General features: G+C 40.4%; 1 protein-coding gene across 2 annotated transcripts; it reads right to left on the minus strand.

The window, feature by feature from the left end:
* Nucleotides 1-3,911: 3,911 nt before the first annotated feature.
* On the minus strand, nucleotides 3,912-67,771 carry LOC126268089 (pentatricopeptide repeat-containing protein 2, mitochondrial-like). 2 transcript variants are annotated; one of them, XM_049973593.1, is made up of 8 exons: nucleotides 67,612-67,771; nucleotides 61,598-61,823; nucleotides 40,678-40,780; nucleotides 37,698-37,892; nucleotides 28,910-29,098; nucleotides 28,693-28,803; nucleotides 14,378-14,485; nucleotides 3,912-4,171 (listed from the first exon to the last, which is right to left on the minus strand). In XM_049973593.1, the coding sequence occupies exons 1-8, from the start codon at nucleotides 67,691-67,693 to the stop codon at nucleotides 4,016-4,018; spliced, it is 1,170 nt and encodes a 389-aa protein (XP_049829550.1). In that variant the 5' UTR covers nucleotides 67,694-67,771; the 3' UTR covers nucleotides 3,912-4,015. The 2 variants fall into 2 exon arrangements, with proteins under 2 accessions (XP_049829550.1, XP_049829551.1); XM_049973594.1 differs by having other exon boundaries at nucleotides 67,647-67,734.
* Between the last annotated feature and the right edge of the window lie 76,408 nt (nucleotides 67,772-144,179).

Genomic DNA, 144,179 nt, shown 5'->3' on the forward strand with positions numbered 1-144,179 from the left:
CCTAGGCATATTATGATGAAACTGGTCATACTTCTTTTTGCTTAACACGTCAAAAAATGGTAGCTACCTCCTCAAGATTAAGATGGACACCATTCATGTATGCTGTGAACTGTTGAGTTGCACTTTCAGCTGTAGACCATATTAAGGAAGTGTTGTCAACATACTGAAGGAAGCACTGAGTAAGGTAGTGCAGTGGTTAGCACGTTGGACTCTTTCTGGGCAACGGCGGTTCAAATCCATGTCCAGCCATCCAGATTTAGGTTCATTACAGTACAGGAAGTAAGTTGTCGTATGGCATGACAAGGGACATGACAATGGAAGGAATAATTACTGAGAAGAAATGCTGAGACCAAAGAAATTAATGTAAATTAAGACCAGGTGGGTGGTGAGAACCACCAACATGTAAGACCAATTCCCACCCAGAGTTCTGAGAAACTGGTGAGAGGGAGAAAGAATTGAGACAGCATGTGTGGTGAAATGGGCACTGAGGTCATGACTGTCAAGCTGTAGAACCTGCTCTGCAACAGGATATTGTGTGTTGCTGGTAAACACCCTCTGCCTATGCCCATTCATGCTACTGAGCTCAACCTAACTCTTGCCTGATGTTTTGTCAGTCTTGGGTATTACACATTTTAGCCGACTAGGGGAGAGCACTGGAAGAGATTTAGAGACCTCTTTCAACCCAGAGTTGTGGGTGATTTTTTCCAAACTCTCCTCTATTTCCTAAACCTCACCAATCCTTTTCATTCATCCCTCTTCCTTCCCCTTCAGCCCTTCTGCCAGAAGGAGCCACTAGCACTGAAAGCTGGCAAATTTCAGTTCCTTTACATGTGTGTAGTTTAGACAAGAAGAGGATAGAAGCTTTCGAAATGTGGTGCTACAGAAGAATGCTGAAGATTAGATGGATAGATTGCATAACTAATGAGGTGGTGTTGAATAGGATTGGGGAGAAGAGAAGTTTGTGGCACAACTTGACTAGAAGAAGGGATCAGTTGGTAGGACATGTTCCGAGGCACCAAGGGATCACCAATTTAGTGTTGGAGGGCAGCGTGGAGGGTAAAAATCATAGAGGGAGACCAAGAGATGAATACACCAAGCAGATTCAGGATGTAGGTTGCAGTAGGTACTGGGAGATGAAGAAGCTTGTGCAGTATAGAGTAGCATGGAGAGCTGCATCAAACAAACCAGTCTCAGGACTGAAGACAACAACAACAACAACATACTGCTGCCTGGTGAGTAGATTTTTTTTCCCAGAAACTAAAACATGTACAGCCAGTAAAATTGCTAAAAACTTATGCACAATACACTAACAAAATATTTCAGCCGTTGCAAACTGCATGTGTGGCCTATTTCATTTGAAGCACAGATTGGCGATGACTGTTCTTATCAGACCACAGTAGGCAAAATTAATAATCACAAGGTTTTTTTTTTTTTTTTGTTCCCTGTTATAAAATGGTAGCATTATCTTTTACTTTCTCGAACATGCTGTTATCAGGAGCAGTGAGTAACAAGCAGTGTGCATGGAGGCATGTTCCATATGAAGTGACAAAATACTTAAGTTTTCCAGTGACAAAATTATAAATTTAAAATTGTCCACACTGGTTTTGATGGTTCACAATTGCAATCTGATCTGTTTTCCACCACTAGCTAATTTATTTATTACTCACATTTATTCTATAGAAGATAGTCCTTAGGAACTGCCTCACAAGTGTCTATGAAAAAGGGAATGTTAACTGATGCTTGATCCCCACCTGAAGAGGAAGGTATGTTGATTAGTCAAACAGCAAGAACAGATGTGGATACTATGAAACAATTTTGTTTGGATTACTGTTTGCTTACAGGAGCAGATAGTGGTGTTTTGTGATAGCAGCAGTTGTTCTTTATAATAGAAAGAACATAACAAATATTATGTTAACAACAAACAACACTGTGTATGTATTATTTTTCAAATGGAAACTGGAACCAAAAATAATGCCTGTTGTGTGTTGTGTACATCAATGCAGACAGTTGCCAGGAGAGAGAACAGCTGTACTATATGGTGTTTGACAGTGATGATGAATATCTCCCCCCCCCCCCCCCCCCCCCTGCTCTATGGTGTACCAGGCAACTGACTTAGCAGCTGCATACCACACTAATAAATGATTAAGTCTTGCCTTCATCTGCTCTTGCTTTTACAAATGGAGGATACACAGTCCCAGAATCATCATAAAATGCCCCCCGAAATTAAATTCATGGACAGATAATAGAATTGCCTGTCTGCCTCAAAGTTTGTATGACTTCATTTAGTTTTTCCATAAGGACAAGTTAATGTTTGTAATGAATTCCACTTAAGCTGACTGATAAACAAGACCACTGCAACTTGTTTAGTACTGTATCATTCTTACCTGGCAGCAGTATGATACGGCTTCCAGTACTCTAGAATGAACTGAAGTGAGCAAATGAATAAATGAGGATCTCGTACACTTAATTCTTGGTATCTGAAATTTATATTTTCAAATTCCAGAAATATGAGAAAAGAAGTTGATTTGAGTACTCAAATCATGGTATGGCTAAATAATATTGGAGACTTACATTAAATCATATGGCCTGTATTCCATTTACTTGTATTTCTGGTCATCTGGAAACCAATGTACCAATCAGTTATCTGTTTACCCATCTATATTTTACAGTAAACAGAGTTTCTATATTTTGTAAGTATCAATACCATTGCTAAATAATATGGGTGTAGAAGACAATCATTCTGTATTATATTCGGTATATAATGTCTGTTAATGCATAATGTTCTGCCATAAAAAATAAATTCAACACAACTGTTCATTTTTGCAGATACTTTGCAATAACATTGTTCAGTGAACTATACGAAAAAAGCAACATATCTTCCATCTGTACATTTCCACGTAGATAATAGGGCACTTGTGATTTAATGTGCTGTTACAGATTACTTTACTATATCAGTAACTATCGGACTATAAATATTAGGGTTCCAGGATTCACACACACATGGTTTTAAACACACAGACTCCACCTTTTAGAATTGGTTATGTATGTCAGAAAGGCCAAGATGCATGTTACCCAACAAGCAACTGGGTAAGTCCACCTGAGGGGTGGAGGGAAACAAGGGAACATAATTCCCCAAGAGTGGGGTTCAGCACTTCGGTGTTCAAACTAATTTTCAAGTTGATAGCTAATTCACATTCCAGTTGTTCAAAGCAGAATTTCAACATTTGCCTGAAGCACAGATAAGAACTCTAAATATGGGTGTCCATGTAACAAATTGCACCTTGCTGAGCACCTCTGCACCTCACTGTACAATCTTCAAAAGCTCACGATGTGCCAAGATGTTGTTTGGACACTATAAAAGGCATCATATTTGAGCCATTCAGACCTATATTTAGGACTCGATCTTCTTTTATTAATGGAAATCTCCTGCACTCCCTTCCTGTTCTGTTCTGTTGTTTGAAAAATGTTATTTATTAATGAGTCACATTCACTGAAAGTTGTGAGTGATGTAAGTGGCACTCAAGCTATCCAAAATATTAACTATAAACAGGCTTGTCATCTTCGTCATTGTCAATGGGCAGGCTGTAAAATAAATCAGTGAAAGAGAGACCACGTATGTTCTTGCAGTTTGAAAGTGCTACAACCTTCTCAGTTCCCATTTAAAAAGGTATTTTGCAATTTCCTTCCCTGCATTGTTCTTGTTGACACTTTAACAGTCACACTTATACATATTTTGTTTTGCTTCATAGCTTTTCATTTTCATTCTGTCTACTGATAATTTAACACACACAGTACAACAATTTTACTTATTAGTGTAAATACACTAATAATAAGTAAGTAAAAAGGAATCTGCAGGTTGTGAGGATTGTAATGAGAATGGAAATCAAGTACAGTAACAAACTACTACAGCATGGTATTGAAAAAGAACTTTTACTCGAGTTCTCTGTGCATCGCTATGTACTGACAGGCACCGAGGTGGGATGGATCCACCATTACACTAACAATAAATTTTACTTCACAAAAGATCTCTAAGACCAGGTCTTTGGTAGCTTCTTGGAGGGTCTCTTCTCTCTGTACGTTCAAATGTTGCTGCTATGTACCTTCGTTCACGATTTCGTGGGCCATGCAAGTCGGTCACTGCAATTTCCGCACACACCATATCATCCAGAATCTGTAATGAGATCATCAGATCAATATTTTCAAGGAACTTAATAAGCTTATTTCTGCAGTTGTAATACTACAAAAGCAACAGTTATGATAATTACACAATCTCATGACACACTGAAATTAATCTACACATTTGTAGGTTCTTTTCTATACATAAAAATTAAATATTGTATGTTTGATCAAGAATGTGCACACCATATGCACAAAGAGTTGGAGGCCTATATGGTTATTCACATCGGTTTGTAGTGTGATGCTTATGGAGAAAGTGTGTCCTTATGGTAGAATGAAATATCACTGTCAAACCAGAACATGAAACAGTGCAATGGCAATGACAAACTAATTAAAAGGGAGAAAACACTGCACACATGAAAAAATATGCTAACTTTATTTCTAAATGTTATTTCAGAATAACAGTAATCACTTGAACTTTTTTTATAAGGATCATATTTTTATTTCACTTTCTTTAAATTGGTGAATGTTGTTCATTTCATACTCAGCAAAAATTATTAAAAAGGCAGCACTACTTTTATTCGCATAAGATACGAGTCTACGTTCATTTTCTACTCTTCAATGTATCAATTAAACCTTGTTTGTACATAAAATATAAATCAAAGATAAAAAATAACACAATGAAAGTCATCTTTCTGAACTACAGCTTTAAAATTTAGAATAAATGACATGCAAAAGTAACATCTAAATAAAAAGAAAAAATATTGGAAAACTTCTTTAAATCAATTTGGAGGGCAGAAGGAAGGAGGCTTATGGTTTATTGTGTTGTCAACATCGAGGTCACTGGAGACAGAGCACAAGCTCGGATTGTTGTAAGGACGTGGAAGGAAATCGGCCGTGTCCTTTCAAAGGAACCATCCTGGCATTTGCCTGGAGTGATTTAGGAAAATCACAGAAAACCTAAATCTGGCTGGCTGGACATGGGTTTGAATGGTGCCATCCTGAATGGGAGTCCAGTGTGCTAACCACGGTGCCACCTCACTCAGTTTTAGGGCAGAAGTATATGCTACATGAAAGAATGTTTTAAAGCTAATTTGTCATTTTGAAATTTCTTTCTTCTAATTTCTGCATTTCATTTCTTTTTTTCTTTTGCAGACTTCTCAAATTATTCGATTTATTTAACGCCATTACAGCCTTATGTTTCTCTGAGTGCTATTATGCTGTGGTTCAACGGATTTCAACTCTGATCAGGACACAATAACCCAGAACATTTTGTTAACTGTGACATTTTTGGCTGTGAAAATTAATATTTTATGATCATTAATCTGTCTTCCTTTCTTTTTAGCATTTTCTGTGTTTTATACCTCTTCCACATATTGATTATAATGATGTCTTAACATGGAATGAGAGTCACACAAAACTTTATTAATAAACAACTATTATTACATCTGCACTTAAGATATTTACATGATCACAAATGAGTACAAAGCTACATGCAATTCTTCTTTTAAGATTTCCGATTTCATATTTTTTGTTACTCTAAAAACTCTTTCTGCAATTGTTTGGCCGTCACTTAATAGAAAAAGCTTCGGGATTCATGATCAAACTTGTGTATGTTTCATTTTTAAATGAAATCATCCAAACTCATAGTTTCTTTCTCCAAATTTAAAAATTATTCAGTGTTTTCATAACAGCTTCATTGACACAATCTGCATGAATGTCATCATAATTTCCAAATCTAATAAGCTACTTAGAGGACATTTACTCTCCCTCATACAATTTCATTTCTCTTCCACTAAATATACTGATATTAAACATGATAAATTTCTTACAATGCTGAAAATTGCTGGTGATTTCGAAATTATAACTGATATGACTTTCATTAACACATATTTTACGTCCCCATGTAAAATCAGTATGTTCCCCCTCTGCAACTTTCCTAAAATAATGTTGTTCTTGAATTTGTTTTTCACACACACACACACACAAAAACAAGAAAAAAAAACCTTAGGTCAAATTTTTCTCTAGGAAGATGGTTCTTAGGGTTATTGAATTCAACTTTTACTACATCAACAACAGTTAAATTATTCAACAGTTTTGGTTTCCCTGTATTAATGCAAAAATCGATTTTTTAATATTGTCCGTTATGTACAAGAGTATGGGTTTATCAGCCTGATACGTGTTACGGAAAGGCTGCATAATGTTTAAGTATTGCAAAGTGTTAAACTTAACAGGAAAATGATTTTTGATTTTGTTGTTGTAGTTGTCATCGTTGTCATCCTCAGTCTGGAGACTGGTTTAATACAGCTCTCCACACTACTCTATCGTGTGCAATCCTCTTTATCTCCAAATAACTACTGCAACCTACATCCTTCGGAATATGCTTACTGTCTTCATCTCTCTGACTCCCCTACGATTTTAACTCCCCAAACTTCCCTCCAATACTGAATTGGTGATCCCTTGATATCTCAGAATGTTTCCTATCAAATGACCCCTTCTTTAAGTCAAGTTATGCCACAAATTTCTTGTCTCTCCAATTCTATTCAGTACCTCCTCATTAGTTGTCTGATCTACCCATCTAATCTTCAGCATTCTTTTGCAGCACCACATTTTAAAAACTTCTATTCTTTTCTTGTCTAAGCTGTTTACTGTCCATGTTTAATTTCCATACTCGTCTACGCTCCATACAAATGCCTTCAGAAATGATTTCCTAACACTTAAGTCTGTATTCAATGTTCACAAATTTCTCTTCTTCAGAAATGCTTTTTTCACAATTTCCAGTCTACATTTTATATCCTCTCTATTTCAACCATCTTTGGTACTGTTCTCAATATTTTGATATGATTTGGGTGGTGGCTCCTTAAATTTTACCTTCTCTATCTGTTTAAACCATGTTTTCAATGCGGGCAAAATTTATAGTACTCTCTTGCATACAGACACATTTTCGAACAATCGGTGAGAAACAAATTTCAAAGCTTGCCCCATTAACAGTACTAAAACCCTCTCTTATAGTTGGAGAATATTTGACTAATCAGTAAACACTAAAGAAAAAAAGAAAGGAATAATTATCAATGTTCCAAATTAATGATTCAAACCCTTGTCTGAAAGCATTATGAATGATGTGTATTGCACAAGTCCCAATATCTATCAGCTGACTGATTATTATAATAATTAAGAATGTGTTGTTCTATTGGTTTATGTAACTTCTAAGTTAGTGTTTGGACCATCCATAGACATTTTAAAATGATATGGGCAAAACAGAGCGCCTCTCTTGCAGAGTCTGCCACTTGAGTTTGCTAAATATCTCCGTAACGCTATCAAGGTTACCAAATAACTCTGTGACAAAACATGCCGCTCTTCTTTGGATCTTCTCTATCTCCTCCGTCAGCCCGACCTGGTACGGATCCCACACTGATGAGCAATACTCAAGTATAGGTCGAACAAGTGTTTTGTAAGCCACCTCCTTTGCTGATGGACTACATTTTCCAAGGACTCTCCCAATGAATCTCAACCTGGTACCCGCCTTACCAACAATTAATTTTATATGATCATTCCACTTCAAATCGTTCCGCACGCATACTCCCAGATATTTTACAGAAGTAACTGCTACCAGTGTTTGTTCCACTATCATATAATCATACAATAAAGGATCCTTCTTTCTATGTATTCGCAATACATTACATTTGTCTATGTTAAGGGTCAGTTGCCACTCCCTGCACCAAGTGCCTATCTGCTGCAGATCTTCCTGCATTTCACTACAATTTTCTAATGCTGCAACTTCTCTGTATACTACAGCATCATCCGCGAAAAGTCGCATGGAACTTCCGACACTATCTACTTGGTCATTTATATATATTGTGAAAAGCAATGGTCCCTTAACACTTCCCTGTGGCACGCCAGAGGTTACTTTAACGCCTGTAGACGTCTCTCCATTGATAACAACATGCTGTCTTCTGTTCGCTAAAAACTATTCAATCCAGCCACACAGCTGGTCTGATATTCCGTAGGCTCTTACTTTGTTTATCAGGCGACAGTGCGGAACTGTATCGAATGCCTTCCGGAAGTCAAGGAAAATAGCATCTACCAGTATTTTCTGGGTCTCATAAACAAATAAAGCGAGTTGGGTCTCACACGATCGCTGTTTCCGGAATCCATGTTGATTCCTACAGAGTAGATTCTGGGTTTCCAAAAACGACATGATACTCGAGTAAAAAACATGTTCTAAAATTCTACAACAGATCAAAGTCAGAGATATAGGTCTATAGTTTTGCGCATCTGCTCCACGTCCCTTCTTGAAGACTGGGACTACCTGTGCTCTTTTCCAATCATTTGGAATCTTCCGTTCCTCTAGAGACTTGCGGTACACGGCTGTTAGAAGGGGGCAAGTTCTTTCCCGTACTCTGTGTAGAAACGAATTGCTATCCCGTCAGGTCCAGTGGACTTTCCTCTGTAGAATGATTCCAGTTGCTTTTCTATTCCTTGGACACTTATTTCGATGTCAGCCATTTTTTCGTTTGTGCGAGGATTTAGAGAAGGAACTGCAGTGCAGTCTTCCTCTGTGAAACAGCTTTGGAAAAAGGTGTTTAGTATTTCAGCTTTACGCATGTCATCCTCTGTTTCAATGCCATCATCATCCCGGAGTGTCTGGATATTCTGTTTCGAGCCACTTGCTGATTTAACATAAGACCAGAACTTCTTAGGATTTTCTGTCAAGTCGGTACATAATGCTCTGTCCCTACCACCCGTCCTAAACATCTGAGTGTCCCAGTCTGTATCTGGTAAATTGAAATCTCCACCTAAGACTATAATATGCTGAGAAAATTGATGTGAAATGTATTCCAAATTTTCTCTCAGTTGTTCTGCCACTAATGCTGCTGAGTTGGGAGGTTGGTAAAAGGAGCCAATTATTAACCTAGCTCGGTTGTTGAGTGTAACCTCCACCCATAATATTTCACAGGAACTATCCACTTCTACTTCACTACAGGATAAACTACTGCTAACAGCGACAAACACGCCACCACTGGTTGCATGCAATCTATCCTTTCTAAACACCGTCTGTGCCTTTGTAAAAATTTCAGCTGAATTTATCTCTGGCTTCAGCCAGCTTTCTGTACCTATAACGATTTCAGCTTCGGTACTTTCTATCAGCGCTTGAAGTTCCAGTACTTTACCAATGCAGCTGCGACAGTTTACAATTACAATACCGATTGCTGCTTGGTCCCTGCATGTCCTGACTTTGCCCCGCACCCTTTGAGGCTGCTACCCTTTCTGTACTTGTCCGAGGCCATCTAAACTAAAAAACTGCCCAGTTTACACCTCACAACCCCTGCTACCCGTGTAGCTGCTTGCTGCGTGTAGTGGACTCCTGACCTATCCAGCAGAACCCGAAACCCCACCACCCTATGGCGCAAGTCGAGGAATCTGCAGCCTACACGGGCGCAGAACCGTCTCAGCCTCTGATTCGGACACTCCACTCGGCTCTGTACCAAAGGTCCGCAGTCAGTCCTGTTGACGATGCTGCAGATGGTGAGCTCTGCTTTCATCCCGCTAGCGAGACTGGCACTCTTCACCAAATCAGATAGCCACCAGAAGCTAGAGAAGATTTCCTCCGATCCATAGCGACACACATCATTGGTGCCGAAATGAGCGACCACCTGCAGATGGGTGCACCCTGTACCCTTCATGGCATCCAGAAGGACCCTTTCCACACCTGGAATGACTCCCCCAGTATGCACACGGAGTGCACATTGGTTTTCTTTCCCTCTCTTGCTGCCATATCCCTAAGGGGCCCCATTACGCACCTGATGTTGGAGCTCCCAACTACCAGTAAGCCCACCCTCTGCGACTGCCCGGACCTTGCAGACTGAGGGGCAACCTCTGGAACAAGACAAGCAACCATCTCCGGCTGAAGATCAGCATCAGCTGGAGACAGAGCCTGAAACCGGTCCGTTCAGCCCTCCGGAATGTCTTTCGCCTCCTGCCACACCTCGAGACGACCTCCCACTCTACCACAGGTGAGGGATCAGCCTCAATGTGGACAGTATCCCGGGCAGCCACAGTCGTAGTCCGATTGGGTGATGCGTGGGACGAGCTGGCCGTCCCCGACAAACCCCCATCCGGACCCCCACAGTGATGCCCATTGGCAACAGCCTCAAGCTGTGTGATCGAAGCCAACACTGCCTGAAACTGGGAGTGAAGGAATGCCAATTCAGCCTGCATCCAAACACAGCAGTTGCAGTCCCTATCCGTGCTAAAAACTGTTGTGCAAAGAACGTCTGAATTAATCTACAGAGAGCACAAACAAATCGATACAAAATTTAAATGGTTATTAAAATACAAGATTGCCTAGTAACTGCAATAATGCTGCTACTTGTGCACTGCTGACACACTGCTTGGCGGCGGAAGGAGACTACGCGATTTTACAGTATTCAGGTGCTAAAGCACGATGCTACAACTCTTGAATACTATAATACGCCCGAAATTTATGAATTAAACAATGCAAGTACCAAAAACACACAAAGAAATTAAGAATTAAATTATGTAACAAATGAGTGAGCTAGGAGTATACGACTTTCTGCTGGCAGCTGCTTATCCAACGGCGGTAGGAAAAATAAACCACATACAGGGGAGGACATGGTCCCGAAGACAGATGCATACTTGTGCTAATCCACTGGGACTTTCACAATAACGAAATCACCTAGGGAATGGCACAAAAACAGTGCACAGACAATAACACTCCCTTCTCTGACCTGCAAGTTATCTCTCAGATGTTTCACACCATGTGTGTCAACAGCCATCTGTCTGATAGGAGCATAAAATGTGATGCATCTGAAAAGGCCCCCTGTTGCCACTCAATGAATGTCCAGTTGCAATACTGGTGTGCAGATTCTAGCCTTTGTCGCCAATGAACAGTAGTCAGCATGAGTGCGTGGACCACGCGCCTGCTGTGGAAGCCCAGACGCAGTAACGTTCACTGAACAATCATTCAGCAGACACTTCAGGTAGCCCCTTTGTTCATCTGGGTGGTCAGTTACTCAGCAATTGGATGTCTATTCACCCACAAAAATCTCTGCAGGCATAGTTCACCATGGCATCTTGGTCCTTGGTGAACCACATTTGCCAAAGTGCTGGTTTTAGATAGTGCCATTTTGGCACAAACGGTATGATTTAACCAAGGCGGCATGCAAACAGTTTATAAACTTAGCCAGTTTGGAAATGCTTCCACCTTTGGCCCAAAAGCCTATGATCATGCCCTTTAGGACCTAAAATAAACTGCTGTTTTCCCATTACGACATGGACTGCACTGTTTTTCGTGTCCTTCAACACACTTTATACACACTCCACTGCTAGTGCTGCCACCTGCCATCCGTGAGTGGTCAAGGACATTGGACAGAGGTGGTGGTCACGTTAATGTGACTGGACCATGTATAATGTCAAATATGGGTCATTCCATATGAATACACCCATTTTTAAAGAGTTGTTGCACCATGATAATGGATGTAGATATACATAACTCCTCTATTCTTTCACTGGTTATTATCAGAAATATATGGCATTACAATTTATTTATGTAAAAATACTAGAGGCCCAGTAATAAAAAAATAAAATACAGGATTTTTTTTTTAAATGTGAGCCAAAATAAAAAAGGTTAATTAATATTAATATTGTGGGAGTAGTGATCAGACACATCATATACTAAGCTTAGAATAACGCATTTTACAAGGAGCATTAAACATCAGCAACTTAAAGAGATTTACTGTGTTTATTAAAAATATATATATAAAAGAAAAAGAACTTACTTCTTTCTTTACCAACAAAAAAACAAATGAAGTGTAATTATATCACCATAAAGATGACAAGGGATATAACAGAATAACAAAACAACACTGCTAAATAGGGTTGCGAACATAACTTTTTTTTTTTTTTTATAAATCGTTCAACTCTGACAAAAACACCTTTGAAATACCCACAAGTTTAAAATTATGTAACGTCAATTAGTGATGTAATCTGTAGCTTATGTATAGACCCCAAGCTCTTAAAATACCTGAATTCTGGATAATTACCCACAATCTGGTAACACTGCTGCTAACCACTTTTTGTAGCTTCACAAGAAAGGGAGGGGGAAGGAAGGAAATCTCTCAAAGAACTGTCTGTCTCTTTTGTCTGTCAAAGAATACATGTGGTTATTAGGATGATCTGAGTCAATCAACACTGTGCTTGAGCTGAACCACACGCTGAGAGTAGTGATAATACATGTGTCTGAATCTGTGTTGCTTTTACATCATGGTAACATGAGTAGTATTATGCTCATATAAGGATTTCCAAGTACTACTTGGAAATTTTTTCACAACTCAGGTGTTTCTAAGGTGTATAAGAAGTTTATACACACCCTGGAGTATTGAGAATTGAATCTACAAACATACTTCAGCCCACTACATATAAGTCCCATACAGACAGTGAAGACAAGTTCAGATTAACTACTGTTTACACAGAGGCATTTAAGCAGTCTTTCTTCCTAGACTCATATGCATTTGGAATGGGAAGAAACTCTAACATGTTCAACAAAGCTGATGTCATGAACTTCACATTGGTTTACATAGCCTTACTTCTTGTGTTCTGGGCGATACAACAAAAGATATTTCATCATTTAAAAACATACTGCCTACGAAATCATTCATCTTTTATTAGCACACTGCCACATCATATCTCACAAACTTTACTAACTACTTTCAGAATACATATGAAAGAATAAGTGAGACTGCAGGAAGAAATTCAGTGAAAAACCTGTAATATGTACATAGATCCACAAAGAAAAACAATCTTAGTAAAAAAGGTATAAAATTACAACCAGATATAAGCTATGTCTCATCACCTGATGTAGTGTTTGATACAGCAAGTCACTTAATCCATTCACGCACATTTTTTTGATACCAGATTTGTCATAGGAATACAATGTTTTTACCATATACATATTTTGTTTTTACATATACATGATTATTTATGAAACATGAAAAAATGTACTTGGTTCTAAAGAGTTATAACACCATAATCATCCACACGCAATTCTGTTGCCTATTGTACACCATGAATCATTTCTCATTTGCCATAAATATCCATACATAGTAGAGCTGCACATGGTATCTTGTGAAACATTTGTCCACATGAAGGACAACTTTACAAGTGTTACAGTCAAAACAGGTTTCCCTATGATGCCTTTGACCATAACAAACTACCCATCTTCTAGAGGGAGCTGTTGGTTTCTCCTTCGGCATTTTTTGCACTGGTAAATGTTCCCAGCTTCTGGCTTGTAGCCTTAGTGGTTCTTCTGGTTGGTTGTCCCTTCCAAGTGAACACAAGGAGAGTTACATTCTTGAAGAGCTGCTATGCCACAGTGAGCCAGAACACTGGAGTCACAATTACTTTTTCTTTTTGAGCCACCGTCTTCTATAGGAGGTACCGATAACTGTTATATGGGGATGCAGTGAGCAAAGTGCACCCTCAGTTCACCAGCTACTACAGGAAACCAGCATTTGTTTTCACTTCTATTTTTTTTTAAAAAAAACTGTGTTGTTGGAAATTCCATTACTAGTTGAAGTTCTATAGGACTTTGTCCCAGATGCTGTAGAACAGTTACTTCTATTTTAGATGTCACAGTGCATATAACAGTTTTAGGATGATTAGCTACATTGTTTCCAGTCCCAAGGAATCACAGTGTACAGCACACACTGCTCTCACATTGGCACAAGTTTCTTAGGTCACTGTGCTTTGTTGTGTACTTTCACTTTGTCTGACGCCCAAAATGCTACTGTTTTCATAACTTGATGGTGTATCACATGCAATATAGTAGCTTGTACCTTTAAACGACTCATTAAAACCACTTGATTAAAAAACACCAAAAACTAGCAATTTCCGCTTCATAGGGGTCAGGCGTGCTGTCATTCACTGAGCTCACAAATACACAATTAGAGGCATGTAAGTAGTACCCACCATCATACGGTAATACACTGAACTATGATGGCTGTACACACTTTTAAACAGGTTCTTGAGAACAACATGTCAGTTTTCAGCTTAGTGACTGGGGAGAGTTCTGCGATTATTACTAAGAATAAAGATACAGATTTTTAAAATTATCCTAAGCAAAGTATTACAAAATTAATTCTACAAATAGTCGAGAAATCTCCTTGAGATTGCTTTTTTTTGTGGCTCTTGCAAATATATGCTAAGAAATTTTCTTGTGCAGAACCTTCAGTGATTTGCTTACCTGGTCTACTGTGTGACCATTCTCACTAAGACGTTTAAGCAAAGCTTGAGCTTCATGAGCAATTTCTTTACGTTCTTCCCTCTCACTTGCTGCCTTCACTTTTTCAACCTGGAAATAGAATATCATTTATCAATAAGGAAATTATTCATTAAAATAAGGAAAAGCAAACATTTACCAGCAGCTGATTAAGGTGTCTCACATACACATATGTAACATCACAAACAATTCACAAGCTTGCGGGTGAGCTGCCCTTTGCTAGCTAATTCTTAAGCAGTGTTACATGTGTGTGTGCTGCACACACCAATTAATGGAAGATGCCCACGGAATTTCACATTTTCCTGATATAATTTGTGGGAAAATCACAAATTATTATTTTTGTTTTTAATGTGTTTGAAATGTGTTTGCTGTGACAATGCCAATATTGACATAATAATATTATTATTCTTTGGAATAAAACATAAAAAAGAAGTTTATTACACCATGGTGATTGTAATTTAAGTTTTGAGGTGTGTGCGATAAGAAAATAAAATTGAAAAATCTAGTTAAACTGAGTCCTTAATGAATGTAAAGAGCTACAAATTGACGACCCCTATGTGACCGGCAAGATGATGACATCGCCAAAGTAATTGCGGCAAAATTTTCACATTTTTTTTTAATTGAATTCCTCACATACTGAGTTTGGTGAAATGTCAAGAGCTGAATGCAACTGAATATGATAATCTTGAATGCAGCTGGAAATTGATAAGGTAAGGATTAAACTGCTAATTTTGGACAGAAAAGCCAGATATCTGGTTTTGTCATGCTCAAGAACAATTTATGATCGCTGGTATAGAGACTGAGCAACTAAATTTAACTATTTGCTTGCTCAAATGGAGCCAAAATTTGTTGAAAATATCTAGGATCTAGTTACAAGTGATGAGAACAATAAATATTCTTTAGCAGAAGAATGACTTTTGACCAAAGTTGTTTGGAACTGGGTGATACTAAGCCTCCCAAATTATTAAGAAAAATGCAGGGCTACGCCAGTACTAATGTGTCGGACAAAATCTTGAAAACACTTTGGCTTGACAAACTTCCGGGTAACATTCTAAATTTTAGTTATATCTGATGAAGCAGTGGATATGGCAGATTGTATGATCAAAGTGCACTCTGTTGAGGACGTCCAAATTGCATCAATTCAACCCATTCCATCAACCTCATCATACACGTCAGTCCAAAATCTTCTTGCAAGGATTTGAAGAATTGGAAAATGAAATAAAAGGCTTTGAAAATCAAGTAGGCAGAGACCACGCAGTACAAGGAGAAGCAGAGCAATATTCAATAAAAGCGAAAAATACTGCTATTATCACCTTAAATTTTGCACATGCTGTAAGCTTGAAAAATGTGTCCAGACTTGTCAGTGGCCAAAAAAGGAAAAACTAAAGACGATAGACACAACACTGGCTGAGTGTTCTACTTCAGTATCGACATCAAGCCACCAACATCATCTGTTTGTTAAAGATCAGACTAGTGGAAGATATTTTCTGATAGATAGCGGTGCATATCATACCAGTTTTGAAAGACAAATTTCCACACTCTGCCTTCAGTTTTTATGCTGCAAATGGTTGAGAGATAGAAACTTACATTTCCAAGATGTTAACCATTGATTCAGGGCTTACACGCAATTGTGATGGCCAATCATTGTAGCAGATGTATCAAAAGATATATTGGGGGCTAATTTACTTCATCATTATGGTTTACTCATTGATCTCAAAAATAAGAAGTTGATAGACAATGTTACCAAATTAGACACTTCACTTCAGCAGAAGTAACCACTGTGAATACTAAAGACTCAGTAAGCTCACTCTATGCTACATGCAAGTTTTCTAAACTTATGGGGAAATTTCCTAAACACAAAACCATCCTTAGTACCAAAAGTGTTGAAGCACAAAGTACAGCATTACACTGCTATAAATAATAGTATTATACGTCTGTCGCAATCACAATGGGCTAGTCCACTAAAACTTGTTATGAAGCCAAATGGCCAGTTGAAAGTCTGCAAACATTATCGCCATCTGAGTGATAGGACTCTCCCAGACTGGTAGCCAATTCCAGGAGTTGATGATGTAAATTTTGTCCTTCGAAATAAAAAGATATTCTCAAAGATTAACCCACTAAATCAAATTTCATAATCTGAAAAGGGTTGGTTGGTTTGTTGGTTTAAAGGGAGGGGGGACCAAACTGTGCGATCATTGGTCCATTGTTCCCAGTAAAATAATTACACAAGAGAAAAAAAAAGAAAGGAAACATACAGCACAACAACAGGACAAAGGGAAAACCAGAAGAACAACAGGACAACCAACATTACCATGAACAAAACATGAAATGAAAACCACAGAGAGTAGCAAGAAACAAGTACAAGGGGTAAAAACAACAGAGCTGATGACCGTGGCTGGCCGAACAAGAGAATAAAAAGAAAAAGCCACCCACTCTGCAACACATTAAAACATCCATCCTAAAAGCCTAAGAGTGGAGAACACAAAGGGACAAAGGACATGTGCTAAAACTTATATAGAATGATAATACCCATTGTCATGTACAAAACATAAAACTAAATTAGTTGATGAGGCGTTGTCAGCTAAAATTAATGGCAACAAGTCCAGTAACTGAAGAGTCCGTTGCACTGGATGATAGCTTGTAGGTTGCTCAAGGAGTCAGTACACAGAAGAAACAACTCCCTAGGGCACGAACAGATGTGCTCAAGAGTACGAGATATAGCCACCACCTCGGCAGTGGAAACACTGCAGCCATTGGGCAAGGAATGATGTTCAGTATGTCCTCCATGGACATAGGCAAAGCTGAAGTGAGCATCAGATGTTGAGACACCGGTGTAAACCACTGCTTGGTCTCAGTACATGTCAAGAATCAAGATGAAGTGGCAGTGGAGAGCCGCGGGGTTAACTGAGTCCTTAGGGCCATGTGAAAAGTCCAGGAGAAGCTGTAGCCTAGGTGTACACCATGGCGGTGTACATGAATGGACCTCAAGTATAGGTGGTAAAGGCAAGGACTCCAGTTCGGAAAGAAGGAATTGGACACAAACTGCAATTGGAGCCCTGACCTGGGCGTCAGGGCTCTCCGAGGCGGGAGGTGAATCGCCGTGGGTGGGAAGAGGAGACAGTGATTCAGATGCGCAGGAGAACTACGAACGTGTGCAATGAAACTGGCCAGAAGTTGTGCACACCTAACCTGCAATGGAGGGACTCCGGCCTCCACAAGGACCCTGGTCACCGGACTGGTCCAAAAAGCTCCTGTCACTAGGCGAACGCCGCAGTGGTGCACTGGGTTGAGTAAACGCAACACTGAGGACGCCGCCAAACCATAAACCAGGCTCCCATAGTCAGGCGGGATTGAACAAGTGTTCTGTATAGCTGCAGCAGTGTACAGCGATCTGCACCCCAGTTGGTGTTGCTCAGGTAGCAGAGGGCATTGAGGTGCTGCAAACACTTAACGCTTAAGCTGACAAAGGTGAGGAAGCCAATTCAATCAGGAGTCGAAAACCAGTCCTAAGAATCTCCACTACAGTGAGTGGATCGTCATTAAGGTGAAGTTCTGGTTCTGGATGAATGGTACGACGCAGACAGAAGTGCATAACACACATTTTTGTGGCTGAAAACTGGAAACTGTGGGCTAGAGCCCATGACAGCACCTTGTGGATGGCTCCCTGTAGGTGTCGCTCAGCAACACCTGTACTGGTGGAGCAGTATGAAATGCAGAAGTCGTCTGCATACAGAGAAGGTGAGACGGACGGCCCTAAAGCTGCTGCTAGACCATTAATGGCCACTAAAAATAGACACACACTCAATACAAAGACCAGCAGGACCCCATTCTCCTGGATATGGGGGGAACTAAGGGAGGCACCAACTTGGACACGGAAAGTACAAAGCGACAGGAAATTTTGGATAAAAATCAGGAGCGAGCTTCGGAGAGCCCACTTGTATAATGTGGCAAGGATATGATGTCGCCAGGTGGTGTCATACGCTTTTTGTGTGTCTGGAAAAGGCTGTTTGGGTGGCAGACTCGAGAGAGACAAGATTATCAATGGTGCCCTGACATGGAGCCAGTAGACCACGTATCTCCAGGACCCAAGCCAACCGCCAACACACCGTACGTTCCAGCAACTTACAAAGAACGTTGGTAAGGCTGATGGGTCGATAGCTATCCACATGAAGTGGGTTTTTAATGGGTTTGAGCACTGGAATGATGGTGCTCTCCCGCCATTGAAATGGAAAGACGCCATTGCACCAGATCCGGCTGAAAATGATGAGGAGTCATCACTTGCAGTCATGTGAGAAATGTTTAATCATCTGACTGTGGATCCAATCTGGCCCAGGAGCTGTGTCAGGGCAATGAGGCGCTCCCACTCTGTAAATGGGATGTTATAGGATTCATTGTGCCATGTGGTGAACAAGAGGACTTTCCCTTCCAGCTGCCATTTGAGAGTGCGAAAGGATGGGGGCTATTTCTCCGATGCAGAGGCTCAACTATAGTGCTCAGCAGAGTGTTCAGCAAATGTGTTTGCGTCGGTAGATAACATGCCATTTATGTTAACACTGGGAATACCTGTTGTGGTCTGGTACCCAATAACATATTTGATATTTGCCCAGACTTGGGAAGGTGATGTAAGGCACCCAATGGTCCAGACATGTCTCTCCCAACACTCCTGCTTCCGTCGTTTTATAAGGTGGCGAACACGAGCACGAAGCCATTTAAAAGCTATCAGGTGCTCCAGGGAAGGGTGCTGCTTATGCCACTGTAGAGCTCACTAACACTCCGTAATTGCTTCAGCGACTTGTGGCGACCACCAAGGGATTGCCTTTTGCCAGAGAGCACCCTAAAGAGCGAGGGATCGTGTTTTCTGCTACAGAAATGATTGTTGTAGTCACCTGCCCAACCATCACATCAATGTTACCATGTGGGGGAGATTCAACGGTGACAGCAGAGGTGAAAGTTTCCAAGTCCATCTTGTTTAAAACCCATCTGGGCAGGTATCTATGGGCCTGATGCCGGGGCAGTGATAGGAAGATGGGGAAGTGGTCACTAACACACAGGTAGTAATGTGCTCTCCAGTGGATAGATGGGAGAAGTCCTGGGCTGCAAATTGATAAATCAATGGCTGAGTAAGTACCCTGAGCCACACTGAAATGTGTGGTGGCCCCAGTATTTAAGAGGTAGAGGTTGAACTGAGACAGATGAGTTTCAACATCTCTGCCTGGGCCAGTAAGCACTGTGCCACCCCACAAGGGGTTATGGGTGTTAAAATCTGCCAAAAGTAGGAGAGGTTTAAGATGTTGATCAATCAGTGCAGTTAATTCATTCAGGGATACTGCACCATCTGGATGAAGATATACATTGCAGACAGTTATTTACTGCGTCGTCCTTATTCTGACAGACACAGCTTCAAGAGGGGTTTGAAGGAGCACAGTTTCACTACAGAAAGAGTTTAGGATATAAACGCAAATTCCACCTGACACTTGTTTATGGTCCCTATGGTTCCTGTAGTATCCTTTATAGCCATGGAGGGCAGGGGTCTGCATTGCCGCGAACCAGGTTTCCTGGAGGGCAATGCAGAAAGTAACTGTAAAGCTTAACAGATGCTGTAGCTCAGCCAGGCTGTGGAAAAAACTGCCACAATTCCACTGGAGGATGACGTCATCGTGAGACTGGGAAGGCATGGAACATTCATTCAATGAGGCAGTTTACACCTCAAGGTCACCTGCAGCCACCAACTTTTTGCCTGAGCAGTCTATATCCGTTGTGTCTGAGGGTCCGGTGCGATCTAAGTCCTCAGTGGACGCCAAAATCTCCACCTCATCCGCAGACACAGAGCTTGTAGGTAGTGGTGGTGTGGGTGTCACCGCAATTCCCTTGGTCTTGGGGACTTTCTTTTTGGATTTCTCTTGCTACTCCTTGGGTTTCCCTGGCTTGGAGGACTTCACTGATTCAGTCTCTGTGACTGAGGATGAGTATGAAGCCCTACAACCAGCTGCTTTTGGGCTCTTCGGCCAGTGGTGGGTGCCATCTTTCCCACTAGCAGAAACCTGGGAAGGGAGTGACCCAAAGGATCCCTTCCTAGCGAGAGGAGCCAAAGAAGACTTACACTTCTCTTGCTCAGAAGTGGGGACTGATATCCCCGATGGTTGGCGGGGGGGGGGGGGGGGGGGTTGCTCCCGAAGTAGGTAGTGCCGGAGCAACAGGGAGGGAAATGATTCCCCCACCATCAACGGGGCAGGTTCTGGTTCTGAGAGGTGACAGGAATGTGAGGAACTGATGGGGCAACAACAGTTCTTGTAGTGGCGGCGTAAGAGGAGGTCATAGTCACAGGATGTAGGTGCTCAAATTTCCTCTTAGCCTCAGTGTAGGTCAGTCGTTCCAGGATCTTATATTCCACAATTTTCCTCTCTTTCTGTAAAATCCTGCAGTTTGGCAAGCAAGGTGAATGATGCTCTTCACACTTGACACATATAGGAGGCGGGGCACATGGAGTATTGGGATGTGATGGACGTCCACAATCTTGACATGTGATGCTGGAATTATGGCGGGAAGACATATGACCAAACTTCCAGCTCTTACAGCACCACACTGTGGGAGGGATATATGGCATCACAGCAGAAGACCATCACCTTGACCTTCTCGGGTGATGTAACATCCTCAAAGGCCAAGATGAAGGCACTGGTGGCAACCTGATTATCACTCGGACCCCCATGACTGTGCCGGATGAAATGAACACCTCAGCACTCTAAATTGGTGCGCAGCTCATCATTAGACTGCTGAAGAAGGTCCCTGTGGAATGTAATACCCTGGACCATATTTAAGCTCTTATGGGGGCATGATGGTAACAAACATCCCCCAACTTGTCATAACCAAGTATTGCCCATGACTGGGCAGAGGATGCTGTTTTTATCAAGACTGCCCAGAGCATACTTTTGGACAAGCTCTCCACCTCCCCAAACTTGTCCTACAAATTCTCCACAAAAAACTGAGGCTTCATGGACACGAAAGATTCCCCTTCAACTCTCTAACGTACAAGGTACCAGGGCGAATATGCTTCACTATCATCCTTAGCCTGGCATTCCTCCCATGGTGTGGCCAGAGAGGGTAACGATTTGGGGTCATATTTCTTAGCATTGAAATTAGACTTTGCCCACTTAGAGACTGCTGGCGGCAGACCACCAGCAAGAGATGACGTACTACGCTTCATGGTGTGTGATCCGCCATGATGCCACCCATTCCGACCAGAGGTCCTCCCCACGGGTGCCACCCAGCCTCAGCATGAGCCACCTGGCAGGATGGCCATTGCCGGGAGTCCCGATGCCCCAGGGAGAAGGGCATTTACTCCATGGCATACGTGGGGAGTTAACGGTGCAGGCATCAGCAGAGTGATCACTGTGTTGTCAGGGTGCCACAACACACAGGGTACAAGGCAGCCCTACCACAATGGACTGGCTATCATGCTTGATATGAGGAGCTAAGAAATCCATGGTCATCGTCGGTGCAGAAAGCGACACTGCATAGTGCACGGTGGAAAATGCACACAGGAAGGTGTCCTCAACCAAGAGATAGAGAATAAGTGGGACTGCACTGCAACGACAAGAAAGTGGGCTAAAGACATCAATGCACGATGGACATTATGTATGGCACCCTTTCGCAACTGGCTCGCTCTCCAGATAAATTTATAAAGCTGGAGGTCAAACGCGACAGGGGATCACCACATAAAGGCCGAAACTTGTGAGACTCCTTTTAGTCGCCTGACAGATTTCACTGGATGTTTAAAGCAGCCATCCTTGCCGGTGCAACTGTTAAATGTACTCAAGTAATATGTATGATCCTTCTTGGTCTTCAATGCTCAATTAGAAAAAACACTAATGCTACAATTGTGAAAATGGTTTATGGGTCGCCCATCAGGATACCAAGTGATTTTTCTCATGAGAATGGCACAAAAAGGGATTCACACTTACCCCAATTTGTGTCACAACTGAAGCAGTGTATGAATTGTCTAAAACCTGTCCAACATCCCCACAAAGCAAAAGAAAACTATTCACATGTAAGGACGTCAGCAACTCAACACGTGTCTGTAAGGGCTAAATGAATGAAGAAGGCATTAGAGCCTCCATATGAAGGCCCGTATGAAGTGAACGGAAGGAACCCAAAAATTTTTGGACTTAAAAGTGAAAGACCAGATAAAAAATATTTCCATTGATCAATTAAAGCCTGCCTACCTGATGAATGAGAATATAAACACCCTGATGGCACTCTGAACTGTCAGCACAGGACCAACAACCAACTCTACAGAAGGTGAAAAACCAAGAACAAAAACAAGATCTGGTCATAAAATTCGACTACCAGCATGATTTGTTGAAGACCTAAACTGACTATGCTACTAGGAAGGGAGTGAGGTGGGAACATGACAAATTACTGTTCATATTTTTAATATATTTGAAAAGTGTTTGTCACATTACTGTGGGTATGATAACATTATTATTCTTTGGAATAATAAAAGAAAAAAAAGAAATTTGTTATTCTATGCTGATTGAAATTAAAGTATCTCAGTGTGCACGATAAGAAAATAAAATATATTGAAAAATCTACCGTATTTACTCGAATCTAAGCCGCACTTGAATCTAAGCCACACATGAAATTTGAGACTCGAAATTCAAGGGAGAGAAAAGTTTTAGGCCACACCTCCAAATTGAAACAAAGTTGGTCCATTGTAATATGAGACACAATTTAGGTCGAATGAATGACGATACAGCTACAGTAGTTTGGTTCGAGTCGTAAGCTTAGCAGTTAAGCTTTACCAGGTAGCCATTGTTACGTGTCAGGCTCTCCATCCGTATTTATACGGTTACTCTTCCTTTTTCATGTGCTTCGCCTGGTTTGAATCGATTGCTTATTTTTCTTTGATCTGATAAGTACTGTTCTCTTTGTTATAGATGTTTACGTCACTCTAAGCTGAAAATGCATTATTGTACTGTGTTATGCATTGTTTGTCGCATTCTGATAATGTGTGTTTACGACCTGTTGCCGCTCGTAGCATGGCTCGCTTTCGTGCGCGCTACCGCCGCTTACGATAAAAAAAACCAAAGGAATTGTCTCATTAGCGAAACAATGGCAAGAGACTGCTATTTGTTGTTACTTACACTGCTGCTTTCTTTGATAATGATCAACAAGAACCAAATAATAGACTGCTTGTGATAGAAGATGTTCTGAATGAGAGGTTGGCTAAAATTTTTCGTTGTTTGAAAATCTTTGCAGACGCCTCTTTTGTACATTACATTCTGCACAGAAATTAGAGTCATCTTAGATTTAAAAATCTGGTCAATTGCCGTGCTTCATTTTTGACTGTATCACTATTAGGCATAAGAATAATACGAATATAAACATGACATGATATGTATATTCTTCCGCGTTTGCTGTTGTCTCACACTAGTTTCGTAGTTTATTAGGCAGACAGGATTTAAATGAGATACATCTACATCTACATGACTACTCTGCAATTCACATTTCAGTGCTTGGCAGAGGGTTCATCGAACCACAATCATACTATCTCTCTACTATTCCACTCCCGAACAGCGAGCGGGAAAAACGAACACCTAAACCTTTCTGTTCGAGCTCTGATTTCTCTTATTTTATTTTGATGATCATTCCTACCTATGTAGGTTGGGCTCAACAAAATATTTTCGCATTCGGAAGAGAAAGTTGGTGACTGAAATTTCGTAAAAAGGTCTCGCCGCGACGAAACACGTCTATGCTGTAATGACTTCCATCCCAACTCGTGTATCATATCTGCCACACTCTCTCCCCTATAACGTGATAATACAAAACGAGCTGCCCTTTTTTGCACCCTTTCGATGTCCTCCGTCAATCCCATCTGGTAAGGATCCCACACCGCACAGCAATATTCTAACAGAGGACGAACGAGTGTAGTGTAAGCTGTCTCTTTTAGTGGACTTGTTGCATCTTCTAAGTGTCCTGCCAATGAAACGCAACCTTTGGCTCGCCTTCCCGACAATATTATCTATGTGGTCCTTCCAACTGAAGTTGTTCGTAATTTTAACACCCAGGTACTTAGTTGAATTGACAGCCTTGAGAATTGTACTATTTATCGAGTAATCGAATTCCAACGGATTTCTTTTGGAACTCATGTGGATCATCTCACACTTTTCGTTATTTAGCGTCAACTGCCACCTGACACACCATACAGCAATCTTTTCTAAATCGCTTTGCAACTGATACTGGTCTTCGGATGACCTTACTAGATGGTAAATTACAGCATCATCTGCGAACAGTCTAAGAGAACTGCTCAGATTGTCACCCAAGTCATTTATATAGATCAGGAACAGTAGAGGTCCCAGGACGCTTCCCTGGGGAACACGTGATATCACTTCAGTTTTACTCGATGATTTGCCGTCTATTACTACGAACTGCGACCTTCCTGATAGGAAATCACGAATCCAGTCGCACAACTGAGACGATACCCCATAGCTCCGCAGCTTGATTAGAAGTCGCTTATGAGGAACGGTGTCAAAAGCTTTCCGGAAATCTAGAAATAAGGAATCAACTTGAGATCCCCTGTCGATAGCGGCCATTACTTCGTGCGAATAAAGAGCTAGCTGCGTTGCACAAGAGCGATGTTTTCTGAAGCCATGCTGATTACGTGTCAATAGATCGTTCCCTTCGAGGTGATTCATAATGTTTGAATACAGTATATGCTCCAAAACCCTACTGCAAACCGACGTCAATGATATAGGTCTGTAGTTAAATGGATTATTCCTACTACCCTTCTTGAACACTGGTGCAACCTGAGCAATTTTCCAATCTGTAGGTACAGATCTATCGGTGAGCGAGCGGTTGTATATGAGTGCTAAGTAGGGAGCTATAGTATCAGCGTAATCTGAAAGGAACCTAATCGGTATACAATCTGGACCTGAAGACTTACCCGTATCAAGCGATTTGAGTTGCTTCGCAACCCCTAAGGTATCTACTTCTAAGAAACTCGCGCTAGCAGATGTTTGTGTTTCAAATTCTGGAATATTCCATTCGTCTTCCCTGGTGAAGGAATTTCGGAAAACTGCGTTCAATAACTTCGCTTTAGCGGCACAGTCGTCGATAACAGTACCATCGGCACTGCGCAGCGAAGGTATTGACTGCGTCTTGCCGCTTGTGTACTTTACATACGACCAGAATTTCTTCGGATTTTCTACCAAATTTCGAGACAATGTTTCGTTGTGGAACCTATTAAAGGCATCTCGCATCGAAGTACGTGCCAAATTTCGCGCGTCTGTAAATTTTAGCCCATCTTCGGGATTTCGTGTTCTTCTGAACATGGCATGCTTTTTCCGTTGCCTCTGCAACAGCGTTCGGACCTTTTTTGTGTACCACGGGAGATCCGTTCCATCTCTTACCAATTTATGAGGTATGAATATCTCAATTGCTGTTGCTACTGTATCTTTGAATTTGAGCCACATCTCGTCTACACTCGCATAGTCAGTTCGGAAGGAATGGAAATTGTCTTTTAGGAAGGCTTCTAGTGGCACTTTATCCGCTTTTTTAAATAAAATTATTTTGCGTTTGTTTCTGATGGATTTGGAAGAAATGGTATTGAGCCTAGCTACAATGACCTTGTGATCACTAATCCCTGTATCAGTCATGATGCTCTCTATCAGCTCTGGATTGTTTGTGGCTAAGAGGTCAAGTGTGTTTTCGCAACCATTTACAATTCGTGTGGGTTCGTGGACTAACTGCTCGAAATAATTTTCCGAGAATGCATTTAGGACAATCTCTGAAGACGTTTTCTGCCTACCACCGGTTTTGAACAAACACGGAAGAATACAAGGCAAAATGTTTATATTCATATTATTCTTATGGTGAAGAGAATACAGCTGTGATTCACAATTCATAAAAGTTCCTATTAGCAACCATCTCTTCTCACTGGTAGGAAACAATTCAGAATGTAGAGTTGGCCATATTGACAAACATCCCAAACAGTCTTGCCAGTCGGATTTTCGTAGTACATTGAAATTCTGTTACATTCAAAGATGAACAACACGGAATTTGTATTGCTTCGTTGGATAATGTATGAAAATGCAGTGGTCGAAACTCGGGGGGCGGAGAAAAAAAAGCTCGAGTTCCATCCTTTTTTAATTTATTTACTGACGCAGAGGTTTTGGTGCCAGTATTTATCTTTATGCCTACATAGCATGCCTGTGTAGCGCTACAAATATTTGACAGCAGAAGTTAGTTGTGGCAGCACCTACCAACATTTTTCAGAAATTCCGCTTACTTTGCACTCGATTCTACGCCACAGGCGGTTTTTTGGATTACAAAAAGAGGGAAAAAAAGTGCGGCGTAGATTCGAGTAAATACGGTAGTTAAACTGAGTCCTTAATGAATGTAAATTGTAACAAATTCATTAAATTACAGATCCACAAAACTGATCACGAATTTGATTCACCCATGAAATAAGAGTGTGTGTGTGTGTGGAGGGGAAGGGGCACACGCACACTTCTGAGAATGTGGATTTTCTACTGCCACACGACTTTGTCCACAAGTTTTAACATTTCAACAGTCTTCTTCAGTGTGCCTGTCTACAACACAATGCCTCCTCTATATGGTGATTAATAATCTATCCTTTCAAAACTGTTGTTATTTCAACTTGAAATTTCCACTGTTTGGTATTCTTTATTTCTTATTCTCCAATATTCCACTTTCAGTAAGTTTTGAATCCCCCTCCACGAACAATCTATGTTTTAGGTTCAGTATTGTGCCATACATGATTAGCATCAAGCAGCAACTTTATCCACCAATAGCTTATGCTTGTAATCAGAAATATGGATCTCTAGGTCACATATGCACGAAGTAGAAACTGGTGTATTTGAAAGTTTATGAAATGTGAATGTAGGGATTACAAGACACAGGAAAAGACTCATCCTTTCTTTTTGTATTAAAAGCTCCTCTTATAATCACCTATAATTTATGGAATGTTTAAACAATATTATGAAAAGGACTCCAACCTGGATTTTCCATTGTTTTGGGAATAATTTAAGTAAGATAGCACAAGCAAGACCTGATACACATTTCTTGCAAATCCAGTATTTCAGACCTATGTCCTTTACTGTTCAAACACAGAAAGAATTTCAATGATTTATAGGCTTGTTTTCAGTGAGAGCAAACTGCAATCTCCCTTTCTGTGAAACATGTTGTTTTCTGCAATGCTTACTGCAGAATATGGTGTTCATATAGAACTATCAGCGTGTCACATCTTAATAGCTGACCTGAACTGTTACCCATATGAATGTTAAAACTGTACAGCAATATTCTGTGTAGCACTATCACAACTTATTTTCCCCACAACGATCGACTTCATGTAAAGTCAGATGCATCACCAGGACAATTTACTTCAGGAAACTATTTCCCCTCATTCTCATAGCAGGTAGAATCCTGAAGTCTGAATCATTTCCGTTGGAGAACGCTTTCCTCCCCGAGGAAGGAACTAATAGCTGCAAAAGCTAGGATAATTTCTAGTACTTTTGTGTGTGTCTGTCAGCATTACTAAACTTTTTGGCTACTGAAGGTATGTTCTGGTGAGCTTTTCCATGTAACTGATACAAATTAAAAAACCCAAGGATTTATAAATGTCTAAGTAACAGTTACTTGCATCCATACTCTCAATCAATATAATATATAATCACAATATTATGAAAAGGAAATAGATGATAGATACACAGAGTGTGTGTGTGTGTGTGTGTGTGTGTGTGTGTGTGTGTGTGTGTGTGTGTTCTATTTTTGTCGAAGGCCTTACCGGACAAAATCTTTGCTTGTAACAGTCTTTTTGTTGTGCCTATCTGTGACTCAGCATCTCTGCTATATGGTGAGTAGCAACTTTCCTTTTCATAATATTATTACATTCCATCCTGGATTTTCCATTGTTTGATAATGTAGTCATGACTTTAACTAAAGTGAAATTAATTATTTACGTATATCACGAGATATCATGAGTGCACTATGGAATCCAATTTGCTGGCCGGAGTGGCCGAGCGATTCTAGGTGCTTCAGTCTGGAACCGCGCGACCACTACGGTCGCAGGCTCGAATCCTGCCTCATGCATGGATGTGTGTGATGTCCTTAGGTTAGTTAGGTTTAAGTAGTTCTAAGTTCTACGGGACTGATGACCTCAGATGTTAAGTCCCATAGTGCTCAGAGCCACTTGAGTCCAATTTGATGTATATCACGTATATCAAAAGGAACAAAGGCACAGATAGGGAGCAGTAAGTACTTACCACATCTTTAGTGAAGGAAACCTTTGCTTGGTTGGGATTATCTACTTGTACGGCTCGCCTCAACATAGCCACAGCATCTTCAAGTCTGTTCAGATCTGCAAGTGCAGCTGCCTGTTACATTTCATCATGTATTATTACAACTGCATATTTTTTTGATGACGGAAAGTATTTACATAATTATCACTTCTAACACACATTTTTAATTGTAGAATAATACCTTGAGGTTCCTTATCGTGATATAGTTCTGTGCACCAACATTCGATATGATCTCTGCTGTAATGTGGGGTGCATTTTGATTGAGAGCAAGAGCTGCAATAAATGTAGCAGCTCTTCTTGTCGGCTGATGACCCACTTCTTGTAAATTTTTCCATAAATCACTTGCATACTTTAAGCTGTCCTCTGAATTCTGCATACAGATATGATGTAACATTTATTTTAGAATCATGTTTACAAGTTGATAATACACAATATACAAAAATAACAAATTCCTAGCAGCTCTATGAATTTTTCAATTCTAGTAAGTTATTCTTAGTCACAAACAGTATGACAGAAGCAGTATTGAGTCACGACTAATACCACATAGACCAATGCAGACAGCCTGTTGGTTGTTGGGCAGTGCACATCTGTCTTACATAACGTGGTCTCACAATTCCAAAACATAGTACGAGCAGAGAATGCTTCATACACATAACTCTGTAACTTAGGTAATTTGAGGCAAATGAGAATATTTTGCACTTCCACTAGCGCACTGTGGCCACTATCAAATCAACTGTCACCTCCCATGACAAGCTGTCTAGATAGCTACAAGCCAAATTATAGTATGTAACACAAATGATTGGTATTGACAGCTTATGTGGGCATGTAGCAATGTTACCGGATGAGGCGTGCAGCACCCAGTTTGCTACTAATCACATACTCTTGTGGAAAAAACAAAGAAGATGACAATATGTAGGTTGTACTTATATGCATAAATTTATTTACATTTATTAGTTCTAATATATAAACTTAAAAAATGGAAAAGAACAGTTCAATATCTCCTATGCTAAAAAACCTTAAAAGTTGTTATATTTCACAACAGAGATGCAAAATATTTTTGTAACATTGTAAAACATTGGCAGTTGCAATGTTGTAAAACACTGGCAGTGCACATAATTAAATTTTCTACACTATCTTCCAAAAAGCCTTGGTTGCCTCTGTGATGACACCTACAGTGTTGCTCACTACTTTCTCCTGGGCCTCTCCCGTCATTTTACTAACAGCTTCCAAAACATGAGTCTCAACTTTACAGAGATGGTGAACTGTTTGTTGCTAGCAACAGCTTATTTTAATATTTGTGCCCACAGACCTTCAGTAGTATTTGCATTGAGAATGGTACAGAAGAAGCTGAACGATTTCATGTTTTTGTCTTTTAGCAATTTCATCAATGATGTGTGTTGGAAATTATGATTTCATTTGTGCTACAATTTTGAGTGCTTCAGCCTTCTTCAACCAATATCTCAGACCCACAATTCATCTTTTGAACAGCTGAATAATTTCATCTTTCCTTCTTGTCATAATTGGTGTTTTACCATGAACAACTGAATGATACAGGGCATTATCCACAATATTGCCCGACTGCCTTGTGAGATTTGTCATAAGTGATGTTCCAAACCACTTGCGGGGCATCTACATTATCAATTCCCTTAATGACAATAATCCATTTTTTTCCGAACGAAAGATTAACAGATAGTTTGAAAAAAAAGGGAGGAGGAAAGGAGGGTGGAGTGGAGGGAGGGAGGGAGGGAGGGAGGGAGGGAGGGAGGGAGGGAGGGAGGGAGGGAGGGAGGGAGGGAGGGAGGGAGGGAGGGAGGGAGGGAGGGAGGGAGGGAGGGAGGGAGGGAGGGAGGGAGGGAGGGAGGGAGGGAGGGAGGAAGGGAGGGGGGGAGGGAGAGAGAGAGCAATGTTCCTGCATGTAAAATAGTTTCTCCACCTTTTCGAACAGGCACTGCCACTGTCTCCTTCGAGGTTCGCCTCAAGCTAACCTCTAAATAATGGATGACTGGACGTGTCACCTAGCCAAACAATATTTTTAAATATCTCACTCTTGCTTGGAACCACTATGCAAAATTTGTCCTTTCCATTACTGTTTTATGTCCATTTATAAATGAGTAGGTGAAGCCTATGTCTTTTCAGCACTTTATGCTTTGAAAATTTTCTTAATTTAAAAAGGTAGTCTTTTTGAAGCAACACAAGCGGTTTGCATAATGTGGCATGTTCCCTTTATTTACAAGGGAACTATCTCAGATTGAATGGCTAAAACAGAGTACAAATGAATTTTCATTATGAAGCTGTGCCTGTTCTACCACCTATCAGGGTTATTTATCTGTAACACTCCACAGTTCTGTATAATCAATGTTTGAAGGATAACAAATCTAAAGTCTTTAAAAGCACAAGTCACTGATGAAATAATACTATGTAACAGACAGTTACAGCCAGCAGGTCCACTAAAGACAAAATGCTATATGATTTTTGCTACAAACAGATGCAGTATGTTCCTGTCCATATTTTCCAAACCAGCAGGTGCTGTGTTGTGGAATTTTCTTCTTTTATTCATCATTGAAGTGCAAATGTAGAGTTTCAATGAAGTGATTAAAACACAATGGAATGGAACAGTATGCATACTTGACAATGTCAACATGTGGATATGCTACACTGTCTTCAGTGTATCTCCACTGCAGTAATCCAATATCGAAAGCCACAGTGAGCACACTATCACATAATGTGACGGTAATATCAATGTCGTATCCAGACCTTTGCCATAAATATGTTATCATTGTTTCATAAAGTTGGTTATAGATAACAGTGAAAGCAGATGATGAAACATCAGTCATGTAATGTGACCTGGGTTTGTAAGGTTGCAAAAATACAAAATCCATGCAATAGAGTTTGTACTGTCTAAATAAATATACCTCCAGAGGTTGGTAGCATTTGGCTAGCTTTGGTGGCAGTATCTGTAGCATAATATTCTTGTTAGGAAAACATTATTCTATCAGACTGTAGTCTTTGTGCCTTGACTATGAATCACAAAGTAATAGACCATTCCACCAACATGTTCACAAAGGACCAACCTGAAAAAGACTTTTCATGTGCTCTCTGGTCATTTTTCTATTTTTACTCACTTCAGTACAGAAGTTCTGTGGACACATTTCTGCTAGTTTCTTTGCAACCTGTGAGCCAAATGGCCCCTGTGGTTTCTGCAAACAAATGTAAAGCTAAAGCTTGTTAGTTAATCTACCATCTATCAATGCAGCCACATCTATTTTGCAACTGTGTGTGGCACTATGAACAGATTTTACCACACCAGCTGTTGATTTTTCGCATCTGTGTGATAGTGTCTGGGCAATACTGCACACATGTGCTTAACAACCTTTTTTGTCTCCAACAAACATGTTTACATCTGCCTCAAATGTTTCTCCTCTCTTTCTAATAATATGGTACTTTTAATTTCTTTGTTTGCCATGATTGTAGTGATATGCCTGGATGATTGTTATCTACTTCTTTGAGGCCACTGATGAAATGCAAAGAAGTTTTAAAATTGTCCAGAGCACTGGTCCAAGCAGCTCTCACAATCTGCACTTGAATGTGCCAATATTGGTCAACTGATCCACGGTCTCCGGCTTTGTCAAACTGCACTCTTATAGATTCATTTAAAGCCTTCAGTTTTGAAGTTTGTTTCTCTTGAAGTCGCTTGGGTCATGTTTTTTTCTTTATCGCATAATTTAAAATTATCTCTTAGTTGGATTTTGAACTGATGTGACTATAACAGTTCATAAGTTTTCTGTAAGAAAGTCAACCTTTATTAAAATAATTCTCATAAAAGTTGTCCAATGTTCTTTCATTATTACACTGTAGCACACTGCTTCATGATATTTTTGGGTTTGAAGGTGCGTATCCATGACTTCATTTAATGGTGAGAACATTCCAGAACTGTTGAAACTATCATACTCATGGTCAGTTTCTTCGGCACTGTCAGACTCAATCACTATTCCGATCCAATGTGACGGTATGTATCTGTTAAACCCCATAATATTTTTGCATTATGATGTCATCTAACTTGTATGAACATTGCTGATCCTCCACTACAATTACATACTCATTATCCGGTGCGTAAGCTCGACATACCTTTACAAGCATCAGGTTCACAACATTCACACGATTAACTGCCTGCAGCTTATTCATGTTTGACATCTGTATATGTGTTTCACCGTGACACACTGCAACATTCATGTTCGTACTGTATGCACAGCTATGGCACAGTGGGGCTACTACTCTGACCTTCAGATGGCGCTGGTGGCTACACACAGTTATATACATGAATGACATTGATAGCTATTCAGAAGGGTACAACAATATATTTAACACACATTTTCAATCAGTTTTACTCATTCGAACTGTGGTACTTCCCTTCTTAGAATAGGTCTATAGATGTCAAATAGGGATTTTCTGAAAATCGTCCAAAGCTGTCATTTACTACTTCTTCTACTGCCAACTGGTTCTATAGAACTTCTTGCCACTCTTCCTGAAGCATGCACCTCCCATTTTTATCTACATCCTAAAATATATTAATAACCATCCTAGCTGTCCCATATCAGCTAGCTTTCAAGCCCCCTATAAAAAGTATCACAGACATGTTTGATCACTTCCTTGAGCATCTCAAATCCATTTCATTCCTCTTCCATCTGGAACCTTCCTTGTTAGCGTCACCCTGACCTCTCTCCATGCAGATATCGCACATGGCCTCTCACCCCAATAACATCACCTCTCCTAAAGAGAACCAAAAAGTCGACAAAAAACACTGTCTACTGTCACCCTAACCAACTTCATCCTTACCCATAATTACCTTACTTTCGAGTGCCAGGACTACAAATAAATCAAGGAGCATGTTCTAGGAACCACAATGGTCCCGTCCTATGTCAACCTTTCCATGCCATGCAAGAGGCAGTTCTCAAGACCCAGAAGCTGATCACCTGGCTTGATACGGACTTATTAATGACATCTTTGTGGTTTGTACTCATGATAAAGAAGAAATCCTCCACATCAAGCAACAGTTTAATTCATTTTTTCAATTCAAAATCACCTGATCCTTTTCCAGAACCAAACCTGCCTTCCTTGTCATTGACCATCTCCACACTGTTTGCTGATGACAATTCTATCCGAGATGGCAAAGGACTTGTAACAGCAAGCAACTGGAATTAATATTGTGAGATCTTAAAGCTTTCCCGGTGTATCAAATGTTTGTACTGCTCTCTAGAGTCCAGCCAGGTGCAGTTGTCAATTAAACACAATATTTCAAAGGTGTAGCTTGCTATCATCTTCATGAGGTACCAAAAGAATGGGTGTCTTTGCTACATCACACTTCCTTTATGCTCTTCATCACTCCCCACACCTTCCCTCACTAGGTGGCCACGCAACATGTGCGGTAAAGTGATAGGCAGATTCAATTGGTGAATATTGGGCATGAACTGCAGTTTCTCTCTGTTCTTGCCAACTCTATCAGGTGCAGAAGTAGCTCTCAGCCTACAGTATGACTTCAGCTGGCTGAGCACTGGTCCCAACCTTTCCTGAGAGTAAAGCCACTGTCGCTATTGATCAGCCCATTGGCCACTTTTACTTCAAGTCACTCCGACGAAAGTATACTGAGGGAGTTTGAGCATTTTAAGGATATATTCAAGGAGAACAGATACAGCACAATACAAATTCAATGTGTGTTCATGCAGAAGGTGCAGGTCCAGCCAATTGAACACTATGAGGAGTTTAAGACATTGGAGTATCTGCAATACCTGACTCAATGTAATATTTAATGCATTTTCCACTTCTGGAAAGGCATCCACTATTAGCTACGGTGTCAATGATGTGGGGCTCTGTAAAATGTGTGTCTACTATATCTCGTGCAAATGCAGTAATACAATGAGCAGACTGTGCTCTTGTAACCCAGTGTGGGTTGCAACATAATTATATGCTCACACTCACATCAGAGGTGATATGGGATTTAAGGTCATCCATTTCTTGGTATATGGAGCCTGTGCGCAGGAGTGAAACAGCTGAGATTTTTAAGTTCTCTGTGTTTGGAGACAATACAGAAAGACTTCAGTGTTAGGCTAAGTATGAACATATGGTGATGATAGTGAACTGAGACTCTGGGTTGGCTTACTGATCTCCTTTTCACTACTTCTTCACATGTTAGCAATGAACATGCAGAAGAGCACAGCCACTGGTTTATAAAAACGTAGATGAGGCTTGTTAGAGTCTCCAGTCAGCTGGCAGAACAAATGGACACCCCAGCATATAAGTTTGTTAAGATAAAGAGTAACATACTGGATGGTACTAAAGACCACGAACTGTGAAAGTGGCAGAATCTGTTGCTTTAATCGAACCCTTAGTTTTAAGTACACGTTAAAGTGAAAGTGACATACAGATAGGTACATGCAGACAAATATATGATGGAAACCAATAACCCAGTCCAGATGTACTTACAGGCACACTTTACAAGTCCTTCTTAGCGTGGAAGCTTAACTCAGAAGATGTCTTCTGTATATCCTGTTGTTCATCTGAGGCTGAAACTCTTTTGATCACTGGACTCGATCTCTGCCTTGGATGGTGTTTGAGTGTGTCTACATATGACATTTGGAGGGGTTTGCTTGCAGATGAGTTGCTATTCCAATGCTTTTTATCTCTAATTTGCAATCTGTGAGTGTGAAATCAAGCAGTGGTTTCTCAATGGACTGGTGAAAGCAGCTTGCACTACACATCCCTACCTAAGTTACAGGCTTACAATTAATATTCATACTTAGATTTTTTTCTTTTTTTCCTGGCGACCTTGCATGATTCAGACATTTAAGTGCAGACCGATAAAGAAAGGTGCCAAGAGTGCAGAACACACACCAACCTCAATCAACACTCAAAATCTGCAGTTGTAGAACACTGTGTAGCTATAGGGGTATGAATGAAATATGAACAAATGGAAGTGCAAGGGCAGATCTTGTCACTTCTCAAAAAACCATGGAACCCAGAACGAAGCCAACTGAGATCACACTGTCAGCCGAGATTTACTTCCACACATGACAATTGCGGCAGAAGCACTGAGGGATTGTAGTTGGCATCCAGCAGTTTGCGATTTCCCCCACCCCCACCACTCCGCATGACACAGTGAGCAGCCTGGTAACGGAAGAAGCAGGTGAGGAGCAATAAGAGTAGAAAGGAGGTGCGATGTAACAGACAGATGTTATATGTGTATCACCTGAGGTATGCTTCAAAACACTGTGATCTCTAAATGATGTCCCTGCCTGGACAACTGAAAGAAATACAACAGGAATGGATAGTGTTATAAAAAAGGCTAAGATGAATTAAAACAATGGTAATGGAATGCAGTCAAATCAATATGATACAGACAGAATTAGATCAGGAAACAAGTCACAAAGTAATTGACGAGATTTGCTATTTGGGCAGCAAAACAAGTGATTGTAGACAAAATTGAGAGGACAAAGAGCAGGCTGGCAATAGTAAGAAGAGCATTTATATAAAAAAGAGAACTTCATTAACACAGAATATAAATTTGAGTGTTGGGGTGTTTTTCTGAAGGTATTTGCATGGACTGTAGCCTTATATGGAAGCAAAATAAGGACAATAAGCAGTTTGGAGAAGAAGATAATGGAAGATTTTAAAATGTGATGCAACTGAACAATGTTTAAAATTACATGGGTGAATCAAATAACTAATGAAGCAATATTGAATTGAACTGGGAGGAAAAAATAAATTTGTGCCACAACTTGACTCAGAGATGGGATCGGTGGTTAGGACAAATCCTGAAACATAAGGGAATAGTCATGGAAAAAAATGTGTGTGCAAAGGGAAGCCGAGGTTTGAATATACATTGATCATTCATATTAATGTGACCACTGCCTATGTATGATGAGAACGTACAATAATCACTCACAGAGAGCAGGCAGCAGCACTAGTAGTGGAGGGTGTTTAAAGCATGTCAGGCGGCACAGAAGGGTGTAAACAGAATGATTTATTTGATGTCCAAAGGGGCATGGTCACTGGTTTTGCTGACTTCTGTTCATTGGAATTTGCATGCCCATGTCGCAACTGGAAGCCCACTGAATGACAAAAGGTGACCACCTCATATACATCACATTTTATGCTCCATCAGACTGCTACTGGTGTGTAATGCGTGAAACTTCTGAAAGCAAACACCCAGGCTGGCAGAGCATGCATTATGGCATGGGGAATGTTTTTGTGGCGTACCATGGATGATTTTGTCATACTGGTAGACACAATGGATCAACACAAGTATGCATCTATCGCTGGGGACCATGACCACCCCTAGATGCAGTTTGTTTTTCCTCGGCACCATGGCATCTACCAGCAGGACAATGCAATGTGTCACACAGTTCACAGTGTACATGCATGATTTGAAGAGCACCAAGATGAGTTTACCATACTCCGGTGGCTACCAAACTCTCTGGATTTAAACTTAATTGAGAATCCTGTGGGATCACCTCGAGTGGGCTGTCCACACCATAGATCCACAACCAAGAATCCTAGCACAGCTGGCCATGGCATTGGAGTTGGAGTTGGCATGGCTCCACATCCCAGTTGGTACCTTCCAGTATCTCATTTACAATCTTCCTGCATGCCCTGCCGCAGTCCGTACATGAAAAGGTAGTTATTTAGGCTTTCAACAGGTGAACACGTTAATGAGACTGTACACTGTAGTAAGCAGATTCGAACTGATGTAGGTTGCAGTAGTCACGCAGAGATGGACAGGCTTGCACAGGGTAGACTAACACATAGAGCTGCATCAAACCACTCAGTGCAAAGTACTTTTGAATTATTGTCATTGTTTTATAGTTACACTCTTGTCAGTCATGATACCATGTGTAAACTGAATACTTATAAAACACAATAACACATTGAAAAGTGCACTGTAAAAATATGTCCTTAAAAACATAAAATTAGCTCACCAATTTGTAGCAAGCTGCCATAGTTAATACAACAACATTTTTTGGAAATCTTGCATTCTGAATCTGTTTGTCTTTAATCATTTCAAATACAGTTAGCATATCTTGGTATTTCTCATTCTTGTAGAGGAGGTCCAAAAGTAACTGATATGATATTAACTGATCAAAAATCCCATCAAGAGCAGAGTCTTTGAATGCCTAGAAACAAACAGAAAAATTAAAAGACACAGGGAAAGACTAACATTACTTTAAGAAAAACAAGTAACATCAAATACAACGAAGTATAGTCACTGACTACTCCTCTCTTCTAAAACTGAAGTTAAAAACTTGAAATTTTACAAATTGTAAAGTATGTGCATATAAAGCAATTAGTGTCTTAATGAGTTATATTTGTAGGAATGAGAGTTATATTTGTAGGAATGAGTTATATTTGTAGGAATGAACTAAATGTCACGGAACTTTGTAAGATCACAGCCCCTTGTACTATGACATGGACAATATTATTCACAGGAGCACTTTTAACAGGGCATAATTTTATTTTTAAAATAGCCAAGAATTTCCATTAATATTGCATTTAAGTTCTAGCAAGTTTTGAAATTTTTTGTTGCCAAGCTGATTACAGGTATTGAGTATCACATACAAGATAAACTATCAAATGAATCCCAGTGTTAAACTATTTCATGTTGTCGGGGGTGATTCAAAAATCCCTTGATATTTCCTTGAAATCAGCTTGACTGAGGGGGCTGACTTACCAAGAGGTCTGACAGGATTTCCTTAGGAAGTTTAGAAAGACAGGTCCATCTGGGCAAGCTATCAGGGATCTAGTAAAAAAGTTCAAAAGAATGGGAAGTGTTGCTGATGGAGTAAATTCCAGGTGGCCAGTAACATCACTACAGCCTATAGACATCGTACAGAATTATACCAACTGCAATCCAACCACCCCAACATGATGGCTCAGTAGGAAGCTAAAATTCCCGCAAACAATTGTGTGGCAGACGCTAAGATTCACATTTAATAAACAGGCGTACAACATCCAAACTATGCACTACCTTAACCATAAAGACACTGCTGCTCGTGTTGCCATTAATGGCAAGAGACCTTCTACAATCACAGAGGACGAAAATCTCATGGAAAACTTTCTGTTCAGTGATAAGTCCACAATACACACATGTGGCAAGGTGAATAGGCACAACTGTCGCATTTGGGCGTACAATAACAGATTCAATTAACCTAGATATGCTTCAACAGTAAGAAGCCTGTTCAAAAAATTATGGAACATTAATAATTTTGCGCCAATGGTGTGTTGGAGCAAAATGCGGTTGGCATCCCTGCACATGCCTGTGTTTAACATGTAACTGCTGGAAGTTTCATTGTTGTATGTCCGTTACTTACTGTTCAGTGGTGCACTGAGTAGAACGTTGGGTTGCATATTTTGCGAATTTTGAGATGGCAGAGTTAAGAGGGACAACACATCTGCTTTAAATTTTGCGTGAAACTCAAGAAAACCTTACACAGGCCCACCAAATGATGCAGGAAGCCTACAGTGATGAGTGCTTACGCTATGCTCAGTGTTACGAATGGTTCACACAGTTTAAAAATGGCCTGACAGAAGTGAAAGATGATCACCATTCAGGACACCCTTCGACACTCATGTCAGGAACATCAACTAAATGGTGCTTGCCAATCGAAGACCAAGTGTCCAAAAGATTGCAGAAGACTGTAACATTTCAGTTGGATCATGTCATGAAATCCCGACATAGCATCATAGAATGCACTATGTTGCTGCCAAGTTTGTCCCATGGCTCATGAGTCAAGACCAAAAAAACCTCACCTCACAATCTGTGAAGAGCTTTTGGATCAGGCAAATGAGAATGTGATGTTCCCTCTCATGGGTGGTGAGACATGGGTCTAAGGTTATGATGTTGAGAGCAATGTTCAATCTTCACAATGGGTCGGGAAATGTTCTCCAAGACCGAAAAAAGGTCATCAGGTCAGGTCAAATGTCAAAGCTATGCTGATAGTCTTTTCTTTGACTTTGAAGGATTAGTTCAGCTTGAATTCGTACAACAAGGACAAATTGTTAATTGAAGTTACAATCGGGACATGTTATGACACTTGTGAGAAAATGCAACAAGGAAATGGCCTGAAACATGGCAAGGCAATTCATGGCTCTTGCATCATGATAAAGCACCTGCACATACATCCCTGTTGACACATGACTATTGCAGAAAAAACAAAATCACTCTGCTGCCTCAAGCTATATACTTTCCACACCTGGCCCCTGTGGACTTTCTGTTATTTCCAAAGTTGAAAAACTTGTTGAAATGGCTAAGATTTGCAACAACAGGTGAGAAAAAGAAAATTCACAGATGGTACTTCACATGATCCGACAGAAGGCACACCAACACTACTTTCAGAAGTGGGAATGCGAGAGTTTCTACTGCTTATCTTCGTGCTTGCCAAATCCTACCTTGGCCAGCAATGCCACCACATCTCCCCCCAATCGAGAACGTTTGGAGCATTATGGGTAGGGTACGATACATCAACTGGACAGAATTTGACACGATATCCCTCAGGAGGATACCCAACAACTCTGTCAATCAATTCCAGGCCTAATAACTGTTTGGCATAAGGACCAGTGGAAGACCAACACATTATTTACTTGCTCAATTTGTGTAGCTGTTACTCTGGAATAAATAATCCATTTTTTAAAATTTTAATCATTTGTTTGTTTGTACACAAACATCAGCTCTACCGATTTCCATTCCATTCAGATAGTTCCTTCGTGGTTTGTGTCTTTTTTTTTTCCTTCAAAGTGTATGATCCCACCATTAGTGACATATATTAGTAGACGGTAAAGAATGTTAACTAGAGAAACAAGAAGTCACATTTTTTCCAGGTAGTAAACTGAATAAAAATACTTAAAACTTATTTTCAAATCCGGTGTAAATGATGAAATATGTTTTGTTACGGATGTACTTACATTCAATGCTTCATCTGGCTTATTCAGGAAGTAAAACATTCTCATAACAACTGGTCCAAAGACAAAAGTTCCAAATCTTAGGTCCTTACTCTGATTGTTGAATCTGCAACCAAAATCCCAATTTTTATACATACTGAAAAGAAACTACAGGTATCAAATCTAAACAACTGACACATTTCTTGTGTTTCCCACCCAATGTTCTTAAGACATTCTTCAGTATATTGCTCACTGACAGAGAGAGAGAGAGAGAGAGAGAGAGAGAGAGAGAGAGTTCATTAATATGTCCTTGGAAGGTCCAACTCCTTGCTTAGTCCAACTACCCCAATCCCAGTGTCTGTTAGGACTTGTCAGTGAGTCATCACCTGCAATACAGGTCTGAATCAGTTGGCAGTTAACCACTCATAGGTGCAGTAGTTCGATCAGTTTTAGTATGAAATAATTTGCTTTGACCTTGATCAATAAATTTACTGTACAGTCATTTGTTTTATAAGTTAGTAACAATGTTGTTACGCAACAATCAAATAACATTAAAACCAAAAATCAAATAATGGAAAATCCAGGTTGGAATGTAACAATATTATGAAAAGGATATATGCTACTCACCATTTAATGGAGAGGCTGAATTGCAGATAAGCACAATAAAAAGACTGTCACAATATAAGCTTTCGGTCTTCGAAGCCTTTGTCGAAAATACACACACACACACACACACACACACACACACACACACACACACACACACACCAGATCGCGCATGCGCAACTCATACAATGATTGCAGCCTCTGGCAGCTGAAGACAATGTTGTTCTCAAACATTAAAGTATTTAAAACTAAATCATGGCATCAACTAAATCTAAGCATGTGATAATGTCTTTAGTGTAGAAACTGAAAGGGCTTGAAAGGTTAGGGAAAGAGATCTCTTCAAGGCATTGCACTTGAGATAGGTGTTGACATAACAGCAGCTTTTAACAAGTGGGGCAATAAAAAAAATAAAAAAAAAATAAAATAAAATAAAAATAAAAAATAAAAAAAAACCTCATGAAACAATATTATGTATTATGAAAAGGATAGTTGCTACTCACCATATAGGTCTTTGTCAAACACACACACACACACACACACACACACACACACACACACACACACACACAACCGTGTGTATATTTTCTCTATTTTCGACAAAGGCCTTATTGATTGAAAGTTATTTTGTGGCAGTCTTCTTCTTGTGCCTATCTGTGACTCAGCACCTTTGCTATATGGTGAATAGCAACTATTCTTTTCATTATATTGTTACATTCCATCGTGGACTTTTTATTTTTAACACTCATACAAGTCATACAATGATGATCGGTGATGCGACTGAACTGAAAATACACCAGACTTTGAAGAAGCCTATAAGTAAAATTCTAGACAATGCTTTGTGGGTGTGTTTCGAACAGAAGATGAACTCCATTGTCTGGACCCATTCATAAAAGAAAAGGCACCAATTACACAAAAATTAAAAATTTACAGTGTGCAAAAACTAGCTAGACTGTTGACAAAAATGATGTGACATTCAAAATGTAATTATCTTGAGCAAGAAGCTGTTGGATGACGAATCAGCTACCAATGAGTTTGTTCCAAAATCTGAAACCCCTGAGTAGGTGTATAACATTGATGAGCCTGGCTTAAACTACATAATGCTCCCTACAAGAATTCTTGCTACACAGAATCCATCGGCAACACGTACAAAACTTGCCAAAGACAGAATTACTATTGCTCTCTGTAGCACTGCTAATGGCAGTCATAGGATGCCTTTGTGATGGCAGGAAAAGGCATTCAAAAACATTAATGTCGCACGCAATCTGTATTTTATCGTAACCAAAAGTCAACACAGATGATACAGCATCTTTAAGGAATGGTATTATGACCAATTAGTCCCTGCCATCACAAAATAACTACAAGGAAACATACTCCCTAAACATGCCATATATTGATACTCGACAATGCGATAACTCATCAATCTGAAGATGAACTTTAAAAGATGAAATAAAAGCTTTATTCCATCCTGGTAATGTAACATGTATAATCCAACCCATGGACCATGGGATCAGTGAGTGGCTAAAGAAGTCATATCGTCAAAAATGCATTTGATCAATTTTAGAGGGGACACAAGGAGTTAGCACCATGTTTAGAGCAAATAAATCAATAAATATAAAAGATGTGATCTGTACAGTTGCCAAAGTGTGGGAAGATTTGCCAGCATCTGTGCTTGAAAAATCTTGGCACAAACTATAGCCAAAAATTAAGGAATATAAAGATGAAACATCAAAAGAAACAAGTGAAGAGAATGAAGATGAAACAGACCATGGAACAAGCAATGAAAGTCATGACTTAGTAGACACTCCTGCGATTTTGAGGCATTTGTACACTTTACAACTGGATATTGGACCCAGTGGCATGAATGAGTGGCTCAGTGTAGCTGAAATTACTGCACAATGGTAGAAGAATTAACAAATGATCAAATTACTGACACTGAAGAACTGATGAGAATGAGAATGATGATGACACCAATGAAGACAATGAACCAATGGCTAGAGCATCACACTTATATGGTAAAATTGCATGTGATATAGCCTTTCAAAACATCTAACAAAGCTCTATGTGTACCCGAAAGACATTTTGTGGATGGATAATAGCAGAGCATCGTGGCAAAATTGAAGTTGTTGGTTCCTAAGAAAAAGCTCATTACAGATTTTTTTGTCCTGCTTTAGATCAGAACATTTTTTACCATGTGATTTCATGTTTTGAACAATCAATTGCAAATCATCTGTGTGTCTCTGCAGTACGACAATTCAGAACACATTTTACAGTACAGACACTGATTTATACCACTATTTTTGTGTGTGTGTCATTCCATGTCAAATCAACCAAAAATTTTAGGAAATGACACCCATCGTCGCACAAATCCTTGAAATTTTGGGTAGTGGACGTTTACCTAGATGTATTCTCATTTCCAAAATGTAAATGTTGCAGGTCAATTACTTTTTCACTTATGATAAAAAGAAGTTGTACAGATTCAGGAATTCAGGCTTTCATAGACGAGCTCCTTTATAATTTAAAAATGCAATAGTTCCTACAATTTTTGCAGTGGAAGGTTGAAGTTTTCTTTTTTAGTTAAAGTGGAAGGTTTATATTTTTATAGTCATGCTTCTTGTAGTGAATATCCACCACCTACATCTCATAAAAAATTGTAAATAATTTCTTTTAAACAAAATCCATGCACGGACATTATAATTTTTTTAAGTAATTGCCCCCTCATAGATACCTTTGAAAAATTTACAATTTTATTATAAATATTCCAGTATGTTACACAAAAAGAATCAATTTGTAGAAATAATGGGAAGTGTGAAAAACAAAGTTATTGTAAAAGAAATATTGAAGTTGCTAATTCATGACTACTATGTTACCACTAAATTGCTGAAGCTGGCTACACTGGATTTCCCTAGGAACAAATCATATCTGAGAACACTGTTTTATTGCCACTACATGTATTGTGTCATGCAGTTCCTATGTTTTGAGTCATGCTCACTGAGCATGCAGTTCTGAGTTCTTGTACTGACAAGGGGAGGCCGCCAATTGTGAAATTCATACTCGATTCCTACTGCGCATAATAAAAGCTCATGGACAGAGGTGTAATGTGGCAAAGCACCAAAATGCACTTCTCAGCTGTTGACAAGAAAATCGACAGTTAAAAGAAACCATTGCGGTGAAATACTCTCTACGATTAATAATTTTCTACAGCATCGTGGCGCAGCAGTAAGTGCTCGGGTTCGTAATGTGAAGATTGCCGGATAGAATCTCGCGCCATGCAACCTCTTTAGAAAGAAACTTCCACATGGGAAAAATATATTTAAAAACAAAGATTCCCAGACTTACCAAGCCGGAAAGCGCCGATAGATAGGCACAATGAATAAAACACACAAACACACACATAGAATTTCGAGCTTTTGCAACCGGCGGCTGCTTCGTCAGGAAAGAGGGAAAGAAAAGGAAAGATGAAAGGATGTGGGTTTTAAGGGAGAGGGTAAGGAGTCATTCCAATCCCGGGAGCAAAAAGACTTACCTTAGGGGGAAAAAAGGACAGGTGTACAAGGGGAGGGGGGGGGGGGGGGGGGCGCACACGCACGCACGCGCACGCGCGCGCACACACACACACACACACACACACACACACACACACACACACACACACACACACACCCATACGCACATACACAGATACAAGCAGACATTTGTAAGGGCAAAGAGTTTGGGCAGAGATGTCAGTCGAGGCGGAAGTACAGAGGCAAATACGTTGTTGAAAGACAGGTGAGGTATGAGCGGCGGCAACTTGAAATTAGCGGAGGTTGAGGCCTGGTGGATAACGAGAAGAGAGGATATATTGAAGGGCAAGTTCCCATCTCTGGAGTTCTGACAGGTTGGTGTTAGTGGGAAGTATCCAGATAACACGGACAGTGTAACACTGTGCCAGGATGTGCTGGCCGTGCACCAATGCATGTTTAGCCACAGGGTGATCCTCATTACCATCAAACACTGTCTGCCTATGTCCATTCAAGCGAATGGACAGTTTGTTGCTGGTCATTCGCACATAGAAAGCTTCACAGTGTAGGCAGGTCAGTTGCTAAATCACGTGGGTGCTTTCACACGTAGCTCTGCCTTTGATCGTGTACACCTTCCGGGTTACAGGACTGGAGTAGGTGGTGGTGGTGGTGGTGGGAGCATGCATGGGACAGGTTTTACACCGGGGTCGGGGGCGGTTACAAGGGTAGGAGCCAGAAGGTAGGGAAGGTGGTTTGGGTATTTCATAGGGATGAACTAAGAAGTTAAGAAGGTTAGGTGGACGGCGGAAAGACACTCTTGGTGGAGTGGGGAGGATTTCATGAAGGATGGATCTCATTTCAGGGCAGGATTTGAGGAAGTTTTATCCCTGCTGGAGAGCCACATTCAGAGTCTGATCCAGTCCCCGAAAGTATCCTGTCACAAGTGGGGCACTTTTGTGGTGCTTCTGTGGGAGGTTCTGGATTTGAGGGGATGAGGAAGTGGCTCTGGTTATTTGCTTCTGTACCAGGTCGGGAGGATAGTTGTGGGATGCAAAAGCTGTTTTCAGGTTGTTGGTATAATGGTTCAAGGATTCCGGACTGGAGCATATTCGTTTGCCATGAAGACCTAGCCTGTAGGGAAGGGGCCGTTTGATGTGGAATGGGTGGCAGCTGTCATAGTGGAGGTACTGTTGCTTGTTGGTGGGTTTGATGTGGATGGACGTGTGAAGCTGGCTATTGGACAGATGGAGGTCAACGTCAAGGAAAGTGGCATGGGATTTGGAGTAGGACCAGGTGAATCTGATGGAACCAAAGGAGTTGAGGTGGGAGAGAAAATTCTGGAGTTCTTCTTCATTGTGAGTCCAGATCATGAAGATGTCATCAATAAATTTGTACCAAACTTTGGGTTGGCAGGCCTGGGTAACCAAGAAGGCTTCCTCTAAGCGACCCATGAATAGGTTGGCGTACGAGGGGGCCATCCTGGTACCCATGGCTGTTCCCTTTAATTGTTGGTATGTCTGGCCTTCAAAAGTGAAGAAGTTGTGGGTCAGGATGAAGCTGGTTAAGGTAATGAGGAAAGAGGTTTTCGGTAGGGTGGCAGGTGATCAGCGTGAAAGGAAGTGCTCCATCACAGCGAGGCACTGGACGTGTGGAATATTTGTGTATAAGGAAGTGGCATCAATGGTTACAAGGATGGTTTCCGGGGTTAACAGATTGGGTAAGGATTCCAGGCGTTCGAGAAAGTGGTTGGTGTCTTTGATGAATGATGGAAGACTGCATGTAACGGGTTGAAGGTGTTGATCTATGTAGGCAGAGAGACGTTCTGTGGGGGCTTGGTAACCAGCTACAATGGGGCGGCCGGGATGATTGGGTTTGTAAATTTTAGGAAGAATGTAGAAGTTAGGGGTGCAGGGAGTCTGTGCTGTGGGGTCAGGAGGTTGATGGAGTCAGGTGAAAGGTTTTGTAGGGGGCCTAAGGGTCTGAGGATTCGTTGAAGCTCCGCCTGGACATCAGGAATGGGATTACCTTGGCAAACTTTGTTGTATGTGCTGTTGTCTGAAAGCTCACGCAGTCCCTCAGCCACATACTCCCAACGATCAAGTACCACGGTCGTGGAACCCTTGTCCGCCAGAAGAATGACGATGGATCGGTCAGCCTTCAGCAGTGGTGGTGATGGGAGTAGGATTAAGGTTTTTAAAGAAGGATTGAGGGGCAAGGCTGGAAGTTAGAAATTCCTGGGAGGTTTGAAGAGGGTGATTTTGAGGAAGAGGAGGTGGGTCCTGCTGTGACGGAGGACGGAACTGTTCCAGGCAGGGTTCAATTTGGATAGTGTCTTGGGGAGTTGGATCATTAGGAGTAAGATTAGGATCATTTTTCTTCATGGCAAAGTGATATTTCCAGTAGAGAGTACGAGTGTAGGACAGTAAATCTCTGACGAGGGCTGTTTGGTTGAATCTGAGAGTGGGGCTGAAGGTGAGGCCTTTGGATAGGACAAAGGTTTCAAATTGGGAGAGAGGTTTGGAGGAAAGGTTAACTACTGAATTAGGGTGTTGTGGTTCCAGATTGTGTTGATTGGAATTTTGAGGTTTTAGAGGGAGTGGAGCTGGAAGTGGGAGATTGAGTAGATGGGAGAGACTGGGTTTGTGTGCAATGAGAGGAGGTTGAGGTTTGCTGGAAAGGTTGTGAAGGGTGAGTGAGTTGCCTTTCCGGAGGTGAGAAACCAGGAGATTGGATAGTTTTTTCAGGTGGAGGGTGGCATGCTGTTCTAATTTGCGGTTGGCCTGTAGGAGGATGCTCTGAACAGCCTGTGTGGATGTGGGAGAGGAAAGATTGAGGACTTTTATTAAGGATAGGAGTTGACGGGTGTGTTCATTGGCTGAGTTGATGTGTTGGTGAAGGATTAGGCGGGTGAGGGCTATGGATTGTTCAGTTTGGAACTCGTATAAGGACTGATGGAAAGAAGGATTGCAGCCAGAGATGGGAACTTTAAGTGTGAGGCCTTTGGGGGTAATGCCAAATGTCAGACAAGCCTGAGAAAATGAAATATGGGAGCGTAATCCGGCTAGCGCGAAGCCATGTTTGCGAAGGGAATGTAAATAAAACTTAATGGGGTTGTTGTGGGGGTGTTGTGAGTGTGACATGGTACTAGAAGGTGGAAACTGTAACATGAGGCTGAAATGAAAATGAAAATATATGGGGAGAGATAAAGGTGAACTAGAAAGCAACTGGAGATCTGGTGTGAAAAAAGACAAAAAATTGTTGGTTAAAGCTGGGCTATGTTGATCCTGTGGTGAACTTGGGTTGGTAGGCAACGATGTGCATAAAGGTTAGGTGGTTGTGTTGCCACCAAAACACGTTAAAGGGTGGAGAAATTCGGGAAAATTATGAAAAATCTACGTGTAAATGTATTAAAAGGAGTGGTTTTGTGGTGGCAGATTATGAAAATGAGGCTAACAATTGTCTGACGAAGAAATAATGATGTTAAAACCTGTTGGAAGTGTCAAAAATGATCAGTGATGTGGGAAAAATGGCCAGCACATCCTGGCACAGTGTTACACCGTCCGGGTTATCTGGATACTTCCCACTAACACCAACCTGTCAGAACTCCGGAGATGGGAACTTGCCCTTCAGTATATCCTCTCTTCTCAGTGTCCGCCAGGCCTCAACCTCTGCTAATTTCAAGTTGCCGCCGCTCATACCTCACCTGTCTTTCAACAACGTATTTGCCTCTGTACTTCCGCCTCGACTGACATCTCTGCCCAAACTCTTTGCCTTTACAAATGTCTGCTTGTGTCTGTGTATGTGCGGATGGATATGTGTGTGTGCGCGCGAGTGTATACCTGTCCTTTTCCCCCCTAAGGTAAGTCTTTCCACTCCCGGGATTGGAATGACTCCTTACTCTCTCCCTTAAAACCCACATCTTTTCGTCTTTCCCTCTTTCCTGAAGAAGCAACTGTTGGATGCGAAAGCTTGAATTTTGTGTGTATGTTTGTGTGTCTATCGACCTGCCAGCGCTTTTGTTTGGTTAGTCACGTCATCTTTGTTTTTAATGATGATGTAAATAAAATAGAAAGAAACTTCCACATGGGAAAAATATATTAAAAACAAAGATTACAAGACTTACCAAGCGGGAAAGCGCCGGCAGACAGGCACATGAACAAAACACACAAACACACACACAGAATTACGAGCTTTCGCAACTGGCAGTTGCTTCGTCAGGAAAGAGGGAAGGAGAGGGAAAAATGAAAGGATGTGGGTTTTAAGGGAGAGGGTAAGGAGTCATTCCAATCCCGGGAGCGGAAAGACTTCCCTTAGGGGAAAAAAAGGACAGGTGTACACTCGCACACACACATACACACATATCCATCCGCACATCTGTGTGTGTGTTTGTGTGTTTTGTTCATGTGCCTGTCTGCCGGCGCTTTCCCGCTTGGTAAGTCTTGTAATCTTTGTTTTTAATACATCTTTGTTTTTAGATATATTTTCCCCACGTGGAATGTTTCCCTCTATTATGGTTGCTTCATCAGAAAAGAGGGAAGGAGAGGGAAAGACTAAAGGATGTGGGTTTTAAGGGAGAGGGTAAGGAGTCATTCCACTCCTGGGAGCGGAAAGACTTACCTTAGGTAAACAAACTTATATGTGGTTTATATACATGAGCACCACATATTAATTATCAGGTGACACTGCTTTCCAATGCTGACTACATCCCGAAGAGCGAGTACATGGTGAAGGTCTGCTGACTAAAAACCCATCACACATACTTAATGTAAGATTTGTTGATCTATTACACTGTATCAAGTTTTGGGGCTAAAAGGAAAACATACTTACTATGTCAACTAATTCCAGCTTAGTAGTATCTTTCAAGTTATACCAGTGGCGATGATCAATCCACTGTGTCAGCAATTCAATTGGATGCCTTCCGCTCCCGGGACTGGAACGACCCCCCCACCTCCACCCCCCACAAAAACCCACATTGCCCCCCCCCCCCCCCGACGAAGCAACCGGCAGCCGCAAAAGCCCGAATTCTGTGTGTATGCCTGCGTCCATCGACCCGCCAGTGCCCCCGCCCGCCAAGTCACATCACATATGTATATATATATATGAACATAACAGAGGGAAACATTCCACGTGGGAAAAATATATCCAAAAACAAAGATGATGCGACCCACCAAACAAAAGCACTGGCAGGCCGATAGACACACAAACAAAAACAAACATATACACAAAACACCAGCCCTCGCAATCAATGCCCCCCCCCCCAGAAAAGAGGGAAGGAGAGGGGGAGAGGGAAAGACGAAAGGATGTGGGCTCCAAGGGAGAGGGCAAGGAGCCACCCCAATCCCGGGAGCGGAAAGACTTACCTTAGGGGGAAAAAAGGACAAGTGTATACTAGCGCGCGCGCGCACACACGCGCACACACACACACACACACACACACACACACACACACACACACACATCCATCCGCACATACACAGACACAAGCAGACATTTGTAAAGGCAAGGCAAAGAGTTCGGGCAGAGACGTCAGTCGAGGCGGAAGTACAGAGGCAAATACGTTGTTGAAAGACAGGTGAGGTATGAGCGGCGGCAACTTGAAATTAGCAGAGGTTGAGGCCTGGCAGATATCGAGAAGAGAGGATATACTGAAGGGCAAGTTCCCATCTCCGGAGTTCTGACAGGCTGGTGTTAGTGGGAAGTATCCAGACAACTTGGACGGTGTAACACTGTGCCAAGATGTGCTGGCCGTGCACCAAGGCATGTTTAGCCACAGGGTGATCCTCATTACCAACAAACACTGTCTGCCTGTGTCCATTCATGCGAATGGACAGTTTGTTGCTGGTCATTCCCACATAGAAAGCTTCACAGTGTAGGCAGGTCAGTTGGTAAATCACGTGGGTGCTTTCACACGTGGCTCTGCCTTTGATCGTGTACACCTGCCGGGTTACAGGACTGGAGTAGGTGGTGGTGGGAGGATGCATGGGACAGGTTTTACACCGGGGCTGGGGGCGGTTACAAGGGTAGGAGCCAGAGGGTAGGGAAGGTGGTTTGGGGATTTCATAGGGATGAACTACGAGGTTAAGAACGTCAGGTGGACAGCGGAATGACACTCTTGGTGGGGTGAAGGGGGGGGGGGGGGGGTTCGTTCCGGTCCCGGGAGCGGAAGGCGTCCAATTGAATTGCTGAGACAATGGATCGATCATCGCCACTGGTATGACTTGAAAGATACGACTAAGCTGGAATTAGTTGACATAGTAAGTATGTTTTCCTTTTAGCCCCAAAACCTGATACAGTGTAATAGATCAAAGAACCTTACATTAACTATGTGTGATAGGTTTTTAGTCAGCAGACCTTCACTATGTACTCGCTCTTCAGGATGTAGTCAGGATTGGAAAGCAGTGTCACCTAATTATAAATATATGGTGCTCATATATATATAAACCACGTATAAGTTTGTTTACCTAAGGTAAGTCTTTCCGCTCCTGGGAGTGGAATGACTCCTTACCCTCTCTCTTAAAACCCACATCCTTTTGTCTTTCCCTCTCCTTCCCTCTTTCCTGATGAAGCAACCGTTGGTTGCAAAAGCTTGAATTTTGTGTGTATGTTTGTGTGTCTATCGACCTGCCAGCGCTTTTGTTTGGTAAGTCACATCATCTTTGTTTTTAGATATATTTTTCCCACGTGGAATGTTTCCCACGCATATAATAAGTTGTTGAGAGTCGTTTGTTATGGAAAAACTGGCGACTTAGAACATCATTATGTTTTCCACAAACAAAGTTGTATTTCACAAATGTTATTAATTGTCTTCATAATGTTTACCACATATAGTTAACGGAAGACGTAGAAACGATATTCCGAAACGAATACGTATAGTGTAAGTCAAACGTTCGAATTAGAATAGATACTCCACGAACAAAAATTTGCTGTGGCAGGTATGAAATATAAACTCCGTTACTTGCTCGTTACACTTGAAGGACAGATGTTGAATGGGCCGAAACGAGCTGCCGCATAACAGCATAGTTGCCTGCTAACTTCGAAGGAAGGTAGACACGGTCCCTAGCGCAACTTATAACATCGTCGAAAATCAGTGCGTACGTGAGAGCTTTGGTACATCCTGTTAAACAAACGGAAAAAATGGAGGTGGTACAACTGGAGATCAATCTGGACCCTTCGCATGAAAGTGATGTGATCGAAGAAGATTCTACAAACAGTGAAGTGGCGAAACAACAATTGAAAGATGCGTTGGTGTATTTTGAAAGCCTCCTTCGTAACAGTAATCGCATCGTAGCAGAACTGTCATCATCAATCAACAAAGAAGCCATGGTAATTGGGGAAGAAATGTTCCAGAATACGCTGCAAATATTCGCCGAAAAAACCCTTGTTCATGATGAGGAACTGATAAGACATTAATGAAATCGACGATAATAATGCCTACGAAGACGTTGAAACGAGTCCCATTGCCAATGAATCATCAGACGAATACAAGCCAGACGAGAAGAGAGGAAAAAAAAAAAATAAAAAAAAAAGGGTACAGCTATATTTCTCTGGATTACAAAATTAGAGCTGTCAATCTGGCCAAAGAACATCCAGGCTGGAGTCTCAAAACTCTAAAAAAAAAAAAAAAAAAAAAAAAAAAAATGGGTGCTCTCGTTTGACAAATATAGGCTATTTATCCAGGTGGGAAGAGCAAATCAAATGTGGCGGTAGCAAATTTGATAAATATTGTACCATCGATTCACGGGTGCATGATCGCTTTGTAGAAGCTCGACAAAACTTCCATCATGTTACAACCACAAACCTACAGCAGTGGCCCTTGGGCGCTGCAAGTCAGTTCCCATATTTCAACTTCAAAGCTTCAAAAATATGTGTTACCGAATTTAAAAAGAAGCATGGTATTCGGCAACGGAAAATCACAAAATTTGTTTCCCGGAACGAGATGGCTACCCAAGACGAAAGTTTGGCCGCAGCGGACACATTTTGGATCCAGACGTGAACGTTGATAACTAACTTCAACAAAGATTTCATAATTAATACTGATCAAACAGGTACGTAAAGAGCTGTTCACAAATGTCACGTGACATGATGATAGAATATGATAGACAACAATTTCTTATGTAAACAATATTTGTTTGTCAGGGTGCCAGTATCAGTCGACATTCAACAGAACTCTCGCTGAGAAAGGATCAAAGGCTGTCCTGGTAACCTGACATGACATGAACAAGGTAACACATTTGTATACGGCACAATATTCAATCACAATGTCTGGACAAGTCTTGCCTCTTGTTTTCGTATGCCTCCAAGAGTCCACAGGCACATTTTGACCCAGAGTACAGAAGACAGTCGACAAGTACGCCAAGAAGTATACCAACGTTGTTATTACACCCTCCAAATCCAGTAAACTAACAATGGGTTTGTTCATGGACTTCTTGCGTAATGCTTTGCAACCATACACACAAAATAAAGAATTTCTCCTCCTGATCAACTCTTGGGGTGGATAAACGAACCTGGCACTATATGATGAGATGTTCCAGGACGATAAGAAGTTACCAACATGCACTATAAAAGTCATTCCTCCAAAGTGCACTCCTCTTGTCCAACCGTGCGACGTGTATTTTTACTGGCAGGTAAAAAATTTGATCAAGCACCTTTGAAATGGTGCTTTTTTAATCGAGTGAAACTGTGACATCAACTCCAGAGTCAATTGTTTAAAAATCCAAACCTGACGAACGATAGAACAATTTTTCAGAATGTCAATCAGGTAGGATTCCCAACAGCTAATTTTTAAAAAAAAAACAATTGTTCTTGTAAAAATGCACTGTTTATCAGATGTGCTCGATGTCGTGCTGTTTTCTGCATTCCATGTTTCTATGATAACTATCACTGTGGTTCATGCGATACTCCAGCTACTTCTGGTCACTAATTGTTAATTATGTGCGAGCGTATACCGAACTTTTCGATAAATTGTATCCACTTGAATATTATTTGTGATACTGTGTATTATTTCCAGTATTATTTTTCCACGACAAACCAAATGAAAGCGTTGGCATGTTGATAGACACACAAACACACACAAACACACACACACACACACACACACACAAAATTCAATCTTTCAGAACCAACGGTTGCTTCATCAGGAAAGAGGGAATGAGAGGGAAAGACGAAAGATTGTGGGTTTTAAGGGAGAGGGTAAGGAGTCATTCGAATCCTGGAAGTGGAAAGACTTACCTTAGGGGGGAAAAAAAGGACAGACACACACACACACACACACACACACACACACACACACACACACACACATATTCATCCGCACATACACAGTCACCATCAGACATTTGTAAACAGTTTGCCTTTACAAACGTCTGCTTGTGACCACTGGTTGCGAAAGCTTGAATTTTGTGTGTATGTTTGTGTGTCTATCAACCTACCAGCAGTTTCGTTTGCTAAGTCACATCATCTTTGTTTTTAAATGTATTTTTCCCACGTGGAATGTTTTAAAAACAAAGATTCCAAGACTTACCAAGCGGGAAAGCGCCGGCAGACAGGCACAATGAACAAAACACACACACAGAATTACTAGCTTTCGCAATCTTCAGGAAGGAGAGGGAAAGACGAAAGGATGTGGGTTTTAAGGGAGAGGGTAAGGCGTCATTCCAATCCCGGGAGCGGAAAGACTTTCCTTAGGGGGAAAAAAAGGACAGGTGTACACTCGCACACAGGAAAAGGAAAGATGAAAGGATGTGGGTTTTAAGGGAGAGGGTAAGGAGTCATTCCAATCCCGGGAGCGGAAAGATTTATGTTAGGGAGAAAAAAGGATAGGTATATACTCGCACGCACAAACGCGCACGCACACACACACACACACACACACACACACACACACACACACACACACACACACATATATATCCATCCATACATACACAGACACAAGCAGACATATTTAAAGGCAAAGAGTGTGTGTGTGTGTGTACATTTCAATTACAAAAACACAAATAATTAAAAAAAAAAGTTGCATGGCGCGAGATTCGATCCGGCGACCTTCGGATTACGAACCCGAGTGCTTACCGCTGCGCCACGACGCTGTAGAAAATTGTTAATCGTAGAGAGTATTTCACTGCAATTGTTTCTTTTAAGTGTAGATTTTCTCGACAATGGCTGAGAAGTGCATGTTGGTGCTTTGCCACATGACACCTCTGGCCATGAGCTTTTATTATGCGCAGTATGAATCGAATCTGAATGTCACAATTGGCGGCCTCCCCTTGTGAGTTATATCCAGATCAATTATTGGTTAAAAATTCAATTGTTGCAGTTTTTAACGATTCATTCCAAAACAAAAGTAACTCCCCTAATGTCACAATAATAATGTGAAATACTTTTGTAACGAAACACTGGGATAGAATAATTTTCCATTATTTAATTACTTTCTAGGTTACACCAATCATCTTTTGAATTATTTACAACAAATATTGGTTTTAAGGCTGAAGCAGTATGGGAAGTACAAGTAGGCAGTGTTTTCCTGTATGGTATCGGCAAGATACATGTGATAATGCCCTGACTTGTGTTAATGAACTGACAAGTGAAGAACAAGACCTTTTATTATGGCAAAGTAACTGTCATTCCTACTGTGATTTAAGTGTTTCGTGTGTGTGTGTGTGTGTGTGTGTGTGTGTGTGTGTGTGTGTGTGTGTGTGTACTGACAAGTGAAGAACAAGACCTTTTATTATGGCAAAGTAACTGTCATTCCTATTGTGATTTAAGTGTTTCATGTGTGTGTGTGTGTGTGTGTGTGTGTGTGTGTGTGTGTGTGTGTGTGTGTGTGTGCGCACACAAAGAAAGATTCTCTTTACATAAAAAAAAAAAAAAATTGCTGTGAACCCTTCAAGCACCATAAACAATCTGTTTCATCTGAACTGCGTGAAATTAGTTTAGATAAGACAAAGACCCTCAAAAAGAGAGGCTTTGGTGTTATTCCTGGGGAGAAAATGTGCCCCCCAACCTGTATCAAACTTATTAATGAAAAGCAAGCAAGTGACGACTCATCACCAGACTATATAAATGACAGTAATGTGAAGGTGCAGACTCCTGAAAAATCTGTGCTCAACACTAGCTTAACTAGTTTAGGAGGATCTCCTGCAAAGCTGCATTTAATTGCTCGGCAATGTCGGTATGCAGCAGCCAAACAAAAATTGGAATCAGCAGCTGGGGCTCTGAAAACTAAAATTTCACATACATATTAAGCTGAGCTAGCTGCTGATGCAAGCATTATCCCTGACAGTGATTCAACAGAACTGGAAGAAAAGGCAAAGCACCATGATGAACTCATGAACAAAATCAAACAGAAAATTGAACATGCAAATAATTGTGAAAAAATTCAGTTACTTACTCTTGTGCCACCAACTTGGTCTCGACAGAAAGTCAGTTCCAAATTTCAGGTTTCTGAATATGAGGTCTTTTAATGGAGAAGGGTATTTTATCATTGGCTGAGCAGAAAAGAGGAAAGACAATGCCACATGACACAGTTAAAAAAGTAAAGAGTTTTTATTTGGATGATGAAAACACAAGAATAATGCCTGGGAAAAAAGAGAAAGTGAAAACCAGCAAAAATACCTATGAACAAAAGCATCTTGTTTTAAGTAATTTAACTGAACTGAGTTCTCTCTATTAAAAAAGTATTCTTCTCTTCGACCAAAACAGTGTGTAGTTCCAGGGTCATCAGGAACACATACCGATGTGTGTGCATTTACCACCAAAACGTTAAGTTGCTTCCAAATTCCATTTCTATTAAAGAAACATGCCAAGATCTAATTAAAATAACAACATATGATATAAATAACTGAGCCTGTATGCTTCGCCTGTGTGAAAAATGCCCCACCACCTCATTGCTTCAAACCTACTTAGAAAATGAAATAGAAGACTACGATCCTGATGAGATAGTTCAGTACAGTCGATGGGTATCAACTGATGGAATGACTAGGTGTTCAAATCACTTCTCTATCAGAAATTCTGTGACACACTAATTAAGAAAATTGAAAAACTTACTCCGCACTCTCATTTCTCAATCACAATCTGATGATCTGAAAATGAAGAAGGAAACACTTGATGAAGGATCAGTGTTAATTTTAATGGATTTCAGTGAAAAACTCAATTTTGTTGTTCAAGATGAAGTACAGGGGTACCATTGGAACAATGGCAGCCGCATTCTTCACACTGCCTATATATATTACAACAAACAGTCACATGCATAAAGTATTTATATTGTTTCTGATGATCTAGAACATGATGTTGCCTTGGTGTACCAGACTCAGAAGACTGTACTGAGTATTTTTCAGTGTGAATTTCAGAAATTCATCTTGCGTATGATAGTTGTGCTGCACAATATAAAAATTGTAAGAATTTCAGAAATATCTGCTACCATGAACATGACTTCCAACATATAAAGTGCAGCTGGCCCTTTTTTGAACCAGCCATGACAAATCTCCCTGAGATGGTATGGGTGGCACTGTTAAAAGACTTGTCACAAAAATAAGTTTGCAAAGAGTTTATAAAGATCAAATACTTACAGCTTCACAGGTATTTGAATTATGTCGTGAGAACCTGTAAGGCATTTAAGTTCTCTTTGTTTTAAAAGATGAAATGGTATAAGTCAGACAATCTTTCTCAGCACTTCACAAGTGCAAAAACAATTCCTGGAACATGATCTATGCATCACATTGTACCAAAACCACCAACCAAGATTAGAGCAAAAGGGCTGAGGTGCAATACATATTTTAGTATTGTGCATGATTTCTCAGAGGCACTTCTGCCACTAATGCCAGAATGCACTTTGCAGCCCACCTGCTATGTTCCATGTGCATACGACTCTTCTTGGTATATGGGAATTATTGCGAAGGTAAATTGTGAAGTAGTAGAGGTTACAGTAAGGTGCAAGCACCCTCAAGGACCATCCCTATCCTTCTATTGGCCTGATAATGATGCTTGTGATATTTCCTTCTCTCATATTCTGTGTGAAGTTGATATCATCACAGCAACAGGCTGTAGTTATTCTCTGATCAAAGAGTCCACAAGGCTGCTGGAAGAAAAGTGGTTCTCATACAAAAAAATATTATCTAAGCATTAAATTGTTTCGTCACATGAGTAGTTCCGAATCAACTTGAATGCAGCACCAGCACTTTGTGCAGTGTTGGCAAAATTGGCTTTTGACAAAATGCTTGAATATTATAAACAAAATGCTATGTAAAGAAGAAAGTGTTTTTATATATATAGCCATTTATTTCTCAAAACTGATTTTTTTGTGTGATGAAACTTTATTATTTGTAGATTTGGGGGTAGGGGCGCAATTGTCCAAACTATTTTTTTCTAATTTAACAATAAAATTAAATTACAGAAGTTTAATTGGGTAATTCTAACAGGTTTTCAGAAACTACTTCTGAAAGGATATTCAGGGAAAAAACTGTCAGAATACCATTTTTTGTTTAAAAACTGCAGCCAATTTTCAAATTTTTACAGTCTGCTTTGAAATAACGCATTGCATTAAACTTTCCGTAATTGCTACCAATATATAGAGCAATAAAAATTGGCAAATTCCATGATATTAGATACAAAAGCACTACACAAAATCTCAGTCCACAACTAGATAATGGGTATCGTGGCCTGGATGACTTGACATGGAATGACCCACATGTGACATTTTCATTTTGTTACTGTTTTAACAAGTGAACAGAAGGTATAAACCTACTCTGCTAACTGTAGAAACTACATGTCCAATATTTTTGTTTACTATAAATATCGTAACTACCAAGATGGTCCACCAAGGGTATCACACCCAAAAATTTGTTGGCATCAGTACACTATGAAAATGCACATGGTCGAAAATTGAAATGAAATTAATGATTAATCCAAATTATCATTTTCAATAAAGAAAACTACTTAAGCCCCTATGTCACTCACACATTCAATGAATGTGGTGGGGAATTTCTAGCTGATGATCCCCCTGCCACATCCACATTTACTACTGACTGCTGCCTCTTACACTCATTTCTTCCAAGCACAAAGAATCATGATTTCTTTCTCCCTTCCTCCCCACAACCCTTTTGCATATGTTTCAGCGCAGGTAATTTGCTGACAAGAAACTTTTTCAATGTCAGATAATGAATCCTGTTGTCATCGTTATTGTTGCTGGTGTGATATTGAGAAATGATAGACTAATGTTTTAATCTGTGTCACTGCTGTTGGTGTGATATTTATTTTAGGGAGTCAAGCTTCCATTTAAAACATTGTGATAACAAAGGCTCCAAACATTCCCAAGGTACTTCTTTGCCTCACAGGGAGTGACAAATCTGCGAATTTTGCTTCTTGTCTACTCTATTTCATAAAGGAACAAACAAATTCTTAGAAACCTGTGATGTTGCATATCAATGTAAAGCTCTACTCGTTAGCTTTTCAGTGATGTAAGTTTCTCTGCTGCATATGTGTTTGAATCAGAATCATAGTCATTTATGCTGATACACATGCATGTAAGTTTCATACAATTTCAAAACTTTGCAGACATGTAACTTTCTTCACAATTGTCATACACCTCTGCAAACTGTTAGTTTTCCATCTTTTATCTGAATCACTGGATGTCCCAAATTACTCAATTACTGAATTACTCATCTGTATATGTGTTGTAAAGAAAAAAAAATGTTTCCTTGTGCGATGTGATGCTCGCCGTATGATAAATAAATAAATGGAGGTCACCAGAGAACTGTATGCACATTAATGTTTAAAATTCATCCAAGTGGTACCTCTTTCCAGGACTTTGAATCTGGTCTAATCATTCAAATATCTTCCTTTTTTTGTTATATTGTACACCGTTGTTTTGCAACCAATTAATCATATTGAGGACATATGCCAAGGAATTTCATTTCTTGATTGGTAAAGGGGGAACATTACCTACAATTATGATTTTACCCTTGGTCAGAATGCGAAGCAAAAAATTCTTGTACCCACTTTGATCAATTAGTAGCATTCATTTTCCTACGATAATGTCCAGTGGCTTTTCAAGCTTTAAAAATTAGTTCTACTTCATTGAAAAATTCGCTCCTGGATGAAAATGTGTAAATGTTTTCAGTAAACTGGTACTTGTGGTTTCATGTGTAACATTGTTCATGTTCTGATATTGAAAAGCTTTGATGACCCTGAAACATCTTACACGCTAAAATACAATATTTGTTGTTTAATTAAAATCTTCTTCTTGCTAGCACACCTCTCCCACTTCAAACCAATTATGTACAACCATTTTTGAACCCAACTTTATGAAACCGTGTCACTGAATCGACAGATTGTATAAATTCAATTTTTTCCCTCACTCCTTTGGTGCAGCAGAGACTTTTCTCCACTGAGAAGAAATACCATATAATAGATCTTACTAAAGTCCTGTCGAAGTTATTGAAGTAAAACATTCCTCCATTCAAATGTTCATAATTGTTCTTACAGAAATATCAGTGAAACTGACACAATGTAGACGCCTTCTGTTCACGAGATATTAAACGTTTTCTTATCACATGACTTTGTAATATCTCTTTAATATCTTTACCCTAATCATCAACTGTAATCTAGGGACATTGTAAATGCAGAAGATTGGTTGGTTGATTTAGGGGAGGGGACCAAATAGCGACGTTATTGGTCCCATCAGATTATGGAGGGATGTGGAACAAAGTCGGCTGCGCCCTTTCAAAGGAACCATCCCGGCATTTGCCTGAAGCAATTTAGGGAAATCATGGAAAACCCAAATCAGGATGGTCGGACACAGGTTTGAACCGTCATCCTCCCGATTGCGAGTGCCGTGTGCTAACCACACACAGAAGAAATTATCTCACAGGCTACTGATTCAGCTCACTGAATTAGCCATTTTGTACAATCAATAACACACACCATAAGCAGTCATGTGGCAGAAAAGAATGTGGGAAATAACTGTTGTTCTGCTTCCCGCCTCACCCCTCGCACACATTCATCTGCACAGCTTATTACATCTTTCAATTTCTTCACCGCTCTGCAGCAAATCCTCTCCCTCCTTTCACACTTTGCCTTTCTGTTAAGTTCAGTCACTCTGGATCTATCATAATACTCCTAACTGCTACACCTGGACATACAACTCAATATTAAATTATGAATTAGTCTTGTCGTTTGCAGTTTTCTTATCCTTGACAGCGCAAAAATTTCTTTCAAGCTTGTATTTTTAACTTTCTTGAAGTCTTTCACAATTCTGCTGTTTGTCTTCAGAAGGTGGTGTGGTTGGGGGAAGGGGAGAGTGAGGGTATTTTTTGTTTCAACATATATCAATGGATAACTCGGCGAACTTTAACATGTCATTGCTCTTGATACAATTTGGCACAGAAGAGAGTTCATCACTTCAAATAAAAATAAATCATGAAGTTAAAAGAGCATGTTGTTCAGTTCCATGTGCAAGTGTTGCCTCACTCCATATTTTAGGCTCACACATTTTGTTATTATCCTGCTCAAGGAAATGATACATAGAAAGCCAAACCGCATATTTTGTGCTATGTGGAAGGAAGACTTCACTAGCACAATAACAGTCAATGCCATGTAACACACAATCAGTAACTAATCTCATTAATGTACTACAGACATCCCATGATGAACATTTTATTTAAAATTGGTAATCACAAGGAACAAACATATGACTGAAACATCTCATAAATTCAGTGGCTGAAAACTGTTTTACAATTTATTTTGAACCACAGTATCCTAAATAAATCACCTGCAGACAATACAGCATTCAACAACACACAGTTGCTCATTTTAAGAAAATTTAACATAAATGCAAGAGACAATACCTTCTGAGCATTTTCAGCACCAATTCCACATCATTTTCACCAGCTAAGTGGACCATGTTTTTCAGGTCTTCAGTGAAAACTAAATTTTTTGACTCTGGATGAGAAATTTCTTCCATCTTTGATCGAAATCTGTCAGCCATATTCGTAAACTGGTTTTGTACCCTCTCTCTTGTTTTGCTGTAGTTGTCTAGTCCCAGTGCAGCTGCAGAGTATAGTGTTCGAATGCCTGTGGAACAGAACAAGTATTACAATCCAAATACTAAAATAACTTTCAGAACTTAGAAACACTGATTGTGATGATGATGATTACAGGTTCAAGGGGCTAAAACACTTGGTTATCAGTTCCTTGATGCACAGGAAAATGATGGAAAAAGATATGAAATGAGAAAGAACTGTCAGCTGCAATGTATGTGAGCATGTCATCGTTGTTGAAAATGTGTGTGACAGCTGTTTTAGCAGGATAGTTAAAAATGAGAAACAACTCAAGCAGCTAAAAACTGTAGCTGGTTACTGAGGGTTACACCAAGAATCATCACAGTCAGTATAACTAAAATGGGGTGAGAAAATAAATGGCACAAGGAAATGCAGACTGTAAGAACTTGGCAGCAAATTAGCTTAAACAATTACATCAATAAAATACACACACAAAAATGTGCAGAGGGATAGAGTAGCCTGAGGGCAGTCGCGTACATGTTGTAGTGAGAGGTACTCCCCCCCACAACCATCCCAGACTCTGAACATGAAGGTGCTTTAAATTTTTTTTATATAAAATCTGCTGTCCTATAGGAAACATAGGCCTTTGGTAGCTGCTAACTCATCGTTTGCAAGTATCTGAGGTAATGAGGAAGACAGGTTTGATCTCAGATCAGCCAAAAGGTCACACAGGTTAACCGAAGCGTCGATTCCACCTGATGGCCTTGACCCGTGACATAAGGCTGTTGTGGTGTGTGAAGTCACGACAGCACGGAGTTTAGTTTGTGAGAGTGGCGTGCATGTAGGTGTCATTTTGATATGATCGGTGGTGCTCTCTGGTGGGGTGTGTGTGTGTTGCGTGTTAGGTGATGTTTTTGGTTTAGTTTGCGTGTGTGGCGTGTTTATAGGTGACATATTGTTATGGTCGGTGGTTCTATCTGGTGGTGTGTTTATGGTAAGCATGTTATGTGGTGTATGGGGTTCACCTGCATGGTAGCACTGCACGTGTGTGGTATCAGTGGTGACTGTCTTTCAGCGGAATATTTTTCAGCGAGTTAACGATTTTGGTTTTGTTATGTCGACGTAATTGTTTTTTTCCTGCTGGTTGTGTGTGAATTTTGGTAAATCACTTTGGTTATGTCTTTGGTAGGTGTGGATATGACTGACAAGGTCAACAGTTTTCAGTTGTCGATGACGATGGGGGACAGTGTGTTGTCTCTAGTAAAATTTCTTCAGCTATTCAGCCTGTCGGCTAAAGTCGTGAAGTGTTCAATGTGTCGTGAAGAAATGAGGCTTACTAAAGTTACAGCGTCTCGGATCAGGGATGGCTATATGTGGAAATGTTATACGGACAACAGGTCAAGGGAAGTGTTCGATTCTAATTTTGATTTTCTAGGTCTTTTTTTTGTGTTAGGATTAAGTATGGTGGTGGTGAAAGTTTTGAGACTTATAGTGTGGTATCGGTAATTGCTGTTGACCTATATAGGTCAAGGGAAGTGTTAGATTCCAGTGGATATTGTTTTTAGCTGATTTTGGGAAGGTTGAGGTCATTTTATTTTATCGTTTTTGTTGTTTGGTTTAGAGGCGTTGGTTTATTTTTTGTTTGTCCCCACCCAAAACCCCAATTTCCCTCACTTGTCCTGATAGTTTCATTATCTTTTTGGACGAATATGTATTTGATGGTTTTTCAATCTATTTTTGGGTTTGTTGTCTTGTTTACATTATGACATCATAGTCGCTATATGGGAGTTGTTGTGAATGGTCATTTCCGACATATTGGTGACGTCACTGGTCAAAGCAGAGGGGTAGAATCGGATGTTTCCGTTAACCCGGGGACACTCCCCGAGAATTTGGGGAATCATGAGAGGACTTCCACGCTTGTTTTGAGGAGAGTCATCTTGATGTTAAAAAAACTTGTTGACAAGTCTGGTGTCGGCAATAACAGTTGGCAAAGTCCAATGGCATCTTTCCAACGGGCCTGAAGAGAAGTATGCCATGCCTTGGAGGTGCCCTTGATTGCTCTGTTTGCTGAAGGCTATGGTAGCCTGCCTTTCCATATCTCAGGTTTTCTAGATTTAATATCACAGTCGCAATCTTAAATCTGTGCCCAGTAATTCAAATCTGAGTTTGTCTCCTGTGGTTGCTTCCTCAGCTAATTTGTCAGTGACTTCATTCTCCAGAATACCCATGTTTCTCGGTGTCCAGATGAATGTTACCATTGTACTGGAGCCATGATAGTCAACTAATAGACTTTGGATGGTAGCGACCACAAGGTTTTTGTGGCAATACTGAGACACACCTAAGTAGCTCATGGTGTCACTTCAAACCACCAAGTCTTCTGTAGTGAGGGTTTTAACGTACTGCACAATCCTCGATATGGTGACCAACTATGCCACATATACACTCCATGCACTAGACAGTGGACACTTTTCGTGTCTCATTGCTTGTCAAAAGCAAATTGATTCTGTCACTGACTTTGGATCTACCCATGTAGATGGATGTCAAATACGTGTAGCCATAGGGAACCAAAGGGAACAAGCATTGGAGAATGGTGACATCACCATTTTCTTAGGGCCATCTGAATCATAGGACTGGATACGTACCACAGAGGAAGGGGGGAGGGAGGGATGCTGAGAGAACTCTATTAACACAGACAAGAGGGGCCAATTGGAGGTCTCTGGATAGAGCTTTGAATTGTATACCACTGGTCTATCCATTTTTTGGTGATTCGTAAGCAGTCTGCATTGTTTGTTCTGAAAAAGAATTCAGTAACACAAACAGGTTGGCATCTGACAGATTGTGACCACATAGTTCACCAGGAGTTGCTGGTGTCTAACCCTCTGTGATGAGATACCACCTTCAACCAGTAGACTGTCTACAGGGCTTGTGCAGAAAGCTTCAGCTGCCAACCGCACACCACTGTGGTGGACAAGGTCTTAGAAGCTTAGTACCATTGGTGCTACCAACCCGTAAGCAATACATCGAGACAGGATAAAAAATAAAAGTCAGTTAAAGAGTCACAACAGAACTGTGTGATCTGCAACTTAGGAAGGTCTACTGAGAAATATGAGGGCATTAAGTTTCTAGCTGACATAATTGTTTTAACTATGCTGACTTATTGTCCAATAAGAGGACTAAGAATTTGAAAGTTTCAAAGACTTCAAGGTAAAGTCTAGGTTCTGATGCAATCCTGAGTCTACAAAAGCTCACCAAATGAGTTTTTACAGGAGAAAATTGATATCCATGTTTCATGGCCCAGCTGTGTACTTCTGTATGTCCCCTGAAGATGACACCCAGAGATGCGCATCAATGTAGAGCTGTAATACATGCACAGATCTTCGACACAAAATGATGGTGAGATCGTGAGTCCCACTGCGGTCAAGACACCGTTGGCTGCAATGGCAAAGAGGATGCATTCAAAACTGATCCAAGATGGACCTCAATTTCCTATACATATAGGTCGCTGATGGCTGAATCTATCCAAATCTGAAACAGCTATATAGGTCACGGTAGTGTTAGATCCCAATTTATGGGATCAGGAGCTGCTGTTGAGCTATATAGGTCAAGGGAAGTGTTCGATCCCAATTTGTGGGATCGAGAGGTGCTGTTTAGCTATACAGGTCAAGGGAAGTGATATATTCTAACTTGTAGTATCGGGAGCTGCTGCTGAGCTATATAGGTTAAGAGAAGTGTCCGATACCATGATATTGTTTTTAGTGGAATTTGGGGAGTTTTTTTTTTTTTTTTTTTTCGTCATTCAGTATGGTTTTATATGGGAGTGGGTGTCTAAATTTGTTTATATTTAGTTTGTCCCCAGCCAAAAACCCCCAATTTCCCGTGCTTGTCCCGTCAGTGTCATTGGGCTGTTTGTGGAATGTGTGTGTGTGTGTGTGTGTTTTTCGATGTATTTTCTTCTTTATAATGTTAATGTAAAGTCTTTATATGCGCCATATTGGATTCGTGGTTTATGGTCGTTTTCGCCATATTTGTGACGTCATGGGACAAAGCAGACGGGTGGGATCGGATGCTTCCGTATTTCCAATTGCAATGGTGGTGGCGGAGGAGGAGGAGGTGGTGGTGGTGGTGGTTGTTGGAGGGGGGGGGGGGGGGGAGGTGCAGTCGATGTGCAACTAGCCATGCTTAACAAGGCTCTGTGTTCACCTACAGCACAGGCAACTCTCTGAGCACGTGGCACTCATGGAGCCTATCCACTTGGCTTTCTGAAACACCATTCACAAAGGTATTTTAATCTATATATGGAATAGGTATGCTCTTAAAAATTTAAATTAAAACCTACACTTAATGTCATCGCCTTCAGCTTGAAAGTCAAGAAGTGTAATAATGTATTAAGTTGTTTCATAAATAACTGAAAATCACAAAATGAAGCCTCTATATTGTTATTATTATTAACTTTTCGCGAAAATCTACTTCTGCAGGACAAGCTTCAACTGCAAAATCTGTGTCTATCAATGAATTTACATTTGTATCCCTGCCTAATGTAAATGGCGACTACTCTTTTCTCTGTATTTGATGAACAGTAACTGAATGTTAGGTTATATCCATCCATATTCAACATTCCTACATAGGTCATCAAATGATGTTCAGAAACACACATTGAAAATACATGATTTTAAAGCTGCAGGTCATCCAAAGAATTCAGAAATTTAGTGGTATTTTTCAACCCTCTAGCACTCTTGATACAAAAGGTTTACTTCTTTTGATAAAGATAGCCTGAGAGCTGAGTGTATCTGTTACATCTCAACCTTACAAATTCTGCTATCAAACCAGCCAATATCCCTTTCCCACCCCTGTTAATATGTAAGGTATGCCTTGTAAACCCTGGCTGTTAATAGCACAAACAGAAACCCAACTTATGTGTGACCCAGTCCCGTGACAGAAGCATGTTGGCCCAACTCGAGGAGTAGTAGTTTAGTATTTAATGATCCATAGACAATGAGGTCATTAGAGACTTAGCACAATCTCCGATTAGGGAAGGTTGGTGAAGGAAAGCAGCCATGCCCTTTGGAAGGAAACATCCTGGCATTTGCCTTAAGCAACTTCAGAAAAGAATGGAAAACCTAAATCAGGATGGCCACACGCAAGTTTGAACTATCTTTCTCCCAAATGCAAGTCCAGCATGCTAATCACTGTGCTGCCCCAATCTTGACCCTACTCAAGGAGCTGGTCAGGTTGAGCCTGCCACAACGTCTCAAAACAAATACGAACCTAAATATTTATATGGCTGATTGCGGATGCTATATGTAGCAAGTCACTCTTGATACAGAAGCCAATGCCCCTAAGTGTTATCCACAGGTAAATGCGTTGAGACTGAGCGAATGCTGCAGTTTCTTTAAAATGAAGTCATATTAAATGTCCTTGAAGATTAACGGGATCACACCGAAATATATTCAAATGTTGCTTAATCTGATCCTGCACGTATGCAAGCTGCTACGAATCTTGGTATCTCCAGAATTCGAATTCACCCACCAATAAATGGGAGTATAAGACGGGTGCGTGACAGCTAGTTTACTTATAGGTTACCTAGGTGAACACAGCTACTTTCACAATATTTGTGGGATGTCTGCTATTACGACCGGTACTTACTTAAATGTACACCTGTCTATTGAATAATGTCCTCTCAGCTTTCTCAAGTGTCTTACAAAAACAAACATGGAAAATATTGTAAACATTTTGTTTAATCGAGTTGTTAATCATTAATAAAGGACAAAACCACATTACAGTTTGAGGTTATGTCTCGCCGGTCGCTAATTATACAGTTTTTCCTCTGCTAATCTACTAAAGAAACTGAAGTTCACACTCACGAGAATCTCTTAACTGTCTGTTGAGTAACACATACCGAGGAAACGAAAACAATTCCAAAACAGATCTCGTAAACATCGACATTTTCAATTCATTTACTCAATCCACAATATCAAACACACCTCCCAACCTTTCGTGCAACACCATTGATCCAAACAAAGTAATAAGACAGATAACACCAGCCAAAGATCAAATTCGTTCGACAGTTCAATTAACTTTTAGCTACTGGCGCCAAAACGCTCTCAGCTGCCATGAAACCACTGGTATCGTCATGTACCGTTTCAGTGCATTGCAAATAGGAATAGAATATTAAATATTGTGCTGTATGAAAATCGTGATGCAGACGGCTTGACGACGTTGAATGCTCAGTCAGAGGGAGGGCTGAGCGCGCTGTTGTCCAGCGCAAAAGGTCTTCTTCAGGGCACGGACATGGTTCAGCAATCCAATTGATGAAAGGCTCACTTTGAGAGTGCGTCAGCTGCCGTGTAGTAAAAATATGTACCGTAAAGCTGGGCTACTTTGCCCCTTGGGGGGTAACTTTGCTCCAACTGTGAAAAAAGATTCAATCCTGCCAAGCACTTATTCTATTTATTTATTTATTTATTTAGTCCTTCAAATCCTATATGTATAGAATATATACAAGGATATTGGACATGATTAGGTATTTACAAGATAAAAATACAGTTTGTATTGCAATGCTAAGGACTAGATAGTCAGGTAATTTAGCACAGATTCTTAAATACAACGAACATCACAGGATATTGGACATGGTTAGGTATTTACAAGATAAAAATACAGTTTGTATTGCAATGCTAAGGACTAGATACTCAGGTTATTTAGCACAGATTCTTAAATACAACAAACATCGCAGGCAACATACAAAGTAGAATATTAGTAATGCATCTTTATTTTTGTTGTTTGGCTTTTATATATTCTGTCAGACTGTAAAAGCAATGATCAATCAAATATGCCTTTACTTCAGCCTTAAAACTACAGAGTTTACCTATTGATTTAATATGTTTAGGTAGATTATTGAAAACCTTAATCCCAGTATGTAGTGTGCCTTTTTGGCACAATGATGTTCTCACCTGTTTCACATGAAGGTCAGATTTTTGCCTTGTATTGTGTGCATGTATATCTTCATTTTTTAATAAGATATCTGCGTGTCTATCAATATATTGTTTGATGAAAACTGATGTTTCGTAGATAAAAATGCAGGAAAGAGGAAGAACTGACAGTTTTTTGAATGTGGGTCTGCACGATTTCGTATTGTTTACCCCTTCAATAATTCTTAGTATTCTCTTTTGCATCCTGAAAAGTTTAATATTTGTTGTTGTATTACCCCAGAAGATTATGCCATATTTAATTACAGAATGCACATAGGAGTAGTATACATTTAATAGGCTGGCTTTGCTGCAACAAGTTTTTTAAGATCTGTATCATGTAACAGGTTTTGCTTAGTTTTCTCTGCAAATATTCAATATGTACCTCCCATTTTGTGTTGTTCTGGAGCCAGAGGCCCAGAAATTTAGTGCTGTTAACACTTTCAAGAACTCTGTCCCTAAGTTCTATTTCTATGTTTGGGTGGTGTCTTCCTTTTACATTATAGAAGTACAGTGCTACTGTCTTTTCTTTGTTTATAATTAGCTTGTTGTATCTGAACCACTGTTCTACACTGTTCATTGTTTGTATAGCAGAGTCTTTTAGTTTTTGTTCTGTTTTACCACTAATAAGGAAGCTTGTATCGTCTGCAAATTGGAGGGTAGTTTGGCAATACTTGTTGTACATAAGATCATTGACATAGAGGAGAAACAGGATGGGTCCTAATACAGATCCTTGAGGGACACCATATTTCACATTTTCATATCCTGAATAGAAGTAGCTGATTTTGTTATGGTCAGTATATTGCACTTCAACCACCTGTTTGCGACCACATAGGTATGTCTTGAGCCACTCATTGGATATACCTCTAATTCCTAACTGGTCAAGCTTCTGCAGTAGGGCATTATGGTCAATGACGTCAAAAGCTTTAGATAAATCAAGACATATGCCTGTCACAAACTCACTTGCATCCAGTTTAGCATAGATTTCATTAAGAAATTCGAATATTGCACTTTCAGTTGAATAGCCTTTCCTGAAGCCATGTTGTGAAGGAGATAGAATTTTATTTTTATTTAGGAAATCAGACAATCTCCTATAAAAAACTTTTTCTAAAATTTTAGAAAATACAGGCAGTAGGGCTATTGGTCTATAATTTGAAACACATTCTGGATTTCCTTTTTTGAACAGTGGTTTCAGCTTTGCTGTTTTCAAGCATGAGGGGAAGGTTCCTGATGCCAGTGAGCTGTTGCACAAATGTGTCAAGGGTTCAGCTAAGGCAAGACAGCATTTTTAAATAATAATTGCATCTGGTATTCCATCAATTCCACATGAGTACCCTGTTTTCAAGGTTTTTATAACTGATAAAATTTCTTCAGAATTTGTGGGTGAAAGGAACAAAGATGTAGACACATTTCTCACACTATTGCATGGTGGAGGGGATATTTTGTTGTGTTCTTCCAGTCCACTCACCAACTGTTCACTTACGTTTGCTAAATATTTGTTGAAGGTCCCTGCAAGTTCTGTTGGGCAAGAAATCATTTGTCCTTCATAACATAAGTTCATATTTTTATATTGTTTAGTTTCACTTGTTGTTTGATTTTTTATAACTTCCCATATAGCTTTAGATTTGTTTTTTGAATTTTCAATGTATTTGTCATTTGCCATTGTTTTAGCTTTTCTTACAACATTTTTGAGGATCCTCTTGTAATTATTCAGGTACAAATGAAATTCAGGAGGCATGTTCTGTGTCTTTGCTATAGTGTGTAATCTTCTTTTCTCTGCACAATATATTCTAATACCTGTTGTAATCCATTTGTTCTTTTTGAAGTTAGGTTGACATTTTTGCCTTTTTAATGGAAATGCAGCTTCAAAGTATGACATGAAGATTTCCATGAATTTTTCAAACTTTTTGTTAGTATTTTCACAAGTATACACTTCATACCAAGTTTCTTCACTTAGTCTCAGTACAAAAATGTTTATTTGTTTGTTAGTGAATTTCCTTGCTTCTTTTACAAGATCTTCTTTCTCAGTTGTTTCACTTGGGGTGTGCAAAGCAATAAACTGTGCATAGTGATCACTGAAGCCAGTATTAAGATTTCCGGCCCAGAAATTGTTATTTACATTTGTGTTTATTAATATCTGATCAATTGGTGTACTAGTTGTTGGTGTAACTCTTGTAGGAGAGTCAATGGTGGTTTTTATGTTATATGTTTCCAGTAGGGTCATCAAGCTTTGCTGGTCTTTTGAGATTTCTTGAAAATCTATATTAAAATCTCCACATATGATCACTGTTTTGTTGAAGTTTTTTATAGTGTTTAAAGCTGCTTCTAGTTGGTGACAGAAATCATTTAAGTTCCCATCAGGGCTCCTATATACACAGATGATTATTAATTTTAATGCAGAGAGTTCAACTGCGGATACTTCAAAAATTTTCTCTTCAGCTAACAGTTCAATGGGTTTTATGTTAAAATAATCAATGCCACTTTTAACAAATATACATGACCCTCCATGACTGGATGTAATTCTACAAAATGATGAAGAAAGATTGAAGTCTGCAAGTTTTGTGACTGACATTGCATCTTTAGGCAGCCAGTGTTCGGTTATACACACTACAGAAATGTTTTTTAGCTCATCAGTACATAAAATTTCAACTTCACTTAATTTGTTTAGCAATGATTGGACATTTTGATGAAACAGCATGAAATTAAAGGGTTTGTTAGGCTTTGGCATATTTAATTGATCACTTACCTTTACCTTGTCAATAAAATTTTTTTTCCAACAGTTGTCAGTTTCTACTAGCTCGAATGTTTGAGTTATTCTGCCATTCGCTATTTTGCATATTTTATGTTAACTATTTCTCTACTTTTTAGGTAATTTTCTTCAAGATAAAGTGGTATTTTGCTACCAGAAAACAGAAGGAAATGACATTCTTTTATTTGTAGAAATTAGTTATTGTTAAAAGCTTACTCTAAAAATTGTAGTCAGCATATTATTTGTCACTGTATGATCGAAAGCAGCCATGAAGTGAATTTTCTGGGAGAAGTGGGGCAACTTTGCACTAATTACTGATAAAATGAATCAAAGTAGCTCCAAAGCCTTTTAATTACTTTGTTTTAGACTTTACACAGGTTAGGATGAGTTTCATTACGTTAAAAAATTAGTAATACTAAGAGAGTAACGTTTTTATAGTGCGGAACGAGTGCAAACAGGAGCTAGGACCTTACCAACATGCAGTTTACAGCACTGAAAATCTGAAAGAATGCCTGGAATTCATAAGCAATGGAACACTTACTTGAAATGCCACAAAATGCTTTAAAACCGCTGCCTGATACTAGTAAGCAACTTAAGAAGATAAAAATTCAGACAGTGCTTGGATTATTGTATTGATGAAGACCAATTAGAAGAACAAGTACTCGATGAAAGTCTGGATAAAAATTGGGAAACATACAGAAGAAATCAATTGGAAATGATAGCAGCATCTATAAAGGACGAAGAGAGCCTATCAAAACCACAGGCGAAACAAAGCAACCAGCAAGTAGAATGATGTGTTTGTGACTAGACGGTGTGAAAATAAACATTATGCAGTGGAGGAGGCCATCAGTGAACCACAGCTACACTTGTGCAGCATTTTGTTAAGCCATAAGGCATAAAGAGGTATTCATAAAGTCTGAATGGTGTTAAGATGTCAGTCTTTTGTATATCATCAGGCTGCATCTGAATGTGTAGAAATTCGTGCTAGCAGTAATTGACATTGAAGATTGTTGGCATGTGAGCGCATGAGGAATCCTGGAGATTCAGGACAGGGTAGTTGTCATGGGTTGTTCTAGAGTTTAGAACTTTCCAGTTGCCATGAAGTCTTGTTGTACTACCATCTTTCTTGGCAATATATTCATGATGCCAAGGGGATGACAGATGGGTGGAAAATACCTGCTTGTATGAGTCTGTGAATGGTATTTTTTAGCTGTTGGTAAATCTGCTGGACACAGGCGACGAGGTTTGTATCTGATGGGAGGACCATCTGTAGTCACAGTCCTGCCCATTGAAACATCACATGCTGCACAGACACAAGGCTGAATGTGGGCAGTTGCTGGGGCCAGTGCACTGTTTACTAATACTGCAGGTAGCAGTGTACTGGCCTTGAAGTGTGTGATGTTGTTGATTGATGGGTATTGCTGCGGTGAGTGCTGTACCGAGACTGGTGTGTAGACAGGTGATGAGGAACGGGGGGGGGGGGGGGGGGGGCACCTCGTCTGCAGTGGCTGGTTCGAAGTGCTTGTTGACATCTAGCATTGGTATGTGGCAGAGCGTAATGCCTATGAAGTCTGTGCCATGGTTGCGAGGGGGTGTGGAGTGTGGGGTGGCATCCTGTTTGTCATAGCTGGCCGTTTTGAAGGAAGCTCCCATTTTTGTATGTATGCTGTTGTATCTTTGGATTCAAAGATGTTTATGCGGTGGTAGAGGTCAGAATTTTCGACACAAAGTAATCATGCTTCTGTGAAGGAGTCAATGTATTGCTGTTGAGTGGAGGGAATGCTTTCAATCATAGTGATGCACTGGTGGGCTGTTTCTGTCATAGAATCATAAGAAGAAATGGGTCTGGTAGAACGAGGTGTAGTGAGAATAGTCTTAGAGAATCGCCCTTGAACCTGAGCCCCACTGATTTGGAGCATTAATGCTGTGTGCCCTACATCAGGCAAAAGTTTATGGTTATGTAGGAAGCCCATGTCGATAATAGGTTCACACATGTCCATGCTCTAAAATGTCCAGGTGCATTGTAAATCCAGTGTAAGCTGAACAGTGCATGAAGAGTGTCATGGATGGCGATTCCTGAATCATCTCCTGTGTGTAGACTAATAATCAATGATGGCTTGAAAGTGGCCCTGCCATCAAAGGGTAGGAACTGACAGAGCCCATATTCATAAGAAAGAATTGTTTTGTAGTTAGTTCGTGAATGAAGAGACATCTGTCCACAGGTGCCACAGACATGAAGTGAGACTGTGCAACATGCGAGAGTGATAGGTAACTATATTGTGTTGAGTGAACTGAAGCTCAAATTTCAGTTCACTGAAGACATTTGGGAACTCACAAGGTTTTCTACATTTTGGAGCTGTGTGCCTGGAAGTTGTATGAAAGTAGCAGAACTATCGTGATGAGGTTATGTTGTTGGGTGTGTCCTTGTCGCATGGCAGGTATGGCGTGTTCTTGCTACAGGTTGTTGGAGCTGGATAGTGTGGTATGACGTCACACTCAGGCTGCATCAAGCTGGTATGTCTAGCAGTGGTGGTCTTGAAGATGATAACACCCATGTGCTGCCTGGGGTGTCATCATCCTGGTTGTTTATTAATTGACAGTAAAGTATGATGGAGAACATACGGTCAGCTAATATGAGTCATATGTCAAGATATCCAGACTCATGCATAATCATCGTTAGTTGTAGTTCGGTTGGTAGTTTAACACCCGCAGTATCCATAGTACCATGTCCAGCATGAGGGTATGGTCAACGTTTGCATGGAGATGCCACCAGAGGTGTAATGGATTGTTATCGTGTAGCTGTTGCTCATACAAAGCCTCCTGCACTTGTTGTTGACGGGTTCTTGAGAGGCATTGCTACAATGCCTCAGTTTCACTGTGTCACATTTGTTCATTTTTGGTGGTAACAATATGACATCACTGTTGACATCTAGATTGCAAAGTAAACGGATGTATCTAGCCTTGTCATTGAGGACTCCTGTTGTTATAAAAATATTGTCAGTCATCGTGCACCACAAGGAGAGGTTGGTGACATACAAAAGTAGCAATTTGAACTGAGTACTAAGCTTCAGACAAGAAGTGAAGGGCAAGTTTGCAGCATTGCCTCTTGTGGCAGGCAAGGTGGCCGGCAATTGTCCATGAGGTCCAGTTTGTTGTGGTGAAATGGAAACAAACCAGATGTTTGCATTGTTGATGTCAAAGATGCAGGAGACACACAACTTGTGTCATACATAGGTTGCACTCAGTTTTGAACATTGCCCACAAAACCACCATCCTCGAAATCTAAATGCAGGCCCATACTGTGAGGCAACATGGCCATCAATTGTTCATGACACACAAATAGTTGCTGAGAGATGGTATGTGAATGTTCATATTGCACAAGTGACACGAAAGGTGTGGGTAACATGAAAATGTTTCTACAAACACTCTGGGATCATTGCACACTGGTAATACTATTATCTGTGGAGTTGTACTCATGGTGTGAGGATGGATTCATAAGTGGTAGATATTGCTGATATGCCAAAGGTTTGATGATGTCAGATGGGGTGAGTCTCAAGTCATTGATGCACCCAATTTTCAATGCTGTTTGTGCACACTGAGGACACATCACATCCTGCCCTGCAATCCTGTCACCAATGCAATCCAGAAGTGGCATACTGGCTGGACTGTTATGTGAGAGCCATACCGTCACAACGAAAAATGGCAAAAATTAAAAGAATTTCACGACTGATGTGAGGGTCACAGATGTAAGTAAATCATAGTATGGGCTGGTATTTATGACTACTATAAATAACAAATGCAGTGGATACATCTGCATAAACGTTATTGTTGTTGTTGTTGTTATGATCTCCAGTCCAGAGACTGGTCTGATGCAGCTCTCCATGCTGCTCTCTTCTATGCAAGCCCCTTCATCTCCGAATAACTGCTGCAACCTACATCCTTCTGAATCTGCTTAGTGTATTCAGTTCTTTGCCTCCCTGCATGATTTTTACCCTCCACGGTTCCCTCTAGTACTAAATTAGTGATCCCTTGTTACCTCACAATGTGTCCTACCAACCAATCCCTTCTTCTAGTCAAGTTGTGCCACAAATACCTCTTTTCCCAATTCTATTCAGTGCCTCCTCATTAGTTATCTGATCTACCCATCTAATCTTCAGCATTCTTCTGTAGCACCACCTTCAAAAGCTTCTATTCTCTTCTTGTCTAAACTGTTTGTCATCCATTGTTTCACTTCTATACAAAGCTACACTCCATACAAATACTTTCAGAAAATACGTCCTGACACTTAAATCTATACTCTATGTTAACAAATTTCTCTTCTTAAGAAACGCTTCCCTTGCCATAGCCAGTCTGCATTTTATACCCGACCATCATCAGTTATTTTGCTCCCCAAATAGCAAAACTCATTTACTACTATAAGTGTCTCATTTCCTAATCTAATATCCTCAGCATCACCTGATTTAATTCGACTACATTCCATTATCCTCATTTTGCTTTTGTTTGTTCATCTTGTATCCTCCTTTCAAGACACTGTCCACTCCGTTCAACTGCTCTTCCAGGTCTTTTGCTGTCTCTGACGGAATTACAATGTTGTCAGCAAACCTCAAAGTTTTGTTTCCTTTATTGCTTGCTCAATCTACAAATTGAATAACATCGGGGATAGGCTACAACCCTGTCCCATTCCCTTCTCAACCACTGCTTCCCTTTCATGTCCCTCGACTCTTATAACTGCCATCTGGTTTCTGTACAAATTGTAAATAGCCTTTCACTCCCTGTATTTGACCCCTGCCACATTTAGAAATTGAAAGAGAGTATTCCAGACAATGTTGTCAAAAGCTTTCTCTATGTCTGCAAATGCTAGACACATAGGTTTACCCTTCCTTAACCTATCTTCTAAGATAAGTTGTAGGGACAGAATTGCCTTGTGTGTTCCAACATTTCTATGGAATCCAAACTAATACTGATCTTCACAAAAGTCAGCTTCTACCAGTTTGTAATCTACCCCTCCCTCCTTTTGTCATCACAACTGTCTTTATTGTTAATTCTTTTAATCCCCCCTGTGGGTTCGGAGGTTAGAATAGGCCCGCGGTATTCCTGCCTATCGTAAGAGCTGACTAAAAGGAGTCTCAAATGTTTCAGCCTCTATGTGATGGTCCCCTCTCAGGTTTGACCTCCATATTTCCAAATTTTTCCACAGAGTGAGCCAATTGGGCAAGTGTGCCTTACATGGTGCATTATGTCCATCGTGCATGCAGATCTTTCATCTGCTTTCTCGGAGTCCCACTTGTTCTCCATCTCTTGGGTGAGGATACATTCCTGGGTAGGTTTTCTGCCACGCACTGTGCAGTGTCACTTTCTGCAGAGCCTATGACCATGACTTGCCTTGCACCTAATATCCAGCACGGAAAACCAGTCCATTGTGGTGGTGCAGCCATGTACCTTGTTGGTTGTAGCCCCCTGACAACTCAGGGATTGCTCTGCTTATGCCTGTGCCGTTAACTCCGCTTCTATTCCCTGGAGTAGCTACCCATCTCCCTGGGGCATTGGGACTCCCGGCATGGCTATCCTGCCAGGTGGGCCTTGCTGAGGCTGGGTGACGTCCTTGGTTGGAGTGGGTGGCATCAGGGCAGATTACCCGCAATGAAGCCTGGCACATCATCTCTTGCTGGTGACCAGCCATCAGCAGTCTCAAAGTGTTTGAGGGCTCAATTTAATGCAAATATGTGTGACCCCAAATCGTTCCCCTCCCTGACCACACCATGGGAGGAACAAAAGGCTATGACTGATAGCGAGACTTATTCACTCCAGTATCTACATGACTACTCTGCAATTCACATTTAAGTGCTTGGCAGAGGGTTCATCGAACCACAATCATACTATCTCTCTACTATTCCACTCCCGAACAGCGAGCGGGAAAAACGAACACCTAAACCTTTCTGTTCGAGCTCTGATTTCTCTTATTTTATTTTGATGATCATTCCTACCTATGTAGGTTGGGCTCAACAAAATATTTTCGCATTCAGAAGAGAAAGTTGGTAACTGAAATTTCGTAAAAAGGTCTCGCCGCGACGAAACACGTCTATGCTGTAATGACTTCCATCCCAACTCGTGTATCATATCTGCCACACTCTCTCCCCTATAACGCGATAATACAAAACGAGCTGCCCTTCTTTGCACCCTCTCGATGTCCTCCGTCAATCCCACCTGGTAAGGATCCCACACCGCGCAGCAATATTCTAACAGAGGACGAACGAGTGTAGTGTAAGCTGTCTCTTTAGTGGACTTGTTGCATCTTCTAAGTGTCCTGCCAATGAAACGCAACCTTTGGCTCGCCTTCCCGACAATATTATCTATGTGGTCCTTCCAACTGAAGTTGTTCGTAATTTTAACACCCAGGTACTTAGTTGAATTGACAGCCTTGAGAATTGTACTATTTATCGAGTAATCGAATTCCAACGGATTTCTTTTGGAACTCATGTGGATCATCTCACACTTTTCGTTATTTAGCGTCAACTGCCACCTGACACACCATACAGCAATCTTTTCTAAATCGCTTTGCAACTGATACTGGTCTTCGAATGACCTTACTAGACGGTAAATTACAGCGTCATCTGCGAACAGTCTAAGAGAACTGCTCAGATTGTCACCCAGGTCATTTATATAGATCAGGAACAGTAGAGGTCCCAGGACGCTTCCCTGGGGAACACCTGATATCACTTCAGTTTTACTCGATGATTTGCCGTCTATTACTACGAACTGCGACCTTCCTGACAGGAAATCACGAATCCAGTCGCACAACTGAGACGATACCCCATAGCTCCGCAGCTTGATTAGAAGTCGCTTGTGAGGAACGGTGTCAAAAGCTTTCCGGAAATCTAGAAATACGGAATCAACTTGAGATCCCCTGTCGATAGCGGCCATTACTTCGTGCGAATATAGAGCTAGTTGCGTTGCACAAGAGCGATGTTTTCTGAAGCCATGCTGATTATGTGTCAATAGATCGTTCCCTTCGAGGTGATTCATAATGTTTGAATACAGTATATGCTCCAAAACCCTACTGCAAACCGACGTCAATGATATAGGTCGATAGTTAAATGGATTACTCCTACTACCCTTCTTGAACACTGGTGCGACCTGCGCAATTTTCCAATCTGTAGGTACAGATCTATTGGTGAGCGAGCGGTTGTATATGAGTGCTAAGTAGGGAGCTATAGTATCAGCGTAATCTGAAAGGAACCTAATCGGTATACAATCTGGACCTGAAGACTTGCCCGTATCAAGCGATTTGAGTTGCTTCGCAACCCCTAAGGTATCTACTTCTAAGAAACTCATGCTAGCAGATGTTCGTGTTTCAAATTCTGGAATATTCCATTCGTCTTCCCTGGTGAAGGAATTTCGGAAAACTGCGTTCAATAACTCCGCTTTAGCGGCACAGTCGTCGATAACAGTACCATCGGCACTGCGCAGCGAAGGTATTGACTGCGTCTTGCCGCTTGTGTACTTTACATACGACCAGAATTTCTTCGGATTTTCTACCAAATTTCGAGACAATGTTTCGTTGTGGAACCTATTAAAGGCATCTCGCATCGAAGTACGTGCCAAATTTCGCGCGTCTGTAAATTTTAGCCCATCTTCAGGATTTCGCGTTCTTCTGAACTTCGCATGCTTTTTCCGTTGCCTCTGCAACAGCGTTCGGACCTTTTTTGTGTACCACGGGGGATCCGTTCCATCTCTTACCAATTTATGAGGTATGAATATCTCAATTGCTGTTGCTACTATATCTTTGAATTTGAGCCACATCTCGTCTACATTCGCATAGTCAGTTCGGAAGGAATGGAAATTGTCTTTTAGGAAGGCTTCTAGTGGCACTTTATCCGCTTTTTTAAATAAAATTATTTTGCGTTTGTTTCTGATGGATTTGGAAGAAATGGTATTGAGCCTAGCTACAATGACCTTGTGATCACTAATCCCTGTATCAGTCATGATGCTCTCTATCAGCTCTGGATTGTTTGTGTCCAAGAGGTCAAGTGTGTTTTCGCAGCCATTTACAATTCGCGTGGGTTCGTGGACTAACTGCTCGAAATAATTTTCGGAGAATGCATTTAGGACAATCTCGGAAGACGTTTTCTGCCTACCACCGGTTTTGAACAAGTATTTTTGCCAACATACCGAGGGTAAGTTGAAGTCCCCACCAACTATAACCGTATGAGTGGGGTATTTATTTGTTACGAGACTCAAACTTTCTCTGAACTGTTCCGCAACTGTATCATCGGAGTCTGGGGGTCGGTAGAATGAGCCAATTATTAACTTAATTCGGCTGTTAAGTATAACCTCCACCCACACCAATTCGCACGGAGTATCTACTTCGACTTCACTACAAGATAAACCACTACTGACAGACACAAACACTCCACCACCAATTCTGCCTAATCTATCTTTCCTGAACACCGTCTGAGACTTCGTAAAAATTTCTGCAGAACTTATTTCAGGCTTTAGACAGATTTCTGTACCTATAACGATATCAGCTTCTGTGCTTTCTATTAGCGCTTGAAGCTCAGGGACTTTTCCAGCGCAACTACAACAATTTACAACTAAAATTCCGACTGTTCCTTGATCCAAGCACGTCCTGTAATTGCCAAGCATCTTTTGACATTGCAGCCCATCCCGCACTTTCCCGAGGCCTTCTAACCTAAAAAACCGCCCAGTCCACGCCACACAGCCTCCGCTACCCGTGTAGCCGCCAGCTGAGTGTAGTGAAATCCTGACCTATTCAGTGGAACCCGAAACCCCACCACCCTATGGCGCAAGTCTAGGAATCTGCAGCCAATACGGTCGCAAAACCGTCTGAGCCTCATATTCAGACCCTCCACCCGGCTCTGCACCAAAGGTCCGCAGTCGGTTCTGTCAACGATGCTGCAGATGGTGAGCTCTGCCTTCATCTCGTAAGCAAGACCGGCAGCCTTCACCAAATCAGATAGCTGCTGGAATCCAGAGAGAATTTCCTCAGATCAAAAGCGACACACTTCATTAGTGCCGACATGTGCCACCACCTGCAGCTGGCTGCACCCTGTGCTCTTCATGGCATCCGGAAGGACCCTTTCCACATCAGGAATGACTCCTCCCGGAATGCACACGGAGTGCACACTGGATTTCTTCCCCTCCTTAGCCGCCGTATCCCTAAGGGGCCCCATTACGCGCCTAACATTGGAGCTCCCAACTACCAGTAAGCCCACCCTCTGCGATTGCGCGGACCTTGAAGGCTGAGAATGATCCTCTGAAACAGGGCAGGCATCTGCATCTGGCTCAGCCAGACAGTGCCTGAAACCGGTTTGTCAGACGCACCGGGGAGGCTTTCTGATCAGCCTCCGGGGACGCCTTTCGCTGCCTGCCATGCCTTGGAACGACCTCCCAATCAACCATAGGCGAGGGCTCAGCCCCACTGCGGGCAGCATCCGGGGCAACCACAGCGGTGGACCGATCTGGGGACAGACGGGACGAGGTTGACATCCCCGTGATACCCGAGTCTAGTATGTACGAGAGTTGATGGGAAATCCTTTGTGTCCATGAAGCCTCAGTTCTTTGTAGAGCATTTAGAGGACAAGTTTGGGGAGGTGGAGGGCTTGTCAAAAATGCAGTCTGGGTCAGTTTTGATAAAGACAGCATCCTCTGCCCAGTCACGGGCATTACTTTATTGTAAGAAGATGGGGGATATTTCTGTTATTATCACGCTCCATAAAAGCTTAAATATGGTCCACTGCATTATCTTCCACAGGGATCTTCTTTTACAGTCCAATGACAAGCTGCACACTAACTTAGAGCAACGAGGTGTCCATTTTAGCCGGCGCGTCCACCGGGGTCCAAGGGATAATCAGGTTGCCACTGGTGCCTTCATCTTGGCCTTCGAGGGTTACACATTAGCCGAGAAGGTGAAGGTGATGGTCAGCTGCTGTGATGTCAAACCATATATCCCTCCCCCAATGTGGTGCTTTAAGTGTTGGAAGCTCAGCCATATGTCTTCCCGCTCTGTTTCCAGCCTCATATGTTGAGATTGTGGTCATCCATCCCATATCAATACTCCATGTGCCTCGCCTCCCATCTGTGTTAACTGCAGAGAGCAACATCTCCCTTGCTCGCCGGACTGCAGGAAAATCATGGAATACAAGATCCTGGACTGACTGACCTACACTGAGGCTAAAAGGAAATTTGAAAGGCTCCATCCCGTGCGCATGACAACATCTTATGCCGCTACTGTCACTACTGTTACAGCCCCATCCATTGAACCAATTGTAGTCAGCTCTCAGAGCCGTAAAACCACTCCTGGCCTTTGATCATGGGGGGCACTTCCCTCCCAGTTGCTCCCGCACCACCTACCTTGGGAGTAGCCCCCCCCCCCTCCCCCCAACCATCAGGGACACCAGTCCCCACTCCTAAGTTGGAGAAGCGTGAGTCTTCTTCGGCTTCTCTCGCTGGGAAGGGATCCCTTGGGTCACTCCCTTCCCTGTTTCCTACCACCGCACAGCCAACACCTGCCAGTGGCTCAAGAAGCCACAGGTCACTGGACATAGGGCTTCGCAGTCCTCTTCAGTCCCAGAGACTGAATCAATGAAGCCCTCCTAGCTAGGGCAACCAAAGGGACAGCATGAGAAATCGAAATCGAAGACCCCTAGGACCAGGGAAATTGCAGTGGCACCCACTCCGCCACTACCTACAAGCTCTGCATCTGAGGATGAGATGGAGATTCTGGCATGAGCTGAGTACCTAGATCTCGCCAGACCCGCAGACACAATGGATGTAGCTCACACAGGAACTCAATCGGTGGCAGCAGGTGACCCAGTGGCGTAATCTGCCTCCTTGGTCCCTTCACACCTATTTCAACTGCAGACAATGTCATTCTCCAATGGAATTGCAGCGGTTTTTTCCACCACCTTGATGAGCTCCAGCAACTTATCAGCCTTTGCCCTTTCTTCTGCACTGCTCTCCAGGAAACTTGGTTTCCAGTGATGCAAACCCCCGCCCTCCATGGCTGTCGTGGTTATTATAAGAACCGGTGTTTTATGAGAGGGTATCTGGTGGCGTCTGCATTTATGTCCTTAACTCTCTTTACAGCGAGTGTGTCCCTGTTCAAACACCTTTAGAGTCTGTCGCTGTTCAGGTGTGGACGCCTCAGGCTGTTACTGTCTGCAGTCTCTATCTTCCACCAGATGGTGTTGTCCCGCAGCATGTATTGGCTGCACTGATAGCCCAATTGCTGCCATCTTTTCTGTTACTGGGCGACTTCAGAGCCCATAACCCTCTGGGGGGTGGATCAGTGTCAACAGGCCAAGGCACTGTCATTGAGCAAGTGTTGGCACAGCTTGACCTTTCCCTCTTAAATAATGGTGCCTTCACACATTTCAGTGTGGTGCATGGCGCGTACTCAGCCATCAACTTTTCGATCTGCAGCTCTGGCCTTTTACCATCTGTCCAATGGAGTGTGCATGATGACTTGTGCAGTAGTGACCACTTTCTGATCTTTCTGTCACTGCCACAGCGTCACTCTTCTGGGTGCCCTGCAGATGGGCTATGAATAAGGCTGACTGGGACTTGTTCATCTCCATTGCCACTATTGAGCCTCTTTCCAATGACGCCATTGACGCGGTGGTTCACTCATTCACCACTGGCATTGTTAATGCTGCAGAATCTGCAATTCCCTGTTCTTCTGGGTCCCCTTGGCGCGGACTGTGACTTGGTTGTCACCCGAGATTGCTGAGGCAATTAGAGATTGCAGGTGGGCGCTCCAGCGTTATAAACAGCATCGATCATTGGAACACCTCATTGTCTTTAAACGGCTCTGTGGGCGAGCCTGCTGCCTCATTTCCCGACGCAAGCAGGAGTGCTGGGAATGGTACGTTGCCACCATTGGCCTCCGTACCTCTCCATTGGAGGTTTGGACCAAGATTAGGCAACTCTACGGCTAACAGATCCTTGTCAGTGTACCTGGGCTTTCATTGAGTGGTGCAGTCTGTACTGACACTGACATGATTGCAAACTGCTTAGCAGAGCATTTTGCTCAAAGTTCTGCTTCTGCAAATTACCTGCTGGCCTTCTGCTCCCTGCAAGAGTAGTTGGAATGTTGGAGTCTTTCATTCCAAACGCGCCACCCTGAATCGTATGATGCTCTGTTCAGTGAGTGGGAATTCCAGAGTGCCCTAGCCGCTTGTCTTGATACGGCTCCTGGACCAGATCACATCCACTGTCAGATGCTCAAACACCTCTCAGTGGACTGCCAGTGATGCCTCCTAGACCTTTTCAACCATATCTGGGTTGAGGGTGAGTTCCTGTAGCAATGGCGGGAAAGCATCGTAATCCCCGTGTTGAAACCTAGCAAGAACCCACTGGAGGTGGACAGCAACTTCCTCATTAGCCTCACCAACGTTCTTTGCAAGTTGCTCGAACGCATGGTGAGCCGGAGGTTGAGTTGGATACTTGAGTCTCAGGGCCTTCTGGCTCTGTCTCGGGATGGGTTTCATAAGGGCCGCTCTGCCACCGATAATCTGATCTGCCTAGAGTCTGCCCGCTGTCGGCATCTGGTTGCCATCTTTTTTGACAGGCGGAAGGCATACGATACAACATGGTGACATCACATCCTCACCATGCCTCATGGGTGGTGTCTTCAGGGCCCGCTCCCAATTTTTGTACAAAATTTTCTGTTGCTTCGTTCCTTCCGCATGCAAGTTGCGGCCTCCCATAGTTCCTCCTGAGTTCAGGAAAATGGGGTCCCACAAGGAACTGTCTTGAGCGTCTGTCTCTTTTTAGTTGCAATTTATGGGCTCACTGCAGCAGTGGGAACATCTGTCTCAGCTTCCTTGTATGCTGATGACTTCTGCCTATACTATAGCCCCACTGGCATTGCAGCTGCTGAACGGCAGCTGCAGGGCACTATACGCAAGGTGCAGTCTTGGGATGTAGCGCATGGCTTCCAGTTTTCGGCCGCCAAGACCTGTGTCATGCATTTCTGCCAGTGTCACACTGTTCACCCTGAGCCATTGCTTTATCTTGACGGCGATCCTCTTGCTGTGGTGAAGATGCATCAGTTTTTGGGATTGGCTTTTGATACCCGGTTAACTTGTCTCCCTCATATTCGGCAGCTTAAACAAACCTGCTGGTGGCATCTTAACACTCTTCGTTGCTTGAGTCACACCAGCTGGAGAGCCGATCGGTCTACCCTTCTACGACTGTACCAGGCATTAATACAGTCCCGTCTAGATTATGGGAGCCTGGCTTATGGTTCGGCATCCCCTTCCATGTTGCGGTTGCTTGACCCCATCCTTCACAGCGGGATCTGACTTGCCACTAGAGCTTTCCACACAAGCCCTGTCAACAGCATACTTGTGGAGGCTGGTGTCCCTCCATTGCGCATCTGGGGCCACCAACTACTTGCTGCTTATGCTGCACATGTTTGTAGCTTGCGCGGGCATCCCAATTACTGTCTGCTGTTCTCCAACCCGGTTGTCCATCTTCCAGAACGGTGGCCAAAATCAGGGTGTACGGTCGCAGTTCATGTCCGGGCTCTTCTCTCTGGGCTTGAGATTTTCCCTCTTCCACCTCTTTTCTGGGCCCCTCTACATATACGCCCGTGGTGTGTACCCCGCCCATGCTTTCAGCTCGTTTTGGCACAGGGCCCAAAGGATTCAGTCCCTCCTGAGACCCTCCACCACCACTTTCTTTCAATCCTTGCCGCGTTTCAAGGCTCTGATGTGGTCTATACCAATGGTTCAATGGTTGCTGGTCGAGTTGGTTGTGCTCTTACTCGAGGGGATCATTATGAACAATGCTCATTGCTGGCTGGTTCCCGTGTTTTCAGTGCAGAGCTGGTCGCCATCTAGAGCATATCCTCTTCTGCTCAGGTGAGACCTTCATTATCTGTAGTGACTCCTTGGGCGGTTTACAAGCTATCAATCAGTGTGTTCCTCACTCTCATCTGGTGATGGCTATCCAGGAGTCCATCCATACTCTTGCCCATTGCGGCCGCTCTGTCGTTTTTCTGTGGACCCCGAGTTATGTCGGCTTACCAAGTAATGAGGATATTGACGTGCTGGCCAAACAGGCTGTCGGTGCACTGGCCTTGGAGATTAGCCTTTTGAAGTGTGATCTCAGGTCAGTTTTCTGGTGGAAGGTACTTTGTACCTGGGGTGATGGATGGTGTACCCTGACTTCACCCAACTAACTTCAAGTCGTCAAGGGGACTACTGGTGCATGGTGTTCCTCCTTTTGGGTCTCTCACAAGGACACTGTTGTCCTCTGCTGGCTGCGCATTGGCCACACCTGGATGATGCACAGTTATTTATTGTGCCATGAGGACCCACCTTTATGTTGCTGCAGGTTGGCTTTGACAGTGGTCCACATTTTGTTGGTCTGTCCACTTTTAACTGCACTCAGGCAGACTTTTGCGCTGTCTGATATGCTCCCTGCACTTTTATTGGATGACTCTGCAACGACAGACTTAATTTTGAGTTTTATTCATGCAGGGGGCTTTTATCATTTGATAGGAGGGTTTGTGTCCTTTTTTGTGTTGAGTGTGGCCTTTGGCCTATGGTTTTAGATTGTGGTTTTTAGTCTGTTTCTTAGTGGTTGACGTTTCCTTTCTTGTTTTTATGGTTGGCCAACCACAGTAACACTCTGTGTGCTTTCAATTCCTTTTGTCAGGTCTTTGTCTGTACCTGTGTCTTTCTGGTTCTGTGTTGTCCCTTGTCATTTGCTTGTTTTCTTTTTTTATTCCTTGTAGGATTTTATGGCCATGGAGCAAGGGACCAGTGGCCTTTGTAGTCTGGCACCTTCAACCCCCACAAATCAACTAACCTATTCCTTTAATAAGTTTTCAGAATAGTCGGATTTACAATAAACTTTTCACCTATTGTCTTTTCTTATAGTTGGCTCCAGTTCTTCATGTCTGGGGGTCTGGTTCTTTTGTTCCAATTGAAATAAATAATTTCGATGAATGATGGTGCAGATTTTTTTGTGTTTATTTGTTTCACATTTTACTATATCACACTGTCTTTTCAATTTTCACATTAACAAAGCCAAAATTACAGTGTTCTTCCAAAATACAAAAACAAGTCTGATCACATCAGAGTCATGCCCTCTACTACTTCCTCATTCTGCGGTAATAACAATATTCCAAAGGGTTTAGAAATTTTCTTGACAAATGAATTTCTGTTAATTTATAAATGAATCCAGATATAAACATAATAAAAAGTACCAAATTGCATAACTAATAATAGAAATTTTAAGTGTACCAAATATTTCATAATTTCAAATGTTTCTAAGAAAAATAATTTTAACTGTACATACAGAACTAGCACATATTTATTGTAATAACGAAAACAAAGTAGTTCAATTTCAGTTTTTTGACTTGAAATATAACATATTTCATATAAGATTGTATGAAATTTTTCAGATAAACAGTTGAGATAATATTGACCTGACCAAAATTCGAAAATTAGTTCTGATATCGACTACTTCTGTTGAGGAAAAGTAATGCTAGAGGAGGGTGTCCCTTTATAGGTTTTTCCATTTGTCTGTAAAGTAGTTGTGTTAGTATTTTGCAACCATGACTTATTAAACTGATAGTTCGGTAATTTACGCACCTGTCAACACCTGCTTTCTTTGTGATTGGAATTATTATATTCTTCTTGAAGTCTGAGGGTGTTTTGCCTGTCTCATACATCTGCTCATGGGATGGAAGCACTTTGTCAAGCCTGGCTCTCTCAAGGCTGTCAGTGGTTCTAACGGAATGTTGTCTCCTCCCAGGGCCTTGTTTCGACTCAGGTCTTTCAGTGCTCTGTCAAATTCTTTATGCAGTATCCTATCTCCCATTTCATCTTCATCTATGCCCTCTTCCATTTGCATAATATTGCCCTCAAGTACATTGTCCTTGTGTAGACCCTCTGTGTACTCCTTCCAACTTTCCACTATCCCTTCTTTGCTTAGGACTGGTTTTCCATCTGAGCTCTTGATAGTTATACAGGTGGTTCTCTTTTCTCCAAAGGTCTCTTTAATTTTCCTGTAAGCAATATCTATCATACCCCTAGTGATACATGCTTCTACATCCTTACATTTGTCCTCTAGCCTTCGCTGCTTAGCCATTTTGCACTTCCTGTTGATCTCATTTGTGAGACATTTGTATTCCTTTTTGCCTGCTTCATTTACTGCATTTTTATATTTTCTCATTTCTTCAATTAAATGCAATATCTCTTCTGTTACCCAAGGATTTCTAATAGACCTTGTGTTTTTACATACTTGATCCTCTGCTGCCTTCACTTTTTCATCTCTCAGATCTACCCATTCTTCTTCTACTGCATTTCTTTCCCCTGTTCTTGTCAGTTGTTTTCTAATATTCTGTATGAAACTCTACAACCCTTGGGCCTTTCAGTTTATCCAGGTAGCATCTCCTTAAATTCCTACTTTTTTGCAGTTTCGTCAGTTTTAATCTACAGCTCATAACCAGTAAATCGTGGTCATAAAACCTGGTTCTTAAGTCTCTGTCTTACAACTGTGTGGAGTGGCTGCATGGTTAGAGGCGCCATGTCACTGATTGCATGGCCCCTCTCGCCGGAGGTTTGAGTCTTCCCTTGGGCATGGGTGTGTGTGTTGTTCTTACTATAAGTTAGTTTAAGTCTAGGGATCGATGACCTCAGCAGTTTGGTCCCATAGGAATTCATACACATTTGAACATTGAGTCTCTGTCTTAGTTTTGCACCACCTCTGTTCCAAGAGTTCGAGAACCTGTACAGAAAATTGGAATAGAGATCGAAATAAACATTGATTCTTCAGTTTATCCCGGTGTATTTCTTACTCGAACAGTCCATGGGTGTACTGCCAGTTCATAGTGTCCAATGGGCACAATATTTTGGTGATCAGACATGTCACCATCATCAGATGTACTGACAAACGGAGCTCCTGAGGGTGGGCAGCCATCTTAATTCCCATCCCCCTGCAAGGCATTCTCTCTGTGGTCTGCGCCCGCAGCCACATGTCGGTGGTCACTGACATGCTGGCATCGGCGTTTGTGGTGGCTTCAGTGTAATTGCCTCATCTGCCCTGGTTGCCCATTCAGTTTCTCTGCTGAAAGTCTTTTTATTTAGACTCAGTGCTGGTTCCCATGCCATGCTGAGGTTATAGCCACAATCTCGGTTGATGAGTCCATCCCTGGTACGAATTTTGATAGCCTCCCTAACAACACTGTCACAGTATTTAGATGTCTGTGCCAAGACGTTGATATGTTGGTAGTCCATTTCATGATTTATGGTCATACAGTGCTCTGCGACTGCCGACTTGTTGGGATACCTAAGTCGAGTGTGCAAAACTTTTTGATGTGTGTATAATCTATCTGAAACCTTCCAGTTGTCCAGGCCTCTTCCATGTATGCAACCTTCTTTCATGATTCTTAAACCAAGTGTTAGTTTTGATTAAGTTATGCTCTGTGCAAAATTCTACCAGGTGGCTTCCCCTTTCATTTCTTACTCCCACTCCATATTCACATATTTCCTTTTCTTCCTTTTCCTACAGTTGCATTCCAGCCTCCATGACTACTAAATTTTCATCTCCCTTAACTATCTGAATAATTTCTCTTATCACCTAATACGTTTCTTCAATTTCTTATCATCTTCAGAGCTAGTTCGTGTATAAACTTGTATTATTGTGGTAGGTGTGGGCTTTATGTCTATCTTGGCTACAATAATGTGTTTACTATGCTGTTCATAGTAGCTTATCCATGTTCATACATTTTTTCCCCCATACAGTAAAGCTGCATGCCCTGGGGAATCATTATGGTTATTGTTTCCCCTTGCTTTCAGCAACTTTATTAGCCAACATAAATGCATGCAACTACCTTAGACCAAGACTCAGATCACACTATTCCCTCTCTGCACAGTCCAAAGACAATTTTCTTCTCATGGCAGAATGTCTCTGGAGACTGTACCAAGATCAATGCTCTCACACCCTGAGTGCTTATTATTTTTGTCCCTTTAACACTAAAAAGTACAATAATGTCAATTTACTATGATCCTATAGGATAACCCAATAAATTTTAAATATAGTAAACTTTCCCCAAGCTATTATCCTGTCCTAAAATAATGTTTAAATTAAGTGAAACAAAGTAATACACTCAAGGAGCTATTTTGTTCCAGTTTTTAAAACATTATCAATTTTCAGGATTGAAGGTCATGAAACCTAAGAAGCAAAATACCAATGATGGATAGGGCAAGGAGGACATCAAAAGCAGACTACCAATGGCAAAAAAGCATTCCTGGCCAAGAGAATTCTACTAGTATCAGACACAAGCCATAATTTGAGGAAGAAATTTCTGAGACATAAGTTTGGAACACAGCATTGTATGGTTGTGAAACATGGACTGTGGGGAAATTGGAACAGATGAGAATCAAAGCATTTGAGGTGCGGTGCTACAGCCAAATGCTGAAAATTACGTGTGACTGACAATTTAAGGAACGAGGAGGTTCTGTGCTGACTCAGAGAGGAAAGGAATATATCGAAAACACTGACAAGAAGAAGGGACAGGATGATAGGACATCTGCTAAGACATCAGGGGACAATGTCCATGGTAGTAGAGGAAGCTGTAGAGGTAAAAACTGTAGAGGAAGACAGAGATTGGAATACAGTCAGCAAGTAATTGAAGACATGGGTTGCAAGTGCTACTCTTAGATGAAGAGGTTGGCACAGTCAGAATACTGTTGACTCAAAAAAATAGTAAATAAATGATAATAATAATAAATAAATAAATAATAGGTATTAAAAAATAAAAATAAATAATTAATAATAATACTAGCACTTCAGGAAACATTATACTGATGATGATACCATTGATTATGGTAACTAACGCATATTCAAAAGCAAAACTGATAGACAAATTGGCAAAGGCGCCCCCTTGCTGGGAATGGCGATACTTGCACACAAGAAGATCATAAACTCTGTCAATGAAGTCACTCCTGTCAACAACAGAGTCATGACAGCATGTATACAGTGCACCAACAGAAATTATATACTTGTCAACGCTCATGCCCCAAACAACATGGACAACAAGAAAAACCCTACCAAAGTGGAGAATTTCTGGAACCACATAGACAACAAGAAAAACCCTTCTGAAGTGGAGAATTTCTAGAACCAACTGGAGGAGACTATGGCGAAGATCCCCAAGAAGGACATCATCTTACTCCCTGGGCACTTTAATGCACAACTGGGCAGAGAGAAAGAACACAGGAAGACTATAGGCAGATATCTTGCATGCAGATTTACCAACGGAAATGGAAGGCGACTAGTTGATCTCTGCCGACAATTCAACCTGAAGATAATGTCGACATCTTTATGAAAGCACCCCAGAAAGCAAAAAACTTGGCCATCTCCTATTCAAGAACTTGGGAAATTCCAGATATAGTAATCACCCACACATACCAACAAGAAATTCATGATGTACATGTCCAAAGAGGTGCCAATATTGACTCAGACCACTACCTCACACGAGTCAAAGTAAAAGTCACTCCACGAAAGTACAACCCCAAGAAATCACACCTGCAAAGATTCGACGTAAACAATCTCCACAAAACAAACATAAAGGACAAATGGGAGAAAGAGGAAGCAAACACATGGGAAGAGTTCAAAAACAAGATTATACATAAAGCACAGGAACTACTACCACTGAGAAAAAAGAAAAAAAAACCATGCATGGTGGAGCGACAATTTTGAAGACAACCTTAAAGCACGCAAATTGGCCTTCCAGAAATACAGCAGCAAGAAAATGCCAGAATCACAACAAAATTTCTTCAAAGTACAGAAAGAAACACTCAGAACCATCAGACAAACCAAGAGAAGATACCTAAACGAACAACTGGAACAACTGGAGAGTGACTTTCAGAAGTACAATAAAAGGGATTTCTAAAGGACATTTGCAAATAGGATACAGGGATACACACCATAGAATCTCTGTTTTAAAAAACAAAATGGAAAATAAGCACTTACTAATGAAGAAAACCGCAAAGAAGTCGCAGTTTACTTTGCCAATTGTCCAGAACCCACAGAAGGATTCCCACTTATTGAACCCACACACACCAACTAAGAATCAATACCACCCTCAAAAGAAGAAATCCTCAAGCACATCCAACATCTCACAAAAACAAAGCAGATGGTGAAGACAACACAGTAACAGAGCTACTGAAAAATTTAGGCCCTATATAACTTGTGGAGCTCACGGAAATTATCAAAGAAATTTGGACAACAAAAGAATTACACGGCGATTGGAATTGTGTATGTGTCAACACTTACCAAGGCATTTCACTACTACCAGTCACCTACAAGATCTTCTCTTCATGCCTATTGCAGAGAACACAGGGACAAATTTAACACAAGATCGAGGAGTATCAAGTGGGTTTCCGACCCGGACGTTCCTGGCCTGAACAAATTTTTAATCTAAAAACAATGTTGAAATACAGAGCTATTAGACATAAGCCCACATTCATCAACTTCAAGAAGGCATATGACTCAGTCGGCCGTAAATCCCTTGTCAACACACTAATAGAACTCGGACTTGACCAGAAAATATGTAAGCTCATTGAACAGAAACTCTCCAACACAGCCTCTAAAGTAAAATTCATGGGTAGAATCTCAGAATGTTGTGAGATCAGAACTGGAGTGAGACAAGCAGACGTACTATCTCCAATTCTGTTCAATATCGTTTTGGACAAGGTCATAAGGTAATGGGAAAGTGAGCTTAGAAAACGTGGCCTATGGAAACCAATGAAGATTGGAAGGAAAACTGAAGTCACCTGCCTAACCTTTGCCAATGACCTTGAAATTTTGACAGACAGTGAACAAAATGCAATACATCAAATAGAAATACTCAAGGAATGCACTGTGAAGGTTGGCTTGCAAATTTCTTTTGAGAAAACGGAATTTATGCGTACTCTCTTAAACATACAGAATCTCACCACAAAATATGGACGAATAAATAGAGTTCCACATTTTAAATACCTGCAGGAAATTTTGGAACCCACTGGACAAGAAAAACAATCTCAAGAAACTCAAGCAAAGAAACTAAAAGGAGCCTACGGACGAACACACCAACTTTACAACAAAAACTGAATGCCCATGCATGCAAAAATCAGGCACTACAGCACTGTCATTAAACTCAAGGTGCTATACGCAGCAGAAACCTTGTCACTCCATAATAAGATGCTATTACAAAATCTACAAAAAGAAGAATGGAAGGTCATTAGGAAAATCTTTGGACCACGAAAAACTGATACTGGATATAGACTGCAAACCAACAAAACTACAAAGGAAATTTCAAATATTGCTGCTGACATTAGAAAAAGACACCTTAAATTCTATTTACACATACACAGACTCCCTGTGTATAGACTCACACGCCAGATACTCACAGCCACTGAAAACCTTAAAGGTATGACATGGGCCGAACAAGTACGAAGAGACCTTACTGATGCTCAACTCACCATTCAGGACCCTGCAGACTGTAACATTTACTGAAGCAAAATAGGCAAGTGGGTAGTCCAGCCAGAGACAAGAGCCATAATGACTGGTACATAATGGATTGATGAAAGAAAGAAAGGCATGAGCGAGAAAATGAAGGTCTCATGAAAAAACTGCAGGAAGAACTGTAGAAGTTTCATGTGATCCACAAAGGGTCTACAATGTGTATAATAAAAATAATAAATAAATAAATAAATAAATAAATAAATCTTTGATGTCTCTGTGTGTTAATAGACAGTTTTTACATTGTTTTAGAATAGACTAAACCCACTTTCAAAATTTATTTTACAAAATTACTATGCATTACATGATTTTGTTTAAAAAAAACTATCCGAAAGTGGAACAAAGTTACACAGCTTTATGGTAGTAGTTCTGATGATAACCAGCTGTTGCTTTCACTTGCAGTTGCTTTGATAAAACTTAGAGAACGGGGTTAATCATATCAACCATAAACAAAAGGGCTATGGTGAATTTCATTGCCTTTGCAAGGAACTGTGGCCATATGAAAAGCATTTCTTCAGTTATTTTTGCATGTTTTGTGAGCAATTTGATATGTTACCCAAGCTCATTGAACTAAAACTCTCAAAAATTGAATCTTTTGTGTAGACAGAGGTATAGGTACAGCAGATGGAATAAAAGAGACCATATATACAAAACATCTACACATAATTAAGAGATGGAGACACATGAAAAACACATGCATACACACGCAAGTCTAGAGCTGACTGAATGAGACCTTGTTGTTACAGCAAAGCAGCAGTTCTGTCCAAAATAATTTCCTCGATGAGGGCACTCAATCCCTGCTAGGTTAACACAGAGCTCCCCCGTCTGCTGGGAGTGCAGAGCACAGAGAGGGGAGGGGTGGAGGATACTGCTGCTCAGTTTTGCACAGGTATGTGAGACCACCTGCGCATAAGCAGAGAAATGAGTGGACCGCTTCTTGCTGTAATAAGAACGTGCAACGGGTGTGGCAGGTAGCAGTCAAAAGAGGTGGTACTGCTCAAGATGAGGTGGTAACCACTAAGGTTATCCAAAATGAAAGTGGAGATTGGGGTTGGTGGGTGGTGGTGGCTGAGTTGAGGGGACAGTGAGGCTGATGTGTCATGTTCTAACAATGACAGTTGAGGTTGCAGGTGTCTTTTACCAGCCGCGACTGAGAAACCCATCTGGCAAAAATGTGGAAGTGATGGAATCCAAATCAGCCTCCCTTGAGAGACAGTATTGTTGCGAGAATGTTTCTGGTGTTGTGCCATTGTGGATGCATTGCTCACCTTCTTGTCCTTCCATGACAAGAAGGCCATTGATTAGTCTGACTGAGATTTCCTAAGATCGCAGCTGGTATAAGTCCACTCATACCATAACTATGTTTTCATCTAGGTTAAAATGTGTAATATTCTCTATGTAATGGCTGGTATTCCTAGGTGTACTGATGGTGTCATGCAGCGTCCTCGTCAGTTAGCTGTAACAGTGGTCAGTTTACCAAGCAACAAAATGGCAAGTGTATTATCACCCCACCTAACTACTTTATGAGGTCCTGAGTAGGATTCGTGTAATGCTGAACAGCAGTACATGGTCACAGTCCTGCAGAGCTTTATTCTAGAAGATTTTCTGGAGTCCATGCACTTGCAGTGGTGGTAATTTTACTTGAGCCATGTGTTGTTTGATTTTGCAGACAATCTGTGGTTATTCCTTATCTGCAGTAAATTACAGTAGTTCTAAAAAGTCTGCTAAAGAGTTGTAACAAAGCAGTTAGATGCTTTCCTCTGGTTACATTTTTCTTTCCCCCCCAACTTTTTGCAAATATATTCAATACTGTTATTTTATGGCATATGTGCAGCACCCAAAATCTTGAACTTAGCCAACTTAACTTTATTATTCATTACCCTTTTCTGGTTAATTTTAACTCATAAATATAATTAGATTATCTAAAAAGTATGCTAACTGCAAAATATCAGTAGTATAAAACTTTTTTATCATTGTTCCTATGTAAACACGTACCCAATTGCTAACTTTCAGATAAAGCAGATCAAAAGTACGTGTGGTGCCGAAGAGGTTGACACCAGTATCGACCTGAGTATCATCTTTGAACTAAGCTAAACATTATCATTGTGCAGTCCCGCCATGTCAGTTCTTTGTAAGCCTTACTTGAGTAAAGAGGTGAATAAATAACTCCCGATTATAAGGTGTTGTTTGGTGTAACTGACCTGAGCATCCACCTCACTGGTGACCCCAACGTGATGTGAACACGCAACCCTACCACAGCGTCATTGGGGAGCTGTGTCAGTAGATGTCGTGAAGGAAGGTTCGGCCACCGAACCTGGAAGTCTTTGAAGCGACCCGGGCATTGTACTGGGCGCGCTGGTCATGAGGCTACAGGTGGGCCGGCAGTTTGCGGGTGGAATGGAGCAATGACGACAATATCTCTGATGGGCGTGGTGAACACACGAAGCATGTCCATGTCGACAAGGGGCAAGAGGGGAACACATTTCACAAGGTGGCAGGGAATGGTGGAGGTTGTGTCATGAGCACTGGATGAAGGAAAACACATGACGAACAGTGTGTCATCGCGTAGTATTATAGAGATGTCGTGGATTATGTCCAGGGGGGGGGGGGGGGAGACAGGCACAAACACCTCTTCACTACACTTTGTCTGCACCCCCTTCCCTGGCATTTCTGGTGAGATCTGGAGCGATGACAGTACGGGCACATTATGCCCCCTCATCCCAAGCACGCTCCGTTGAGCTGTTTTCAACACACTCCATAATTTAGCCCACCCCAGTGTTCATGCATCTGCCCACCTTGTAGCAGAGCGCTTTCTGTGGAGAAATGTCAACAAGGACTGCCAGCAATGGGCAAGCTCCTGCATCGTGTGCCAATGCTGCAAAGTACACAGTACACAATCACACTTCACCCCCCTCGGAGCCTTTTCGATCCCTCCTGGGCGTTTCCAGCAAATTCATATTGACATTGTCAGCCCCCCCCACCTCTAAGGGCTTTTGTTATGTCCTCTCGTCTAGTGACCGAACAACTAGCTGGGTCGAGGCTGCCCCCTCCCCAATATTACGGCAGAAACTGTTGCTCGAGCTTTCATAAGAGTCATGGTTATCACGCTTAAGATGTCCAGCCATCATCACAACTGACCTGGGCAGTCAATTTGAGTCAGCCCTGTTAAATGAGATTTGTAACATTTGCGGCATCCGGCCCATCCATACCACAGCATATCACCTGCAAAGTAACGGGCCAGTTGCGTGCTGGCACTGCACTTTCAAGGCGTCTCTTCGATTTCAGGACTCCATGGATGGAGGCCCTTCCCCTTGTGCTACTCAGCATTTGTGCGATCTATAAAGAAGACCTCAAAGGCATGATAGCGGAGTTCGTATATGGCCAGAATATTGTTCTCCCTGGCGAACTCATGAGCCCTTCCGCTTCTCTCCCTCAGTCTGACTTACCTTCCTTTGTGGACTGCGTCAGACGCCACTTCATCAACCCGCCTGGAAGTGATGGAATCCAAATCAGCCTCCCATGAGAGGCAGTATTGTTGGGAGAATGCTTCTGGTGTTGTGCCATTGTGGACGCATTGCTCACCTTCTTGTCCTTCCATGACAAGAAGGCCATTGATTAGTCTGACTGAGATCTCATAAGGTCACAGCTGGTATAAGTCCACTCATACTATAACTATGTTTTCATCTAGGTTAAAATGTGTAATATTCTCTATGTGATGGCTGGTATTCCTAGGTGTACTGATGGTGTGATGCAGGGTCCTCGTCAGTTAGCTGTTACAGTGGTCAGTTTACCAAACATTATCTTTGTGCAGTTCCGCCATGTTAGTTCTTTGTAAGCCTTACTTGTGTAAAGAGATGAATAAATGAACTCCTGATTAAAAGGTGTTGATTGGTGTAACTGACCAAAGCATTGACCTCATATGTATATGTAAGTGAAGTATCTATACAGCTAATGCTGAAAATAAGATATTAACTTTTGTACTCATCTAGTTTCAGAGTAATTATCATTCTTATCTAAAACATTGTTACTGAAGTAGAATCCCATATTTTGGAACACTGGACAGCACAATCCAATAGTAATTATTGTTTCATCTAAAAGTCCTCAGTCAAACAAATCTTATTCCACTGTTCAGTTATTCAGAAATAGAAATCTTTAATTGTGGCTTGTAAAAAGACAGTGGACGACAATAACTGAAAGTAGTTTTGATTATTGCAAACTTATAAAAGGAACATTTTGGGAGCCATTTTAGTCAGTCTGCAGGAGGTTATGATATGACCGAAATCATTACCTGAAAGTACTGCACAATGTACTATAAAAGATGCAGAGTTTTACTTAAATTTCACACCTGAGAGTTTATACAGCAACTATTTTTCAATGATTGACTATGAACCCCAGTTGGATCTATGAAGTGTGTTGGTCTTGGGTGACGCTTAGTGTCATGATGGGATCGGGCTGTGGATTATGTTAATTCCAAATGATATTTGCTGTGCACATGATTTTGAATTTGATATGACTATCTACTTGCAAGGACAATGCAATTAGGGAGCATGTTTAAGATATACTTGCCACACGTAAACTTTTGCATTACTTCAGTGTCAAACTGCTGCACTTGAACAATCACAAAACAGGACATCACCAGGGCGTAGTATATGGCTTACGCTATATCTGTGCCTAAATTATAGTAAATGAGACTCAGTCTGGCCATAAACAGTAGGTTATTTAATATCAAAGTGAAATGAAAGTGTTTTGAATTGTGAACCTGGTGTGGACAGCATCACTTGAAATAGCCTACTTTCACCAATTACTTTTCAGCCATATTCGACACAGCCATAGCTACCAAAGGTTTAATAGTACATGTAAGTAAGGTAAAGTTACAGAGTGTGGGTTGCTCCATAAAAAGACGTCCATGAAAGATGCATGAAGATCTTCTTTATAAGCCATATGCATACACAGAAAGTCCATAGGAGGGCATCTGTCTATTCCCTCCATGGTATATGAGTGCAGTTTTTAGGATGCAGTGCCAGGCTTGTATGAGACAATTACTTTGCGAATGGTAAACTGTTGTTGAAAAGTGTTGGATACCACATTCTTGATCACGATAAAGGTGCTGACTTGAATTGTCTACATTGGTCTGTTGTCATTGTGGCAGGGCAACCAAAATGAGAAATTTGTTGGCTGACAAATGCTTTTGCACTTGGTTCAGCTGTGATATCCAAGACAGGTGTAGCCTCAATCAACAATATCATTCAATCATTGAAAGAAAATCCCAATACCCATTTTTAATGAGAAGAGGCCCAGTGAGATCTAAATGGACATGCTGAAAACAACCATTAGGAATAGCATAATGGCTGGGCCGTGGTTGTGCTTTTTGTTCTATTTTGGAACACTGGCAGGCTGTACAGCCTGCCAGTGTTCCAAAATAGAACATCCAAGATTTACTGTCTTTCATGACACTGAGCTAGATGAAGTGGTCAGTGACAAGCTTTGTTGTTGGGAAAGTCCTGGAATATGAAATTCCAAGCAGTTTATTGAAAATCACTCATCTTTTTGCGCATGGTACCAGCAGACAGATGAACAATACTCCAAGACTGGATGAACTAAAGTATTATAAGCAATTTCCTTTGTTGAAGGACTGCATCGCCTCAGGATTCTACCAACAGACTGCAATCTGGAGTTACTTGTGTGATCTGATCATTCCATTTGCCAGTGTTGCAAACCAAATGATTGAGGAAGGTAACTTGGGACTGCCTCAGCTGAAGTTTATAATAACTGATGATTCGAAGCTTGTGTAAAGTATCGAAAACTACTTTGATATACTCTTTGTGCTACTCTTAGGAAGTAGAGAAAACTTAAATGTCATCCAAATAAGCATAGCAGGAGAATTAAAAAAGTAAATCTTTGCCAGGTTTGTGCTGCATTTTTAAGTCTGTGTGGCCTACAAAGAAATTCATACAGTTCGAAAGGGGTGGTGATAACTTTTCTTAGAATGTCACTGTGGTTCATAGGAATCTGTAAATATGCATTCTTACATCCCAATACAATGAAAACTGAGGCATCTGCCAAACAATGTGCGAAGTCCTGAATACCTGGGACACGGTACTTGTCCTGCATTGTGTGGGAGTTGAGCCCAGATAGTCACCACATGGTCTAAAAGTACCTGGGTATATTAAATGGATGGGAGAGGCCCAAGGACTATCAGATTTTCTAACAGTCCCAACTTGCAATAATTCCTCTATAACCTGTTTGGTCATGTGGAGTCCTTAAGGGGCACATCTACATGCCTTGTGTCAGATTTACAGACCCAAAGTGGAATTTATTTTATGGGGATGGTTTGAAAAGTTCTCAGAATCACCATGAGAGGTCAGCACTAGTGCAATGAGTTGTTCACATGACATTCATTGGACTGTTTCCTGTAAATACATGCCACATCAGTACTCTTGGAAGGAAGCTGTGGCAGTGATGTGGCTCTGTTGTTGTTCCAGTGTAGGGTTTTGCAAAGATGGAAAAAAGTTGAGATTCGCGCAAGGATTAAGTACTTCGTAAAGAAAGGTATGACATTCATGCTAATTTCCAGAATACACTGGGGGACTCTGCTCCTTCATATTAAACTGTTGGCAAGTGGGAAAATGAATTTAAATTTGGTCGGGAGAGCTTAGATGATGATCCTTGCAGTGATTGGCCAAAATGTGTCTCTACTCCAGAAATCATAGCAAAAGTGCACAAAATGGTCGTGGAGGATCGCCGATTGAAAGTGTGTGAAATTGCTCACACTTACCAGATGTCATCTGTGAAGGTATATCACATTTTAACTGAAGTATTAGAAATGAAAAAATTGTCTGCAAGGTGGGTGCCGCAACTCTTGACACTGGATCAAAAACGTGCCATTACCATTACACGAACTAAGGTATGAGTTGTTGCCACACCCACCTTATTCACCTGATATGGCTCCATCAGACTTCCATCGCTTCCCAAAACTTAAAATTTTTCTTGGTGGATGAAGATTCAGTAATGTAAGTACTTTTTTTTCTATTCCATTCCAAGAACTTTTCAAACCACCCTTGTATGAACTGGACTGTTACTGATACCACACTGTTGGAACTGAAAACGGGAATGAAGTGGGATGGGAAAAGCACACATAGCAGGTGCACAGGCAGTAGAAGAAGAAGACACTTGTCTGACCTATATAAGTGCTGATGAATCTATTGCAAGCTGCTCCAGTGGTGTGTTAGTATCTGCTGCAGCCTGTGCCACATCCACAGACTTGTTCATGAGGAGAGAAGTGGGATGATGAGGCCCACATATGTACATGCTGTAGTGAGCTCATCTACTGATAAGTAAATTCTTTCACTTATTGTGAGGTTTTATTCACACAGGCAGTGTTTCCCGTCATATGTCAGAATATTGCTGGGTTGTATGTTGTAAGTCCAGCATCAATGAGAGGAAATATTTAATTATCTGTTGACAGTATTTGTACGAGGGTCACTCCAAAAGAAATGCACACTATTTTTGTAAAAATACAGTTTTCATTCTGCATATATGAAAGTTTTACAGTGTGTAGATACATCCTTCCGCTGTTTTCAAACTTAGTTCAACCTGTTCCCGTGAGTGGCGCCATCACAGCATGTCTTCAAGACATCAGAAGCAACGAGCTGTCATAGAATTCCTGTGCTGTGAAAACAAGACAGTGGGAAACATCCACAAGAGGTTGAAAAAGGTGTATGGAGATGCTGCTGTCGATCACAGTACAGTTAGTCCATGGGCAAGCAGGTTGCGTGAAGAAAGCGGACACGGCAATATTGAGGATTGTCCTCGCAGCGGCAGCCCTCGGACTGCACGCACTCCAGACAACGTGCAGAGAGTTAATGAATTGGTGACTGCTGACAGATGCATCACAGTGAACGAATCGCCACGCTACATTCGGACAGGGGAAGGAAGTGTTTGCAGAATACTGGAAGTGTTGGCGTTGAAAAAGGTTTGTGTTAGGTGGGTTCCCAGGATGTTGACAGTGACTCACAAAGAAACAAGAAAAACAGTATGCAGTGAACTTTTGGAACAGTATGAGAATGGTGGAGATGAATTTCTTGGAAGAATTGTGACAGGTGATGAAACATGGTCCCATCATTTTTCACCAGAGGCTATCAATGGAGTGGCATCATGCAAATTCACCCAAGAAAAAAAAATTCAAAAATAAACCTTCTGCTGGAAAAGTTATGGCTACAGTGTTTTTCAATTCCGAAGGACTCTTGCTTGTGGACATCATGCCAAGTGGAACCACCATGAATTCTGATGCATGTGATGACACTGAAGAAACTTCAAGCTCGACTGAGTTGTGTTTGACCACATCGGCAAAAGCAGGATGCTTTGATGTTGCACGACAATGCACGGCCACATGTCAGTGAAAAAACCATGGAGGCGATCACAAAACTTGGATGGAAAACACTGAAACACCTGCCTTACAGTCCTGACCTGGCTCCATCGACTATCATCTGTTTGGGAAACTGAAAGACTCTCTTCATGGAACAAGGTTTGAAGATGATGACTCCTTTGTGCACACTGCCATACAGTGGCTCCAACAGATTGGTTTGGTTTGTGGGGGTTAAAGGGACCAGACTGGTACGGTCATCGGTCTCCAACAGATTGGTCCAGAATTTTACTGTGCGGGTATACAGGCGCTGGATCACAGATGGCATAAGGCAATTGAGAGGGATGGAAATTATGTGGAGAAATGAAAATAGTGTTCCTAAAGGATGTATCTACACACTGTAAAACTTTCAAACATGTAGAATAAAAGATAGATTTTAAAAAATAGTATGCAGTTCTTTTGGAGTGACCCTTGTATGTGTCAACTGAATTGATGGTTTGTGAGAAGTGTCCACAGTCCTTACAGTCATTGGTTGCATGACAGGTGGTGGACTGCCAAATCCACTGTCAGAACGTTGACTACTGTGATACAAAAGAGCTCCGAGAGACAAGTCAGAAAGAAGCAAAAACTCTTAAAAACTCAGCAGCTGCCAACGCTGGATCATTGAAATCAGCGATGAAAAATTTCCAAGAAAACTTGAGTTCGAAACCGAAGTTTGATGTTTGAAGTATAGTATCATACACTGTAACATGTGAATAATTTGCTGCAGGAATTGGAAGGCAGATGAAGTGTTTCCTACTGGCGGTGGATCACCTAAAATAACACAGACAGCATAGCAATGAGAAAATGTTGATTGGAAGTGTGGTCCAAGACATAGAGCCTGCCATACAAAGACTGTGTAGTGAGATTTACTCATGTCTCAAGGTGGTAGATGGCATGACTTTGAGGTGACAGTCTGGTGTGCCTATTGCAGCTGGTCCTTACCATTTGGGTAACAGCAGGAAGTGGTGCAATTGTGATCTTTATCACTGAAACATGTATGAAACCAGCAGAGGTGTGGGTGTGTATTTTTGCCAATGAGCAGAGTGTTGTTGCTGGCTGGCCGTCTGTTTTGGCTGGGTGAAGGTCTTTGCCCATGTGGGTGGGAGTGACTTCATCTTCAGAGCTGTCTGCAAGTGCTCATTGCCATTTGCTTACTAAACTATGTAACCAAACCATATGCTAATGTGCAAAACCAGTCACCATCCAGTGATTGTGCCAATAGGAACCCTGTGGTGGTTACATGAGATTTTATTTATGCAAGGAGTAGCTTTAAATATCTGAAAGCACAAATACATTTTCTATTGTCATTTTATTGTAATATTTACACTCAATGACTCAAGCAAAAACATATTATCATTACAGTATAATGAAATCAGAATACCTTTACAATATTGGCAGTAATATGAACCTTAGCATGTCCACAGTCTCAGCTATAATGATCTTGGAATACGTAGCATCACTTCAGGTGACACTGTGTTACTTCATTACAAATAAGTGATTATAATGAGTTGCTGAAGGCTAAAATTAGACTCCTATTACAAGGTTTAATAACGTTTTACCACTTTACAAAATGTTTATTTATTTGGTTAAAGGGAAAAGTCAATTTTTTGTCATAAGGCTAACTATTCACACACAAAAATGTACAGTTCCAGACCTGTGGTGTCAAATGATTGAAAACAGAATGAGGGCAGATCTGCATAGAGACAGTTTCTGAAGCTCTTAATTGGTAATGGCAGAACATATATGTGGCCAGTAAGTTAAACAGATTTTAACTTTTCTTACTATCAAGCCAGCTGCCATGATAGTGAGCCTGTAGGATGTTTCCACAGATCAGTTTACTGGTGTGGTAGGGGAGGGATGCAAGTGCAAGTTTTTGTTGTCTGTGGAAACACAGCTTACCTGAAAAAATAAATTATCTGGTTCACCTTTTCTCTCTTTTTAAAGAAATTGTTCTCCTTGCTATTGTTGTTCACAATTACAGGATAACACAATTATCTATAGTGAACCACTATCTGGGAATATCTCCACAAATATCTATGTAAATCCTGATAAGATTTCAAAATAGTGGAAATATTTGCCACTTGCCACGTACATTTAGAACTGTAGAATAGTGCACTCATGTGAGGGCACAGGATGTGGCTGGCTTAAATTCAGAAATTTTCTCATAATTATTAGAGACACAACATTTTCTGTACCTACATGGCATTGACTGGACGCATAATGCCAGTGTGGCTGGATACATAATGCCAGTTTTGCAGTTCAGCATGTGGACAGTTTTAGTATGGGGTGGGTAGATGGAGAGAGAGAGACAGGAGGCAGGAAGAGGGTTGGGGATGGGTGGCTAGCAGCTTAGAGGGAGGCAGCCACTTTACAAGCTAGGGATGCAGAAGGGATGGGTGACAAGTGCACAAGCCATCTATACATGTGATGTACAGATGTCAGAGCTGGTGGGGAGCAGCGCACACTTAATCCAACATGGGGACATGAACTGAGAAGGGAAAACTGTTGGGTGGAGGGTATGGTGACAGTGAGTTACCAAAGACTGAGGCCAGGATGATTATGAAAGTGAAGGTTGTGTGGCAAGGATGACTTCCACCTGCACAATTCAGAGAAGATGGCTGTGGAAGGAAAGACCCAGATGGCCCAGGTCATAAAAAAGCTGCTGAAATGGAGTATGTTTGCACTTAGCTGCATGTCGTGCCATGAGGTGGTATACTTTGTTCTTGGCAACAGTTTGGCGGTGACCATTCAGCTGGGTGATGGTTGGTTGTTGTACCAATAAGATGCTGTACAGTGCCTGCAGGAGAGCTGGTACATGACATGGCGGCTTTCACAGGTGGACTGGCCACTGATGGGATAAGATAAGCCTGTGACAAAACTGGAGTAGGAAGTGTGGGTTAGATCGACTGGACAGGTCTTCCACCTGAGCCTTCTACAGGGATATGATCCTTGTGGTAAGGATTTAGGAGTGGGAGTGGCATATGGTAGGACAAGGATGTTGGTTAGGCTGGATTAGCAACATAATACCACTTTAGGAGGGGTGGGAAGCATCATGGGTAGTTATCCCCTCATTTCAGGACATGATCATGCACACATCAAAAAAAGTTCTGCATCACCCTGGTTCCAAGAACTCCTGAAGACAGATGTTGACTATAGATATTGTAACACAGACACAGTTCCTTTGACTGTTCAGAGGCATCACTAAACCTGCCCAAAGATGTAAACAACCATGCATGAAGAGCACCTATTAGACGTACTGGGTCCGACAGCTGATAAGTGGCCAGGCTTCTTTGGGATCACTGCCTGGTGGATCACTGATGGGATCCCTGTCTCTGCCTGCACTCCTTGACTGCAGTCACCAGTGCAGCCCCCGCAGCAATGACGCTGCAGCTGCTGCCTCCCCCTCTGTTGGGTCCCATGCAGCCGTCATCTCCAATGCTCTGCTGCACATCCAGTGCTGACTGCTTACCCTGACGAGGACGTTGCTACTGTGATGCCATCCCCAATCTTGCGTATGGCTCCTCATGATGGGACAGCACACCAAACCATCCCCTCATCTCTAACTACAGGTATCTGACCGCCACATGTTTCAGCAGCTGCCATTGTCAGGCAACAAAATGAATACCAGCACCATCATTGGTGTTTTCTGTGACTAGTAATCTCAGTGCCTTGTGAGATGAGTGCATTTTTCATGGTACCATTCCTTTTTTGGTACCAGTGCTTCTCTGGTACCATGCATTTTTTTCTGTACCTTGTATTTGTCTGTGCCCAGTGTTTAGAGATTTAGGAACCAGTTTAAATTGCAAGACATTTCCAGGGGCAGATGTGGACTCTGACCCCAATCTATTGGTTATGAACTGTAGATTAAAACTGAAGAAACTGCAAAAAGGTGGGAATTTAAGGAGATGGGACCTGGATAAACTGCAAGAACCAGAGGTTGTACAGAGTTTCAGGGATAGCATAAGGGAACAATTGACAGGAACTGGGGAAAGAAATACAGTAGAAGAATAATGGGTAGCTTTGAGGGATGAAATAGTGAAGGCAGCAGAGTGTGGGGCGGCGAAGAAGTCGTCGAATGAGTTGTTTGAATGTTCATTTCACGTAACAGACTATTGCCGATGCAACATATGTGGGACGGCGAAGAAGTCGTTGTTTAATGTTGAATGAAAGTTGAACATTGCCACCTTAAATCACGCGAGCCTGGCAACTAATTTGGTGGCCAGTCAGAAAGCGAAGGGAAACTTACTGACCTTAGTTCCCAGTCTGCACGGCCACATTCCTGTACAGCCCAGCTAAACGAAAAATATCCATAGTTCTTCACGGGATTAGGGCTGCTTCAATAAAATTTAAAGTTCCAAACAAGATTTTATTATCTTAAAGGCTCACACAAATTACTCGAAACTTCTGAAAATGCTAAAGACATTAAATATTGTTAATTCAGCCAATCGTTTAATAGTTCAGAGGCGACTTCTACAGCAAGTTCCTCCCGAATAGTTCATTACTCTAACTAACGGTGCTCTATTAATAGTTCGCAATAATGTTAAAAAAAAAATTAATGCTCGCCTTAAAAGTGGAGTTAGTCACCACTTGCCACGCGGAATTATACTTCACACGGACGGCACAATAACAGTTTGTTACCGAAGTCTAAACGATCCAGGACGGTGTACAGTCCTCGCGATTTTCAATGTCCGTTTACATTGCTAAGTACGCGCATGTCACAGCCCGCTATGACGTCACCCGAGGCGAGGCGCGATCGGACGTTAAGCTCGCGTGGACTAGGCGTTGGTCTAATGCGGAGTGAGCTTACTACTGTCGTCGTCGTCGTGCGTGAAATCTCGTGCATTCACTGCACGTTTTGGGCAGGTTAAGCAGGGCCTGCTGTTCCTGCGTCAGAGATCGCAATTTGTCGTTGTGGTCCTCACGTTTTGTTCGTCTTCACGTCTTCACGCTTCGTAAATTTTTCTTCTTTTGCTGCTTGGATTACTCCAGCAGCAGGTCTGGCCATCTGGTCGCTGGGCGCCAGTGGGGTTGGTTTCCCAGCCCCCTGACCAGCGGGTTTTCGGAGGTCCTCGTCAACTCATAAAATGTTGTAGCGAGCGCGCGGAAGCGGCGCTCCAACATCTGGACTCCAGCGGCGTCGTGCAGCCTGCGTGTGCCGTAGTCCCTCGGCAGGTGTAGAGCCAGCCGAAGGGCTTTATTCTGCACACGCTGCAGCGTCTGGATGTGCGTTTCTGCCGCGTTTCCCCACACCACGGCCGCGTAATCTAGCACTGGCCTGATGAGTGCTAGGTACAGCGAGAGGCCGCAGTGGGGGGGCAGTGTCGTCGTTGGGTTGAGGAGCGGGTACAGCAGGCGCAACCTGCCGAGCGCTCGGCTCCTCAGCTCCCGGATGTGTGGACCCCACGTCAGGCGTCGATCGAGGGTGACGCCGAGGTATTTTCCTGTGCGCGACCACGGGATGGGGCCTCCCATGATCCGCACTTGCAGCAGCGCGTCGGGAATGCGGCGGCGCGTGAATATCACCGCCTGGCTTTTCCCGGCGTTGAACTTGAGCCGCCATTTGGTGGCCCAGGCTCCAATCTCGTTGCAGGAGAGCTGCAGCCGGCGGCGCATTAGCTGCGCGTCCTTGCTGCGAGTGTAGATGGCGGTGTCAAACTTCTCAATTTTTGTATACATACATCTGAGCAGTACAGAAGCACGTAGAAAATCTCAGCCCGCTAAAATTAAAACTTTACTCTCTAGAATTTTTACAATGGAACTAACGGTAGATTGTTACCTCTGAACCATAGCTTTATCAAGACTTGTATCAGCTGATAATTATGCTACAAGACTAAAACTTGGTGTAGCTTTGTTAATTGTCCTATCTGATCATTGGTCTTAAAGAATTTGTTTTATCATTAAAATTTAAAGTACTTAATCTATAATGCTTATGTACATTTTACTCACAAAAGTAGTTTTTACTAAATTACTAAAAAACTAGAAGAGGTAACTGATTGTGGTATTTCCATTATTATTATTAGGGTGAACTGAAGCATCCTACCAATTTTCAATATTGTAGCTCTATTATTTCGCGCCTCTGATTTTTCCGAAAAACGCGGATTCTGGAGTCAATTTTAGTTTTATGGTTTTGGAAACCAGCACCACTCATTAATGACTTCTTACTGCACCTTCTCACCAAATTTTGGCTTCCTAGCGTCATTATTTAGCGCCTCCTATTTTTCTTTCAAAACGTGAATTTTACGTAAACTACTAATTTTATAACATTAAGATTTGCTACCTGAAACATTATTACATAGAACTATACTTTAACAAAGTTTTACACACAAATCTTAATTTTTACTTTTATGTTAAATGTGGTGCAATACTATATGCAAGCGCGTTACGATGACGTGACGCTACTAGCAGTGAACTAGGGTAAGTCCCGTGCACTCGCTCGCCTCTGATTTCTTATACATGATACAGCGCTTGCTTTGCTTCATCACCCCCTTTTTAATTTTCGTGAAAATCTATTTTTGAACAAAATTAAATTTCTAAAAGAACAAACAAGCGATGGATTACTTTAGTATACCTCTTTCAACTTAAGTTGCTTCTTCTTAGGAAATTCCTTATTACCACATACACAAAATAACCATACTCATATACACATAGAAAACCTAGTACAGAAGACATTCACAAATTATTTACATACATTTACATGGAAATATAAATTTTTCAATGGTTACAAAATAGTTATTTTTTTTTTTTTTAAATCAGTCTCTTCCTGAAAAAGAAAATACACACGACTTTTATCACTGCAACGCACTCACATTTTTCTTTTACTATAATACTCGGCATTGTGGTGGGTGTCCTATTGTAACACTCATTTAATTTCACTGATTGACAAAATTGTGGGAGGAAATTGTATTCACTGTGGTTTGCGTCTCTACTTCCAATCTCCCTACCGCTTGTTGTCAGTCATTCATGCAGCCTGCATGTCCCTGAGAAACAGACAATACAGTCTAAGTTTCTGTTTTCAACTTATATCTAAGGTAGGACAAAGTACATTTTATAGTTTATATTCTGGCACTATTTTACTAATTGTGAAGTTGTCAGAAAGACATTTAGCACTAAGTCGTATCTGATACAATAGCTCCTACTTTCTTCTTTCATAAATAATCTTTTAGGATCCTAAATAGTGAAAATTCTTTTAGCAAATTAATATATTAAGATCTTGCTTCAACTTAGAAAATTGAGTAACCTTTTAGTTTTAATGTACTCTGGCTTAATTATCGTATGGATTAGTTCATCAAAGAAGTCATTTGCTGACCAGCACTTTGCTTTATTGTATGAATTACTAAAGAAATTAGTTATTTTCAGTATACCGATTCCAAATTTCTGCATTTTCCAATATTTGTGTGTTTCTGTTGTCTGTTTAACTATTTATTTGCCTCAAGCAAGATTTAGCGTTTTTCACCATTTCACGAGACGTGAGGGAATTATTCTTTAATCCTACATCATTTACTTCAATTTACTTACTTCACTTCTTCACCTTATTCATTTTCTCCCTTTTCTTCCAGATTCAAAAATACTTCATTTCTCCACTTCTTTCTCCCTTTTCCTTTTGTCAGCCTATTGACGTCCTGTTTCTATATATTTGGTGCGATCTTCACACCACTTCCACACATCTCCATTTATTTAATTCTAAAACGCCATTGCTTGCCTCTATGAGCATTACCTTCTTACGCTGTTTTCCTTCAGACAACCTTATTTCTAGCAACATACTACCTTCTGCATAATCTCATGGATTATTCATATTCATACCGTACTTCGTATACTGCAAAGTGTCTCTCTTAGTTGTAGTTTCTAACCCTTTACAATTACATGAAATATTTTAATTTATTTATTTTAGCCATGTTTGCCTCTTATTGGTACTCAGACTTTTGTTTTGCCATTCACTAGGTAGATCCTTACTAAGAATACTTAAAACCTAATAGCATATATACAACATGAAGACATATGTGATTCTTACCTGTTATGATAGACCAGAAGAAGGGAATGAAACTTGAAAAGGAAATAAAGTTTCACCCAGCTGGGACTGCACGGTACGCCAAACCGTGTATCCGCCAAAGAGTGGCAGACTCCCTACAGTAATTAATTACTGTTAATTTTAAATTCCTTTAGATCCACAATATTTCTTAGACCTAGTTCTCTCTTACTCTTTGGATATTCCAAACGATAGGCATTTGCATGAGGTTTACTTACTATTCTAAATGGTCCATGATATACATGCATAAATTTTTTAGTTTCTGCAGAAATTTTCTTTGATTTTTCTTTTGTTTTGACCAGCACTAGCTCACCAATTTTAAAACTAGTGGGGGAAGCCCTTGCATCATGCCTCTTTTTCCTATCTAAAGCTCTTTTGCGTATATTTGCCCTGGCCTGTGCTTTCTTCTCATCCAATGTACTCTGACTTAGAACTGGAAAGTCAATCATACTCGGAATGATATTATGTGGTTCCTGATTGAACATCAGCTTAGTTAACACACTCTTTAACTCTGATCTTTGTTCGTCAGCAATTTGCTTTGTTGATTGTACCTTTTCCTCTATTTCCTTTAGGATGTGTCTCTCTTCAACCTTAGCACTTTCCTCATTCTCACTGAAAACCAAATTTTCCTGCAAGTATCCTTTATTCTTTATTACTCTAATAGGCAGTTCCCAAGTTTCATTACTACCGCCTATATGACTTCCTATAAAAGACTCTCTTATCACTTTAGAGTCAGGTAAAGTTAAAATTAAGTTGTTCTGATCAAAATTGATCTTTCCCTGGTACTTTGATAAGAAATCAGTACCAATCAACATATCAACACTTAAGCCTAGCACAATCAAACAAGGATGATCTATTACTACGTCATTTATACCAATGGGTATCAAAGCTTCGTGTTGAACTGGTCTAGAGACTTTTCCAGTAGCACCTATAATCTTTAAGCCACTTACTTTCATAACTGTTAACTTCTCTTTATTGGGTATGGTGTCAAAAAATGTTTGTGATAAAGCACTTGCTTCACTGCCACTGTCAAGCAGACAACGCACAGTGACTCCTGATATGTTTACTTTGATAACAGGGTGAGTTATTTTACATTGAACAGGTTGCTCACACACCTCGTCTAATAAATCTCGTTCTATGTTCTTCCAGCTAAAGTAATTCTGATCAGTTGCAATTACATTTACATTTACATCCTGGGGCTCATCATGCTCTATAATCTTAGCTGCTTTCTCTAATCTGTCCACTAACTTTAAATCGAAGCATCTGACGACTTTTTCTACTTTTGTTTGCTGCACATCAGCCAAACTATCCTCTACCTCTGAGCAACTGCGTCCCTGCGCAATATTGCTGTTCATAAGAATGTCGTCACCTTCAACCATTTGTGGCACGTTTACACAGCTACTAGATTCTTTCACCTCGTTACTATTTCTACCCCCTTCATTCATCATTTCCTCCTCTCTAAAGTTTTGCAGTACTGATTCTACTTCTGCTACTTCTACTTCAGCTTTTAGATTGCCATTTTCATCGAAGATGTAAGCTTTTACTTCATCATTATTCCCATCAGACTCAAACCCATTATCTATTTCTTCCCCATTATCTACCTTGAGTTCCTGTTCTTCCTTGACCCATTTTTCTAGTGTATCCAAAATACTATCCACTATTTTGTGAGAGTGGCTTAACACATCACTGGTATTATCTGTATTTATTTCGTCATCCATGTTGTCTGTCTGTGTATGTTGGCTGATTGTGTTTCCGTTACTGGCTGTGTTACTGTTACCGCCTGGTGAGCGCCAGTTTCCTCATAGACGGGATTTAGTTTCCCACACGCGGCCTGTTGTGTTCATCTATGACACCACTAGATATAGTAGCATCATGACTCCCTTCTTGTCTTAATGGCATAGTATTTACTTCTCCACTTTCGTCATAGTAGTTGTTACGAAAGCGTGGTGAGTATCTACCCCCTCTTCCTCTGCCACGGCTTTGGTTTCGATAGTTTGTTTTGGTGTGCCTAACTTCCATATTTCTAACGTTCACGTTTCCATTATTTTGTACGTGATTGTTAGAAGATTTGTTATTCTGCTGCACCTGCTCCTCAGCAGCAGCTACTCTTTCCACTCTTTCCAGATATTCAATAAATTTGTCTATATTATCTCTAGGGGCGGAAATGATCCTCTTCTGCCAGTACCACGGCAGCTTACCTTCTAAACCCATAATGATCATATCTGGCTTCATCTTTTCTGTCAAATGTGACAGTCTTGAAACCCACTTCCTAGCGAAATCCTTTACTGATTCACGCCCTGGGAAAAACTTCTTACCACTCCAGAATTCCCTTAACACATCATTTTGTTTGTTATGTGACCAGTATTCGTTGAGAAATGCAGACTTAAATTCAGATAAAGTTTTACATTTGATCATTACATCCGCTGACCATCGCAAAGCATCACCTGACAAATGACTTCTTATAAATGAAATTTTTTCTCTTTCTGACCAAGTGTTGGGGAGAACATCCTCAAAGTCATTCCAAAATTCAAGAGGGTGAATGTACTTATCAGGATCAAAGCGCAAAAACTGTCGACACCCTATAAAAGCGGCGTCAACTGAAGTCACATGCTGTACAGTAGAATGACTAGAATTAACAGAGGTTACTCTATTTTCTAGGTTAGCAATGTTAGTATTTAATTCCTCTACTTGTGACTCTACTGCTTCTATCCTGGCAGAACATCTTTGTTCCACTGCACCACGAATTTCGGTACAGGTTTCTTTTACTTTCTCAATGTTTTTCTGACAAGTATCTACTTTAATTTGTACCTCTTTAACTTTGTCAGAGCAAAGTTTGGACTCGTTGCTCAATCTTTCGGACAACCTCTCTTCCAAAAGTTCATCTGCCTCTTGATAATTTTTTTGAATTTGATCTATTTCACATTTGAAAGTACTATGCATTTTAGTTAACTGTTGCCCTACTTTTACTTGAATGTCATGATGAATAGCATCTATCTTATAATTCAAACTATTCCATTTTGATTGCAGTTCTTCTTTTAGTTCTTTATTACTAACCTCAATTTTATTCTCCAACTTTTTATTACTATTTTCAATTTTAGCCTCAATTTTATTTTGGTTTGATTCGAGTTTGGCAAACAGTATTTGCATCCAATCCGGAGCTTCTACCTTGATACTTTGTATCTCTTGACTTGACTGAGCTGGAGATATATTGAGCTCAGTTTCACTACCTGACAAAGTTAGCAACTCTACTGGCTCCCTTTTGACTTCTATTTCACTTATTGATTGCATCCCTGCACTCTCATTTAAATTAAAGTCATAATTTACTGGTGACAAATTACGTTCTAGTTCAATATTTGAGGGATTAATGGAACCATCCTCATTAAACTCAATTCCTGATCCTGAGGATTCTTGGTCAGAGACCGGTTCCCTTCTGAAATGTACACTACTTTCCATATCTTTTAGTTTGTTAGCAGCAGTTAATAAATATTTTAAAAGTCTTTGACTTAACTTAAATGCTTGATTTCGACGAATGATGTCGTCGCGGTGTACCAGCAATCGTGATGCGACGCGTCGCGACGTATTGAAGGCAGCAGCAGCAGCTGTAGCGTCGAGTACCGCCACAGGAATCGCCTACTGCAATAGCTCCAGGGGGGGGGGGGCAGCAAGGCACCGTTGACCGCTCGGCGCAGCCGGCAGCTGTCTCGCAGATCAGCGCAGCTCCGCGATGACGCACCGTCTTCCTTTAGTCTCAGCGCCGTCGGCAGCCGCGATCCAGCATCGTCGCCTTCCTCACCATCGTCACTAACCAACGTACAGCGGTAGACACTTATTGTTTATACACTACACCCGCCTTTACTGGTAACACTGTTCCCACACTAGTTCAATTCAGTGTCCTGTTATTGCCTACCGAGTTCGTTAATTTATACCAATCGCTTTCACACATCGAGCACTTTTATTTGCTTTTAATTCAGTTTTCCCGGCCGATAAGCACCATATGTGGGGCGGCGAAGAAGTCGTCGAATGAGTTGTTTGAATGTTCATTTCACGTAACAGACTATTGCCGATGCAACATATGTGGGACGGCGAAGAAGTCGTTGTTTAATGTTGAATGAAAGTTGAACATTGCCACCTTAAATCACGCGAGCCTGGCAATTAATTTGGTGGCCAGTCAGAAAGCGAAGGGAAACTTACTGACCTTAGTTCCCAGTCTGCACGGCCACATTCCTGTACAGCCCAGCTAAACGAAAAATATCCATAGTTCTTCACGGGATTAGGGTTGCTTCAATAAAATTTAAAGTTCCAAACAAGATTTTATTATCTTAAAGGCTCACACAAATTACTCGAAACTTCTGAAAATGCTAAAGACATTAAATATTGTTAATTCAGCCAATCGTTTAATAGTTCAGAGGCGACTTCTACAGCAAGTTCCTCCCGAATAGTTCATTACTCTAACTAACGGTGCTCTATTAATAGTTCGCAATAATGTTAAAAAAAAAATTAATGCTCGCCTTAAAAGTGGAGTTAGTCACCACTTGCCACGCGGAATTATACTTCACACGGACGGCACAATAACAGTTTGTTACCGAAGTCTAAACGATCCAGGACGGTGTACAGTCCTCGCGATTTTCAATGTCCGTTTACATTGCTAAGTACGCGCATGTCACAGCCCGCTATGACGTCACCCGAGGCGAGGCGCGATCGGACGTTAAGCTCGCGTGGACTAGGCGTTGGTCTAATGCGGAGTGAGCTTACTACTGCCTCTGCCGCTCTTTTTATATAGCTCCGGCGCGTACCGCCAAGAGAGCATCTGTTCTTTCCGTTGTATGCAGATGCCTGCAGCCTCCAAATGATCGCTATCTCAGGCACATAATCTTAAATATCACATTTAATAATAGCTTTACAAACTTCTCAATTTTTGTATACATACATCTGAGCAGTACAGAAGCACGTAGAAAATCTCAGCCCGCTAAAATTAAAACTTTACTCTCTAGAATTTTTACAATGGAACTAACGGTAGATTGTTACCTCTGAACCATAGCTTTATCAAGACTTGTATCAGCTGTTAATTATGCTACAAGACTAAAACTTGGTGTAGCTTTGTTAATTGTCCTATCTGATCATTGGTCTTAAAGAATTTGTTTTATCATTAAAATTTAAAGTACTTAATCTATAATGCTTATGTACATTTTACTCACAAAAGTAGTTTTTACTAAATTACTAAAAAACTAGAAGAGGTAACTGATTGTGGTATTTCCATTATTATTATTAGGGTGAACTGAAGCATCCTACCAATTTTCAATATTGTAGCTCTATTATTTCGCGCCTCTGATTTTTCCGAAAAACGCGGATTCTGGAGTCAATTTTAGTTTTATGGTTTTGGAAACCAGCACCACTCATTAATGACTTCTTACTGCACCTTCTCACCAAATTTTGGCTTCCTAGCGTCATTATTTAGCGCCTCCTATTTTTCTTTCAAAACGTGAATTTTACGTAAACTACTAATTTTATAACATTAAGATTTGCTACCTGAAACATTATTACATAGAACTATACTTTAACAAAGTTTTACACACAAATCTTAATTTTTACTTTTATGTTAAATGTGGTGCAATACTATATGCAAGCGCGTTACGATGACGTGACGCTACTAGCAGTGAACTAGGGTAAGTCCCGTGCACTCGCTCGCCTCTGATTTCTTATACATGATACAGCGCTTGCTTTGCTTCATCACCCCCTTTTTAATTTTCGTGAAAATCTATTTTTGAACAAAATTAAATTTCTAAAAGAACAAACAAGCGATGGATTACTTTAGTATACCTCTTTCAACTTAAGTTGCTTCTTCTTAGGAAATTCCTTATTACCACATACACAAAATAACCATACTCATATACACATAGAAAACCTAGTACAGAAGACATTCACAAATTATTTACATACATTTACATGGAAATATAAATTTTTCAATGGTTACAAAATAGTTATTTTTTTTTTTTTTAAATCAGTCTCTTCCTGAAAAAGAAAATACACACGACTTTTATCACTGCAACGCACTCACATTTTTCTTTTACTATAATACTCGGCATTGTGGTGGGTGTCCTATTGTAACACTCATTTAATTTCACTGATTGACAAAATTGTGGGAGGAAATTGTATTCACTGTGGTTTGCGTCTCTACTTCCAATCTCCCTACCGCTTGTTGTCAGTCATTCATGCAGCCTGCATGTCCCTGAGAAACAGACAATACAGTCTAAGTTTCTGTTTTCAACTTATATCTAAGGTAGGACAAAGTACATTTTATAGTTTATATTCTGGCACTATTTTACTAATTGTGAAGTTGTCAGAAAGACATTTAGCACTAAGTCGTATCTGATACAATAGCTCCTACTTTCTTCTTTCATAAATAATCTTTTAGGATCCTAAATAGTGAAAATTCTTTTAGCAAATTAATATATTAAGATCTTGCTTCAACTTAGAAAATTGAGTAACCTTTTAGTTTTAATGTACTCTGGCTTAATTATCGTATGGATTAGTTCATCAAAGAAGTCATTTGCTGACCAGCACTTTGCTTTATTGTATGAATTACTAAAGAAATTAGTTATTTTCAGTATACCGATTCCAAATTTCTGCATTTTCCAATATTTGTGTGTTTCTGTTGTCTGTTTAACTATTTATTTGCCTCAAGCAAGATTTAGCGTTTTTCACCATTTCACGAGACGTGAGGGAATTATTCTTTAATCCTACATCATTTACTTCAATTTACTTACTTCACTTCTTCACCTTATTCATTTTCTCCCTTTTCTTCCAGATTCAAAAATACTTCATTTCTCCACTTCTTTCTCCCTTTTCCTTTTGTCAGCCTATTGACGTCCTGTTTCTATATATTTGGTGCGATCTTCACACCACTTCCACACATCTCCATTTATTTAATTCTAAAACGCCATTGCTTGCCTCTATGAGCATTACCTTCTTACGCTGTTTTCCTTCAGACAACCTTATTTCTAGCAACATACTACCTTCTGCATAATCTCATGGATTATTCATATTCATACCGTACTTCGTATACTGCAAAGTGTCTCTCTTAGTTGTAGTTTCTAACCCTTTACAATTACATGAAATATTTTAATTTATTTATTTTAGCCATGTTTGCCTCTTATTGGTACTCAGACTTTTGTTTTGCCATTCACTAGGTAGATCCTTACTAAGAATACTTAAAACCTAATAGCATATATACAACATGAAGACATATGTGATTCTTACCTGTTATGATAGACCAGAAGAAGGGAATGAAACTTGAAAAGGAAATAAAGTTTCACCCAGCTGGGACTGCACGGTACGCCAAACCGTGTATCCGCCAAAGAGTGGCAGACTCCCTACAGTAATTAATTACTGTTAATTTTAAATTCCTTTAGATCCACAATATTTCTTAGACCTAGTTCTCTCTTACTCTTTGGATATTCCAAACGATAGGCATTTGCATGAGGTTTACTTACTATTCTAAATGGTCCATGATATACATGCATAAATTTTTTAGTTTCTGCAGAAATTTTCTTTGATTTTTCTTTTGTTTTGACCAGCACTAGCTCACCAATTTTAAAACTAGTGGGGGAAGCCCTTGCATCATGCCTCTTTTTCCTATCTAAAGCTCTTTTGCGTATATTTGCCCTGGCCTGTGCTTTCTTCTCATCCAATGTACTCTGACTTAGAACTGGAAAGTCAATCATACTCGGAATGATATTATGTGGTTCCTGATTGAACATCAGCTTAGTTAACACACTCTTTAACTCTGATCTTTGTTCGTCAGCAATTTGCTTTGTTGATTGTACCTTTTCCTCTATTTCCTTTAGGATGTGTCTCTCTTCAACCTTAGCACTTTCCTCATTCTCACTGAAAACCAAATTTTCCTGCAAGTATCCTTTATTCTTTATTACTCTAATAGGCAGTTCCCAAGTTTCATTACTACCGCCTATATGACTTCCTATAAAAGACTCTCTTATCACTTTAGAGTCAGGTAAAGTTAAAATTAAGTTGTTCTGATCAAAATTGATCTTTCCCTGGTACTTTGATAAGAAATCAGTACCAATCAACATATCAACACTTAAGCCTAGCACAATCAAACAAGGATGATCTATTACTACGTCATTTATACCAATGGGTATCAAAGCTTCGTGTTGAACTGGTCTAGAGACTTTTCCAGTAGCACCTATAATCTTTAAGCCACTTACTTTCATAACTGTTAACTTCTCTTTATTGGGTATGGTGTCAAAAAATGTTTGTGATAAAGCACTTGCTTCACTGCCACTGTCAAGCAGACAACGCACAGTGACTCCTGATATGTTTACTTTGATAACAGGGTGAGTTATTTTACATTGAACAGGTTGCTCACACACCTCGTCTAATAAATCTCGTTCTATGTTCTTCCAGCTAAAGTAATTCTGATCAGTTGCAATTACATTTACATTTACATCCTGGGGCTCATCATGCTCTATAATCTTAGCTGCTTTCTCTAATCTGTCCACTAACTTTAAATCGAAGCATCTGACGACTTTTTCTACTTTTGTTTGCTGCACATCAGCCAAACTATCCTCTACCTCTGAGCAACTGCGTCCCTGCGCAATATTGCTGTTCATAAGAATGTCGTCACCTTCAACCATTTGTGGCACGTTTACACAGCTACTAGATTCTTTCACCTCGTTACTATTTCTACCCCCTTCATTCATCATTTCCTCCTCTCTAAAGTTTTGCAGTACTGATTCTACTTCTGCTACTTCTACTTCAGCTTTTAGATTGCCATTTTCATCGAAGATGTAAGCTTTTACTTCATCATTATTCCCATCAGACTCAAACCCATTATCTATTTCTTCCCCATTATCTACCTTGAGTTCCTGTTCTTCCTTGACCCATTTTTCTAGTGTATCCAAAATACTATCCACTATTTTGTGAGAGTGGCTTAACACATCACTGGTATTATCTGTATTTATTTCGTCATCCATGTTGTCTGTCTGTGTATGTTGGCTGATTGTGTTTCCGTTACTGGCTGTGTTACTGTTACCGCCTGGTGAGCGCCAGTTTCCTCATAGACGGGATTTAGTTTCCCACACGCGGCCTGTTGTGTTCATCTATGACACCACTAGATATAGTAGCATCATGACTCCCTTCTTGTCTTAATGGCATAGTATTTACTTCTCCACTTTCGTCATAGTAGTTGTTACGAAAGCGTGGTGAGTATCTACCCCCTCTTCCTCTGCCACGGCTTTGGTTTCGATAGTTTGTTTTGGTGTGCCTAACTTCCATATTTCTAACGTTCACGTTTCCATTATTTTGTACGTGATTGTTAGAAGATTTGTTATTCTGCTGCACCTGCTCCTCAGCAGCAGCTACTCTTTCCACTCTTTCCAGATATTCAATAAATTTGTCTATATTATCTCTAGGGGCGGAAATGATCCTCTTCTGCCAGTACCACGGCAGCTTACCTTCTAAACCCATAATGATCATATCTGGCTTCATCTTTTCTGTCAAATGTGACAGTCTTGAAACCCACTTCCTAGCGAAATCCTTTACTGATTCACGCCCTGGGAAAAACTTCTTACCACTCCAGAATTCCCTTAACACATCATTTTGTTTGTTATGTGACCAGTATTCGTTGAGAAATGCAGACTTAAATTCAGATAAAGTTTTACATTTGATCATTACATCCGCTGACCATCGCAAAGCATCACCTGACAAATGACTTCTTATAAATGAAATTTTTTCTCTTTCTGACCAAGTGTTGGGGAGAACATCCTCAAAGTCATTCCAAAATTCAAGAGGGTGAATGTACTTATCAGGATCAAAGCGCAAAAACTGTCGACACCCTATAAAAGCGGCGTCAACTGAAGTCACATGCTGTACAGTAGAATGACTAGAATTAACAGAGGTTACTCTATTTTCTAGGTTAGCAATGTTAGTATTTAATTCCTCTACTTGTGACTCTACTGCTTCTATCCTGGCAGAACATCTTTGTTCCACTGCACCACGAATTTCGGTACAGGTTTCTTTTACTTTCTCAATGTTTTTCTGACAAGTATCTACTTTAATTTGTACCTCTTTAACTTTGTCAGAGCAAAGTTTGGACTCGTTGCTCAATCTTTCGGACAACCTCTCTTCCAAAAGTTCATCTGCCTCTTGATAATTTTTTTGAATTTGATCTATTTCACATTTGAAAGTACTATGCATTTTAGTTAACTGTTGCCCTACTTTTACTTGAATGTCATGATGAATAGCATCTATCTTATAATTCAAACTATTCCATTTTGATTGCAGTTCTTCTTTTAGTTCTTTATTACTAACCTCAATTTTATTCTCCAACTTTTTATTACTATTTTCAATTTTAGCCTCAATTTTATTTTGGTTTGATTCGAGTTTGGCAAACAGTATTTGCATCCAATCCGGAGCTTCTACCTTGATACTTTGTATCTCTTGACTTGACTGAGCTGGAGATATATTGAGCTCAGTTTCACTACCTGACAAAGTTAGCAACTCTACTGGCTCCCTTTTGACTTCTATTTCACTTATTGATTGCATCCCTGCACTCTCATTTAAATTAAAGTCATAATTTACTGGTGACAAATTACGTTCTAGTTCAATATTTGAGGGATTAATGGAACCATCCTCATTAAACTCAATTCCTGATCCTGAGGATTCTTGGTCAGAGACCGGTTCCCTTCTGAAATGTACACTACTTTCCATATCTTTTAGTTTGTTAGCAGCAGTTAATAAATATTTTAAAAGTCTTTGACTTAACTTAAATGCTTGATTTCGACGAATGATGTCGTCGCGGTGTACCAGCAATCGTGATGCGACGCGTCGCGACGTATTGAAGGCAGCAGCAGCAGCTGTAGCGTCGAGTACCGCCACAGGAATCGCCTACTGCAATAGCTCCAGGGGGGGGCAGCAAGGCACCGTTGACCGCTCGGCGCAGCCGGCAGCTGTCTCGCAGATCAGCGCAGCTCCGCGATGACGCACCGTCTTCCTTTAGTCTCAGCGCCGTCGGCAGCCGCGATCCAGCATCGTCGCCTTCCTCACCATCGTCACTAACCAACGTACAGCGGTAGACACTTATTGTTTATACACTACACCCGCCTTTACTGGTAACACTGTTCCCACACTAGTTCAATTCAGTGTCCTGTTATTGCCTACCGAGTTCGTTAATTTATACCAATCGCTTTCACACATCGAGCACTTTTATTTGCTTTTAATTCAGTTTTCCCGGCCGATAAGCACCATATGTGGGGCGGCGAAGAAGTCGTCGAATGAGTTGTTTGAATGTTCATTTCACGTAACAGACTATTGCCGATGCAACATATGTGGGACGGCGAAGAAGTCGTTGTTTAATGTTGAATGAAAGTTGAACATTGCCACCTTAAATCACGCGAGCCTGGCAACTAATTTGGTGGCCAGTCAGAAAGCGAAGGGAAACTTACTGACCTTAGTTCCCAGTCTGCACGGCCACATTCCTGTACAGCCCAGCTAAACGAAAAATATCCATAGTTCTTCACGGGATTAGGGCTGCTTCAATAAAATTTAAAGTTCCAAACAAGATTTTATTATCTTAAAGGCTCACACAAATTACTCGAAACTTCTGAAAATGCTAAAGACATTAAATATTGTTAATTCAGCCAATCGTTTAATAGTTCAGAGGCGACTTCTATAGCAAGTTCCTCCCGAATAGTTCATTACTCTAACTAACGGTGCTCTATTAATAGTTCGCAATAATGTTAAAAAAAAAATTAATGCTCGCCTTAAAAGTGGAGTTAGTCACCACTTGCCACGCGGAATTATACTTCACACGGACGGCACAATAACAGTTTGTTACCGAAGTCTAAACGATCCAGGACGGTGTACAGTCCTCGCGATTTTCAATGTCCGTTTACATTGCTAAGTACGCGCATGTCACAGCCCGCTATGACGTCACCCGAGGCGAGGCGCGATCGGACGTTAAGCTTGCGTGGACTAGGCGTTGGTCTAATGCGGAGTGAGCTTACTACTGCCTCTGCCGCTCTTTTTATATAGCTCCGGCGCGTACCGCCAAGAGAGCATCTGTTCTTTCCGTTGTATGCAGATGCCTGCAGCCTCCAAATGATCGCTATCTCAGGCACATAATCTTAAATATCACATTTAATAATAGCTTTACAAACTTCTCAATTTTTGTATACATACATCTGAGCAGTACAGAAGCACGTAGAAAATCTCAGCCCGCTAAAATTAAAACTTTACTCTCTAGAATTTTTACAATGGAACTAACGGTAGATTGTTACCTCTGAACCATAGCTTTATCAAGACTTGTATCAGCTGTTAATTATGCTACAAGACTAAAACTTGGTGTAGCTTTGTTAATTGTCCTATCTGATCATTGGTCTTAAAGAATTTGTTTTATCATTAAAATTTAAAGTACTTAATCTATAATGCTTATGTACATTTTACTCACAAAAGTAGTTTTTACTAAATTACTAAAAAACTAGAAGAGGTAACTGATTGTGGTATTTCCATTATTATTATTAGGGTGAACTGAAGCATCCTACCAATTTTCAATATTGTAGCTCTATTATTTCGCGCCTCTGATTTTTCCGAAAAACGCGGATTCTGGAGTCAATTTTAGTTTTATGGTTTTGGAAACCAGCACCACTCATTAATGACTTCTTACTGCACCTTCTCACCAAATTTTGGCTTCCTAGCGTCATTATTTAGCGCCTCCTATTTTTCTTTCAAAACGTGAATTTTACGTAAACTACTAATTTTATAACATTAAGATTTGCTACCTGAAACATTATTACATAGAACTATACTTTAACAAAGTTTTACACACAAATCTTAATTTTTACTTTTATGTTAAATGTGGTGCAATACTATATGCAAGCGCGTTACGATGACGTGACGCTACTAGCAGTGAACTAGGGTAAGTCCCGTGCACTCGCTCGCCTCTGATTTCTTATACATGATACAGCGCTTGCTTTGCTTCATCACCCCCTTTTTAATTTTCGTGAAAATCTATTTTTGAACAAAATTAAATTTCTAAAAGAACAAACAAGCGATGGATTACTTTAGTATACCTCTTTCAACTTAAGTTGCTTCTTCTTAGGAAATTCCTTATTACCACATACACAAAATAACCATACTCATATACACATAGAAAACCTAGTACAGAAGACATTCACAAATTATTTACATACATTTACATGGAAATATAAATTTTTCAATGGTTACAAAATAGTTATTTTTTTTTTTTTTTAAATCAGTCTCTTCCTGAAAAAGAAAATACACACGACTTTTATCACTGCAACGCACTCACATTTTTCTTTTACTATAATACTCGGCATTGTGGTGGGTGTCCTATTGTAACACTCATTTAATTTCACTGATTGACAAAATTGTGGGAGGAAATTGTATTCACTGTGGTTTGCGTCTCTACTTCCAATCTCCCTACCGCTTGTTGTCAGTCATTCATGCAGCCTGCATGTCCCTGAGAAACAGACAATACAGTCTAAGTTTCTGTTTTCAACTTATATCTAAGGTAGGACAAAGTACATTTTATAGTTTATATTCTGGCACTATTTTACTAATTGTGAAGTTGTCAGAAAGACATTTAGCACTAAGTCGTATCTGATACAATAGCTCCTACTTTCTTCTTTCATAAATAATCTTTTAGGATCCTAAATAGTGAAAATTCTTTTAGCAAATTAATATATTAAGATCTTGCTTCAACTTAGAAAATTGAGTAACCTTTTAGTTTTAATGTACTCTGGCTTAATTATCGTATGGATTAGTTCATCAAAGAAGTCATTTGCTGACCAGCACTTTGCTTTATTGTATGAATTACTAAAGAAATTAGTTATTTTCAGTATACCGATTCCAAATTTCTGCATTTTCCAATATTTGTGTGTTTCTGTTGTCTGTTTAACTATTTATTTGCCTCAAGCAAGATTTAGCGTTTTTCACCATTTCACGAGACGTGAGGGAATTATTCTTTAATCCTACATCATTTACTTCAATTTACTTACTTCACTTCTTCACCTTATTCATTTTCTCCCTTTTCTTCCAGATTCAAAAATACTTCATTTCTCCACTTCTTTCTCCCTTTTCCTTTTGTCAGCCTATTGACGTCCTGTTTCTATATATTTGGTGCGATCTTCACACCACTTCCACACATCTCCATTTATTTAATTCTAAAACGCCATTGCTTGCCTCTATGAGCATTACCTTCTTACGCTGTTTTCCTTCAGACAACCTTATTTCTAGCAACATACTACCTTCTGCATAATCTCATGGATTATTCATATTCATACCGTACTTCGTATACTGCAAAGTGTCTCTCTTAGTTGTAGTTTCTAACCCTTTACAATTACATGAAATATTTTAATTTATTTATTTTAGCCATGTTTGCCTCTTATTGGTACTCAGACTTTTGTTTTGCCATTCACTAGGTAGATCCTTACTAAGAATACTTAAAACCTAATAGCATATATACAACATGAAGACATATGTGATTCTTACCTGTTATGATAGACCAGAAGAAGGGAATGAAACTTGAAAAGGAAATAAAGTTTCACCCAGCTGGGACTGCACGGTACGCCAAACCGTGTATCCGCCAAAGAGTGGCAGACTCCCTACAGTAATTAATTACTGTTAATTTTAAATTCCTTTAGATCCACAATATTTCTTAGACCTAGTTCTCTCTTACTCTTTGGATATTCCAAACGATAGGCATTTGCATGAGGTTTACTTACTATTCTAAATGGTCCATGATATACATGCATAAATTTTTTAGTTTCTGCAGAAATTTTCTTTGATTTTTCTTTTGTTTTGACCAGCACTAGCTCACCAATTTTAAAACTAGTGGGGGAAGCCCTTGCATCATGCCTCTTTTTCCTATCTAAAGCTCTTTTGCGTATATTTGCCCTGGCCTGTGCTTTCTTCTCATCCAATGTACTCTGACTTAGAACTGGAAAGTCAATCATACTCGGAATGATATTATGTGGTTCCTGATTGAACATCAGCTTAGTTAACACACTCTTTAACTCTGATCTTTGTTCGTCAGCAATTTGCTTTGTTGATTGTACCTTTTCCTCTATTTCCTTTAGGATGTGTCTCTCTTCAACCTTAGCACTTTCCTCATTCTCACTGAAAACCAAATTTTCCTGCAAGTATCCTTTATTCTTTATTACTCTAATAGGCAGTTCCCAAGTTTCATTACTACCGCCTATATGACTTCCTATAAAAGACTCTCTTATCACTTTAGAGTCAGGTAAAGTTAAAATTAAGTTGTTCTGATCAAAATTGATCTTTCCCTGGTACTTTGATAAGAAATCAGTACCAATCAACATATCAACACTTAAGCCTAGCACAATCAAACAAGGATGATCTATTACTACGTCATTTATACCAATGGGTATCAAAGCTTCGTGTTGAACTGGTCTAGAGACTTTTCCAGTAGCACCTATAATCTTTAAGCCACTTACTTTCATAACTGTTAACTTCTCTTTATTGGGTATGGTGTCAAAAAATGTTTGTGATAAAGCACTTGCTTCACTGCCACTGTCAAGCAGACAACGCACAGTGACTCCTGATATGTTTACTTTGATAACAGGGTGAGTTATTTTACATTGAACAGGTTGCTCACACACCTCGTCTAATAAATCTCGTTCTATGTTCTTCCAGCTAAAGTAATTCTGATCAGTTGCAATTACATTTACATTTACATCCTGGGGCTCATCATGCTCTATAATCTTAGCTGCTTTCTCTAATCTGTCCACTAACTTTAAATCGAAGCATCTGACGACTTTTTCTACTTTTGTTTGCTGCACATCAGCCAAACTATCCTCTACCTCTGAGCAACTGCGTCCCTGCGCAATATTGCTGTTCATAAGAATGTCGTCACCTTCAACCATTTGTGGCACGTTTACACAGCTACTAGATTCTTTCACCTCGTTACTATTTCTACCCCCTTCATTCATCATTTCCTCCTCTCTAAAGTTTTGCAGTACTGATTCTACTTCTGCTACTTCTACTTCAGCTTTTAGATTGCCATTTTCATCGAAGATGTAAGCTTTTACTTCATCATTATTCCCATCAGACTCAAACCCATTATCTATTTCTTCCCCATTATCTACCTTGAGTTCCTGTTCTTCCTTGACCCATTTTTCTAGTGTATCCAAAATACTATCCACTATTTTGTGAGAGTGGCTTAACACATCACTGGTATTATCTGTATTTATTTCGTCATCCATGTTGTCTGTCTGTGTATGTTGGCTGATTGTGTTTCCGTTACTGGCTGTGTTACTGTTACCGCCTGGTGAGCGCCAGTTTCCTCATAGACGGGATTTAGTTTCCCACACGCGGCCTGTTGTGTTCATCTATGACACCACTAGATATAGTAGCATCATGACTCCCTTCTTGTCTTAATGGCATAGTATTTACTTCTCCACTTTCGTCATAGTAGTTGTTACGAAAGCGTGGTGAGTATCTACCCCCTCTTCCTCTGCCACGGCTTTGGTTTCGATAGTTTGTTTTGGTGTGCCTAACTTCCATATTTCTAACGTTCACGTTTCCATTATTTTGTACGTGATTGTTAGAAGATTTGTTATTCTGCTGCACCTGCTCCTCAGCAGCAGCTACTCTTTCCACTCTTTCCAGATATTCAATAAATTTGTCTATATTATCTCTAGGGGCGGAAATGATCCTCTTCTGCCAGTACCACGGCAGCTTACCTTCTAAACCCATAATGATCATATCTGGCTTCATCTTTTCTGTCAAATGTGACAGTCTTGAAACCCACTTCCTAGCGAAATCCTTTACTGATTCACGCCCTGGGAAAAACTTCTTACCACTCCAGAATTCCCTTAACACATCATTTTGTTTGTTATGTGACCAGTATTCGTTGAGAAATGCAGACTTAAATTCAGATAAAGTTTTACATTTGATCATTACATCCGCTGACCATCGCAAAGCATCACCTGACAAATGACTTCTTATAAATGAAATTTTTTCTCTTTCTGACCAAGTGTTGGGGAGAACATCCTCAAAGTCATTCCAAAATTCAAGAGGGTGAATGTACTTATCAGGATCAAAGCGCAAAAACTGTCGACACCCTATAAAAGCGGCGTCAACTGAAGTCACATGCTGTACAGTAGAATGACTAGAATTAACAGAGGTTACTCTATTTTCTAGGTTAGCAATGTTAGTATTTAATTCCTCTACTTGTGACTCTACTGCTTCTATCCTGGCAGAACATCTTTGTTCCACTGCACCACGAATTTCGGTACAGGTTTCTTTTACTTTCTCAATGTTTTTCTGACAAGTATCTACTTTAATTTGTACCTCTTTAACTTTGTCAGAGCAAAGTTTGGACTCGTTGCTCAATCTTTCGGACAACCTCTCTTCCAAAAGTTCATCTGCCTCTTGATAATTTTTTTGAATTTGATCTATTTCACATTTGAAAGTACTATGCATTTTAGTTAACTGTTGCCCTACTTTTACTTGAATGTCATGATGAATAGCATCTATCTTATAATTCAAACTATTCCATTTTGATTGCAGTTCTTCTTTTAGTTCTTTATTACTAACCTCAATTTTATTCTCCAACTTTTTATTACTATTTTCAATTTTAGCCTCAATTTTATTTTGGTTTGATTCGAGTTTGGCAAACAGTATTTGCATCCAATCCGGAGCTTCTACCTTGATACTTTGTATCTCTTGACTTGACTGAGCTGGAGATATATTGAGCTCAGTTTCACTACCTGACAAAGTTAGCAACTCTACTGGCTCCCTTTTGACTTCTATTTCACTTATTGATTGCATCCCTGCACTCTCATTTAAATTAAAGTCATAATTTACTGGTGACAAATTACGTTCTAGTTCAATATTTGAGGGATTAATGGAACCATCCTCATTAAACTCAATTCCTGATCCTGAGGATTCTTGGTCAGAGACCGGTTCCCTTCTGAAATGTACACTACTTTCCATATCTTTTAGTTTGTTAGCAGCAGTTAATAAATATTTTAAAAGTCTTTGACTTAACTTAAATGCTTGATTTCGACGAATGATGTCGTCGCGGTGTACCAGCAATCGTGATGCGACGCGTCGCGACGTATTGAAGGCAGCAGCAGCAGCTGTAGCGTCGAGTACCGCCACAGGAATCGCCTACTGCAATAGCTCCAGGGGGGGGGGGGGGGCAGCAAGGCACCGTTGACCGCTCGGCGCAGCCGGCAGCTGTCTCGCAGATCAGCGCAGCTCCGCGATGACGCACCGTCTTCCTTTAGTCTCAGCGCCGTCGGCAGCCGCGATCCAGCATCGTCGCCTTCCTCACCATCGTCACTAACCAACGTACAGCGGTAGACACTTATTGTTTATACACTACACCCGCCTTTACTGGTAACACTGTTCCCACACTAGTTCAATTCAGTGTCCTGTTATTGCCTACCGAGTTCGTTAATTTATACCAATCGCTTTCACACATCGAGCACTTTTATTTGCTTTTAATTCAGTTTTCCCGGCCGATAAGCACCATATGTGGGGCGGCGAAGAAGTCGTCGAATGAGTTGTTTGAATGTTCATTTCACGTAACAGACTATTGCCGATGCAACATATGTGGGACGGCGAAGAAGTCGTTGTTTAATGTTGAATGAAAGTTGAACATTGCCACCTTAAATCACGCGAGCCTGGCAATTAATTTGGTGGCCAGTCAGAAAGCGAAGGGAAACTTACTGACCTTAGTTCCCAGTCTGCACAGCCACATTCCTGTACAGCCCAGCTAAACGAAAAATATCCATAGTTCTTCACGGGATTAGGGTTGCTTCAATAAAATTTAAAGTTCCAAACAAGATTTTATTATCTTAAAGGCTCACACAAATTACTCGAAACTTCTGAAAATGCTAAAGACATTAAATATTGTTAATTCAGCCAATCGTTTAATAGTTCAGAGGCGACTTCTACAGCAAGTTACTCCCGAATAGTTCATTACTCTAACTAACGGTGCTCTATTAATAGTTCGCAATAATGTTAAAAAAAAAATTAATGCTCGCCTTAAAAGTGGAGTTAGTCACCACTTGCCACGCGGAATTATACTTCACACGGACGGCACAATAACAGTTTGTTACCGAAGTCTAAACGATCCAGGACGGTGTACAGTCCTCGCGATTTTCAATGTCCGTTTACATTGCTAAGTACGCGCATGTCACAGCCCGCTATGACGTCACCCGAGGCGAGGCGCGATCGGACGTTAAGCTTGCGTGGACTAGGCGTTGGTCTAATGCGGAGTGAGCTTACTACTGCCTCTGCCGCTCTTTTTATATAGCTCCGGCGCGTACCGCCAAGAGAGCATCTGTTCTTTCCGTTGTATGCAGATGCCTGCAGCCTCCAAATGATCGCTATCTCAGGCACATAATCTTAAATATCACATTTAATAATAGCTTTACAAACTTCTCAATTTTTGTATACATACATCTGAGCAGTACAGAAGCACGTAGAAAATCTCAGCCCGCTAAAATTAAAACTTTACTCTCTAGAATTTTTACAATGGAACTAACGGTAGATTGTTACCTCTGAACCATAGCTTTATCAAGACTTGTATCAGCTGTTAATTATGCTACAAGACTAAAACTTGGTGTAGCTTTGTTAATTGTCCTATCTGATCATTGGTCTTAAAGAATTTGTTTTATCATTAAAATTTAAAGTACTTAATCTATAATGCTTATGTACATTTTACTCACAAAAGTAGTTTTTACTAAATTACTAAAAAACTAGAAGAGGTAACTGATTGTGGTATTTCCATTATTATTATTAGGGTGAACTGAAGCATCCTACCAATTTTCAATATTGTAGCTCTATTATTTCGCGCCTCTGATTTTTCCGAAAAACGCGGATTCTGGAGTCAATTTTAGTTTTATGGTTTTGGAAACCAGCACCACTCATTAATGACTTCTTACTGCACCTTCTCACCAAATTTTGGCTTCCTAGCGTCATTATTTAGCGCCTCCTATTTTTCTTTCAAAACGTGAATTTTACGTAAACTACTAATTTTATAACATTAAGATTTGCTACCTGAAACATTATTACATAGAACTATACTTTAACAAAGTTTTACACACAAATCTTAATTTTTACTTTTATGTTAAATGTGGTGCAATACTATATGCAAGCGCGTTACGATGACGTGACGCTACTAGCAGTGAACTAGGGTAAGTCCCGTGCACTCGCTCGCCTCTGATTTCTTATACATGATACAGCGCTTGCTTTGCTTCATCACCCCCTTTTTAATTTTCGTGAAAATCTATTTTTGAACAAAATTAAATTTCTAAAAGAACAAACAAGCGATGGATTACTTTAGTATACCTCTTTCAACTTAAGTTGCTTCTTCTTAGGAAATTCCTTATTACCACATACACAAAATAACCATACTCATATACACATAGAAAACCTAGTACAGAAGACATTCACAAATTATTTACATACATTTACATGGAAATATAAATTTTTCAATGGTTACAAAATAGTTTTTTTTTTTTTTTTTAAATCAGTCTCTTCCTGAAAAAGAAAATACACACGACTTTTATCACTGCAACGCACTCACATTTTTCTTTTACTATAATACTCGGCATTGTGGTGGGTGTCCTATTGTAACACTCATTTAATTTCACTGATTGACAAAATTGTGGGAGGAAATTGTATTCACTGTGGTTTGCGTCTCTACTTCCAATCTCCCTACCGCTTGTTGTCAGTCATTCATGCAGCCTGCATGTCCCTGAGAAACAGACAATACAGTCTAAGTTTCTGTTTTCAACTTATATCTAAGGTAGGACAAAGTACATTTTATAGTTTATATTCTGGCACTATTTTACTAATTGTGAAGTTGTCAGAAAGACATTTAGCACTAAGTCGTATCTGATACAATAGCTCCTACTTTCTTCTTTCATAAATAATCTTTTAGGATCCTAAATAGTGAAAATTCTTTTAGCAAATTAATATATTAAGATCTTGCTTCAACTTAGAAAATTGAGTAACCTTTTAGTTTTAATGTACTCTGGCTTAATTATCGTATGGATTAGTTCATCAAAGAAGTCATTTGCTGACCAGCACTTTGCTTTATTGTATGAATTACTAAAGAAATTAGTTATTTTCAGTATACCGATTCCAAATTTCTGCATTTTCCAATATTTGTGTGTTTCTGTTGTCTGTTTAACTATTTATTTGCCTCAAGCAAGATTTAGCGTTTTTCACCATTTCACGAGACGTGAGGGAATTATTCTTTAATCCTACATCATTTACTTCAATTTACTTACTTCACTTCTTCACCTTATTCATTTTCTCCCTTTTCTTCCAGATTCAAAAATACTTCATTTCTCCACTTCTTTCTCCCTTTTCCTTTTGTCAGCCTATTGACGTCCTGTTTCTATATATTTGGTGCGATCTTCACACCACTTCCACACATCTCCATTTATTTAATTCTAAAACGCCATTGCTTGCCTCTATGAGCATTACCTTCTTACGCTGTTTTCCTTCAGACAACCTTATTTCTAGCAACATACTACCTTCTGCATAATCTCATGGATTATTCATATTCATACCGTACTTCGTATACTGCAAAGTGTCTCTCTTAGTTGTAGTTTCTAACCCTTTACAATTACATGAAATATTTTAATTTATTTATTTTAGCCATGTTTGCCTCTTATTGGTACTCAGACTTTTGTTTTGCCATTCACTAGGTAGATCCTTACTAAGAATACTTAAAACCTAATAGCATATATACAACATGAAGACATATGTGATTCTTACCTGTTATGATAGACCAGAAGAAGGGAATGAAACTTGAAAAGGAAATAAAGTTTCACCCAGCTGGGACTGCACGGTACGCCAAACCGTGTATCCGCCAAAGAGTGGCAGACTCCCTACAGTAATTAATTACTGTTAATTTTAAATTCCTTTAGATCCACAATATTTCTTAGACCTAGTTCTCTCTTACTCTTTGGATATTCCAAACGATAGGCATTTGCATGAGGTTTACTTACTATTCTAAATGGTCCATGATATACATGCATAAATTTTTTAGTTTCTGCAGAAATTTTCTTTGATTTTTCTTTTGTTTTGACCAGCACTAGCTCACCAATTTTAAAACTAGTGGGGGAAGCCCTTGCATCATGCCTCTTTTTCCTATCTAAAGCTCTTTTGCGTATATTTGCCCTGGCCTGTGCTTTCTTCTCATCCAATGTACTCTGACTTAGAACTGGAAAGTCAATCATACTCGGAATGATATTATGTGGTTCCTGATTGAACATCAGCTTAGTTAACACACTCTTTAACTCTGATCTTTGTTCGTCAGCAATTTGCTTTGTTGATTGTACCTTTTCCTCTATTTCCTTTAGGATGTGTCTCTCTTCAACCTTAGCACTTTCCTCATTCTCACTGAAAACCAAATTTTCCTGCAAGTATCCTTTATTCTTTATTACTCTAATAGGCAGTTCCCAAGTTTCATTACTACCGCCTATATGACTTCCTATAAAAGACTCTCTTATCACTTTAGAGTCAGGTAAAGTTAAAATTAAGTTGTTCTGATCAAAATTGATCTTTCCCTGGTACTTTGATAAGAAATCAGTACCAATCAACATATCAACACTTAAGCCTAGCACAATCAAACAAGGATGATCTATTACTACGTCATTTATACCAATGGGTATCAAAGCTTCGTGTTGAACTGGTCTAGAGACTTTTCCAGTAGCACCTATAATCTTTAAGCCACTTACTTTCATAACTGTTAACTTCTCTTTATTGGGTATGGTGTCAAAAAATGTTTGTGATAAAGCACTTGCTTCACTGCCACTGTCAAGCAGACAACGCACAGTGACTCCTGATATGTTTACTTTGATAACAGGGTGAGTTATTTTACATTGAACAGGTTGCTCACACACCTCGTCTAATAAATCTCGTTCTATGTTCTTCCAGCTAAAGTAATTCTGATCAGTTGCAATTACATTTACATTTACATCCTGGGGCTCATCATGCTCTATAATCTTAGCTGCTTTCTCTAATCTGTCCACTAACTTTAAATCGAAGCATCTGACGACTTTTTCTACTTTTGTTTGCTGCACATCAGCCAAACTATCCTCTACCTCTGAGCAACTGCGTCCCTGCGCAATATTGCTGTTCATAAGAATGTCGTCTCCTTCAACCATTTGTGACACGTTTACACAGCTACTAGATTCTTTCACCTCGTTACTATTTCTACCCCCTTCATTCATCATTTCCTCCTCTCTAAAGTTTTGCAGTACTGATTCTACTTCTGCTACTTCTACTTCAGCTTTTAGATTGCCATTTTCATCGAAGATGTAAGCTTTTACTTCATCATTATTCCCATCAGACTCAAACCCATTATCTATTTCTTCCCCATTATCTACCTTGAGTTCCTGTTCTTCCTTGACCCATTTTTCTAGTGTATCCAAAATACTATCCACTATTTTGTGAGAGTGGCTTAACACATCACTGGTATTATCTGTATTTATTTCGTCATCCATGTTGTCTGTCTGTGTATGTTGGCTGATTGTGTTTCCGTTACTGGCTGTGTTACTGTTACCGCCTGGTGAGCGCCAGTTTCCTCATAGACGGGATTTAGTTTCCCACACGCGGCCTGTTGTGTTCATCTATGACACCACTAGATATAGTAGCATCATGACTCCCTTCTTGTCTTAATGGCATAGTATTTACTTCTCCACTTTCGTCATAGTAGTTGTTACGAAAGCGTGGTGAGTATCTACCCCCTCTTCCTCTGCCACGGCTTTGGTTTCGATAGTTTGTTTTGGTGTGCCTAACTTCCATATTTCTAACGTTCACGTTTCCATTATTTTGTACGTGATTGTTAGAAGATTTGTTATTCTGCTGCACCTGCTCCTCAGCAGCAGCTACTCTTTCCACTCTTTCCAGATATTCAATAAATTTGTCTATATTATCTCTAGGGGCGGAAATGATCCTCTTCTGCCAGTACCACGGCAGCTTACCTTCTAAACCCATAATGATCATATCTGGCTTCATCTTTTCTGTCAAATGTGACAGTCTTGAAACCCACTTCCTAGCGAAATCCTTTACTGATTCACGCCCTGGGAAAAACTTCTTACCACTCCAGAATTCCCTTAACACATCATTTTGTTTGTTATGTGACCAGTATTCGTTGAGAAATGCAGACTTAAATTCAGATAAAGTTTTACATTTGATCATTACATCCGCTGACCATCGCAAAGCATCACCTGACAAATGACTTCTTATAAATGAAATTTTTTCTCTTTCTGACCAAGTGTTGGGGAGAACATCCTCAAAGTCATTCCAAAATTCAAGAGGGTGAATGTACTTATCAGGATCAAAGCGCAAAAACTGTCGACACCCTATAAAAGCGGCGTCAACTGAAGTCACATGCTGTACAGTAGAATGACTAGAATTAACAGAGGTTACTCTATTTTCTAGGTTAGCAATGTTAGTATTTAATTCCTCTACTTGTGACTCTACTGCTTCTATCCTGGCAGAACATCTTTGTTCCACTGCACCACGAATTTCGGTACAGGTTTCTTTTACTTTCTCAATGTTTTTCTGACAAGTATCTACTTTAATTTGTACCTCTTTAACTTTGTCAGAGCAAAGTTTGGACTCGTTGCTCAATCTTTCGGACAACCTCTCTTCCAAAAGTTCATCTGCCTCTTGATAATTTTTTTGAATTTGATCTATTTCACATTTGAAAGTACTATGCATTTTAGTTAACTGTTGCCCTACTTTTACTTGAATGTCATGATGAATAGCATCTATCTTATAATTCAAACTATTCCATTTTGATTGCAGTTCTTCTTTTAGTTCTTTATTACTAACCTCAATTTTATTCTCCAACTTTTTATTACTATTTTCAATTTTAGCCTCAATTTTATTTTGGTTTGATTCGAGTTTGGCAAACAGTATTTGCATCCAATCCGGAGCTTCTACCTTGATACTTTGTATCTCTTGACTTGACTGAGCTGGAGATATATTGAGCTCAGTTTCACTACCTGACAAAGTTAGCAACTCTACTGGCTCCCTTTTGACTTCTATTTCACTTATTGATTGCATCCCTGCACTCTCATTTAAATTAAAGTCATAATTTACTGGTGACAAATTACGTTCTAGTTCAATATTTGAGGGATTAATGGAACCATCCTCATTAAACTCAATTCCTGATCCTGAGGATTCTTGGTCAGAGACCGGTTCCCTTCTGAAATGTACACTACTTTCCATATCTTTTAGTTTGTTAGCAGCAGTTAATAAATATTTTAAAAGTCTTTGACTTAACTTAAATGCTTGATTTCGACGAATGATGTCGTCGCGGTGTACCAGCAATCGTGATGCGACGCGTCGCGACGTATTGAAGGCAGCAGCAGCAGCTGTAGCGTCGAGTACCGCCACAGGAATCGCCTACTGCAATAGCTCCAGGGGGGGGCAGCAAGGCACCGTTGACCGCTCGGCGCAGCCGGCAGCTGTCTCGCAGATCAGCGCAGCTCCGCGATGACGCACCGTCTTCCTTTAGTCTCAGCGCCGTCGGCAGCCGCGATCCAGCATCGTCGCCTTCCTCACCATCGTCACTAACCAACGTACAGCGGTAGACACTTATTGTTTATACACTACACCCGCCTTTACTGGTAACACTGTTCCCACACTAGTTCAATTCAGTGTCCTGTTATTGCCTACCGAGTTCGTTAATTTATACCAATCGCTTTCACACATCGAGCACTTTTATTTGCTTTTAATTCAGTTTTCCCGGCCGATAAGCACCATATGTGGGGCGGCGAAGAAGTCGTCGAATGAGTTGTTTGAATGTTCATTTCACGTAACAGACTATTGCTGATGCAACATATGTGGGACGGCGAAGAAGTCGTTGTTTAATGTTGAATGAAAGTTGAACATTGCCACCTTAAATCACGCGAGCCTGGCAACTAATTTGGTGGCCAGTCAGAAAGCGAAGGGAAACTTACTGACCTTAGTTCCCAGTCTGCACGGCCACATTCCTGTACAGCCCAGCTAAACGAAAAATATCCATAGTTCTTCACGGGATTAGGGCTGCTTCAATAAAATTTAAAGTTCCAAACAAGATTTTATTATCTTAAAGGCTCACACAAATTACTCGAAACTTCTGAAAATGCTAAAGACATTAAATATTGTTAATTCAGCCAATCGTTTAATAGTTCAGAGGCGACTTCTATAGCAAGTTCCTCCCGAATAGTTCATTACTCTAACTAACGGTGCTCTATTAATAGTTCGCAATAATGTTAAAAAAAAAATTAATGCTCGCCTTAAAAGTGGAGTTAGTCACCACTTGCCACGCGGAATTATACTTCACACGGACGGCACAATAACAGTTTGTTACCGAAGTCTAAACGATCCAGGACGGTGTACAGTCCTCGCGATTTTCAATGTCCGTTTACATTGCTAAGTACGCGCATGTCACAGCCCGCTATGACGTCACCCGAGGCGAGGCGCGATCGGACGTTAAGCTTGCGTGGACTAGGCGTTGGTCTAATGCGGAGTGAGCTTACTACTGCCTCTGCCGCTCTTTTTATATAGCTCCGGCGCGTACCGCCAAGAGAGCATCTGTTCTTTCCGTTGTATGCAGATGCCTGCAGCCTCCAAATGATCGCTATCTCAGGCACATAATCTTAAATATCACATTTAATAATAGCTTTACAAACTTCTCAATTTTTGTATACATACATCTGAGCAGTACAGAAGCACGTAGAAAATCTCAGCCCGCTAAAATTAAAACTTTACTCTCTAGAATTTTTACAATGGAACTAACGGTAGATTGTTACCTCTGAACCATAGCTTTATCAAGACTTGTATCAGCTGTTAATTATGCTACAAGACTAAAACTTGGTGTAGCTTTGTTAATTGTCCTATCTGATCATTGGTCTTAAAGAATTTGTTTTATCATTAAAATTTAAAGTACTTAATCTATAATGCTTATGTACATTTTACTCACAAAAGTAGTTTTTACTAAATTACTAAAAAACTAGAAGAGGTAACTGATTGTGGTATTTCCATTATTATTATTAGGGTGAACTGAAGCATCCTACCAATTTTCAATATTGTAGCTCTATTATTTCGCGCCTCTGATTTTTCCGAAAAACGCGGATTCTGGAGTCAATTTTAGTTTTATGGTTTTGGAAACCAGCACCACTCATTAATGACTTCTTACTGCACCTTCTCACCAAATTTTGGCTTCCTAGCGTCATTATTTAGCGCCTCCTATTTTTCTTTCAAAACGTGAATTTTACGTAAACTACTAATTTTATAACATTAAGATTTGCTACCTGAAACATTATTACATAGAACTATACTTTAACAAAGTTTTACACACAAATCTTAATTTTTACTTTTATGTTAAATGTGGTGCAATACTATATGCAAGCGCGTTACGATGACGTGACGCTACTAGCAGTGAACTAGGGTAAGTCCCGTGCACTCGCTCGCCTCTGATTTCTTATACATGATACAGCGCTTGCTTTGCTTCATCACCCCCTTTTTAATTTTCGTGAAAATCTATTTTTGAACAAAATTAAATTTCTAAAAGAACAAACAAGCGATGGATTACTTTAGTATACCTCTTTCAACTTAAGTTGCTTCTTCTTAGGAAATTCCTTATTACCACATACACAAAATAACCATACTCATATACACATAGAAAACCTAGTACAGAAGACATTCACAAATTATTTACATACATTTACATGGAAATATAAATTTTTCAATGGTTACAAAATAGTTTTTTTTTTTTTTTTAAATCAGTCTCTTCCTGAAAAAGAAAATACACACGACTTTTATCACTGCAACGCACTCACATTTTTCTTTTACTATAATACTCGGCATTGTGGTGGGTGTCCTATTGTAACACTCATTTAATTTCACTGATTGACAAAATTGTGGGAGGAAATTGTATTCACTGTGGTTTGCGTCTCTACTTCCAATCTCCCTACCGCTTGTTGTCAGTCATTCATGCAGCCTGCATGTCCCTGAGAAACAGACAATACAGTCTAAGTTTCTGTTTTCAACTTATATCTAAGGTAGGACAAAGTACATTTTATAGTTTATATTCTGGCACTATTTTACTAATTGTGAAGTTGTCAGAAAGACATTTAGCACTAAGTCGTATCTGATACAATAGCTCCTACTTTCTTCTTTCATAAATAATCTTTTAGGATCCTAAATAGTGAAAATTCTTTTAGCAAATTAATATATTAAGATCTTGCTTCAACTTAGAAAATTGAGTAACCTTTTAGTTTTAATGTACTCTGGCTTAATTATCGTATGGATTAGTTCATCAAAGAAGTCATTTGCTGACCAGCACTTTGCTTTATTGTATGAATTACTAAAGAAATTAGTTATTTTCAGTATACCGATTCCAAATTTCTGCATTTTCCAATATTTGTGTGTTTCTGTTGTCTGTTTAACTATTTATTTGCCTCAAGCAAGATTTAGCGTTTTTCACCATTTCACGAGACGTGAGGGAATTATTCTTTAATCCTACATCATTTACTTCAATTTACTTACTTCACTTCTTCACCTTATTCATTTTCTCCCTTTTCTTCCAGATTCAAAAATACTTCATTTCTCCACTTCTTTCTCCCTTTTCCTTTTGTCAGCCTATTGACGTCCTGTTTCTATATATTTGGTGCGATCTTCACACCACTTCCACACATCTCCATTTATTTAATTCTAAAACGCCATTGCTTGCCTCTATGAGCATTACCTTCTTACGCTGTTTTCCTTCAGACAACCTTATTTCTAGCAACATACTACCTTCTGCATAATCTCATGGATTATTCATATTCATACCGTACTTCGTATACTGCAAAGTGTCTCTCTTAGTTGTAGTTTCTAACCCTTTACAATTACATGAAATATTTTAATTTATTTATTTTAGCCATGTTTGCCTCTTATTGGTACTCAGACTTTTGTTTTGCCATTCACTAGGTAGATCCTTACTAAGAATACTTAAAACCTAATAGCATATATACAACATGAAGACATATGTGATTCTTACCTGTTATGATAGACCAGAAGAAGGGAATGAAACTTGAAAAGGAAATAAAGTTTCACCCAGCTGGGACTGCACGGTACGCCAAACCGTGTATCCGCCAAAGAGTGGCAGACTCCCTACAGTAATTAATTACTGTTAATTTTAAATTCCTTTAGATCCACAATATTTCTTAGACCTAGTTCTCTCTTACTCTTTGGATATTCCAAACGATAGGCATTTGCATGAGGTTTACTTACTATTCTAAATGGTCCATGATATACATGCATAAATTTTTTAGTTTCTGCAGAAATTTTCTTTGATTTTTCTTTTGTTTTGACCAGCACTAGCTCACCAATTTTAAAACTAGTGGGGGAAGCCCTTGCATCATGCCTCTTTTTCCTATCTAAAGCTCTTTTGCGTATATTTGCCCTGGCCTGTGCTTTCTTCTCATCCAATGTACTCTGACTTAGAACTGGAAAGTCAATCATACTCGGAATGATATTATGTGGTTCCTGATTGAACATCAGCTTAGTTAACACACTCTTTAACTCTGATCTTTGTTCGTCAGCAATTTGCTTTGTTGATTGTACCTTTTCCTCTATTTCCTTTAGGATGTGTCTCTCTTCAACCTTAGCACTTTCCTCATTCTCACTGAAAACCAAATTTTCCTGCAAGTATCCTTTATTCTTTATTACTCTAATAGGCAGTTCCCAAGTTTCATTACTACCGCCTATATGACTTCCTATAAAAGACTCTCTTATCACTTTAGAGTCAGGTAAAGTTAAAATTAAGTTGTTCTGATCAAAATTGATCTTTCCCTGGTACTTTGATAAGAAATCAGTACCAATCAACATATCAACACTTAAGCCTAGCACAATCAAACAAGGATGATCTATTACTACGTCATTTATACCAATGGGTATCAAAGCTTCGTGTTGAACTGGTCTAGAGACTTTTCCAGTAGCACCTATAATCTTTAAGCCACTTACTTTCATAACTGTTAACTTCTCTTTATTGGGTATGGTGTCAAAAAATGTTTGTGATAAAGCACTTGCTTCACTGCCACTGTCAAGCAGACAACGCACAGTGACTCCTGATATGTTTACTTTGATAACAGGGTGAGTTATTTTACATTGAACAGGTTGCTCACACACCTCGTCTAATAAATCTCGTTCTATGTTCTTCCAGCTAAAGTAATTCTGATCAGTTGCAATTACATTTACATTTACATCCTGGGGCTCATCATGCTCTATAATCTTAGCTGCTTTCTCTAATCTGTCCACTAACTTTAAATCGAAGCATCTGACGACTTTTTCTACTTTTGTTTGCTGCACATCAGCCAAACTATCCTCTACCTCTGAGCAACTGCGTCCCTGCGCAATATTGCTGTTCATAAGAATGTCGTCACCTTCAACCATTTGTGGCACGTTTACACAGCTACTAGATTCTTTCACCTCGTTACTATTTCTACCCCCTTCATTCATCATTTCCTCCTCTCTAAAGTTTTGCAGTACTGATTCTACTTCTGCTACTTCTACTTCAGCTTTTAGATTGCCATTTTCATCGAAGATGTAAGCTTTTACTTCATCATTATTCCCATCAGACTCAAACCCATTATCTATTTCTTCCCCATTATCTACCTTGAGTTCCTGTTCTTCCTTGACCCATTTTTCTAGTGTATCCAAAATACTATCCACTATTTTGTGAGAGTGGCTTAACACATCACTGGTATTATCTGTATTTATTTCGTCATCCATGTTGTCTGTCTGTGTATGTTGGCTGATTGTGTTTCCGTTACTGGCTGTGTTACTGTTACCGCCTGGTGAGCGCCAGTTTCCTCATAGACGGGATTTAGTTTCCCACACGCGGCCTGTTGTGTTCATCTATGACACCACTAGATATAGTAGCATCATGACTCCCTTCTTGTCTTAATGGCATAGTATTTACTTCTCCACTTTCGTCATAGTAGTTGTTACGAAAGCGTGGTGAGTATCTACCCCCTCTTCCTCTGCCACGGCTTTGGTTTCGATAGTTTGTTTTGGTGTGCCTAACTTCCATATTTCTAACGTTCACGTTTCCATTATTTTGTACGTGATTGTTAGAAGATTTGTTATTCTGCTGCACCTGCTCCTCAGCAGCAGCTACTCTTTCCACTCTTTCCAGATATTCAATAAATTTGTCTATATTATCTCTAGGGGCGGAAATGATCCTCTTCTGCCAGTACCACGGCAGCTTACCTTCTAAACCCATAATGATCATATCTGGCTTCATCTTTTCTGTCAAATGTGACAGTCTTGAAACCCACTTCCTAGCGAAATCCTTTACTGATTCACGCCCTGGGAAAAACTTCTTACCACTCCAGAATTCCCTTAACACATCATTTTGTTTGTTATGTGACCAGTATTCGTTGAGAAATGCAGACTTAAATTCAGATAAAGTTTTACATTTGATCATTACATCCGCTGACCATCGCAAAGCATCACCTGACAAATGACTTCTTATAAATGAAATTTTTTCTCTTTCTGACCAAGTGTTGGGGAGAACATCCTCAAAGTCATTCCAAAATTCAAGAGGGTGAATGTACTTATCAGGATCAAAGCGCAAAAACTGTCGACACCCTATAAAAGCGGTGTCAACTGAAGTCACATGCTGTACAGTAGAATGACTAGAATTAACAGAGGTTACTCTATTTTCTAGGTTAGCAATGTTAGTATTTAATTCCTCTACTTGTGACTCTACTGCTTCTATCCTGGCAGAACATCTTTGTTCCACTGCACCACGAATTTCGGTACAGGTTTCTTTTACTTTCTCAATGTTTTTCTGACAAGTATCTACTTTAATTTGTACCTCTTTAACTTTGTCAGAGCAAAGTTTGGACTCGTTGCTCAATCTTTCGGACAACCTCTCTTCCAAAAGTTCATCTGCCTCTTGATAATTTTTTTGAATTTGATCTATTTCACATTTGAAAGTACTATGCATTTTAGTTAACTGTTGCCCTACTTTTACTTGAATGTCATGATGAATAGCATCTATCTTATAATTCAAACTATTCCATTTTGATTGCAGTTCTTCTTTTAGTTCTTTATTACTAACCTCAATTTTATTCTCCAACTTTTTATTACTATTTTCAATTTTAGCCTCAATTTTATTTTGGTTTGATTCGAGTTTGGCAAACAGTATTTGCATCCAATCCGGAGCTTCTACCTTGATACTTTGTATCTCTTGACTTGACTGAGCTGGAGATATATTGAGCTCAGTTTCACTACCTGACAAAGTTAGCAACTCTACTGGCTCCCTTTTGACTTCTATTTCACTTATTGATTGCATCCCTGCACTCTCATTTAAATTAAAGTCATAATTTACTGGTGACAAATTACGTTCTAGTTCAATATTTGAGGGATTAATGGAACCATCCTCATTAAACTCAATTCCTGATCCTGAGGATTCTTGGTCAGAGACCGGTTCCCTTCTGAAATGTACACTACTTTCCATATCTTTTAGTTTGTTAGCAGCAGTTAATAAATATTTTAAAAGTCTTTGACTTAACTTAAATGCTTGATTTCGACGAATGATGTCGTCGCGGTGTACCAGCAATCGTGATGCGACGCGTCGCGACGTATTGAAGGCAGCAGCAGCAGCTGTAGCGTCGAGTACCGCCACAGGAATCGCCTACTGCAATAGCTCCAGGGGGGGGCAGCAAGGCACCGTTGACCGCTCGGCGCAGCCGGCAGCTGTCTCGCAGATCAGCGCAGCTCCGCGATGACGCACCGTCTTCCTTTAGTCTCAGCGCCGTCGGCAGCCGCGATCCAGCATCGTCGCCTTCCTCACCATCGTCACTAACCAACGTACAGCGGTAGACACTTATTGTTTATACACTACACCCGCCTTTACTGGTAACACTGTTCCCACACTAGTTCAATTCAGTGTCCTGTTATTGCCTACCGAGTTCGTTAATTTATACCAATCGCTTTCACACATCGAGCACTTTTATTTGCTTTTAATTCAGTTTTCCCGGCCGATAAGCACCATATGTGGGGCGGCGAAGAAGTCGTCGAATGAGTTGTTTGAATGTTCATTTCACGTAACAGACTATTGCCGATGCAACATATGTGGGACGGCGAAGAAGTCGTTGTTTAATGTTGAATGAAAGTTGAACATTGCCACCTTAAATCACGCGAGCCTGGCAACTAATTTGGTGGCCAGTCAGAAAGCGAAGGGAAACTTACTGACCTTAGTTCCCAGTCTGCACGGCCACATTCCTGTACAGCCCAGCTAAACGAAAAATATCCATAGTTCTTCACGGGATTAGGGTTGTTTCAATAAAATTTAAAGTTCCAAACAAGATTTTATTATCTTAAAGGCTCACACAAATTACTCGAAACTTCTGAAAATGCTAAAGACATTAAATATTGTTAATTCAGCCAATCGTTTAATAGTTCAGAGGCGACTTCTACAGCAAGTTCCTCCCGAATAGTTCATTACTCTAACTAACGGTGCTCTATTAATAGTTCGCAATAATGTTAAAAAAAAAATTAATGCTCGCCTTAAAAGTGGAGTTAGTCACCACTTGCCACGCGGAATTATACTTCACACGGACGGCACAATAACAGTTTGTTACCGAAGTCTAAACGATCCAGGACGGTGTACAGTCCTCGCGATTTTCAATGTCCGTTTACATTGCTAAGTACGCGCATGTCACAGCCCGCTATGACGTCACCCGAGGCGAGGCGCGATCGGACGTTAAGCTCGCGTGGACTAGGCGTTGGTCTAATGCGGAGTGAGCTTACTACTGCCTCTGCCGCTCTTTTTATATAGCTCCGGCGCGTACCGCCAAGAGAGCATCTGTTCTTTCCGTTGTATGCAGATGCCTGCAGCCTCCAAATGATCGCTATCTCAGGCACATAATCTTAAATATCACATTTAATAATAGCTTTACAAACTTCTCAATTTTTGTATACATACATCTGAGCAGTACAGAAGCACGTAGAAAATCTCAGCCCACTAAAATCAAAACTTTACTCTCTAGAATTTTTACAATGGAACTAACGGTAGATTGTTACCTCTGAACCATAGCTTTATCAAGACTTGTATCAGCTGTTAATTATGCTACAAGACTAAAACTTGGTGTAGCTTTGTTAATTGTCCTATCTGATCATTGGTCTTAAAGAATTTGTTTTATCATTAAAATTTAAAGTACTTAATCTATAATGCTTATGTACATTTTACTCACAAAAGTAGTTTTTACTAAATTACTAAAAAACTAGAAGAGGTAACTGATTGTGGTATTTCCATTATTATTATTAGGGTGAACTGAAGCATCCTACCAATTTTCAATATTGTAGCTCTATTATTTCGCGCCTCTGATTTTTCCGAAAAACGCGGATTCTGGAGTCAATTTTAGTTTTATGGTTTTGGAAACCAGCACCACTCATTAATGACTTCTTACTGCACCTTCTCACCAAATTTTGGCTTCCTAGCGTCATTATTTAGCGCCTCCTATTTTTCTTTCAAAACGTGAATTTTACGTAAACTACTAATTTTATAACATTAAGATTTGCTACCTGAAACATTATTACATAGAACTATACTTTAACAAAGTTTTACACACAAATCTTAATTTTTACTTTTATGTTAAATGTGGTGCAATACTATATGCAAGCGCGTTACGATGACGTGACGCTACTAGCAGTGAACTAGGGTAAGTCCC

Source organism: Schistocerca gregaria, chromosome 4 (genome assembly GCF_023897955.1).
Source record: "Schistocerca gregaria isolate iqSchGreg1 chromosome 4, iqSchGreg1.2, whole genome shotgun sequence".
NCBI lineage: Eukaryota > Metazoa > Arthropoda > Insecta > Orthoptera > Acrididae > Schistocerca > Schistocerca gregaria.

Bases quoted from the DNA above. Each gene is read 5' to 3' on its own strand.
- LOC126268089 (XM_049973593.1), bottom strand. From the start codon at position 67,693: ATGTCGATGTTTACGAGATCTGTTTTGGAATTGTTTTCGTTTCCTCGG. The intron at 61,824-67,611 runs GTGAGTGTGAAC...TCTGTTCCACAG, and splicing joins CAGACAGTTAAGAGATTCTC to GCATTCGAACACTATACTCT. The intron at 14,486-28,692 runs GTAAGTACTTAC...TTCTATTTCCAG, and splicing joins TTTCCTTCACTAAAGATGTG to GTTGAAAAAGTGAAGGCAGC.